The 144,179-nt window shown below is 41.0% G+C and overlaps 6 protein-coding genes, 1 long non-coding RNA gene and 1 gene segment (V, D, J or C); 6 read left to right on the plus strand and 2 right to left on the minus strand.

Annotated features, from left to right (window-relative positions):
- Positions 1-5,205: 5,205 nt before the first annotated feature.
- lamc2 (laminin, gamma 2) lies at positions 5,206-19,300 on the plus strand. Its single transcript, XM_035420764.1, has 22 exons — positions 5,206-5,466; positions 8,178-8,348; positions 9,117-9,237; positions 9,533-9,630; positions 9,814-9,945; positions 10,432-10,621; positions 10,898-11,010; positions 11,277-11,492; positions 11,831-12,007; positions 12,138-12,371; positions 12,627-12,763; positions 12,979-13,135; positions 13,604-13,809; positions 14,108-14,187; positions 15,180-15,317; positions 15,656-15,800; positions 16,033-16,179; positions 16,745-16,859; positions 17,016-17,212; positions 17,471-17,629; positions 18,000-18,099; positions 18,235-19,300. The coding sequence occupies exons 1-22, from the start codon at positions 5,382-5,384 to the stop codon at positions 18,486-18,488; spliced, it is 3,372 nt and encodes a 1,123-aa protein (XP_035276655.1). The 5' UTR covers positions 5,206-5,381; the 3' UTR covers positions 18,489-19,300.
- A 1,996-nt stretch (positions 19,301-21,296) lies between these two features.
- nmnat2 (nicotinamide nucleotide adenylyltransferase 2) lies at positions 21,297-44,955 on the minus strand. The gene is made up of 11 exons (XM_035421155.1): positions 44,728-44,955; positions 30,165-30,253; positions 29,386-29,453; positions 26,408-26,486; positions 25,711-25,840; positions 25,075-25,155; positions 24,239-24,283; positions 23,488-23,564; positions 22,702-22,803; positions 22,059-22,126; positions 21,297-21,651 (listed from the first exon to the last, which is right to left on the minus strand). Exons 1-11 carry the CDS (start codon positions 44,813-44,815, stop codon positions 21,549-21,551), a joined length of 930 nt encoding a protein of 309 aa, XP_035277046.1. The 5' UTR covers positions 44,816-44,955; the 3' UTR covers positions 21,297-21,548.
- Positions 44,956-48,553: 3,598 nt separating this feature from the next.
- smg7 (SMG7 nonsense mediated mRNA decay factor) lies at positions 48,554-76,659 on the plus strand. Of its 9 annotated transcripts, none has more exons than XM_035421928.1 (23): positions 48,554-49,174; positions 54,147-54,178; positions 56,879-56,996; positions 57,313-57,445; positions 58,040-58,211; positions 58,541-58,612; positions 58,792-58,942; positions 59,361-59,496; positions 60,311-60,473; positions 60,883-61,039; positions 61,700-61,770; positions 62,187-62,247; positions 62,395-62,514; positions 64,252-64,654; positions 64,928-65,069; positions 65,616-65,983; positions 66,575-66,946; positions 70,290-70,439; positions 72,885-72,962; positions 73,268-73,421; positions 73,818-73,988; positions 74,176-74,327; positions 74,973-76,659. In XM_035421928.1, exons 1-23 carry the CDS (start codon positions 49,149-49,151, stop codon positions 75,081-75,083), a joined length of 3,513 nt encoding a protein of 1,170 aa, XP_035277819.1. In that variant the 5' UTR covers positions 48,554-49,148; the 3' UTR covers positions 75,084-76,659. The 9 variants fall into 9 exon arrangements, with proteins under 9 accessions (XP_035277819.1, XP_035277820.1, XP_035277821.1 ...); XM_035421929.1 differs by having other exon boundaries at positions 74,179-74,327; XM_035421930.1 differs by having other exon boundaries at positions 66,578-66,946.
- Positions 76,660-78,413: 1,754 nt separating this feature from the next.
- On the plus strand, positions 78,414-81,079 carry tmem69 (transmembrane protein 69). 4 transcript variants are annotated; one of them, XM_035423197.1, is made up of 4 exons: positions 78,414-78,535; positions 78,743-78,795; positions 79,209-80,000; positions 80,263-81,079. In XM_035423197.1, exons 2-3 carry the CDS (start codon positions 78,751-78,753, stop codon positions 79,965-79,967), a joined length of 804 nt encoding a protein of 267 aa, XP_035279088.1. In that variant the 5' UTR covers positions 78,414-78,535; positions 78,743-78,750; the 3' UTR covers positions 79,968-80,000; positions 80,263-81,079. The 4 variants fall into 4 exon arrangements, 3 of the variants coding, with proteins under 3 accessions (XP_035279088.1, XP_035279089.1, XP_035279087.1); XR_004765826.1 differs by having other exon boundaries at positions 78,422-78,795; positions 80,263-80,311; positions 80,610-81,079; XM_035423198.1 differs by having other exon boundaries at positions 78,422-78,535; positions 79,306-80,000.
- On the minus strand, positions 80,591-89,072 carry ipp (intracisternal A particle-promoted polypeptide). 2 transcript variants are annotated; one of them, XM_035423194.1, is made up of 10 exons: positions 88,791-89,072; positions 87,657-88,054; positions 87,344-87,555; positions 86,721-86,940; positions 86,236-86,391; positions 85,158-85,325; positions 84,424-84,561; positions 83,844-83,966; positions 83,280-83,500; positions 80,591-82,310 (listed from the first exon to the last, which is right to left on the minus strand). In XM_035423194.1, exons 2-10 carry the CDS (start codon positions 87,988-87,990, stop codon positions 82,086-82,088), a joined length of 1,797 nt encoding a protein of 598 aa, XP_035279085.1. In that variant the 5' UTR covers positions 87,991-88,054; positions 88,791-89,072; the 3' UTR covers positions 80,591-82,085. The 2 variants fall into 2 exon arrangements, with proteins under 2 accessions (XP_035279085.1, XP_035279086.1); XM_035423195.1 differs by lacking the exon at positions 88,791-89,072 and adding an exon at positions 88,603-88,783.
- A 1,982-nt stretch (positions 89,073-91,054) lies between these two features.
- On the plus strand, positions 91,055-101,472 carry c8b (complement component 8, beta polypeptide). 2 transcript variants are annotated; one of them, XR_004765803.1, is made up of 13 exons: positions 91,055-91,201; positions 92,500-92,623; positions 93,015-93,162; positions 93,517-93,658; positions 94,067-94,199; positions 94,295-94,492; positions 94,901-95,141; positions 96,769-96,897; positions 97,522-97,685; positions 98,087-98,240; positions 98,944-99,012; positions 99,288-100,286; positions 100,489-101,472. XR_004765803.1 is itself a non-coding variant. In XM_035422989.1 (12 exons), the coding sequence occupies exons 1-12, from the start codon at positions 91,116-91,118 to the stop codon at positions 99,440-99,442; spliced, it is 1,743 nt and encodes a 580-aa protein (XP_035278880.1). In that variant the 5' UTR covers positions 91,055-91,115; the 3' UTR covers positions 99,443-101,472. The 2 variants fall into 2 exon arrangements, 1 of the variants encoding a protein (XP_035278880.1); XM_035422989.1 differs by having other exon boundaries at positions 99,288-101,472.
- A 6,199-nt stretch (positions 101,473-107,671) lies between these two features.
- Positions 107,672-110,599, plus strand: LOC118230170. Its single transcript, XR_004765805.1, has 3 exons — positions 107,672-107,771; positions 108,110-109,684; positions 109,888-110,599. It is a non-coding gene; the product is annotated as an uncharacterized LOC118230170 (long non-coding RNA).
- Positions 110,600-132,978: 22,379 nt separating this feature from the next.
- LOC118230168 overlaps positions 132,979-144,179 on the plus strand; it is an 11,645-nt gene continuing 444 nt past the window's right edge. Inside the window, 1 exon segment of the V gene segment in view lies at positions 132,979-133,011. Coding sequence covers positions 133,005-133,011 — 7 coding nt within the window.

Below are 144,179 nucleotides of genomic sequence, written 5' to 3' on the forward strand. Positions count from 1 at the left end.
ATATTCCAGTGTTAAAGGTACTCAACTTCCCAGTATCTGAAGACGTTCTTCTCTAATAATAGACATCATAAATCCAATCAACTGCATTCTTCTGCTCAGTTTAATTCCCCCCCGATGTCAAGGTATGGTGTTTAGTAAGAACTGTGTCTGGTGCTTGTGTTGGTAGTTTATCATGCACAGATAATGTGTAAGCCTCACAGCTGCAGGCTTCCGTAAGCGGAGAGAAGAACCAGCTTGTCACCCTCCTTCTTTTAGCTCGGAGACGAGAGCACAGCTGCTTCAGGCCACCGGGGAAATCCAAACTGCACTCCAGGATCTGGGTTCCCATGCCCTGGGGCGGAAGGGGAGGAATCTGCCAGTTTTTTGGAAGATATGTGTTTGGCAGTGTGTGTGTGTCTGTGTGTGTGCGTGTGTGTGTAAAAGATGGAATGTTGATGGGGCCCTGAAGCAGAGGCAGGGTGAGACCTGCCCAGGGAGGGGCACTTTGGGTGTGCGTGTGTGCGTATGTGTGTATGTACGTGCGTGCGTGTGTTTTGTGTTCCCTGCAGTAACACGCGCCCTCCCCCCTTACCCCGCCCCACCCTACCTCACCCTGCAGTCTCATCACAGTGCGGTGCTCTGGCCTGTTTGCACACGGTGGGCGTGGCTGTGATTGCAGGTTGACTGGGGAAAAAAACCCACAATGATCTCACTGCCCTCTGGCGCTGTCTTTCTCCCCAGCACTGTTACTCATCGCCCAGGGACACGTTCTCTGAATTCAGTCTGGATCGACTGGAACTCACGGAGACACACAGGTATGTGTCTGACCTCCTGGGAGTGGCTTACATCCACACACTAATACAAACCATAAAACTGCCATACCTACCCAAATAAAAAGTGATTAAACCAGATGTGTTGGAAAATGGGAAATTGAAATTCCCTATTGTTCTCATATCTAAGGTTTATTAATTTTTTTAATGGATGTTTGATAAGTCATTAAAAGTCGTTTTTTTTTTGTGTGAAATAATGTTTTTTCAAAATATTTCAAGATACACAAGAACCAATAAAGATTATTCACATTTGTTTGACTAGAATGTTGTTGACATAAAATTTAAAACGTTTGAAAACATTTGAAAAGTATGGGGTTTAAATTGCTGTGATTTTACCTGAGAAGATGGCTTGTAGTATTAATTCAGGATTGAAATAGATTATTAAAGTTTGGGGGTCAAAGTATAATCTATTAGTGAAAAAGTTAGTTCTGAAAAGGAGGCTGAAATTTTCCAGTTTTCTCTGGCCAGGTTAAAGGAAGTGAGTAACGGTGAATAGGGATGAATAGGGAGTGCCCCGCCCAGATGTATACATAGACATTGCCCCTAAGATTTTACTCCCTCAACAGATTTTTTTTTTAAATTGAGCTTGCCCAGCCTATCATTTCAAAATCTGGAAATGAACCACACGAACATGTCCAGTACAACTATGTATCACTGAGTTTGTGAATGATTGTTTGCAACACTGTAAGTGCGTTACATATTTTAATACATCTCAATTTTAGAACTTCCCCTTTTACTCCAAATTGTAATAATGCATCATGTATGCATAATGATATGAAATTAGGAAATAAAGAAATCTGCAACATTCTCATCTGGCCATTGTTGGTCATCAATTCCAGACTGCAACATTGCGACTTTATTCAAACCCTTGGTAAATGAGCAAAGAAAGCTGTGTAAAATAAACAGAACATGCAGCAAGCTATATTTTATATCCTCAAGAATGGATCCATACTTAAAATAGTCATTCCCCATTATAACTGTATTTGCAAATGCAGCTGGTTAGAGAAAAAGATTTTGTTTAGCAAGTTGTTTTTTTTAAAGAAATGATCACACCTCTTTTTTCAGTGTGCTCTTGTTCAGCTTGTTCATACTCATGTGTGCAGATCATTCAGTCTCAGGGCGTGTTCATTACACAGTATATCCCACAGTCTGACTACAGTTTGCGGATACTGTCCTCCACTGGCCTCCATTATAACACTGTTATCATCTGTAGTTCCTCTTTCATTTTTTTGTGGTTTAGGGACGAGTTGTGGCAATGATGAGAGGTGGAGCAGAGGCTTCGGCGGTGTCACCGCAATCACCATGTGTACAATAATTGTTACTAAAGATTGCTAATGCTGAAGAGGTTACAGAATTTCTAATATTAATTGTTTTGAATGAAATTTCCCTTAGAAGTTTGTGCAACAAATTTAATGCTATTCAAGTCACTTCAATATAAGCGTATTGCAGTGGGATGTGGGACTACGAGCTTTATTCATTCACTGTTTATTGTAGCATGTTTTTCAGCGTCCCCTGTACTGGGTAGGCACAATATCCCTGACATGTTCAAACATAATAGAGGTTATTCATTCCCACACATGATGGATGAATCATCTGTGGACTCTTAGCGCACCTAGACAGTGGAAGTTATGCAGACTAATGATTGGAGCTTTAGATATCAGCTCACGCAATCATTGGTGCATTCTCCCCTAGCGTCATCTCTATGATACAGATCACTCTTTTTCCATGAGAGATGTTTTCTTATTTTGAATAATGTTGCTCCTGGAGACACCAGTCAGTAGAAACAATCATGATCAGCTGAAAACCAAAAGGACCAAAAGGACGCTAAAAATTATTTTTCATGAAAGAAAGTCTAGGCTGTGATTATTTAGTCATTTATTCACTATTGGAAGTAGATTTAAAACCAAGACATGCCTTTGCTATAATAAACCTACGCACATACAAGGCCAGAAGCCTGCTCAATGAGTCCTCTACACATGAGGTGTTGAATTTAATTCTGCAGTTTTATATATTATAATAATTTGATGGGAAAAAAGCAAGTTAGATACCTTTTAATGCTATAACACATTAAAGAAATATAGGTACAGTATATGAAAGCTGTGATATTTAAGAATGTAATTGAGCTGATAATTAGAACTATCCTTTGAAATTCTGCACTCTCAGAACTTTAGTAGCAGTCTGTATAGAGATATATTTCTAAGAGACACCTTTAGTTCTCTCTTGACTGGCTACAGAAAGCAAACTGCATTCCTGCCTACCGACCAGTGTCAGGGCAAGTGGACTGTATTACAGTACATTACATTACATTTATTTGGCAGACGCTTTTATCCAAAGCGACGTACAAAAAGTGCATTTCATGGTCATAGACAACTGCTAAACACAGGTTCAGTAAGGTACAATACTTATTTTGTACAGCTATTTCTAGCCAAGAACACAGTTTAGTTCACACAGTGAACACTATTCAGACATAACCTCTGCAAAGCCAACTAGGCAGAAGAATAAGCTGCAGTAAAATTGAATGCCTCTTCAGCAAGTGAATACTGATCAGAGGATATGTAAAAACCATACAGTAGTCATGCCCATCATAAATGTGGGGAATCAAAGATCAGGAGAATCACCTTTAGACATCATTAACCAGGGGAGCAATGCTGCAGTTTTTCAGCATGACTGTTTAAAGAACAGAAACAATGCTGCTCATTAAGAGGTGATTGTGTGTGATCAGCACACTGTGGATGTCGTATGGCTCATTCTGCTAAGACTCTGGGATACAGTTTTTGAACACAGTCAGACCTCACACTGCAATTGAATTCTGTTCATGCCAGTGGTGATTTGTTTTGCTGACAGCTTGCAGGGCAGTATATAACTGTCTAAGGTATCGTTTTTCAAGTGTTCCCGGGGGGAGGGACTGTGTTTGTCTCCGCACAAAAGAAAAACTCCTCTTGTTGATCAGATGTCTGTAGTCTGTCTGCAGTCTGCCAGTGGCAGCTGGGGGTCGAGAGCACTATGATGTGAAGAATGCACAGCTCATCTGATAGACTGCTGGGTGAAAAAAAAGCAACAAATATGTTTTGGAGGGCAGTTCTCCCAGTTAAACAGATATTGACTCATTGTGCACATAAAAAAGTCCCATTTTTGCAATAGAGTAGGAGGATCCCCTTGCAGAGTAAGGCAAAAGCCTGGTCCAACCTGCCACCTAGCCATGCCCAATATAATAGCCAAAATCTCAATCCCTCCCTCTTCATCTCTGATGTGTTGTGAGGGCCAAATGTTCTGACGCCAAATGCCTAGCTGCTGTGCATCACGATACATTATGATCATTATTATTCAAATGTTCTACCCTGCCATTTACCATTTTCTCCACAAATACTCAAATATTGGGGGCGACATAGCTCAGGAGGTAAGACCGATTGTCTGGCAGTCGGAGGGTTGCCGGTTCAAACCTCGCCCTGGGCATGTCGAAGTGTCCTTGAGCAAGACACCTAACCCCTAACTGCTCTGGCGAATGAGAGGCATCAATTGTAAAGCGCTTTGGATAAAAGCGCTATATAAATTCAGTCCATTTCAAATATTGTAAATCAATTGCACTGCTTCATGTTTCAGGTTTCTGATTGTAAAACATGAAAAGATTAATTTTTTAAAAATCTCTTCGCTATTCCCAACCTACACTAATGACGACATACTTTAATATACAGTGCCCTGCAGGAAATATAAGATAGGCAATATTTATATTTTACATAACATTTAGAAAAAATGGTAGCGCGCTGTTTGCTCTCTCAAAGTGAAACAGGACAACGATGCAAGGAGCAGCCTATTCGATGACGTTTCCAAATTGCGCAGTTAAATTAAATATAAAACTGCAATGAAGCAAATGGAAAATAGAAGGGTAAAGCATTTAACTTGTAATGGTTTTTATGTAAACCTCTAATTCTTTGTTAATTATTTAAATGTTTTCCAATGTTTTGGTTTCATGTTTTAAAATGAGCCTTCTATGCATTCTCAACTTTTTTTTCTTTTTAACCATTATTTAATTTTTCACTTTTATTTTTTGGTCAACGAGGTTTATTTATATATTAGGGAACTTCAAAAGGTTCCTAACATCTGCACTTTTTCAATCTAAAGAGCTCCACGCTGATTCGGTAGCATAAGGTAACCATGTTAAAATTCTTGCCCTCCAGGGGCAAATAAAGCGGTTTGCCAATTATGTCCCTCCCCAGCAGTCATTGAGGCAGACTTTTTCTTTTTAATGCGAGGAAGTATTACTTTATTAAGTGATTTCGGCAGACAGCGCTTCCTGAACGCTGGCGGGCAGGGTTCGGCTCTTAATCACACGTGAGTAAATGCGCGATATGAGAAATGCGTCGTGTGTGTGTCAAGTGTTAGTCACGCAGGAGAACATATAAGCAGCAAGGTGTCAAACAGGCGGGGCATCAGGTGAACCCGAAAGCAACCAGGACTATAACTGGACTAAAGAACAGGACCTGAGTTTATTTACTCCAAAGATTGTTTGATATTAACTGCTTCTTTTAAACTGCTGGACGGTTATCATATTTATTATTTCGAAGGCATATTCTCATGAACATGTGGACTCCACGGATATATCTGTGTGGAATTTCTATGTTATGGCTTTTCTCCGTTGAGGCTACATATCGATTTGACGGTGAGTTCCTGGTTTTTAATTCGTGAAATTTAGGCTATTGCGCGTAACATATAAAAAGTATTCACACTCCAGTGTTAATTAAACTCTTAACAGAGTATGAGTCCAGTGGAGACCAAATGTACTCTGTAAGAGTCGATTTGACTCTAAACATTTTACTGTGTAGCACCTGAAGCTAAAACGCAAACTGATTAAAACGATGAAAATAGTAAATAAATTTTTATTTTTGTATTTTTTTTGTTTGTTACTGTAGCCTTCCTGACTGCCTCGTGGGGCACACTCACGGCATGGTACACATGCGGGCACAATGAAATATATTATTTCAACTGCTAATTTGAAGTAATAATGTATCCATTTCATAAACACAAAATTCAACTTCGTCATTTCCATTGTAAAGTAGTTTACTTGTAAAATTGTTTGTTTTTAAGACGTCCTGTACCCTCGTAGCTATTTACGTAGCTACGAAAGACTTAAATATTCTGATACTTGTATGTAGCCAATGTTTGAGGAGTAATTAATACTAATCGTAGGTGGTCAAAGAATGACAGATCCGTACTTGCATCAGCATCCAAGCTTAGTCAGAAGTTGCCAACTTGTACTACCCCTGTTGAATTCATTTTGCTAGCGAGTCGTGTAAATTAAGTACACAAAAAAATAAAACACCTTTATATGCACAGAATAGAATGCGTCCTATTGGATTCTAATTTAGCCTACTTTTTGCTTTAAATATTAACCACGTACTTTGGGTACTATCTGAGGTCAATGGTATCAGTGTTTATTTAGAGGGCGCGGCTTAAAGTCTGGTTAGAACACAGAATAATGGAGATAGGCTATACATCGAGATAAAAACAACACAGGGATATAAAATTTCCCAAACAGTAATTTCTGCCCCGTGGGTAACCAGTGGGTAACCAGTGGAGATGGCACAGTTCTCCTATCAGCATAATGTCTGAATGGCGGACACTTTGTCTGATATTCCGAAGTATGTATGTGTGTGCCAAATCACCGCCAAATCCACAGGCATACCATTACTTCATTGTACTCTCCTGCATTGTATCCAGTCACTGTTGATTGATTCACCTTTTATGGGGTTTTTAGATAAGACGGAAACGCAGAGCAGTGAAATGTGTCTGAAGAAAGCCGTTTGCAGTCTTTGTCTACACATGCCCCACGGGCCTGTTTTGTTCCAAATCAAAACTCTTTCCATTACTCAATTGGATCATCACTTGGCATATTTACACTATGCGTGTTGCAGCTGTTCACTTAAAGAGCCAAGGTGGGGCTCGTTTAAACCAAACTCCATTTCACCTCAAAATCCCTAAGTAGTATTAGCATGCATTTATCATTTTTTATGAAGTATTATATTGTGATTTTAGAGAGTTGCACACATACGCACACACACCGTACTCAAATAGTAAACCGCATCATTGACTGGTGCGAGGACAGATAAAAACAGAAAAGGAGCATTCCATACCCTGATGGAATCCAGTATGTGCGGCAACTTGGTCTGAGTGTACTCTTATACAGTATACTCTTATACTTATATATCAGTTCAGAAGGAGAAAGGTGAATTATGACCAATTGTGACTAACTGCTGCTCTATACTTTTCAGAATTGTTTTGGGAGATAGAGCACTTTGTTAAAAAAAAAAAAAAAAAAAAATACATTATAGAATAAGATGTTCAGTAAAGTTCAACGCCTGTGCAATTCCACAAAACCTACAGTATGAATGTGAAGCAAGAATATGTTATTGATGGGACCTTAAAGTTACAATGCACTGAAATAAAGACCTGTGCATGTTGTGACAGTTGTGAGTGCATGTTTTGTCAGGTGTGCATTGTTATTGGTAGAATCAGAAACCAAATATGTACAAATAGCGGACTTCCTGCAGACTGCAGTAATAGTTACGAGACTCTGACAGTGCTGAGGATCTGAGCATGCCCGAAAATGGACCCGACTGTTTCCAGTGTTGTGTTCAGGGAATGGAACGTGCTCTTACATTATCATGCCCAAAGAGAAATGAATCTTGTGGAAAGTTATAATTGCTCGCTATCACACAACATGAATGGACAATGTTTCAAACAGAGACAGAGATTTTACTAAAAAGAGAAATAAAAGCTGGGTCTTCAGGACCGTGAAAGCTGTTAGTGCAGCCTTAGTCAAAAATCTCTGGGGGACTGACTCCCAAGTTCTTCACAAAAAATCTTCTTCAGACTCAGGGGGCAATAGAGAAGTTTAAATCCTTAAAAGCAGTAGAGGACACTGCCATTGGTGTTTTTTTTCACAAGCCCTTAGCTTGATATCATTTTTAGCCATTTTTGGTATTATTACAGTGACATTTTGGTGTCACTCAGCAGCTTTACAATAAACAAAGCAAAACATATAACATTAGCATTTAATAATGTAATATTAATGCACTCTATGTGTACATGCATGCACGTATATTTTGTTTTGATCCTTGTATTGTAACTGTGAAACACTTTGGAGTAATGTATTGGCTATTTAAATAATAATAATAATAATAATAATAATAATAATAATCCAGGTGAGCAAAGTGAGATTTTTATTATAAACTATTTATTTGCTATTTGTTCACAAACTGCAGTAATCTGCATGTTCATAAACCTGACAGTTGGCCAGGTCGAGTGTACATATTAGGTGACCTTTCCACTGGTCAACCAAGACCTCATGTCTTTATTCGGCTTGTGTTGCAGCGAGCTGTGAGTGCAATGGGAGGTCGCAGTACTGTGCTGTGGACGCACAAGGCTTACACTGTGTGAACTGCCAGGGGAACACAGAGGGGCGACAGTGTGAAAGATGCAAGGAGGGCTTTTACCACCAGAGGGCGGGAGAGAGCTGCCTTCCCTGCAGCTGCAGCCCGGCAGGTGAGTTCAACATGTGGCTCAGTGGGAGCATTCCTGTTCTTTAGCAGTCCTCAGTGTTCAGGACAGCCACAAATGCAGTGGAAACCCAGCTACTCTGTCACTATGCTGCACTTTTAGAAATGCAGTGTATAGAACACTGACATGTGATTGGACAGTGCAGTATGCAGGATTCTGCCAAATGATTATGAGCAGAGAATGTCCCAAGATATTGTCTTTATATTTATTTCCAGGAGCAACAGATTAACACTTGCCATTTTCCTTTATCAATAAAGCAAGGCTATTCATAAAAATTCATATTAGAAATCACTGGTTAGGCTTATTTGATCAATAGAACGGGCACTTTCTGTCAGTGATTACATTTACCCTTGAAACTGGTCTCAAAGCAATAATAACGCTCGATGTTTACATTTCTTTAACCTGCTCATGTCTCACTAGGACAACAGCTGTTCATTTACATCTCTTTTAAATTACTTTCATGGTACTCACCCCTGTTTTTGAGGGAATTACTTTCGACTGATGAAGTGTTGTTAAGATTAAAGGTAATGATCCGACCAGGAAATTGGAGAGCTTTGTGGAAAGGTTTTATAGGTCCTTAGAAAAGAAAATGTGGCCTCTGAGAATCAGTCATAATGCCAACAGCAATACTACAGAGTCCAAAGAAAAGAATAATTCTACAATAATGTTATTGGCCTTTTGTTTTATGTTTTTGGTAACTGAGCCGTGCGCTGTGTTTAAAGTAGCTGACGGCAAGCCTCTCTCTGAGCGCAGGTTCGGTTGGTGACGGCTGTGACAGCCGGGGACGCTGCACGTGTAAAGCAGGCGTCCAGGGGGACAAGTGTGACCGCTGCCCGAGTGGAGCACCCCTCACCGAGGATGGCTGCGCCCAGAGGTGAGAATGACCCCACCACCCACCCCCCCCACTGACCCCACCCACCCCAATTACCCCTCCCCCCCACTGACCCCACCCACCCCAATTACCCCTCCCCCCCACTGACCCCACCCACCCCAATTACCCCTCCCCCCCCACTGACCCCACCCACCCCAATTACCCCTCCCCCCCCACTGACCCCACCCACCCCAATGCCCACTCCTCCTGTGTGCATCTAGCAGAGCTGAATCTCTAGAAATGAGATTGTTTCTGTCTCTAGCTGCTCTGTAGAAATGGAATTGTTTCTCTCACACAGCAATGACCAGACTGAATGCTTTTGCTATGGACACACCACTGATTGCAGCATGGCAAAGGGCTACTCCATCCACAACATCTCCTCCACCTTCAGCAAGGGTAACTAAACTCATCCTCCCCATCCACATCTCTCACACACAATCAGCCCCACACCCCACACCTCACGCACACAGCCTTCCCCGAACTGAACATTACGATGGATGGCATCTGCTGAATGAAGGGTTGTGTGCTCTGATTGGCCCAGGTGTTCGGATCTGTGTTATGACTGGTCGTTTTTTTCAGGGGATGAGGGATGGACAGCTGCAGAAGCCAATGGTGTGATTCCTCCTCACCTTCACTTCCAGTGGTCCCCCTGGCACAGTGACCTCGAGGTCATCTCCAAGGAGGGTGTGCCTGTGTACCTGTTTGCTCCAGGTAAGCCACAAGGTCAAATACTCTCTGCTATAAACTGGAAACAGGTGCTTGACCTATTGTGCTGGTAAAGACCATGACAAGAATCATTGTAAGATTCTAAACCTCAAACACAACCCAGGACCAGCTTAGAAAGCAGGTATGACACCCCGCCAAATTACGCCTTGGCAGGGCGGCATGCCCCATACCTATACAGCACCGAGAGTTTGGTGTACAAAATACAAATGCAATACAAAATAAAAATACTATACGAAATACACATACAATACAAAACTCAAATACAATACCCAATACACATGCAATACAAAATACAAGTATAATACCCAATAGACACAATACCAAATGCACATACAATTGCTAAGGGCACGCATAGCGTGCTGTGAAAATGCACAGAAGGCAGTGTTGGCAGTGACTAGAGCAGATTGGAAGACTGATCCCCCTCGTGTACGGTGTAACCCATCCTCTTTTCTCCCTCTCCCGTCCCCATAGCTGCTTTTTTGGGGAATCAGGTGTTGAGCTACAGGCAAACCCTGTCTTTCTCCTTGCGACTGGACCGGGGCGTGCGCCGACCTTCCACGTCTGACGTGGTGCTGGAGGGGGCGGGGCTGAGGGTCTCCGCTTCCCTGGGCAACCTGCGGACTGTACTTCCTGCTGGCCAGAGTACCACCTATACCTTCAGGTACTGCTACCAAGGCCAATTACACCTTCTGGCAGTGTACCAAACACACCTATACCTTTTGATTCTGTATCAAACTCACCTATACCTTTAGGTATTTTACACTGGAGTTTTTTTTTACACCTCAACACAGGAGTATGCAGTGTTGCACACTTAGTTGAGACCGTCTTGATCTCTGTAGACTAGACAAACAGGATAGAATGATTAATGATATCCCATCTCTCCCTCTCTCTCTCTCTCTCTCTCTCTTTCTCTCTCTCTCTCTCTCTCTCTCTGTAGACTGGATGAACAGGCAGGCTCTAAGTGGCAGCCCCAGCTGAGCAGCCTGCAATTCCAGAAGCTTCTTCAGAACCTCACAGCCATCAAGATCCGTGGCACTTTTGGAGAAAATGGTGAGCTGGGATATTTAAGGGCCTGATTAATTTTCCCTGTGAAATCCAGAGTGGTCTTCTATGGAGTCCTCCACCACTTAGGGTCAGCAATTACTATGTAACTAACTAAATAATTGATTTCTTAGCCAAAAAAAATGTCTGATGTAACGCATTGTTAGGAAGAAAAGGGAAGGATTTCATGCTTAAGGTGACTGGCACACCTATTTCAAATGATTAATTCTTCAGTCACTTTATTGTCCCTCTATCTTAACTCTTGTGTCCATCAGGCCGTGGTTACCTGGACAACGTGCATCTAGTGTCAGCGCGTCTAGGTCCTGGTGCCTCCGCAGGATGGGTAGGGAACTGCACCTGTCCCAAGGGTTACGAGGGACAGTTCTGCGAGCGCTGTGCCATGGGGTACACCAGACAGAGCCCTGCCCATGACTCCTTCAGCTCCTGTCAACCTTGCCTGTGTCCGGGGGGCAGCTGTGACCCCGAAACAGGTGAGCTCGAATTTCACCAGGAAAACCGTGAAGCGTACCCTCACAGCTGTACACAGTCTGGCACATGACATCACAAGCGTATGCATGTGCTCACAGTCTGTCTGACACGTCACCTCACAGTCTGGCACATGATCTCACAGCCTTACACATAACCTCACAGTCTGACACATGACGTCATAGACTTACGCATGATCTCACCGTCCAGCACGTGACCTCACAGACTTGCACATGACCTCACCCCCGTACACGTAGATTCACAGCCCGATACATACTTTCTGCTCCACTGCTGTGCTGTGAAAGACTGTATTTCGAGTGTGTGTGTGTGTGTTGTGTCGCAGGTGACTGTTACTCAGGTGATGAGAATTCTGCGGCCAAGTCCTGCCCCTCTGGATCTTACCCCGACCCTGCACAGCTGCACGTCTGCATTACCTGCCCCTGCCCCCAGGGGGCGAGCTGTTCAGTGACACCAGGGTCGCTGGAGGTCAAATGTGACAGCTGCTTGCCTGGAGTCACAGGTGAGTGTGTGTGAGACCTGCTTGCCATGAGAGTCTGGGCATTTAAGAAGCTGCAATAGAGGATAATAATACTAGATGAAAATAATTGATAACAATCATTGATGAACTTTTACACCCACTTTTCTTACAGGGCCACAGTGCAATATTTGTGAGGATGGTTTCTACGGTGACCCCCAGGGGGAGTATGGGCCACGCCGAGCGTGTCAGCGTTGCAGGTGCGGGGGACCCTTGGACCCTAAGGTTGTCGTCAAGTGTGACCGCGTGACCGGGTTCTGTTCCGGGTGCCTGAACCACAGCACTGGTTTCTTCTGTGAGCGCTGTCAGGAGGGCTTCTACCGTACTGACCCCGCCCACATTTGCAAACGTAAGCTCCACCCCCTACCCCACCCAAAAACAGCTTCCAGCCTACATGCCCCACTCAAACACAGTCTATCTGCCCCACCCTCCACAGCTTATCTTCTCTATCTGCCCCAACCTGCACAAATTGTCCGGTCTGTCTGCCCCACTCTGCACAAATTGCCCAGTCTATGTGCCCCACATGCATTGAATCCTGTAGATGAATGGTGTTCTCACGGCGTAACGTCAGCTAACACTGTCCCCCACTGTTTCCCACTCACAGCGTGCAACTGTAACGCGCAGGGTTCCTTGTTCAAAACGTGCAGCGACAGCGGTCAGTGTACGTGCAAAGAGGGCTCGGAGGGGCTCAGCTGTGACCGCTCTTCCTGTCCGGGCTGCTTTGACCAAGTCAAGACCCAGGTGAGCCATGAAGTTTGCTGTAAAAGAGTGAAACCGCGTACCTGCGTGTGCTTTCAACTGTTTTGCTAATTTGCTAACTGGCTCATACGAACCTTGGGAAAGGCTAGTGTGAGCTGATGCCCAATGCGTGTACAGGTATGTTTATGTGTTGTTGTGTTTTATTGGTGGAGGCTGTGTTTTCTGTGTTCTGACGGAGGCGATGCTGTGTTCTGCAGGTGGAGGCGTACCGGCTCAGGCTGAAGGAGATGGAGGCCTTGTTCGCGGGGATAGAGAGCGGCAAGGTGCCCGTGACTGACTCTAAGGTGGAGAGCACGCTCAAGAACGCCGAGCTGCTGGTGGCTGACCTGCAGAAGAGCGCTGACAAGCTCTCAGGCAAGTGACTGTGCTTTAAAAACATCCAGTTAAAAACAACAGTTCGGTCACTCTTACAGAGCTCAGTCCTATAGATATCAGTCTCCCTTACAGAGCTCACGCATATAGATATAGACCTCAGTCCCTCATTGATATCAGTCACTCTTAAAGACCTCAGTCCTCCATAGATATCAGTCACTCTTCAAGAGTTCAGTGACTCTTATAAAGCTCAGTCGCTCTTTCAATGCTTTTTCAGTCCTGCTTGCTGACTGTTCTGGCTGTTCTCTTTCGTTTTTAACGGTCTTACATCGCCCTCTAGTGACCATGCAACTCTATTTCACTGGGCTTTTGCTCTGACAGTGTGATCTGTAAATGACAGTACTGCACATGCAGCTGCTAGCATAATTAACATCATATGCATCTATTCCACTGTACTGTAATGTGTCCCTTATGTATCTTCTCATTGCTGCTGTGCTGTGTTTTGCTCAGACATGGAGAGTCACCTGAAGGGACTGGTGACGGACATAAGCAAAAGGCTGTCCGATGAAGACAAAAACCTCCGGTCTGTCTCCGACACTGTGGACAGCATCAAAGAGCAGGACCAGAGCTTCCAGAAACAGCTATCCGGCGTCCGGGGCATAATCGCCGACATCCGCGACAAACTAAGCGCCGCCAAGCGGGAACTCAGACTGGTGGTGAGTTTTCACCGCTCTCGTCCCCCTGTGTACACAGTATGAGTCACGGCTGTCTTTTCGCTGGAGATGAGAAGTAGCTCCAGTTAAAACAGCCTGCAGCTGATGCAGAGTTGCTGGTGTGAGTGCAAAGAAAGATGCATTAACTATTATAGCAGTGTTAATGGGTCTCACACCTTAGGTTGTTCCTGTTTATATAAATCCGCAGTCTGTGTATCATTGGAATACGAATAATGATTTGATTCAGAAGTCTTTTTATCGTCATGTGCTAACAGTACCCCTGTAATGGGTCATGTTTTAGGATTTGCCCTTGGGCGATTCGAGCGGGAGCAGCCACGCCCTCTCCGGCCTGGTGGACAAGGCCTTATCGCTGGCCGACACGTGAGTGAAGAGTCTGCCCGTGCACTTTGACGCTTTCTTTCATCAGAGAACGAGAGCATCCCTCTCTGTGCACTTTTCTATCCCTGGAGAAAGAGGGGATGGCACTGCTGTAATCTTCACTGTTTACGGGCGACTGTGGGAAATGGGTAACAGTAAAGGAGCACGGTGGCTGCTGGATAGCTCATTAAATCTTGACGGTCCTGTTGCTGTTGGTGACCTTGTAAGGAGGTGCATGATTGGTCGTTGCACTGCTGTGGGAGGGAGAATAATGGTGACAATGGCTGGAAGTGTGCTCTTCTGATTGCTCAGCTCAGCAGTCAGTCTGCAGCAGGTGATTTGCAGCAGGCAGTCTGCAGGAGGTAACTTGCAGCAGGTAGTCTGCAGGAGGTTTGATTGTGTGTGTGTGTGTGTATTTGTGTGTCTGTGTCTCTGTGTTGGATTAGAGATGGTGAAGAATGATATATTGATGTGTGTGTGTGTGTGTGTGTGTGTTGAATGGACATGAAGATTGATATATTGTTGTGTGTGAACTGGATTGGAGATAGTGAGTGATATAAAGATGTGTGTGTGCTGGATTGGAGATGGAGATTGATTTATAGATGTGTGTGTGTGTGTGTGTGTGTTGGATTGGAGGTGGTCATTGATATATTGATGTGTGTGTGTGTTTAATTGGAGATGGAGATTGATATATTGTTGTGTGTGAACTGGATTGGAGATAGTGAGTGATATAAAGATGTGTGTGTGCTGGATTGGAGATGGAAATTGATTTATAGATGTGTGTGTGTGTGTGTGTGTGTGTGTGTGTGTGTGTGTGTTGGATTGGAGGTGGCCACTGATATATTGATGTGTGTGTGTGCGCTGGATTGGAGGTGGTCACTGATATATTGATGTGTGTGTGTGCGCTGGATTGGAGGTGGTCACTGATATATTGATGTGTGTGTGTGCGTTGGATTGGAGGTGGTCACTGATATATTAATGTGTGTGCATTGCAGGCACCAGGGAGAAGCCAAGAAGGTGGAGGGGGTCGCCAAAACCGCTCTGAGTGAGGCGGAGAAGGCCCTCGCCCTCATGCGCTCCGCCATCTCAGGGGAAAACAAGGTCACCGAGCTCATCAGTGACCTGAAAACCAAGTGAGACCCTCTCCTACCTGGAGATCAAACCATTCCTCACCGTCTGCTGATGTGCCTCTTACACCAACCATCATTTTTATATGAATTTTACACCAGCCATCATTTTTATATGAGTTCAACACCCGCCATCATTATTATCACCTTTTATTACAGTCCACGCTCATTATACATTTTACAGCCTTCCTCACATTCATCTCTGTAATGCTACACAAAATGGTGGCAGTGAGGTCCTGTAAAACCTCCAATTGCTGCCCATCTCACCCAAGCCTGTAACTGCAAAAGAGCCAACATTTTTGGCATGAAACCATTCGTGGGAGTAACCGTGCTGTCCTCGGCAGATTTGACCTGAGTTCCGCGCGGGTGAAGGCCTTGGAGGACCAGGCTAAGCGGGTGAGCTCCTCGGCGACCGAGGAGAGCCGCGTGGCAGCCGACGCCCTGAAGCAGATCGCCTCGCTGGCGAAGAACCTTCCCGACCCTCTCAAGGTAAAGGACAGACCGCAGTGTACTCTGAGCAATTGTAAATATTATATTAAACAGTTCTGTACACTGCGTGTTTGTGTGTGTGTGTGCGCGTGTGCGTGTGCATGTGCGTATGTGTGTGCGTGTGCGTGTGTGTGCATGTGTGTATGTGTGCACGTGTGCATCTGTGTGTGCGTGTACATGTTCGTATGTGTTAGTGAGGTGCATTGAAGTCACAGTGCTGCTGTTCTTACAGGAGATGAACAGCGTGGCTGCAGAGCTGGATGCTCTTAGAAACAGTGCTGAGAAGAACCTGACCGACTTGCTGGAGCTCAAGACAGGCGTTCAGGCAGATCAGTCCCAGGTGGAGGACCTGCTGGCTAAGGGAAAAAAAGCCCAGGAGGTGAGTTCTGCTTTTACATTCTATTGCCTGATCTTACCAGATCCTACCGGTTCTTACCTGCTCCTACTTGATCCTACCTGATTCTGCCTGGTTCTACCTGATTCTACCTGATCCTACCTGATCCTACCTGATTCTACCTGGTTCTACCTGATTCTACCTGCTCCTACCTGCTCCAACCTGCTCCTACCTACTCCTACATGCGCCCACCTACTCCTGCCTGCTCTTACCTGTTCCTACCTGATTTTGCCTGAATCCACTTGACCTGCTCCTAGCATTTCCTGCAAGGCTAAATTGCTCTTCTGACTTTATGCTCAAATCTTCATTATGTACATCATTAATCAGTTGTTTTTTCCTTTACGAAGATATTAGAACATGTATACCTATTTGATTTTAAGTTTCTCAAAGAGTATGAAGAAGAAATGTTCTAAATGTTCTAATACTCTTTGAGAATAAAGAACCTAAAATCAAAGATACAAATGTCCTAATTTAGATCAATGTTTTTGATTAGTCATCACAGGGAGATGGTATAATTAAGTTGAAGTAATGCTAATGACTGTCTCCATAGAAACAAGATCTGCTCCTTGCACGAGTGAACGCTGCTAAGGCCGATGTCGATGAGTCACTGAAGGACATCAACACAAACATGGACGGGCTGGATCAAGTCCTGAACATGCTCAGAGGTACAGGAGCAAAGCCCTGGTTCAGCAGCCACGCCTCTCTGAACGGCGCAGAGTCCGCCACTTCCTGTCGGCGGGCGCGTCTGTGCCCATCGCTGTTTTGTGACCTTGCCACCGCTGTTATCGTTATGCTAACCTGCGCCATTGTGTGATCTGAAGGGTTCGATAAGCAGATCGACGCAAACAAGGCCTTGGCAGATGAGGCCATTGGCAAGCTCCCGGCAATCAATGCCACCATCCAGCAAGCTGTGGGCAAGAACTCTCAGACCCAGGGCATCCTCGACAGCGTGGCTGGAGGCTACAACCAGGCCCTGGAGACCGTCAGCAAGCTGACTGATGCTCTGGAAGGGATGAAGGTGTGCTTATTAACACATGGACCTAGTGACAACATGGATTCAGCCATACAGTATACTAGGGTTTATAGGGTTCATATTCCCGACTGTAACAGTACTGTAGAGATTATATTTCCAGCTGTAACAGTGCTGTAGGGATTATATTCCCAGTTGTAACAGTGTGCTGTAGGGATTATATTCCCGGCTACCAGTGCTGTAGGGATTCCCCATGTGGAGACTGGTGACAGAGTGTTGAATGTGCTTGTGTTTCTGTGTCTGCAGGTGGTGCCCGACACTTTGACAGCGTCCACCGCTTTGCTGAAGGATACCACCACATTCACAGATAACCTGAAGGGTCTGAAGGATCAGGCTTTGGCCACGATGGGGCGGCTGACGGCCGAGAAGGACGATGCTGATCGTCAGAACGAGAAAGCGAAGGAGGTCTGCGTTGTTGCATTATTCCAGTACAGCCACCGAGACAGTAAAACTGTCCCTGAGGCATTACATCATGTGAACACAATCCTTAGGCCTCGTTCACCCACTGAAACACATTATGCTTCAATTAGAATGTCACATTTACCCTGAACTGGAGCAACACAAACAAGCAGTCGTTTGTATTTGTGTATGAAACAGCCAGTGAGACTTATTTCCAAACAGTGGCAGGGGCAGGTGTCTCCAAATTGCTATTTGCATGTTTTGAATATTGGAATCTGTGTTGAAGTACTGTGCTGTACTGAAGAGGATGCAGTGGAACAGCGGTACAGGACTAATGGCCGCTCCTCTAAAATGCTGAATATTCACTGTCTCCCAGGTTTCGGCCGATGCTGCGGATGTGTACCACAATGCCAAGAACACCAAAGACGCCGTGGGGAATACCATGCTAGCCATAAATAACCTCCTGGGCTTGTTTGGTAGGTCTAAACCGACTACTCTAATGTGTCACTGTATAACATGTAGCCTGGCTCTAAACACACTACTCCGGTGTGTCACTGTATAACATGTAGCTGGACTCTAAATGGACTCTTCTTATGCGTCTCTGTGTGCAGGTCAGCCAGGAAGTGTTGATGAGAGCAGGCTGAAGGAGCTGGAGAAATCGATGGCGGATATCCGCAACACAGTCACTAAGCAGCTGAAGCCACAGCTGCAGGAGCTGGGAGAGAAGGAGGCCAGACAGAGGGGGCTGATCTCTCAAATGGACAGCGACATCGACCGCATCCTGGAGGACATCAAGAACCTGGAAGAAATCTACGCCACTATCCCCAACGCCTGCTTCAACCTGCTGCCTGTGGAGAGGCCCTAAGGCCCTGAGGACCGACCCACCCCCAAACTGCTCCATTTACTCTAACATACCCTAATGATGACCACAGACTCATCCCCAGACTACTGTAAGCAGCCTAACCCTAACCACAGACCCATCCCAACCTACCGTACTTCGAGAGACCCTCACCACTCAACCTATCTGCAGATCAGAGTTAGCACACCAAGGGCATGAGTTTTAGCTGTTTCAATTACTCTGAGTTCAGCCATTTTTAATGACAGTCTAGGCCCACATAAATGTCTGTATCCGGCTAACCTCATCTTGCCCTTAAAGCCGACTGTTTACTTGTCAGCAATGTTCTGACGATATTAAATATATATCATATAAACTTCTGTGGCTTTGACAGCACATCTGGGAATTTTACCCAAAGTCCAGTTGTATGCCTTATTTATTTATTGAGCACAGTATTCATGTACAGCAAATTTGTACTTTCAAGATTACACGTTGTGTGACTATCTGCCAAATAAATCTGTGTTTTAGTTGGCTACTGCTTCTACATCCTGTATGAGTTTCAGTTTGTCACTTCCCAAAAATGGCATTATTCACCTGGCTGTAAAAATGTTATTTAGAAAAAAATGTTAGGTTTAGAGAACCCATGCACTGTGTAGAAATGCGACCAAAATGTTTGACATTTCTTTGATATTTCTTTTATTTTGTCTGTGAATATATTTAACCATTAAGAGTGTAAAAAGCATTCTAGCCTATTTATTGTTTTTTTGTACCTGTGTTTTGTTCTGTTTTTTTGCTAATGTGGAGATGCATTTCTTAAATGTATAATAAAATCTGACAATGATCATCTGTATATCAGGTTGACTTCTGTAAGTAGAACCAGGGGGTTTTGGTAGAAATTAGTCCAAGGTACATTTCACACTGTTATCTCTTCTATAATTCTTATATTCCGGTTTTCTAATATACTCAAATATTCAGATTTTTATTCTAAAATGTTGACACACAAAAACCCAAAAGATACTCTCTTCTTGAGTACTCGTATGTTTTGCAATCATCAGTGAAGAAAATGCACAAAATTCACATTTTTAGAACTTTTATTAATCTAAATGTTGTCATCACACTAGAATGGCCTTGTTCAATGGTTACAACTTATAACTGACAAACAAAAACAAAGTATAATTGAACAAAAAGAGTATTTGAAAATATCAGTTCCAAATTGAAAATGGCATATTGGAGTAAAGAAGAAGTAACCAACCCTGTTGCTGGAGATCTACCATCCTTTAGGATTTCACTCTAACCCTAACAAAGTACCCCTCATTTGGCAGATCTTATTGAGCTGCTAATTAGTAGAGTCAAGTGTGCCAAATTAGGGTTGAAATGAAAACCTACAGGATGGCAGGTCTCCAGGAACAGGGTTGGTTACCACTGGAGTAAAGGAACAGTTCAATCCACTGTCTGTGGAAAGTTGGAGGAATTACTGTCAGCAGCTATGTTTCCATTATAGATTAATTTAGAAGACTTTTGAATGTTGCTGTGGCTGTTTTGCACACAGCTAAAAATGATTAGTGTTCCAGGGCAAATTCAAAATTCTAACAGAAACATAGCTCACCTTTGATATTGCAGTGACATTGGTCTGAGTGGTTTGCACTACACTTTGTTTTGATTGTCAGATGGCTGCCTCAGTTATCGTACTATGACACAGTCACACTAATCCGTCAATACACAATCCAGCCTTTAATGAAAATCCCAACGCTCAAAGCAGTTGACATTTTGACTGTTAAATCCTCCTCTCAGATTACTTTTTTTGGCAGTTATTTAACCTCCAAAACAATATGGTGCTTTTCAGACTCAGGTCAGAATTCCTTTGGGGGAAAATGCTTTAATACTAGAGTTCTTAAAGTCTAATCTAATTTAAAACATGTTTCTATTTTCGGAACTCAAACTGTGTGAGTTGAGCTTGCTTCAAAAATGTCATCCTCATTTCCCCAATCATTTCTTAGATTGGAAGCTTCAAAATCTTATGTTTTACAATCCTGGCAAAAGACACAGTCAAGAGACAAAACCGTTCTCATCTGTATACTTGAATCTTATACAAATTTTTCACCTGCCTGAATATCTGAATAGGTAATCTGGCAAAGTCGTCCACTGCTCTAAATGAAAACCCTGTTAAAGATTTTGTAAACATTTCATACAGACTATACCGACTCCTTATAGCCATTACCTGTGTGTAATTTCTGCCACATCCCAGTCTAAACAGCGACCAGTGCGTACGACGGGCATACTGGTAGTGATGGTGAGAAAATGTGTAGACTGCGAAACTCTCGTGTAATTCAGCTATGAGCAGCAGGACTGAGAATTAGATTTCAGCCTAAGGCAATGAGATGGCGGTTAATATCTGTCATATAGCTACTCCGCGCACAAAATGAATATATATGAAATAATAAACGTTATCTATGTGGGAGGGAAGTATTGGCTAGTGGTATCTGGATCCAGAAGCGAGGGGATCGGCTTCAGCACGTTTATTTGATGGCGAACAGGCAGAAGTGTGAGAGCGGTCCTCTCTGCCCAGCTGTTCTACGCTAAACACATTCACTATGAACTATAATCTACATTTACAAGTAAGCAGTCATGCCCAAATCAAAAGGTCAAAGCATGCAGGTGAAGAGAACAGCCAAGGCCGTCGGTGCATCATTCGAGGCATGTCCCTCACGCCCACACCAACCCTCAACACATCCAAATCCACAAACCCCACCCACCCGCCCAACCCTGGCCCCACACCTCGACCCCGCCCCTTGCCCCATCCCTGGGCCCACCCCCCAGCCCAACCCCCCCCAGGCCCGCCCACAGCTCCACCCCCAGGCCCGCCCCCAGCATAGGTAAATGCATGCGGGTGGGCGTGGCGCTCTCTGGCACAGTGCGGTACACCAGCAGGCCCATGAGTCACTATGATACAGTTAGGAGAGACAGAGACACACGGCTCCCGTACATGGAGAAGAAGAAGAGCAGGAATAGGAAGAGTATAAGTTTCACACAGAAAACAAAGAGAGTAAAGAGGGGCGGTGGGAACTCCCACCCCGGCCAGCACTGGATGCTCTATCCAGAGGTGTTGATGTACAGCTGGCTCTGCAGGATGTAGTCAATAACCGGCTGACACAGGTAATCCACCACATGGCCGTCTCCGTGTTGGAGGGCCAGTCTGCAGGACGAAAGGAGAAGCACACATTTATAGGAACATTCCGGATTTTCCTAAGAGACATGAAGTAAGTGCAGCCCACAACATTAAAACATACTGTACTGTACTGGGGGTACTGTACATGGCAGTTTGGTCTACACATATCTTAATTCACTAGAGGAAGATGGAAGGGTCTTGGCACACAGTGCATTTTTATAAAGGGGGTGAGTTGGTAAAAGCAAGCATTTTCTATTATCAGAACATCATCAGCTTGTTTTCTTTGTCAATTTATACAAAACATGGGTCCTAATTTACATAGTAGATAAATCATGTAGCCTTTAACATGTCTTCAGGTACAAGTTTGCTTCAAAAAGCAAACAAGGTGCACCTTGGTATTGGTGCTTGAAGCTGGTTGACATGGTTACACTAACCTGCTCTTGGTAGAACTCACGATGGACATGGGGTGGTTGATGTCATCTTTGACCACAATGATGTTATCCTGAAAAATAAAAAGCTTCCTTCTAAAACACAGCCAGTATATTTTGCTCGTTGATGGCATCTGATCACATGGCACTTGAAAGCACAGCAGATACAGGGGATGGGAAATAACCAGTGAAAACAGACTGAGCATTAAATAAACCTAAAAACTCCTAAATCTAGGCTTCTTATGACACCCGTTTCAGTTGTGTAATAAACACTTTGAGATGTGAACAGTACAGCCCTAAACACACACAGAGTTGTGAACAAAACTGTTTCATGTACACACTGACATGTGAACACCGCTCCTAACATTAGACAGAGCATGTTCAGAGCTGGTTTTATATAGGCGGTGTTGAGAGGATTTAGCAAACAGTTAACAGTCTCATTAGCTGTATCACATTTGCAGTTTTTGGATTATATTTATTTCTTTATTTCTTTTAAAGATTTATTAAGGTTATAGTGTGGGACTTACACTCACGAATATAGTCATTTGTGTACATGTTGCCTTGTATTCATAAATATTGTTAGTCACTAGATTACTTAATTTGATTGTTAATTATATTATTTAGTAAGCCTTTTGATATTTTGATTTACCTTGTACTTGCGGAGCACTGAGGAATGGTTCATTATCCTCTCTGTGTCAGCACCGTCACGAGGTACCACCACAATCCCAAAATCCCCCACGATCACCTCCATCTGAGAAACAACGGGAAAACATTCCATGTAGCGTACTGCTTTAAATATTTCAACAGGACCTTTGGTTACATTGTTTAAAATATATTCTCCATATTTGTAAAAGACCAATCTTGTTTTGTAGGGCTGTCCCATGAAAAAGAAAAAAGAAAAAAAAAATCTTCAAAGTTGTGGGGCTGCACAATAGCACATGTGCCTGTGAAAACACAGCCATCAGCCACTAACTCTTCCCCCTACTGGCTGAGCTAAACAGCCCCTCGGCTGAAAGACTGTCCTACTCTCGCAGTGCGTGCAGGCCGACAGCAGGTGCTCGAGTGACCAGAGGAGGCGCTAGTGAGCGAAAAGGTGGGGGATACACTCCCTCCATCCAGCTGTGGCTAAATATGTTTTGCCCCAGGAACAGCCAGGTTTCTGTCTAAGGACATTTCATTTTCTATCATCTTTACAGACCCCCTGTACAGCAGTTGATCAGTTTTTCACCCAATATTAAAACGATGAGTGAAAAACTGGGGAGGGAGAGTAAAGGACGTGGAGAGTTTGGAGGAGACATAAGGTCTAGCTATGCAATTTGGAGACGAGGTAAAACTATACAGAGATACAGAGAGGGAGAGCGAGAGTTAAAAGCTGAGAGAGAAGAAAAAGATGAGTATCGGGAAAGGGTGGAGAGGAGGAGAGGACGAGACTCACGTCGCTGTTTTTCCAGAGGCCAGGGATGCAGAAAGACTCCAGCAGGTCACTGCCACACAGGAGGAGAATGCGCAGCTCTGCAAAACACACACCAGCAACATGCTATTTCACAGCACAAATCTGCATAACACACACCAGCAACATGCTATTTCACAGCACAAATCTGCATAACACACACCAGCAACATGCTATTTCACAGCACAAATCTGCATAACACACACCAGCAACACACTATTTAACAGCACAAATCTGCATAACACACACCAGCAACATGCTATTTCACAGCACAAATCTGCATAACACACACCAGCAACATGCTATTTAACAGCACAAATCTGCATAACACACACCAGCAACAAGCTATTTCACATCACAAATCTGCATAACACACACCAGCAACATGCTATTTAACAGCACAAATCTGCATAACGCACACCAGCAACATGCTATTTCACAGCACAAATCTGCATAACACACACCAGCAACATGCTATTTTGCTGCGTACCTCTACACAACACACACACTGAGACAATTTTATTGTGAATCTCCACACATCACATAGAACAATACCGTGCAACTCTGCAACACATAGACCACTAACACGCTAAATGTAAAATGCCAGAATCAGTAACCTTTGCTTTGTTCTAACATATAACCTCATATTTTATTCAGCATAAATCTGCTTAAGGCGCTTATACCAGTGATAAAAAATTAAAAAAAAATATCAAGAGAGCAGGTCAGATTAACATACCAATTTCTTCATATCGCATGGCAGTGCCCAGGTTAGCATTCTCATCTGTTCGAGACAAATAAAAGCATAAGCGAAGGAGAGATTTTGAGTTTCAGAATTCTCATTCACACGATGAGCCCAGCTTCCTCACCACCATGTAAAATGTCTGCACAGCTCATTAAGTATTCCACACATGAATAATGTACCACATTACTGCCGTTATCCAATTCTGGTCGGTACCGAGCTCGAGCAGATGCAGATTAACATGAAGATGATGTGCACTGTGCATTAGAGTTACGTATGCTCTCTCGATAGCTGTGTGTGGACAGATTTATATCCCTGAGCCATAATGGGTCTAATTATGGTATAGCCTGTCACCATGGCCTCCAAGACAGCTATTGATGAATTAATGAACATCATAAAATAATCCATCATAAGGCAGCACTATCATAGTCAGGCACAATTTCATAATTTAATACACAATGCATTCGCTTCTTGCATTAGATAAGGGGTCTTCAAATAGGTTAACTAGTTAATATATGACTAGGGGATAAGATCTTGTATATTCTTTTTCCAATGGCTAAGTAAGAATATGTGACCGGAGCTATATATAATGACAATAATGGGCCAATCAGCCCATCTGGTCTGACCATTCCTGCAAGAATGTAAGAATTACACTATATACAGCTGAGTATAGTTTTAATCCCAACTCTTGCCACATTTAATTAGCTGGACAATTAGTCATAAATAATTAAATTACTTTATGTCAAATTAACCTTATACATTTCACGGGGTGGGAAACGGGTCCCCCTATTCGTTCATTTCCAGAATTATTAGTGTCTCTCTCTCTTACTTACCCACAAAGGTGAAGCGCTCGCTGTGGGGACGAACACAGCAGATCTTTCCCAAGCTCTCGCTCATCTTCCCCCAAAGCTTCACTGCAGGACAGGAGAGACATACAGTACAGTATAGCACATACGTGGAAAAAGTCCTAAAAATTGAGTAATAGTCTACAAACAGGAACTTCCAGGTTGTTGATTTGGGCCGTAATTTGAAAAAGAAAGCTTCCCTATACAACCTGCAGTAAGAAATTACCTGTATAAAGCCCACTAAGAACATACGGTCATTACCTGTATATATATTAATAAGCACTCACCCGCATGCCCAGCAGTTTGATTAAATTGAAGGCTTTGTCTGGATAACGGTGCTGTATTTATTTATTTAAATTTGTCATATCCAACAGCTACATCACCATGTTATTAAAACTAACTGAACCAGAACAGCTCACAAAATCATCCACTGAATCCAAAACAAAGTATTATCTCTACCACTGAATCCAGAATAGACCAAGTAATCTGGGAACATCTCGCGTAATCCCATAACGTCTCTACCACTGGGTCCAGAACAGCTCACGGAACATCATAGGGTCACTACCAATAAATCCAGGCCAGTTTGTGTAATCGGCGTGGGAGGCGCTGGGCGCCGTCTCTTGCCTGCAGTGGGCTTGTTGATGTTGTTGTTGTTGGTGTTTTGGTAGATGGGCCGGGTCTGGTTCTGAGGCTGCCCAATCACCGGAGTCGTGGACGGAGAGTTAACGTTGGAGAGAATGCACCCCGTCACCCGCTAGGAAAACAGAAACGCACTCATCACGTTTCAGTCCGGCCAGACACCGAACCATTAAGCTGTAATGAAGCTGTCGCGGCAGACCACCCCGGTAACACAGAGCTGATGGAATATGGCATCTGTCGAACATGGGCATGGCATTGGCCGTATCTAGAGAGCATCTTAAAACAGCCATTTTCTGGCGTACTGAAGTAACGAATGTTGCCTGCAACAGAATTGACTCCCTCAAGGTGCTTCACGTCTCCTGTTTTACCTGCGATTTAGTGTGAGGTATCTTTCAGCCCTTCATTTTCTCTGCATTTCGCAATCCGATTGCTTTTAACCATATGTCCCCCCTGTGGCTTTGCTCCAAATTTGGAATGCTTTGTGGGAGCACTGAGAACTGCATCTGCAGCAGTTTAGCACACCCCTGTCCACCAGCTGAGCTGTGCAGCCACTGCGTGGGAGGGGTGCTGTTGGCGCATGCAGACTCAGCCAGAGGCGAGGAGAGACGAGAGGATCATTTTTCGACCGCAGAGGCATGGGGGTAGCAGGTGGAGGTGTGTTGGCCTGGTAGGGCTCTCTTACTTTCATGAGGTCACGGTGGTGCTCCAGCACGCTGCAGGTGGTCTGCCAGGTGTCCTGATAACACTCCCAGGGGTCCACCCTAAAACAGGGGTATTCATTGCTCTATATTACACAACACACCAGATTACCCTACACTACTCGTTCGATAAGAGGTGATATCTGTTTAGTATTTTTATGCACAAATACAACCTCAATGAACAAATCCCATTCCCAAAAAACCCTCCTCTTTTCCACTCTTCAGTCTGTACCAGTGTAGCATTATGGTTAGGTGACTGGGCTTGTACCTCATAGGTTATGGCTCTGATTCTTAGCTGGCACGCTTCCATTATACCCTTCAGCGAGATACATAACCTGAATTCAGAACAATATCCAGATGTATAAATGGATATTATGTCAAAAGAACATAATAATCTGTGTAAGTCCCAATGGATAAGCATGTCTGCTAAATGCCAAAATGTAACCGAATCTAATGCACCAGAGGGCAATGCAGCTCGCATGACTGGTGCAGGCAGTTTGCAGGTACCCAGTCAGCCAGGGGAATAAACAAGGAGTAGAGTGACATCCTACACAGCTTCAGAACATGCTGGCATGGTGATTTGCTCTTCACCATCTGTATATACTATAATTTAATATGTCCCACAATAAAGAACCTTAATGCAACAGAAGTCCGGTAGAAGACTGTTATCTGCAGTTTGAGCAATTGCCGCTCTAAACGACTGCTGCTCTCAAGTCAAGATTACATGTTCAATCTGTAATTATTCATGAGGATGAGGCATGATAAATATGTAGGTACTGCAGCAATCTGGAAGAGGAAAAATTCAGAACCTTTGACTGTTGAGGAGGTGCATCAGCACTTTGGTTCTCAATACATGAGAAAAAGCATGCTATTTTACCCATTATATACATGAGGTTTGTCCTAAAATGCTGCACAACATCAATCAGGATATGTATTCCTGAGAAAACTTTCATGATGGACACATGCCAACAAATATCCCTTGAACACGAGTACAGACAAGCTTCTCTGGAATTTGATATTCAGCTTGGTTTTATTCAAGACCTTCCCAGATTTGCTGTCTTTGCAGAAACGTCTGATGTTATGAATGTCAGCTATGCGATTTCTATGAGGATTTTAGTTCACCAGAGAGAGGCAGCACTTAAAACACACCCCAGGCATGGTTGGTGCAAAGACAGTTCGTACAATGTTTTCAGTGGAGTGGGAATGAAGTCTAGGGAGTACAAAATACACCAATAATAAATGACAGAGAACAAGGAATTATGGGGAAATGTCACTTCAAATACAGTGGTCTGGCACAGTTAAATGCTAGCTCAGGAATAATACTGTTAGAAGACAAAGTATCCTTGAATGACAGAGGGTATGTACAGGCTATAAAGTAACATCAAATTACAGAGCAGGGGGGTATTAGCGATCAAAAATGAAAAGCCCAGAAAGACAGTGTCTGTATTGACATTTACTGAATCCACCAGGCCACAGGGGGTCTAGTGTGATTTATGAGCTGTCTGAATGCGAACAATGAATGATCAAAAATATTTCTAAGGAAAATGTGGTCAGAGCAAGTGGCTTAGATGAAAACTGACCTTCAGCCATACATAGCCTAATACTACACTGCAGGATTAACTGACACTCAGCAGGCTATAGTCTTCTTCTACACTGCAGAGACTCCAGCATTTCAGAAAATATCAGCGACAGGACGACCCACAAAATCATGAACAAATAAAGTCAAATGAAATAAACGACTTATGAGCATGGAATAAAGTCACCGGAGACCCCCTGTTTCTACATACTGCATGATGTCACTTCCTTTGTGAATTCAAAAGAGCTCTGTGCACTGGGGAATAACGGTTCTTTGTTTCACAACATGATGATGTCACCAACACGAACATTTCAGCTTTACATTTCGTCGAGACTGAGATCAAAAGGTAATTCAGTGGAGGAAACAATGGCTGAATGATTGATCTTGACTGATCTTGTAGGTCTGAATCCATATCTGACATGAACCGCAAACAGTGGTGGTTCTAGAATGCATTGACAGGGTGGTCATTTTGAAATATCATTTGGGCTTCCTTTTCAAATGTAATGAGCACCCATCACGCATACATTCCGATTTCAGTGAGCAGACAGCTGGGTTGTACAAGTTAGGCCATTGGGAACGTAGGTAAACAGATATAATCTGATGGTAACCGAAACAAACAGCATCCCAACTAGCCAGGCCTATAGTTTGCTAAGGCCTACACAACACATCAGACCAAAAAAGAGGCATAGCTTGGAACGGCCACAGCTGACATTGTAGTGGGCTAACAGGCTATGAACAACAGGCAATGGCCAACCCTGCCCACTCTTGTCACCACCCCTGTATGCAAACACAAATTAGCTGGGATAACATACCTGTGGTATTTATCAACACGAAGGAAGTAGACAACATCAAACAAATCACTAATTTTCTGTTTTATTCATTCCTTTTACTCTCACTGAAGCCGAGACCTCAGATAGAGGTGCTCCACCATATGGGAATAGATTATCTATTGTGTACCTTCCTTCCAGTTCCAGACTATAATTGTAAAAATGAGATTACTTATTTCATTATACTACTAAGCAATCAAATGCCTACTGTATGTAGATAGATGTTTTTTTCTTATTGGCCATTGCCCGTATAATGAAACATTTAGATGTAGCGATTAACACTGCTACAGATGTAGCATTTGAATACAGCTTTTCCCAACATGTAATCAGATGACTAACAGCCATTACTGCTCCATTAGCCATTTATATATAGCATCACACTGAACGCTGTGCTCAACGCAATTATTAGAACCTGTAGCCTTATGAACACTTGAAAAGGTAGACAAACCCAAATGCACAGAATGCTCCGGAATGCTCTGGCTACACTGCCAGGTTGTACAGAAAACTGATACACTGGTCAGAGCCAATCAGAGCTCACGCATAAACCTGACACACTCACCTGATCCAATCAGAAGACTGCACTGCAAGTTGACACATTGTGAGACGATGTCTGCTGGGGACCAGACCCTGGAAAAGAAAAGGAGAGATAGAGAGAGGTTTATGTGGTGATGGAGAGAGAGCACTGCCCTGGTCTCTATCTTAGTAACACATTTACAAACTTTTTTGAAATGCTGGACAGACCATCAACAAGGTATTTTTGATAATACATAGTGTAGTCACTCACATTCTCTTGGGCATCTATAACTGCACTACATCATTAAGGGTTACCTATTTTTCACACAATAAATGTTTCTAATCCTGCCACCCTGTTGTGATTTAATATGATTACAAATGTCAACTTTCACGTCAAATTGCACTAAAAAATATCTCTACATCTGAGTTCTTCCTGCACCTCTTTCTGTCCCTCTTTTTATCTTAGCATCTAGCCATGTTTTTCCCAGAAAAGTAAATGCCTTTGAAGTAGAGCTCCGGAGCAACTTCCTGTGACTGCACCTAGATTTCCTCCCCCTATATGAAATATTCATATTTTTTTCTCCTTTGTACTGGGAGAAAAGTGGGGCAAGCTTTGCATGCATTTCAGAAATGGGCCTCAGGAGCATAGCGTAGAATTGGCAACAGTTTACATAACCAGCCCTGCACCAACACAGACACACACAACCAGCTGTGCAGCTCTGACACATTACATACACAGTAAATTGACAATAAATGCATATTAAACAGCTGTTAGGTGAGGTTAGCGTAGCTCAATGGTCAGTGCTGATATCTGTAGTCTCTTACCGGTTTTCCATAGGAGTCATGGACTGGTGAAATAATGCCTCCAATCACAATGAACCGCCCCGTCTTGTGCAGATATTCTCTGGCTTTTTCTGCAAGATCAGAGAGATATGCAGTTACTGCATGTAACATAACATAACATAACATAACATAACATAACATAACATAACATAATGACGAGAACAGGGCAGTCGGCCCAACAATGCTCGCCATTGTTGTCGCCAGGCTAGATAGTATCTAACACCAAGGCCTGGTCTTAAAAATACCCAAAGTTTCTGCCTCTACTACATGATCCTTTTTAACTAACACAGCACATCATGCTTGTGAGTTATACAGTTATCACATGTGAGATAAATAGGCTTTGAATAAATAGGCAACATTCCCAGACATAATGAAATTCCAACAAATACATGTAGCACCCCAAAACAGTTCATTGAGCTACACTGAGAAGACTTCAGGACATAATGGAACAATTATGGATGGCAAGCTCCACACTGCTGCATCATGCTGCTTCTCCAAACTTCTGCATTGTAACTATATCTATTGAGGATTCAGAAGCACTGATATGCCTATTACATTTCTTAAATGATTAACAAGCCTGTTGAATTTCTGCAGCCCATAGAGTCATCTATGGGGAAATGATAGAAAACCAGTAAGGGATGCTATATTTACAATATTAATGTCTAGGAACAAACTGCTTTTTAAATATATGCTTCCCAGAGTCCAATAGAATATAAACGTTAGTTAAATTGCACATTAAAACATCAGTAAACACAAGCCTGATTTAAAATGGGCACAATAATTCAGGCTGTGATTGACATGCGCTTTAATGAGGTAACAGCCTCACGAGAATGCATGTTTTTATGAGTTATGGAAAGGGTGTTTCCAAAGGCTGTTGGCAGCTTTTCACTGCTGCTAATTCCAACACTGAATGGGATTTTGGGAAATTTAAAAACTTTTGATACTGACACAGTAAATGTAGCGTTTAACTGAAGGGTCATTCAAGCATCATATGCGCTGCATTTCCCAAAACCCCTTGCAAATTTGCAACAGAAAATAAAAGATCACAGTATCAATACTATTCACACGTCATGAAGTAGCAGGAGTTCACTGAAAGCATTTAATGTAATTCATGTTTTATTACTTTCTTATTGTAAGGTTTGCAATTTGTTTTTTTGCCAGTATTTTACCCACATTTTTATGGATATTTTATTTTCAAATTCATTCTTACTGTGCCAGCTTTGTCACAGTAGCCACAAACACTGCTCTCACCAAATAGGAAGATGTTACTATTCCTGGAATGTAAACGGCTTTAATAACACATTAAAGCGCAGCTTGGCATTAACTTTACACAAACATGTATCACACACACACAGACACACACACACATTCAAATCAGACACAACATTTCTTTAAGAGAGCTCTGGAGACTTCAAAGGAAATGGATGGGAAGGCCTTTCTATTGTCTATATTAGATGCTACACAGTGACATGCTAGAAATCACACACTGTACACCTTGCACAGATAAGACATGAGAGGAGACCTGTAGTACAAATAATATGGGCATGAAAAAAACACACCTGTAGTTTTGGCTAATCTCTATCCAACTTTTTCAGCACCTTCTTATTTCTACTACTTGATCTCAGTGGCATCACCAGAAATTTCATTTCTCTGCCTGATCTTCATTCCCATTACTCAATTTAATTCAGTTCAATATTGTACTGCCACATCCAGCATGAAGTAGTTAGGAATTCTTTTGAGGCCGCTCATATGCAAAAATACAACAATACAACCTGCCCCCCCCCCCCCCCACCACACAGATTTAAAATGAAAACATGAAATCACTAATAGATAAATACGTCAACATGTAAACTTTGTTTTTGAATTAAACCTTTGACCAATCAACTAAACATAAAGCCCTGCTCCATGTCAGCATGTTATTACTGGTGTTAATGAGATACAGTATCATTAACCTGAATTCAACCTCTAATTGAGTCAATCTCTAGATTTGACTTTATACTAAAAATATAGCCCTGCCACTAATGACCAGCGATTGTTAGAGATTATCACTGTAGTCTTCTTTGATTCTGGCCCAGTAGTACAACTTTCCTGAAGGTGTGCAAACGCAAACCTCCCTTCCTCCACCCATGCTATGTCCAGACAAAAAATTTGATTTTCCTCTCATCTGAAATAGATTTTTTTCCTGCTAATTAATCACTCTCCAGAAATAACTACGTCCATCCATTGTTTAGGAGACTGAAACCTTATCTCTGGGGCCACATTATATCCTTCACGGCAAAGACCATAAAAAAAACCCTCTAGACATCTTTCTGATTACCCTCAATTAATGGCAGACATCAGACATGGTCAGTAATGTGTCTCTGCATAGAGACTTTTACCATCTAAATTTGATACCGTTTCTACAAGAGTAACATCAGACATTCTAAAAAACATTCTATTAAACATGCATGAAGACAGAGGGAAGGCCTGCAGATAACTATCTCCAATTATGGCAGTGTAAGTCCCCTGGCTGTATCATGATCAGCCCAAAGAGCTCTGGCTTCTACACTCAACCCATACAGGCTTCACAATCACATTGATTCCCGAGTTATTTTCGACTCATTAGAACGAATCCTAAGCCCTTCTTGGGAGATATACTGTCCTTGCTCCTGTATTTGTGCTGAGGAAACAGGTGAGTGGGCCGCTTGCTACCTGAGAGACTGATAAGCATATTTGGTGAGTGGGAAAACTGCAGATTCCCTCTCAAATGCTACACACAGCTATTTTCAGTGTCAATACAGATTAGCTTGAGTGACACAATGCCGCAGTGCTCAGTGCGTTCCTGGGTCCCCAGTCATAGTGGTTACCAGCCCATTACCACAGCACTCAGCATGTTCCCATGGTAACCACACCCCAGTCCCAGTTTTGGATACACTAGAGAATTTATCGCTGCAACAGCAACACTGGGACTTTTACAGCAGAAATAATAAAAATGAGATTATGGCCTGAATATTTTTCCGTGCATCAGAATCAATGGCGCTACATAAATCTGGAGATTGTTGAGGCATCAGAGGTCCTGCTTTTTTTCTTTTCCTTTTTTAAAGGATTTGTTTATTGCTAGGAAAAGCACTCAATGCATAAAAGTGAAATCCACTTTCTCCACTTTCAACAATAAAATAAAATTGTTGCAACCAGTATCTGGAGATTAATGTGTCTCTTATTTGCACATTCATATAATAGGGAGGTACTTATTTACACAAAGAAGGACATGTATCATCACAAAAACTGGACAGAAGAACATGCCACTGTGTAGTCTGCCCATCAGAGAGGGCTGAGCAAGAGAAGTGTGGAGAGAGGGGGTGAAGAGAGGGGTGAGCGAGTGTAGGGAGAGGAGTGAGCAGAGAGAGCGGTAGGGGGGGTTGAGAGGAGTACAGGAGAGGGGGATGAGTGGGGAGTGTTGGGAGAGGGGGATGAGAGGGGAGTGTTGGAAGAGGGGATGAGAGGAGCACAGGAGAGGGGGATGAGTGGGGAGTGTTGGAAGAGGGGGATGAGAGGAGTACAGAGAGGGAGCTGAGAGGGGAGTGTTGGAAGAGGGGATGAGAGGAGTGCATGAGAGGGGGATCAGAGGGGACTGCTGGAAGAGGGGGATGAGAGTGGCTGGACATTGAAGATCTCAGAGGAGAGGAAGAAGGGCTGATTCAGCACTCTGTGTCACAGCAGGAGAACAGCCTGCTCTGTTCAGGACAGAGTGTGGCGGAGCCTCCGAAGAACACGTGCTCGAATGTTTATGATGCTCCTGAGTAACATTACTGCGCGCTACTGGCTAATGTAATGTGATACCGCTCAGCTTAAGGGCGTGCTCCCCGGCGCTAAGTTTCAATTGTCGAAAGGTTCCTCACCCTGAGCCCCCAGTAGGCCAGGACCTGGTCATACCCCAGATTGCACAGGCTCACAGAAGCTGCAATGTCACCGTGAGTCAAGCTGAGCACCCACTTGGTGATTCTGGGAAGCCGCAGCGAAGAGTGAAGGTGACACACGCGTGACAGCTACTGCAGGAAACTGTGAGGCGTGCAGTCGGCCATGACACCGATGCGAGTCAGAGTCGCCGTCGAGTTCCTTTGTCCCCCCGGAATCACAATCGCGCCTATCCACCCTGCTAAACACGATCGCTGCTCCGCCTCTTTCCGAATCGTAACCGCTCCTCCGCCCTCCCTCCAAAACTCAGATTTACACCCCCACCTTCAGCTTCAGTGGGACGCTGCCCTGCAATCACAACTCAGCAGGCCTGCTGCAACTGCACCATTGGGACCTGAACTTTCTGTGGGAACACTGTTGAGTATTATGGATTTGGACAACAGAGGTCTAGTCATTCAGAATGTATTTTGTAATACACTTTTCACAATAAAGGCTTTGACAAAGAAGCATTAAAGAGGACTGAGTAAAGGGATGTAGGCTTGCTTCAAGAGAAATCTTTTGTGACCAGGTTCTACTGCAGATGAAACGGGTGAGAACATGCAGCAAACACAGACACAAAATTATAAATCAGCATCAGACAAAATGCCTGCACCAATAAATATATATAAACATAAAAAAATATCGAGACAACATGAAGAGGAACGATAAATGTGTTAATGCAATGTAGAAATGAATGATGATAAGTGATGCAGAAAATCAATATTATTTGAACCACAGCAGACCATTATATAAGGATAGCTAATAATTTGGAAGGACCAACAGAGCAGAGACTGTAGGCTTGATAATGGCTCAAGCCAATGCAATTTAGCTTCCTCATTACAATTTTATTACTTAGCACACTTATACACTTATATCCAAAGTGACTTGGAAAAGTGCATCCACATGGTAAGCAAATACCATAAGAGCTCAAGCTAGGTACAGCTACAATCATATAATATATGATGATATACATCAATATAAATATTATGTGCTGCCATTAATGTATTTGACTCAAGACCAGCAAGATAAAGGGAATGAGGGGTTCGTTTTTATAGCCAGAAACATTGAGTTAAACATAAAAAGTAACGTGTAATTTGAAGAGGTAATGTCAATTTTGAGACATTTGTGGGAAACAGCCAGTGAATCTACCTTCCTGACTGTTTGGAGAAGGTAGTTCAACCATTTGGGGATGAGTACAGAGAAGAGCTAAGCCTTGAGCAGTGGCAGCCAGGAGCTTTAAGGGATGGGATCATGGAATCACCAACTCACAGGAAGATGCTGAATGGAGAGGTCTGTTTGGAGTGCATACTCATGTTCAGCTCTGTATGCCAGTATGAAAGATTCAAATTTAAAGCAGAGGTTTGGATTGTATGAGGAGCTTATGTTTCTGTAGTTTTCGTGTAAGAATAAAGTGCGTTCTGACCTTTTTGTGGTTTAGTTAGTCTGTGTGGCTCAGTGGAAATTGTTTGTAATAGCTTTTTCCTTCTCATTTATACAACTCCCTCAACTCCCTGTTGAGCAGGAAGTGGTCAGAGGTTGAACACAGCAAAAATGAAAATGTATACTGTGCTCATTGTAATTAGATTGCATGTAGATCTGTGCACACTGCTGCGCTCAGTAAGGATCGCTCTGTGATTCTTTATTAAAATCTTTATGTGTTCTCCCAGCATGGGTGACTGACATAAGTGCTGCTGTATTGGCAAGCAAACAGTAGCATCTTGCATAGGTTGAGACTTTTTTCATCAAAACAAATCAAAGCAAACTATTTACATAGTACAATTCACAGATAAGATGTAAGTCAAGGTACTTAACATAAAATCAAAATAAAATGCAAGACATAAAATAAGTATGTATGCGTGTACAACGTATGTTGTCAATAGTACATGTGCTGCAGCATGCTAGCAGACGATTTCTTACACCACCAAAATAAAGCAAAATAAATTGTTCCATTTGGCAGCTGATAAATACATATTTCCGTCCTCCTTTCTAACAACCCTCCACCCTGCAACAAACCTACACTTCCCCACCTGCCATCCAACCTGTAGACATCACTGTTTCTGATGATTTTAGAGAAATTATTTATTTGTAACAGCCCAAAAGAACCAAAAGGGCTACCTGCTGCGCACCCCAGAGCCACTGATGCATTGATGTAAGGGCTGCTGTGTCACTTACACTCAAATAAGCTGCATCAGAGAAAACTGCCAGAAGATAAATAGACCGCCATAAAACAGAACAAAAATGGAACATGTCAAATATGCACATCCATTACAGACTATAGAGAGGAGGTCTACAGAAACACAATGAGGCCGGTAAGTCAGCGAGACGCAATTAGGCTATTCCACGGCAAGGGACCAACTCAATAGGACACATTATCCCCAGTTTGGCACCATTACAATGGTTTCTGTTGTCTGAAAGAGGTGTTTTAAGGTTCTGCGATTCACTCTGAAATCCTTTTTAAATCCCAATCACTGCGCTAAATCCAGAACAAGGCCTACAAAACATCAGAGCGTCTCTGTGATCCAGTGATCAAACCAATTGCAGTAACTAACAGTATCTTACCTGTGCGACCTTTCTCCTACCCGTGCTATGACCATCTTATCTGTCAAATGATCTTACCCATGCAAAAAACCTGTACATGTACAACAATAATCTTACACAGCAAAATGGCCAGTGTTAATTCAACTCTAACAGAGTTTATATGAGTCCATTCTGGGAATAGTGGACTCATAAACTCTTTAAGAGTTGATTTCACACAGAATATTTTACCTTGCACCCAGGCAATCATTGTGTTCCCAATCCAGTTGTCACCGTACCTACGCAATCTGGAGGTGTCACTTGTTCCCTCCCCTATTTGTAAATCACATTGGTGCTTAGGGTGAATAGCGCCATCCATTCTATCTCATTCCGTATGCGAAAATAACAGCCCGCCGTTCTATTTCAACAGTACTTGTCACCACTCGTGAGACCCCACTGCTGAATGAGGGCAGGTCTCTGCAAGTACAACGAGCAACGGCAGCAGGGACATCCCTCAGTGCTTTCTACAATTATGGCCCACGTTCATATCACCTCCCTGAGGTGAATGCAGCACTTAGCCGGGGAAATGACACAGAAAAGTAGATTGTAGATAACACCCCCCCATTTTCTTCTCTGCAATTTGGAATCACCAAAATTTTGAGTCATTACTGTGTCACCCAATCGCACCGGTGCAAGGAGCCCCGCAGCCGAATTACACTCCTGTGATGTGCTCACCCACAACAAGCCGGTGGCTACTTTAAATGCAGCAGCTCACGCTCTGTCCTCGTGGCCTTTACCAAGAAATCCAGTCGCAAGAAAAGTCAATGGAAGCTTGATGAGGACAGAGAGCAGAGAGCTGATAACATAAATCAAGTCTGGAATATATGACTCTTCCAAACCTACATCCCATTGTTCATTTATTGTTTATTGTTAACATAGCTGTCCTTTTACATCTATAGAACTGAGTGGGGATAACATGAATGCAAGAGACCAAAAATCACTCAGTGTGATGCTATTAATACAGGCAGGAATACACTAACTGTGATTAGTGATACAGGCAAGAATATACCAACTGTGTGATTAGTGAAACAGGCAGGAATATAGTAACTGTGATTAGTGATACAGGCAGGAATACACTAACTGTGATTAATGATACAGGCAGGAATACACTAATTGTGTGATTAGTGATACAGGCAGGAATATGCTAACTGTGTGATTAGTGAAACAGGCAGGAATACACTAACTGTGATTAGTGATACAGGCAGGAATACACTAACTGTGTGATTAGTGATACAGGCAGGAATACACAAATTTTGTGACTACTGATACCGGCAGGAATACACTAACATTGTGATTAGTGATACCGGCAGGAATACACTAACTGTGTGATTAGTGATACAGGCAGGAATACACTAACTGTGTGATTAGTGATACAGGCAGGAATACATCATTGGAGTGGGGAGTAGTCACATAGACATGGGAAAACTCTTAATTTGTTTGTTGTGATACAGACAGGAATACAGAAATACACTACCGGCATAAGACGAATGGAGTAAAGGAGGAATAAACTCTGGGCTAACTGTATGTTGATGGCGTCAAAAAGTGATGCTGATAGTTTTATTTATCACAGACATTAGAGGATGACTCCAGGGCGTGTTACTTTGCCATCATTCTCAGTAGACACATACGCAGAGAATGCTAAATTGTAAAAATCCCATCGTGTTTGCCACAAGGAAAAAATTATTTTATTGCATGGCATGAGCCAGCGATGATCCCTCTTCTGTATCTCTGTAGCGTCGCTGTGGTAATTGCTACCCCCAGCAAACTGAGGAGTCCACCTGCTATTTTGACCTGTAGAGCGACCAGTCATCCGTAAGTAGTCCCGCAGGCCCATCATTTTACAGAGACCGCTGGGCAGGCACAGAGCATAGGAATCATCCTTTCACCTCTTTGAGGCGCGTGAAAAGCAGCTTCTTGACATGCTGCAGACAGCCATGGATTCATGGAGTCAGTTTGTTAAACAGATCCCCACACATCCAAGACTTCTGACACATGTTTTGCTTATTAATTTGTTTGTGGCAGTAAATTTCATTACCTTCTAGGTGGGTTTATTTGTATCGTTTAACAAATTTAAGAACATATAATTGTCAAAATGGCTTACTCCAACATAGCATGTTCCAGTACAGTGGAACATGCAGAATTTGTTGTTGTATAATAATCTATGCAAGTGTAATTCGTCTCTGGAATTGTTTCTTTGTATTGGGTCTATGTTGGAGTCTATTTATGGCTTTACTTATCTTTATAGTGCCTATACTATGTCTCTGTGTGTATTACCCAATATACTATCTATGTCAGTGCACTACATCTGGGTTTATTACTCAATACAGCGTCTATGTCAGGGCACTGTGTCTGGGTTTATTACTTAATATAGTGTCTATGCCAGTGTACTTTGTCTTTGGGTTTATAACCCAGGATAGTGTCTGTGTACTATTCCTCTGGGTTTATTGCTTTGTATTGCAATTATGTATAATGCAATATGTCTCTGTGTTTATCTACAGGAAGTTTATATTCACAAATAATTATTAATAAAATAATAAGAGAGGAAATGTGCTTGTTCTGCTTCATGTATGGAAGACCCTTCTATATTGTATTGCAGGAGTTTGTGATAGGTGTCTTCAGTCCAGGGGTGTGGTGCATGTGTGTATGTGTGTGACTTGGGGTGTGTGTGCAGTGTGAGTCAAGCAGCATAATAACTTTGATCCACATCGCAAATCAACCGTATATTTTCCTAGTTCCTGTTACAGTAGAAGAACAAACTAGAAGAAATATGGCTGTTTTGCCAAGGCACATTGTATTCTGTTTGCAAATGCCCAGTTGCATTCAGCTAATGGGTATTACAGCAAAAAATCACAGATAGTAAAATAGTAAATAGTAAAGTGGAATGCAGATGGATAAGTTTGGATTTTTTTGAATGGGGAAATATGTTACTGACTGGGCTATTTAACTTCTTAGCATGCAAGCTAACTGAAAAGGTATATCTGGAATTGTGTCTCAACTCAAATGACCTGCTCTGCCCTTGCTCCCTCCCACTTGCTAAATGTCTACACTCCTGTATTATTAGTATGTGCATCACATCCTCCCAAGTGAAGTTTGCAAGTAAAGTGCATGAGGGTGGAGCCAGAACTGGATTGGGACGCAGCCTAGATAGCTAGCTTACTTCAAAACCTAGCCAGCTAACAAGATGACCAAGCTATCTTACATGTTGGCTTGGTCACTAGTTCATTGATCATGAATATGAATATCATGAACACAACTGCAAAAAAAAGAGATGAAATTATGCAAGGTTTGTCTGAGTGTTTTCATTTGCTGGTACACTATACTAGTTCAATAATATCCTTTGAACAAATTTGTTTGGAAAGACAATTTTTCAAGCTGAGAAAATTTTTTTTCTACCAACTGGAAAAGGTTTTGATGGAGGCCTCTGTTTAGAGGAACAGTTTATTTTCCACCTTGAAATGCCTTCTGCCCTCTCGTGATTTGTTAGTCCAACTGTCAGCTGTTTCCTGGATCAGCAATTTCCTTCACTGAACACTGCCAGGTCTATCCAGCTTCGGGTACATTTCTCCAGCAGGCTGATAGGGATGCACTAGAGGCCTGCAATGGAAGCCTATCCAACACCTGTCTGTCAGGATGCTCCTTTCTAGAACCTAGCCACACAGTATCTACATAACTCCTGTCAGTCAAGAGGGCTCTTCAGAATCGAACCCTTCTGCCAGGTGTGTTTAAGTCTGTAGATGGAGTCCACCCTCCATCTGTGCCTGCAGCAAGAGCAACATCCCCCTTCCTAAACCCCCCATGCTCCTCTAGTCCTTGCTGGATAAGTTTAAGACTTTTGACAAACTTTATAGATTTCTAGATTGTTAAAATGGATGTTGAGGAAGTTATTGATGTATAACTGGTTGTTGTCCATGTATTTACAACATAATGTCATCACGGATAACTATTCGACAGATAGACTGTATAACTGACTGTTTTTATGGAGTGATGAGTACATGATTTTTGACGTTATAATTGAGTTCTGATTAGATTTACTACACTTGAACCGCGTCTTTACAATGTAAGAACCATGCAACAACTGTATGCTGATGGCTTGTTTATTGAAGCACAAGCTGTTTTCCCACTGTGTTAATAATAGTAAATATTACAGGAGATCTATTCCTTTTCATTAAGAGTATGTCCAGAGGAAGAGACCACGCTAATTCCCTGGGCCAGGCACACTTATCCAAAACCATTAAACGGACTCACAGGATCTTAAAAAGAATGTAGCCTCACAGAACTAAAACTGTAAACAGCCTCACAAAACCTAAAACATAAAACCCACTCGAGGAATCTGAACTGGAAAATAGACTCTGAAACTGGATAATTACATCTGTATTTGATTTGCAATTCCTGCTTATTTGTACAGTGGATTCAAGGGGAGGATATAATAATATCACTGCTGAGATAGCTCTCCTTATATCATCATCCCTACATGTGAATATACTATGTAAAAACTGGTGTATGACTCATAAATCCCATCTTTGGTGAGTGAGTTCATCCTCCATGAGGACAAAAAACAAGCTGGTACAAACAGCAACATTAATAACCTGCGTAAACCCAACATTTGCGGAAAGATGGTAAGAACAGGTACGCTAGCATGATGCAAGATAAAATTACTCATTGCTTGGTGCCATGGAAACAATAAGAATTAATGTAGGACTGCTTTTACAGATCATTTTTAGGCTATGCGGTAAGTCACAATGACATTATGTTGCTTTTAGGAATAATGAGTAAATATTGTTACGTTTTTATTTAAGCACTGTCGTGTGCCTTATTGCCATCTACTGTAACACTGGCAGCGCAGTTCTAGTTTCTGTTTTGTTTGTTTCCGCAGTGCCATCTGCCCTGGAGAACGGTGTCTGTTAAATAAATAAATCCATCAGCATGATCTATTTCTGCTATAGAATAAACACAATAGAGGAAACAATGCATGCTTGACAAAAGCTGTAGGCGTTTGTTTAATAATGCAGCTTTGATTATAATGATTAAAGATCTCAATACTAAGTTGCCTGCTTATGTAACAATGCAGTTATATTTATAGATTTATGAGTGAAGTAAGTAACATGAATTTCTGTTGTCCTGGATGACTTCTCGGTCATGACCAAGGTAGTCACCCAGGACAATCAAATGCTAGGTACCTACTTCTTTTAGCAATTCACAGTCACTAAAGATTATCTGCCAGTGAGCTGTCTTTTATAGTAAACATGAACACAGTGAGAGTCTACAACATAACACATAACAGTGCAGAGGGGTGTTGTAAGATTGACAAATGGTTTAAATCTCTCCAGCCAGGCTCTGAAACATTGTGAGCACTGAACGGAAACAAGGATTTAAGATTTTAGCAGACTAATCCACTTACTGACAGTAATGTTACTCAGCTTACAATGTAATTGAAAATATTTCATACTTGCTTCACAAGGATCAGACTATGAGAGGGCCATGTCAAGAACTTGCTCACACAAAATGTCTACAAGCACTAAATCCTGATTTTTGAATGTACACAATCATCCAGGCATTCACACACATCTGCAATTACTCTAACGCACGAAAAATGTCATTCTTCGCATTTTGCAAACAGCAGTTAGTTGTTATTTGATTTAATTAAACAACTGTAATGTGATCAATCTTTATGGTTCACATTGCATTCTGCTGAAATTCACTTAGCTTACTTTGATAAACAAGTCTTACCTTTTATTCTCAACCAAAATTAATTTTGGAGGTAATACATACAAGTATACGTCCCTTCTTTAATTCCAAGATTCTAAGTCATGGACGACATATACTGCAGTTTCATTGACAAACATTCACATTAGCAGTTAACTATAGTTTGGCAGGGTTTAAATGGCCAAAAGGTTTACAAAAAAGTGTGAAATGTGTTATAAAACCATTTAGCTATAAGACAGCACCAAAAACTTTTCATAACTGATAGAGAATAAAGCCATCAAAAATCTAAATACAGGTGATTGTAATTAACCAATTAAAATAATGGCATAACGTAACAAATACGAATAAATATTAATTGCTAATATATAATTCATATTTCAATAGTAATTAATCAATCAATGAATCTGTTATATTAATACTAATTTTCAGATGCTCACTTTGTGTGATCAACATTATTTGTGCGTTGAGTCTGAGGGCCATTTCACATTATAGGGAAGCTCAAACAACTCTCAGTCCCCACTAATAAATCCAGGGCATGTGTAGGCGTTGGGCTTATAGCCAAAGGTTTGGTTACAAGCCCAACCAAAATTTTATTGTGTTTATATCATTCACTAAGATGTTTACCCTCAATTCAGTGATGCATGCATTCAACTGTACAAATACCACTATATATCATGCTCGTATTCATCAACAAAAATAATGTTTAAATACACCACTGTGACTCAATCACATTTTCTATTCCTGAATATTGAGTTTATGGAACATACCGAATTGTCTCATAAAGATTGGATGGGGGTTTTCTGAGCTATTGCAGTTACAGTAAGTCTTGGTAAGTGGATGGAACAACATGTTAACCATGGAAGACAACTAAGTGGTCAATGAGACTGGTAAGTGCTGTGCATTGGGAGAGAAACAGAAATCCAGGAAGAAGAACTTGTGATACTGCACTGCACAAGAAAGGATGTGAGCATCTCTCTCTTTGCCATGAGGTGCAGGTGCCAACACAAGATATAAGATATAACTGATTGAAAGTCCAATAACGCTTTAAAAAAGGTGACCTTCTGTGGCCTAAAATGGATATAATCCCCAAACGTAAAATATTGTTGAAAATGTATTATTTAAATTGAATGGTCTGTCACGACCTTTTCATTGACGTCAATCATTTGCCTTATTTTACGAACAGCGATCAACAATCTCGATTTTATATTTATCTGTTATTTTTCATTAAATATTTATCCTGTCGGAGAGGCCAAATAAAACATTGATTAAATATTAAGTCCGAAGAGCATGGCAAACTTTATTTATGATTTGGTCGTATTTTCAGCTCTTCTTAATAAGAGAAGGAAGATAGAATCTCAACGAAATATTACGTCGTACGTGCATTAGCCTACCCATATTTTCAGTCATAACTATACAATAAGAATTACTTCGCAAACAAACAAACACTCAAATAAATAAATAAATAAATTCTCATCAGTTATCCGAATTAGAGTGTGATATTTGTGCAATTACGTTACGGATGTGTTGTCTACTAGCCTAATTACTAAATACAATTTAGAATGACTAAACTAGAATTAATTTAACTAGAACATTCGGGATAAATGTTTCCGCACATTGGAGGTTGATTGTGGAGTTCGACTCCAAATTCACACCGAGTGACGCAGTACAAGCTGGCACTACATGGCCAAAATGTGTCCAGCCACGGACAGTACCAAAGCATATTGCTCCATTCCGAAAAAATTGCGTAGACCATAGACGCAATCCTGTTCCCCTAGCCTATGTCACATAAACAAGTCGAATACGTGACATACATATAATTATTTACAGCCTGTATTTCGTTATTGGTTAGCAGCCCTAACTAGAACAGTTAAATCAGGCTGCATTAAAGAATAACAACCACAGAAGAAACAAGAAATTGTTAATACAGGCTGCGGTAAACGTAATGGTTGAATAGTTTCATAAGTTCACTTTCATATTGTTACACGCTCAGTAGAAATGTGGAAACGGTCGCTGCTACAAACGAGGAAGAACTCGCATCATTACATTTACCACAGTGAACTGATTTCAACAGAGAGGGTTATCCACCTATAAGCGAAAACGTCGCCCCTTTCAGCACCACAAAATATGGACAGCGATTGCCAAGTCAAGGTCTTACACGAACGACCGAATCAAACCCTTTTAGCTTTCACCATGGCACAGAAATAAAAACACATTTTTGCTAATGATAGCTGCGTTGACCAGATCAAGACAATCTTCTCCTCTCAGCTGCGTGGATTCCAGCCAACATCTGGACAACGAAAAATCTTGGCATGAGGAGGAGGATGGAAAGGCTTACCGAACATATGAATATGTCCCTTGGTGATGGGGTTGAAACTGCCGCATGATAGCAGAATAACGTGCGTTTTAGTAGTCTCAGTCATCATACAGCTGTATTTTTGTTCTTCCTTTCTCCAAGCACTGGTTTATATGCTTTGTTTTGTTCCCTCTACGACCGCAGCGAGAGGCGAGGCTCGCTCTTGCTGCTGCACTCCCGTCTCTCTTCCTAGACGCAGTACGTCACTCTTATTTCCCAGCTTCAATCTTAAAGGTGCAGAGGGACTTCTGCCTACTATGAGACCTCAGTTTTTGTCATACAAAACCTCCTTGTTTTGTTTTCCCAGGCCCCTTCCCCAGATATTTGAAAAGCTATACGTCCAGACAGATGTTAGATGACGCAAATGTTTAATGTTTTGTTATTTCCATTGCCGTTAGATGGAGGATTATATGATTACTCCTGGGCACGTGTCTGTTCGACTGCATGGTTTTACACTAAGCCAAGCAGAGACTACAGGGACACTTGTAGCAGGGGCGGTCGTTTCATTTGAACATTGGGGTGGGGGGGGGGACATGTGTCCCCTGTCCGACCTATAATCCTATGCCCATGACTTGTAGGTCCGATAACTACCGAAATTTTTTGACAACCCAGATGACCAAACGTACATGTGTGTACTTGCGAGTTTGTCCATAAAGAAAGTATGTATGCATTCATCCTATACAGCACTGGATCCCAAACCCCTCCTTGGATGCCCCCAGCCAGATCTAGGTGTTTGACATTTTCCATCTCAAGCATGCCTGATTCAACTAACCAAGGGGTTGATTAGCTGTATCAGGTGTGCTTGAGGTGGAACACATCAAATGCTTGGATCTGCCCGGGAGTTCCGGAGTACAGGTTTGGGAACCACTGCCGTAGAGACTGTGACCGGTCAAAACATGATAAGACCACAATGATTATAAAATGACACTGCTCACTCAGTTTCCAAGGGTAACAAGTAATAATACTTATGAGAATGCAACCCTAGTCTGTTTCATCATGCAAGCCACGAAAGCAATACGTTTCAGGGTCTAGGTGTGATACCTTGGCTACCAAGAGGTTACCACGGTAACCACGAACGGCATTCAGCCTGCATCATCAGCCGTCCTGCAACAATAGCTGAAAACCGCAATCCATCACTATAAAGGAAGAACCCAGACTGATTGATAAATCAGTTTAATAACCTTCATGCGTTTCCATTTTGCCATGTCCCAGGATTATCTCTTCACTCTGGGAATAGCATCCTATTTCTGTGCAGTTTGCCCAGGATCTTCTAGTGTTTAGATTCTCTTTGGAATTTTCTTTCTTTAGAGTACTTTGTGAAACTGCAGTAGTCAAATGATATTACAAATACAATCTGATTCATTCAATGTCCTAGCTGTAAATCTGATCAACACAGCTTAAACTCAAGAGCTAACAGAACTATTAAAAGAAAAATGTTAAATTATTTGTATATAGATTTTATGTTTTTAAATATTTGCCATGCTAGGCTTGCATGAGCTTCAGTGCAGTTAGCTGAAACACTAGATAAGTTCTTGATGTGTGATATAGCAGTTGGTTTTCACTAGACCGTTTTGCCTGATAGTGTGAATTTCCTCCCTCACTAGCTATTTTCATCCTTGACCAAAGTTCTATTATCCTCTGGAAACCCAGTGGGGAAAAAAGGGGCTTTCATCCTTACAGGGGAAAAAAATTAATTAATGGGTCGTAAGAGGATATGTAAGATCATGCTGACCTGTCTCTACAATTGGATTTCTCCTTTCAGTATTTTGTTAAGTTCCTATTTCTCATCTGAAATGAGATTAAACAGATCACAAGTTATATGATTAGAATTACCCATACAGTTGAACTACTGTGTTAATCTTACCAGTACATTGCATACTTGGAAATATAGGCAAATAAATATAATAATCTCCTTGTTTCTATCCCTGTTTCGGTGTGAGAATAAAAAGGACAGACCCAAAACAAAACCAAGTGATGTTGGAGTCAAGGTGGGACAAGCCGCATGGGGAGTAAATCTAAACTCCATCCATTTCCCTGAATAGAATGTAGGTCACACCTGTTGAACTCATAGAGTGGAGAATAGAGCTAGGAAGGCACATGACAGTGAAGCCCTGACCTGTAATATAACAGGACTACCGCCTTCATACTCCCGCCACTGTCTCCAGTTGAAGCATTTTACCTGACACTTTGCACAAAAATAGAATCAAGTGTACGAGAATCTCAGGTGCATATCTCAAAGGCGATGTTTTAGCTTCACCAATGCGTCAGAGAAATCCAATGTGTTACATAATGCCAAAAACTGTGCCTGAGAGAGAAAATACCTGTCTTATATGACATGAACACTGTGCTTGAGAGAAAAGACCCTGTGCAACACAGAAACATGAAACAATTGCCTGAGAGAACAACAACAACAAATAATAACAATACAAAATCACTGACCCTGAGATCAACAAAAGCGTGATGTTATACAACACAGAGAAAAATGCAACCAAAAACAAAACCAAACAAAACAAAACTAAAACTGTGCCTTTCAGGAAAACCCAGTGTTATCCAACAGTGTGAAAAAAAGCTGTGGCTAAGAAAGAAAGCTGTCCTTTTTGCATTGAGTTTTTCATAACTGCAGTGTATATGCTGTTTATACATTGCAGTGCATATGCATCACAATTTACAGCAATTTAAAAGCCTTGCGTATGCAATAATTTAGAAAACTGATTCAGAGAGAAAGATTACAATACATAATTTCAAAGCCGAGTGCATGACTAAATGATTGAAAAACTATATATATAATAAATAAATAAAAAAATAAAAAAACAACTGAAACAGGCAGATTGTCATAGTTCCACTAACTGGCCTGATGATAGAAATAGTGCCCTGAAATGGGGCATGTATAAAAAATGCTGTAATTTCTAAAGGGTGAAACCAAAGTGTACAAAAATAAATAAAAGCTGAGAATGTGTACTTTAATCGCATGTGGACTGTTTGATTACAAATCTAAAATTGTAGAGAAAAAATAAAATGCCTTTGTCCCAAACATTATATGGAGCTGACTATATATAATGTAGAAACCAGTTAGCGTGTGTGTTATGCTCATTAGGTTGCTGCTGTAAGTAAGGTACTAGTTGTTATGATCAACCATGTTAAATAGAATTAACTTTAGCTATTGATGTCCAGTGGCAAAAATGAATACAATGTTCATATAAATGTTCAAGTAGATTCATAGCAGCTAACAGAACAAACCAAGCTATTGTTCGTAGATTCTCTGATATGACTAGGCTTATTGTACCCGTCACTGAATCACACTGGTATATTCTCAGATAACTGAGCAATTCAAGCTAAATTAAATTGGTCTGTAGGGTGAAATTAATTTATTTTTTTATTATTGTCTCCAGTGGGTGTTTGTTATAGGCTACATGTTTCTGACTAAGTTATTCTACAATGTAGCAGATCTAGTTCTAAATCATCTTTAGTTCTTGGTGAAGCCATTTTTTAAAGTTTTATGCCAAAACAATTCCCACTCTTTCTTCCACTCCAACCAGATATTATCTGTGACTGAGCCAATGAAGGGATCTTGTTCAGCAATCTTTAAAGTATGTAAACAATTTCCACATAAAAAAATTGTCAAGTGTCAGTGATTTTGTCTTCAGAAACTGATTTATCTGGTGCGAAGTTTTATTTAGTGTTAATATAGTAACATATTAGCCTCACCTCAAACGTCACCATGCATTGCGCATGGGCAATGTTTTTTTCCTCACACAAGATGGCGCTAATTATATCCATGGTCCAATTTTATCAGTGTCGCTACTCTTCACATGGACCAGTATGATTCACAAAATGGGCGGAGAAGAAATTTGCTGTCAGAGCGGCCATATTCACTCGTACATTTAAAATGGATTTATTTTGAACCAAAATGGCGTTTATTTCCTAAATCAACCGGGGGAGGGGAGAAATAGTAGCAAAAAAGCACCCAAGTGAGCGATCGTGATCCTGTTGTTTTTGACCGGGACCGCGAGGACGAGGGGACTGACTAGTAGTATCGAGTTCGTCCATTACCAGCTACTGTTATTATAGTTCTACGTTTATTTCTTAACCCCGTGGATATTTTGCTAGCTAACTAGTACAAGTCTGCTGGACTGCAAGCTACTGAAGCGTATATTTCATCGTTCTATCGAGTGGTTGTGACTGCAGTGGTGAGCACTGCTAGCTAGCTAGTAACTTAACAGTGACTACCTAGCTAGCTCCAGGCTGCTCAAAGGTTTTGGTTTCCCTCCCTTCTTTGGATCCCGAAGATGGTATGTTTGTCCGCTCGGGCTCCTGTTGGTGACGGAGAGAGGAACAATATGGCGCCGGGAATTGCTCCTGCTTCTGCTGGACCAGTGCTCGTCTAAGATAGGCGATTGAGCAGGATGAACCTCTGCGCCCAATACTTAAGGTAAATGTTTCCAGTGACTGATTTTTCAAACTAACATAGCTTAAATTAGAAATGCATACATACGATATCACACTGGCTTGGTGTAGGCGGTCGATTAATATTTAGCCTATGCAGCTAACGTTAGCCAACGTTACTGTTTTGAGGTCTCGAACGAAGCTGGTCGGAAGCTGTCCAACCTAGCTAGCTAGTAAATGGTGAATGCACCTCGCCAGTTAGATGTACAGTGGTGGTCAGATAACCAATTTATAATGGAGCCCGCAAGCTTACTTAGCCCGTTACATGCGGGCGAACAAGGTGATAACCATAAAGTGAACACTATGGTTAATTTTGCTAGCCTGCTCACTGACAGCGACAACCTTGTTGCTAAGTTATTGGATGTAACGTTGAGCTAACCAATGCGCCCAAGCTAACTAGCTGGTCGGCTAGACTAGCTAATTTCACTCGGATGCATATTTGTGTAGCAAATGTATATCGTTAAAGCTAAGATGTAACGGCATTGCATTAGACAAATAACTACAAGTTAGGCAACCACTTCGTTGAGTAGGTTACGTTTGATTCCTGGCTATCTAACGTTTGCGACTAGCTAACGCATGCTAACTGTGCGTTCAACTGGTGCTAGTTGGCTAGTTTAATGGTACCTAAGATTGGGTAATGATTAGGCAGATGTGCATTTTTAGCTGTCGTACCCTTACGTTCAGATGGGAATGTAAACGATCCAGTCGGAAAACTGACGGGTTCCAAAAAGGCGTCAGCACGCTAGCTACATTTGGTACCTGTGTTATATATTTAGCCGTTAGCAACCTTCAGCTAGCTGGTGATCGTGGAATCTTACGCTGAAATGATTGTAATGTTCGCATGGTGATAGCGAGTGCACATGTTTGAAGTAATTAAACTAGCTATTATTGTTTGTGTTCGCTTGCAGATTCAAATTCAAGATCACCCAGTACATGTAAATACAGCTGAGCTAGCTTGTATAACATAATTTAAGTTATCTGACAGAACCCGCCAGGTGTCCATTACTCTTGTCATCTACATAACCTGAGTCTCTGGTGGCCAGTTGCTTCATCAAAATTGCATACACATGCTAGCTAACGTACCCAACATTCGACTATTTCAGCCGAAAAGAGCACAGCAACTAAGTTGCTAACGACGTACTTTCTAGTTATGTTTGATCTGTGTCAGTTGTGGACGCTTGGAGGTTGTGAAAGAGATTGACTCACGCCCCCGCTCAAAAACTCAGCCAGGTAGCAAGCTGGCTGACTAACGATAGCTAGCTGGTTAGCCAGCTATGAAGTTACTACTACACGATAAACCACAATTCTCGTTGTCACAGGAGTAGCAGAAGTTAATGTTCTATGTAGGTGGGTAGTTAACTAGGCATATGAGACGGCTGGGTAGCCAGCTACCTTACGCCTTGCCAAGTCACACGAAAAGCAAGCTCTGTTTGGTCTTTTGTCCAGAAGTGGATTTTTTCAGGTAGGTCACATTAGCCGTAGCTAGCTAGACAGCTACAATGCAATGGTTTCAATATCAGAACAGCGTTGTTGAATGTATGTCGACCTTAGATATTGGGATTTCACTACACTAACTGTATCTGCTAGCCAGATCTTTGGTAGATCAAAATGTGTAATGTGGACTATCGGCTCGCAAACGTTATAAGACTAGAAAGGAAACGTTAGCTAGCGACAGGAAAATGACTTGGATGTTTTCTCTGTGGCCTAACATGGTTAGCTAGCCAATATCGGTTTCGTTTTGTTGTATATTGTGGCTAGGTTGCTGGGGTGGGAAAATTATATCACTGGAACAACCACCTGAATTACAACAATGCAACACGACGGTAATTCCTGACGGCATTAATAACTGTACGTGAAGAATTTATCACCTTAGGTCTCTTATAGTTCTGTGCTTGTAATAATAAACTGCCGCAGTGGTTGGCTGCTAAATAGTGAGAAAGCTGTGCGGAGAATAAGACTAGCGCTTCCTGTCAAATAGTGCTCTACTTCTTCCATCGGCCTAATTTTAATTCGATGCTATTTTAATTCGATGGTAAAAACCGTAGGTGGAAACTCAAGTGAACACGGAATGAACATCAGATTCCACTGTCATCCAAGTGCTTCCAAAAACACAAATTTGCGCCATTTTAAAATAAAATGTGATTAACGTTAGAGTAGATTGCAGCCCACAGTACTTCTGTTTACACTTGATCTTAGCACGAACCGTTAAGCTACATCCCAATAATAGAAAAAACGACCTCACGACGGCGACTTGAAAGTTCGACATGGTAAAGATGTTCGTTGTGCGAGCTCAAGTGGAGCAGAAGCGCGCTGCTCTGCCTATATTTTCTGTTCCTCTTGGTAACTTAAGCTCCTGTCAGAACATCACACATTTAGTGCAACCATAGCGAACTCACTTCATAATGAAAAGAATCCGTCACTTAAGTTGTAAAGTTATGCATAAAAAGTGCATTATTTGCTGTTTGTCGCCTGTTCTCTGTCAGAACTCATGTCTTTGTACCTTGAATGCTTATGTATGTTGCCATGTCTGAGACAACCTGCATCCTTACAAATAATGTATTAACTTTAAGTTGTACTGTTTGTTTTGCACTGGGTGAAGATTATGATTTTTAATTTAAAATTTTTTTGTTAAGTAAGAACACGTGGCTAATTCTGGCAATCTTTCTTGAGGATCACTCTTTAAGCAAGCTGATATGTTTGACATTTCTTAGTGGCCCTGAGTGTCTTGAATCTAGATAGAAACTGCCTTTCTGCAGGACCCGTTTTACCTAAATTGAGAATATATAAACTTTTATAAAGGGTCCTAAATATATTCTGGGATTGTTGGCAGTACTCTGGCTAGGCAACCTAAAAACATTTGCCATTGTTTCTTGGCCTGTAGCTGCTGAATGTCCAGGGTTGTGATCAGTAACTAGGACTAGAAGTGAGTCTTTGTTAATGTTGAGTACTTTGTTTAATACAGTTTAATGTTGAGGTTTAATAAAGCTAAACAGTGGTTTGCTGAGCAAAGTTGCTGTTATTCACATTTGTATTATGGTTGGCACAGACATCACTAGAGCAGGGTGTTTTATGCGACACAGGCAATGGCCTGATACATTTCACTTTAATGAGTAAGTGAAATTAATAATAATCAAATAGAACGTAAAGACTTGCTTGTTATTGACTGATGTGTTTCAAGTTCTTTCCGCCGGTCAAATTTTGTTGGGCATTTTGTTTTACATATGAAGAGAGAAATTTGTTGATTGACTTGACTTGCAAAAAGCATGGGCATGTTTGTGTGAAAACCTGCAGAAATTGTCCAGGACTGCAAATTGATAGAATTGTCAGTCTTCTCGGAGAGTGGGGTTCTTCAATTGCAATGCCGTACCTGACCTCATTTGCCTGTACTCTTTTCAGTCTGAAATTGACACCAAATCCCAACAGGAAGAATTTTATGTAGTTTCATTGTTTCAGCACAGTTGACAGGAGTTTACCTTGTGTAGATCTTTGTTTTCAATGTTGTGTGAAAATATCATGTGTTATGCTGTCCTTAACTACCCTTTTAGTTGACTTCATTGTAGTGGTCCACTTTTTAAATCATGAAATGGTTCATTGGTCACACAGGATAAGATCTTGTAGTGTTGCCAGGTGCTTATGAGCAGTGATAATTCCTTTTTGGAGTCACAACTGTGTCAATTTCTTGCACCAGGTATTTTCAGTGTCATAATGAAATTCTTGAGCGACATACATTTATTGTGTTGTTATTGTGAGTTGGCATATTATGGCAAAAATGGTTTTTATCAGAACCCAAGTGAATTAGTGTAAAATGCCGATTTTGAAACGTGGAACGCAGCATTCCATGGGCTAGTGTGACCACTGTATTTGTTGGGTATTGTAAGTACTTTGTTCTACCCTTGTAGAATACAAGAGTAAATAGAATAGTATTTTTCTGTTTGACCAATACATGTTTTGCACAGTCAATTTCTCAATGGTGTATATATTTCTATATATTTCTACCCCAGACAGATGTTTTATAATTAATTTAAGTAGGATCATTTTAACTTTATACATCCACTGTTATTTCCAGTAAGTGCAGTAAGCCCAGATTAAGCCCACGGTTTGTATTTAAACTAATGGAAATTGTGTTTTGATAGTTAACCTTCAGCCTTGTGTTGTTTTCTTATTCAACCTGTGAAACCGTTAAACTGCATTTTAAAGCATTACTGAAATAAAATTAATGCAAAAATACTCTATATAGGCCTATCATCTTTATCTCTGTTCCAAACTATATAAACAATATATATTCATTAGTGGTTGTCATTTACCTCTGCTAGATCATATTGAACAATGAAAGTGCCATGCATTTGTGATAAAGATGTGATCTATATAAAAAAAAATCCAATATAATGAAGGCATGGGGAGCATAAATCACATTTATTTGAGAAAATTGAAACGTGGCAAGGTTTTCATGCACTACTATTATTGATTTGTATTGTTTTGAACTGACATTCTCTATTATTTTTCTTTCTTATTTCTTATTATATCTTTATCTTATTACATCGAAAGAAACCTTGTTGGAATGCCTGCATCTGCCATCATGGCCACCAAAGTTTGGTTACTGACATTGGCATATAATTTCCATATTGTTCACACCTTGTGAAGACCAAGGGAGCCAACCTTTCCATAGCATCAACGGCCAATGAAAATGACTTTTCAGCAGTACAACAAGCTTTCTTTTCAGTCATGTTTTCAGTGCTGGGTAGATGCTGTGCACATATCTCTAACAACTGCCTTGGCTGGCATTTCAGACTCTATTGGATGAGCCACCCAGTGGATTTAAAGATCTGTGAACCTGTGTCGTATTTGTGCATCACTGATCGAGTTAAGCATAATGTTCAGGTAGCTGTGTGTGTAGTTTTATGTTGTGTTGCTGTATGCTGGCAGTCAATGGCATGTTTCTTTTCTTTGTATTTAAACAGGCAGGCAGAGGCCCTGAAGGCGGATATGACTGGTAAGTTTCACATCGGTTTTATCATTTACTCTGACGGGTTTTACCGATTTACTTAATGTTGTTCTCACAGCTATGCTTTATATAGTTATTCTTCGTCTCATTTTTAAGTGGTCTGTTACTTGGTGCCTTTTGTGATGTTGTGACAGTTTTGGCTTTTGTAATTAAACATCCATACCAGGGAGGAAGGGTAGACCCGACAACAGGGTGTATAGGAAGCTTGCACTGCAAAATATTTCACCCGGTAATTTACCACAGCCGACAGCTTTCTGAAGTTGATTGATGGACAGGGGAAATAGGAAGAGGCACCGACTAGTAATCACTCAGTTTTAAGAGTTTGCTAAGAGATCAGTGAGTTTTGTGGACATGTCCCACATGAATGGTGTAATAAATTGAATTTGTAGTTTGGTTTTTAGAAATGACTATGTGAAAGAATGCCAACATGTTCCAAAGCTCTTCATAAGCCAGGTTGGTATTTGTAGGGCACGGGTAATTAGCAGTGTATGAGCCAAGTTTTGAGTAGTATACCAGGTGTCTTCAACATGCGCAGTTATTGTCACAGAGATAAATATCCCTCCTGCAATTGGTGTGCTAGCTCTCCTGTATTACTGTGTGACCTGAGGGATGTAAAACAGTCACTGTCTCTTGGGTGAGTGCATCTGTCCAGGTGCTTCATTTTCAGTGTTTCTGCTTGGGTGCAGGCACCACAGTAATGAAACGTACGACCACTGATGGCAAGTCCAAAGGGAGCCAGATACACCATAGCTTGACTTTTGCACATTGTCATGAATTTATAATCTGAAATGTGTGAGGTTAACTGCGCTATAGAACAGGGAGATCTGTCTTCTGTTTGAAACGTTCTTTCTGAAAGAACACACCTAGTGCCAGTTTTGTACTGTACACATTGATGCTATGGCAGTTGTGTTATTGTGACAGTGTTGTTGTGATGGCTGTGTTCCAGTATCAGTGTCATGACCTCTGTGTTCCAGTGACAGCGTTGTTGTGACCACTGTGTTCCAGTGAGTGTTGTTGTGATTTATGTGTTCCAGTGACTGTATTGTTGTGACGGCAGTGTTCCAGTGAGTGTTGTTGTTACTGCTGTGTTCCAGTGACAGTGTTGTTGCGACAGGTGTTCCAGTGATAGTGTTGTTGTGATTTGACAGTGTTATTGTTACTGCTGTGTTCCAGTGGCGGTGTTGTCGCGACTGCTGCGTGGCATACTTACTAACCTTTTCCAGCGAGGCTCACCTATCTCACAGATTTCCTATACACTCGTGCTTTATTGCGATTGCTCACACATCTCTCACATTATAGGCTGCAGGAAAAAGATGGCTTGTTTAATAGTACTGAAACTTCCACCTTCCTCATAACTAACTGCATGTCAGTCAGTGTAAAACCCCCTTTAAATTCCCATTCAGAGAAAAAAAAAAAAAGATAGATTTTGGAAATGCTCTGCCATTATGAGTGAAAGCTGTGTTGACTGGCTAGCGTCCCAGTATTGTAGCAAGTCTTTTGCCCGCTGGGTCAACACTTACCCCCTTCATTGCCCCTAGCTCTCTAGGAAACCATTGCAGATTCAACCCTGCGCGCAAATCTTCAGGCTACTGGCACAACCAATCCTTCGGGGACAAAGGGAGTCTTGAATGAGGAATGTTTGTTAGTGGCCGGCTCATGAATCGAGGAGTAAAATGATGCAATAACATATTCATTGTCACTTTTCCTGAAAACAAGAACGCGTAAAATAATTGTCTGAGTAATTTTAATTCTGTGTGGAGTAGGAGAAATGCTTGAAATGTTTACGTTATTGGGTTAATGCTAGCATGAGAAGTGTTTACATAGCCCTCAGGCTGATTTGATTTTGAATTACTTGCTAATTGTCGATTGTGTTGTTTCTTTTATTTCGATCATTGCACTTCAGAGAAGTTTGCTGTCTGAATTAACAGTTCATTTTCATCACATTTTGTATCATTCAAGCGTAACGCCTTATTTTTAATGCGTTGACTTGATTTACTACTACGTGAATGTAGCCTGTGGTTGGTGACAGTTGTGATGTTTTAACTACTTACAGGTGTTGACTTTTAGCATATTTGCCCTTTAAATGGTATAAAATGCATGAAACAAACAGTTGTGTATATATTCTATGATACTTACTGTGACTGCTGTGTTCCAGCGATGGTTTTACTGTGACTGCTGTGTTCCAATGATGGTTTTACTGTGACTGCTGTTTTTCAGCAATGGTGTTACTGTGACTGCTGTGTTCCCACGATGGTGTTACTGTGACTGCTGTGTTTCGGCAATGGTGTTACTGTGACTGCTGTGCTTCAGTAATGGTGTTACTGTGACTGCTGTGCTTCAGTGATGGTCTTAGTGTGAAAACCATTGACATTGTTCCAACATTCACAATGACATCAGTTGAGTGAATTGATGGTGGAGACAAATAAGTGAAAGTGTAGAAATTTATCAGTATGTGTCACTGTCAGTGTAAATGCAGCGGTGTGAATATAAGTCAGTGTAAATGCAGCAGTGTGAATATAAGTCAGTGTAAATGGAGCAGAGTGAATATAATTCAGTGTGAATATAATTCAGTGTAAATGCAACAGGGTGAATATAATTCAGTGTAAATGCAGCACAGTATAAGTCAGTGTAAATGCAGCAGAGTAAAAAGTCAGTGTAAATGCAGTGCAGTGTTCTTGGTCTGTGCAGATTCAAAGCTGGGTCCGGCAGAGGTGTGGACATCCAGACAGGCCCTGCAGGACCTGTACCAGAAGATGCTGGTGACAGACCTGGAGTACGCCCTGGACAAAAAAGTTGAACAAGACCTGTAAGCTGCTGTAACAGTTCCTCATCCTGTTTTATGGATACGTTTTCTTCCTGTAATCATGTAATACCTTAGTTCTTTGTTTATCTGGTTAACTGGTGAGTGTGTGAACTGAGGACGATCCTGGCTGAGTCTTTAGATGTATTAAAATGCCGCAATGGCATGATGATGGTCTTTTAAAATATAGTCTCATGAATTTCTTGTCCGGTTGTCTGACAGGTCGGTGCCATGAATATGACCCTGTCTTGCCTTGGTGAACTGCTGTTGTAACGCAGCCCACCGTATTTCACTTTTGTCCTGTGTGTTCTTTGTTCTCCAGCTGGAACCACGCTTTTAAGAACCAGATAACCACATTACAGAGTCAGGCCAAGAACAGAGCCAACCCCAACAGGAGCGAGGTGCAGGCCAACCTGTCCCTTTTCCTCGAGGCAGCTAGTGGCTTCTATACGCAGGTGCGTAGCGCCTACACCTGAGTGGGGTTGTATCATTGGATAAATGTATATATTTATGTATAATAGCAGTGTAACAATTAGCATTTAATTTAACAAATTATAATAATTATTTTTTTTTCTGCATATGAAATGCAAAATGCCTTCACCATACACAGGGTGGACAGGTCATAAATCTGCGTAGTAGTCCTCTGGGCTACCAACCAGCCCAATCTGGCAGCACAGCCTGAGTTCCACTAAGTTTTTTTGGCATTTGCCAGGTCACGGGGATTGGCTGAGTTTACCAGTGAAAAGAACACAGCCTCTGCAATGCCATAGAACTTAAATACTACATATTATTTGTTATCTGATCTCATCAGATATTGAGAGAATGCTTTAGGTAAATATACAAAGCATTACATGGGCAGTTTGGTAACCAAGGGTAGAAGATGGTGTGTTCATCTCTGATATAGGTATAGGCAGCAAAGTCTTCTTTGGGGGGGGGGGGGGGGGGGGGGGGGGGGTGAGGTGGTGAGGTGAGGGTGGCATGAGGGTGATATAGTATTCAATTAAGCGCATCTTGCGCTGGGAATATGAACTGTGTTGTTTTCCTCGCAGTTATTGCAGGAGCTGTGCACCGTGTTTAACGTGGACTTGCCCTGCCGGGTGAAATCCTCTCAGCTGGGAATAATCAGCAATAAGCAGAACAGCAGCGGCTCCATAGTGAAGCCACAGCCCAGCTCCTGCTCCTACATCTGCCAGCACTGTCTCGTTCACCTGGGAGACATTGGTGAGTTTCACCTGCTGTACAGTGCTCACAGAATTTAAACCCTACATTACATGCTAAATGAGTCTGCAGTAATCATAGGCCCTGAGATTGTAGCAGCTTTTCAGTGCTCACAACCATCAAATTTAAACAACTTTATATTGCTGAAAGGCTATGGGGTTTAAACAGGTCTATTGTTCATTTTCTTGTGAAGGTTGCAGTTCATCATAGTTGTAACAATAATGGCTTAAACTATCTGAATCAAATGTGTTGAAATGGTTTTGAAATTATAATTCCAGAGTGCTTTTCCGTTGTATTTTTCTTTGTTAACATTTTTTAAAATTTATCCTTAGCACGTTACCGCAACCAAACCAGCCAGGCAGAGTCCTATTACAGACATGCAGCTCAGCTTGTACCATCTAATGGTAAGAGTTAATTTGCAATTTTTTTGAACTGTTTGAAAACCAAACCATTTGTTTGAAAGAAATTCTCAAATAGAAATTTCCAGAAAGTGTGTGCTGTCTTTTGGGTAGAGACGCATATTCCTCACACATCGGTCTCTTGCTGTGATTTGAGAATGTTTTCCCTCTCTCGTTTGGAACAGGTCAACCTTACAATCAGCTAGCGATCTTGGCCTCCTCTAAAGGGGACCACCTCACCACCATATTCTACTACTGCAGGAGCATTGCTGTCAAGTTCCCCTTTCCGGCAGCTTCTACCAACTTGCAGAAAGCGCTCTCGAAAGCTCTAGAGAGGTAAGGCATGGGAGACAGTGATGTTTCAGACCTGCAGGCTACTTTAAAGTCCAATGCATACTTGCCCACAAATCCTTGGTGACTGATGTCATCTTAAGAAGCTCTCAGAGTGTAGTTAATTACTCGGGTGGGTGCAGGGTGGAATAAATATCATGTAGTTGCCTCTGCATGACTTGTGACTGGCATCCCTATTTTACTGGTATTTCCTGCCATTTTTGTGAAGTCAAAACATTGTGCTCTAATCTGTAATGCCATTTAACTCAAAATGGTATTGACCACAGTTGTTTTTCAGAATTTATTCATAAGTGAGTTTCTGTTATTGGATATTGTATGTTGTATACTGTTGTAGCCCATATGAAACGTTGAATCTGTGGCCATGCTGATTGGATCCCTCTCCATGCCGTTTGTGTATTTGTAGCCGTGACGAGGTCAAAACAAAGTGGAGCGTGTCTGATTTCATCAAGGCCTTCATCAAGTTCCATGGCCATGTCTACTTAAGCAAGAGCCTGGAGAAACTCAACAGTCTGAGAGAGAAGCTGGAGGAGCAGTTTCAGGTACTAAACAAGGGACCATTTCAGTTTTATTTAAATCCTTAAAGCCCAATGGCCATGAAATTAGACACTGGCCTCTAACAATAACTTTGTCTGCAATTATTGCTTTTATATGTCAGTTTCAGCTCTATTTAAATATTGAAAGATGAGTCTGTGGTACCAAGATAAGAGCCCCTTTGGTTTTATTTAAGTACTAGAAGAGTAAATTTCAGTGCTAAACAAGGTTTGTTTCCGTTTTGCTTAAATACTGAAAGAGTACTTTCAGGTTCCGAGGACAGCCTCATTGCTGAATAACAGCTTCTCCGGTTGATTGACACTTATGACGTAGCTTTTCGTTGGTGTTCCAGCACAGCTCAGCTGGTGGGCTGCAGAGTGAAGTAAAACTGGCTGGCTGCATACATTCTAGAGGAAGTGTGAATTGGAGGAGATGCACACTCGTGTGCCCTTCCAAACTGGAGGATGCATCAGTGATGAGGCAGTCTGAGAGTGCTCTCAGTTTATATGGCAAATATTCAGTCACCGAAGGGCTCTTATTCCTCAACATAGCAATGTACTAACTGTGTTCATCAAAGGTCCTAGGAACTGTCATGCATTTCAGTTATGCCAGCACATTTGGCACTTGAGAGAAGCAGGATTATTAGTTATTAGTGGTGTATTGGTTTGATTATGTGATAGATTTGGAAGATGTAGGAATGGGGCATTAACCAGTTTCTCTTCTGCATTAGAGAGGTGCAGGAGTGGTGAATTATCTTGTTTCTCTGTCATTGGAGAGATCCAGGAGGTATACATTAACTCGTCTCTTTTTGGCATTTTATAGAAGCTGATTCTTCAGAAGGCATTCAGCTCCCAGCAGCTGGTCCACATCACGGTGATCAACCTGTTTGAGCTGCATCACCTGAGAGACTTCAGCAGTGAGGCGGACGATCAGAGCTTCAGTCCCGAAGAGCAGATGAGCTGGATCCAGCAGCTCGGGCTGTTCAGTACGTATCTCCATCTGCTCCCTTTCTTTTCTCACTCTCCCTCCCTCCCTCTCTCTTGTATCATCCAAAAGAACAATTCCCCCAGTTCCCTCCCTCATATCGTCCACAAAGACCGATTCCCCCCCCACCTCCCTTTCTCATAGCGTTCTCAAAGACCCAATTCCTCCGCCACCCTTTTTCTGATATTGTCCACAAAGGCCAATTTTCCCCTCTTTCGTATTGTCCACAAAGACCAGTTTCTCTGTCAGCTTCCCGTTTAAGTGCACCCTTCCTTTACTTAAAACATTGTGTTTTTTGAAATGTCTTCTCTGTGTTAGTGGAACATTCTTTTCGCACCTTTAGCGAATGTAGGGTGTGGTGCTTCCTGCAGCTGTTGATGTATCACACCTTGCCTTTCCCTCTCTTGCAGTGTCTTTCCTGGGCGTGATGTGCAGCCGGGCATTGCTCAACAGGAACCGGGCAGAGATTTTGGGCGAGTGCCCTTTGCCTGCCATCAAGGTGTCCCTGGAGTGGCTCCGCCTCCGACCAACCGTCTTCCACGAGAGCGCCGTGGACAAGAGACAGTAGTAAGTGTCTAACAGACTGTAGCGTGCGTCTAACCTAGACTGAAGATTGTGTCTGACAGACTGTAGTGTACATCTAACCTTGATTAAGGTATGTGTCTAACAGACTGTAGCGTGCATCTAACCTAGCCTGAAGATTGTGTCTGACAGACTGTAGCGTGCGTGTAACCTAGACTGAAGATTGTGTCTAACAGACTGTGTCTAACAGACTGTAGCCTGCGTGTAACCTAGACTAAGGTATGTGTCTAACAGACTGTAGCGTGCGTCTAACCTAGACTGAAGATTGTGTCTAACAGACTGTGTCTAACAGACTGTAGCGTGCGTCTAACCTAGACTGAAGATTGTGTCTAACAGACTGTGTCTAACAGACTGTAGCGTGCGTCTAACCTAGACTGAAGTACGTGTCTAACAGAGGCTGTCATATGCGTCTAATGAAGAGCATAGTATCATATAGGCTACTTAGGTACTCCCACTGTAGTTCTTTCACTCACAGCTGGATCCCTTGCTTTTTAAATTTGGATATCCCTGATGGGCTGAACTCAGATGATAATGGATATTGTTATGACTCAAGGCAGCAGTTGTGGCTTTCTCCTGATTTGCTTTAACGCTGTACATTCAAATAGCCGTGTTCCTTAGCGCTCTGTTGCTCTTGCGTTCCCTCAGCATTTGGCCCTGGCTGGTCTCCATTCTCAACAGCTTCCAGCCGAGGGAGGAGGACGTGTCCTGCACAGCAGGTAAGGCCGAATGGGGAATCCCCGTTCTTTCCCGTAAGATTTTCCTCACTAACAGCCCCAGTTCCTCTGGCGGAGGTGAAAATGAGCTGTCATCTGTAGGTGCATGATGGGGAGCATCAGACATATTCCTATAGGCTACACCAAACCTCTCACAGCTGCCCGGTGCAGCCTAGTAGCTTCCATGTACTAAAAATGAGCCTTTGCAGAGCAAGGATGGGATGCTTATGTGATTTCTAGCCAATGGTGTTCTCAGAAGGTGTCTGTGCGCTGTGATGTTGGCAGTGATCTTCCTGCGTTAAAGATGCAGTGTCAGTGCGCTGTGATGTTGGCAGTGATCTTCCTGTGCTGAAGCTGAGGTGTTTGTGTGCTGTGGTGTTGCTCATTCTCTGATCTGCTGTGTGCTGCTTCCCTTCCAGTGAATCCCCTCCCGGAGGAGTTTGAGCTCCAGGGCTTTCTGGCTCTGAGACCAGCTCTGCGGTACGTGCCTAAACCCCGCTCAGACCAGTCAACGCTCGCCTCCGGTCAGACGCTAAGGTCACCGCGGTTACCGCGCGCTCTGCTGCTAAGCGACTGCCGCGGTCAGCGTTTCGGTTTTGACCCCCTGCTGTTTGTCGCTCTGCGCAGGACGCTGGACTTTTCCCAAGGCCACCAGGGCATCGCCGTGGATAAGGAGGGGCTCCCGGTGCGAGCTCGTCACCAGAGGCTCATCAGCCTGGGGAAGTGGGTGGCAGATAACCAGCCTGGGTGAGACTCACTAAACCACACGTGTTACATACTGCACTCTCACACACAGACTGCATAATTTTAAGTTCATTCCATACTGCATGCTGTTGTATACTGTGTATATATCATGACGAGAGTGGTGCGATGCATATCACAAGTGCCTTTTAGCTCCTGATCCTTGTATGTCTGTTCTTTTTTTTGTTTTTGTTTTTTTGGTATGTTTTTAATATGAAACTTTTATTTTTCTGCTGCCATCTTGACCAGGACTCCCTGGCAGAAGAGATATTGTATCTCAATGGGACCTTCCCGGTTAAATAAAGGATAATAAATAAATAATAAATAAATGGTTTCAGTGCATGCAATTCGGTGCATTTCACGCTCTATTATTATTGTAAACAATTTCAAAGCGCAAAAATAAGGACACAAAGGACATTTTACTAAAATGCCAATCGACTGAAAAATGAGGTCGCTGTTCCGGTGGTTGAGCCATTAACTGAAGCCTGAAATCTAGAGCACGTTCTAGCTTTGAACAATGGCATGTGTGCTGCAGCTAACGCAGCACAGTGCAGGTGACGTTTTGTTCATTATTATATTATTTGAAGATTTTTGTGCAGAAATGGATGAATATTCAGTCTTTAGAGCATTCCTTTTTTCGATTACGGTGGTTGGAAAATAAGTTGGAGACCTTGTCTTTGTGGTGACACCATGGTGGTGTCGGCCAACTCTCTTAGTCTCTGCTGACTTGATGGCTACAGCCGTGTGCTAGTTTTCTGTATAATCTTAGCTGTTTACATAGCTGACTAGTTAAATAGCAAACTAGCTAGCTATTCATTTATGATCTCATGTTAGCTAGGAGGACATAATTGCCAGAATTGCTTTAAGTTCCACTGACAAACTTGCAGCCTGACATCTTGTCTGTGCAGTAATGGCCCTCTTTGCAGGTTTTTCAGGATGTGGGAATTACTATGACCTTGACCATGACCGTGACCAAATCAAATGTTTGCTAGCATGGTCCACCTTTTCTGGCTGTTTGCCTAAGTGAGCGTATATCAGAAGCCCCAGTGAGTTCAGAGGTCCAGTGAGCTGTGATAAGTACCGTGTGCTTGTTCAGGCGGATCCAGATATTAGAGCTGTGTGCATTGCAGGCCGATCTATTGAAATATATGTGCTGTGTGCCGTTTCAGCCTGATCCCGTGTGATATTAGTGCTGTGTGCCGTTTCAGCCTGATCCAGTGTGATGTTAGGGCTGTGTGTGTTTCAGCCTTATACAGTGAGATATTAGTGCTGTGTGTGTTTCAGCCTTATACAGTGAGATATTAGTGCTGTGTGCATTTCAGGCTGATCCAGTGAGATATTAGTGCTGTGTACATTTCAGGCTGATCCAGTGAGATATTAGTGCTGTGTGCATTTCAGGCTGATCCAGTGAGATATTAGTGCTGTGTGCATTTCAGGCTGATCCAGTGAGATATTAGTGCTGTGTGCATTTCAGGCTGATCCAGTGAGATATTAGTGCTGTGTGTATTTCAGGCTGATCCAGTGAGATATGTTAGTGCTGTGTGCATTTCAGGCTGATCCAGTGAGATATTAGTGCTGTGTGCATTTCAGGTGATCCAGTGAGATATTAGTGCTGTGTGTATTTCAGGCTGATCCAGTGAGATATGTTAGTGCTGTGTGCATTTCAGGCTGATCCAGTGAGATATTAGTGCTGTGTGCATTTCAGGCTGATCCAGTGAGATATTAGTGCTGTGTGCATTTCAGGCTGATCCAGTGCCGTATTGAGGACGGGCTGCTGCTGTTCATAACCGAGATCCCCGAGATGGCAGTGGAGGAGCCCCCAGAGCGGGACGGGCCCGTGCTCCAGGAGTCCTCCAACGGCGAGCAGACGACCCACGAGGGCAGCCCCGGCCTCAAGTCCGTCCTGTCCGCCGGAAAGAACCAGAACAGCGGGCCGGAGAGCGGCGAGCGCCCCGTGGTCACCTTCAAGGAGAACATCAAACCGCGCGAGCCCAGCCGGAACCACCACCCGAAGGAGAGCGGGAAGGAGAGGAGGGACTTCGGCAAGGGCAACGGCGCCCCCGGCAGGAGCGAACAGAAAAAAGACAAGAAGAAGAACGAAGCCAAGAAGAGCTGCCATGAGAAAACCACGGACATCGGCAAACAGGTAACCGACACCAGAAACCTTCATATTCATCCGTGGTGCTGTTGACCTTTTGCTGACATTTGTTATTCAGATATTGTCTGCACTAGATGCAAGTTTCTTCGGGTCAGTTCATATTACCTTACGTCCTTTTGTAAGGTCTGGCACCATAGTGTTCCACAGAGAGTGTTCATTGAGTTCTGTTGTCACTGCCCTAGTGTATGGACCGTCTGTTAAGGGATGTGTACGCAGAGCGTGTTTGTGTCATCTGGTGACGGCTCATGTTTGTATTCAAAGGTGAAGGCGCAGTCTGAAATGAGGAAGACTCCAGTCTCAGAGGCAAGGAAGACTCCGGTCACTCAGACACAGACCACCAGCTCCTCCCAGTTTATCCCGATCCATCACCCTGGAGCCTTCCCTCCCCTGCCCAGCCGGCCCGGTCAGTACAATACAAATTCTGTATTATTCTTCCATTATGATAACTCACGAGTGAATGTGAATGCTACTTGTGTAGGGTTTTTGTCATGGCAATTGTCATACGGTATCTCAATACATGTCTTGAAAATACTGAATACATGTCGTCATGCTGTCGTGACAGCTGCTGAATTGCTTTATAACTGATTTTACTTACTGAAGTATTATGAATGTTTTATACCACAGTCATGAAGGCATTATGAACATAGTGTCACATGTCACCAGTTTTTTCCGCTGACAGCTGCATTCAAATCCTTGTACTGAAATATTGACACTGGATAATCAGATCTGGGATTTTGAACCTTTTTTGATTCAGAGACCCTCACCCCAGCTCAAAGGCATTCATATATTTAGAAATATTTTCCCAAATCTATATACATTACATTATATATCATGTCTGGCAACCCTACTGTACCTTTAAGGACCTCTAGGGATCTGTGGACCCCCTGTTGAACACCAAGTAATTGGGTGAAGGATTGTTATACTGAGTATTGATTGGTTTTTGTTGCAGGGTTCCCGCCCCCGGCGTATGTGATCCCGCCCCCCGTGGCGTTCTCAGTGAGCCCTGGCTTCACCTTCTCGGCGGGTGTGTCTGTCCCCGGACCCTTCCTGCAGACGGCCTCCCACCCCCAGAGCGGTGCCCAGGTGCAGGCTGGGAAACCGTCGCACATTCCCTACAGCCAGCAGCGGCCCTCGGGGCCCGGGGCCCTCAACCAGCAGCAGCAGCCACAGCCACCTCAGCAGGCCACGCAGCCGACTGCGCAGCCATCTGCGCAGCTGCAGATCCAGGCCCTGTCCCAGCAGCAGCAGCAGTCGCCCACCAAGCCTGGGCCAGCTCAGCTGGGCAAGAGTCCACCTCACCACCCAGGCATGCAACAGGCAAGTAACACACATACTGGCCTACCTCACCACCCAGGCATGCAACAGGCAAGTAACACACATACCAGCCCACCTCACCACCCAGGCATGCAACAGGCAAGTAACACACATACCAGCCCACCTCACCACCCAGGCATGCAGCAGGCAAGTAACACACATACCAGCCCACCTCACCACCCAGGCATGCAACAGGCAAGTAATGCACATTCCATGCCTACCTCACCACCCACATAGCACGATCCACGACAGCTTCATCACTGTGTTTATCACTCCCCAACTGAGCTAATTGAGGAATCACCATGGAAACGAATGCAGCATTAGATGACAAACTAAACCTTTTTCCTATGTTAATCTGTGGCCTGTGTAAATCCATGCCCTATGTAAAGCTGTGCCCTGTGTAAATCCATGCCTTATGTAAAGCTGTGCCCTGTGTAAATCCATGCCGTATGTAAATCTGTGGCCTGTGTAAATCCATACCCTGTGTAAATCCATGCCCTATGTAAAGCTGTGGCCTGTGTAAATCCATACCCTATGTAAAGCTGTGGCCTGTGTAAATCCATGCCCTGTGTAACAGTGAGTCCTGTAAAACAGCAGTACATGCAGGTACAGGAGCAGTCTGCGCAGCTGTGGAACCAGCACCAGACTGCGGCCTCCGGTGTGCAGAAGATGTCCATGCAGATGCCGGTCAAGCAGCCCTTCTTCCTGCAGCCCCAGGACCCGCTGAAGCTGTTCGAGCACCCCCTCCCCACCGTGCCCCTGCAGCCCCCGCCCTCCGCCACCATGGACAAGAAGATGAAGTTCCCCGAGGTCAAAGTCCAGGACTTCTACTGGGACCCGCCCTACCGTATGACGGACAGCCGGTCCATGATGAGCCACCAGATGGCCAACGAGAGGCTGGTGAAGCGGCAGGCCGGAGTCTTCTGCCCCGGGCAGGACGGCAGCCAGAGGGGGCCGTCCTACGAGGTCAGCCCCAGTCTCATGTCCCAGGCAGAACACTGACACACACAGCGAGACACATAGCTGATACCAGTCTAGTATTTCAAAGACAGGTTACCCTGCTGTATGATGAACAGAACTATTCTTGGTATAATTGGTAACTATACCTGACAAATTTTGGGATGGCATAAGCAATGTATTTTGTCTAATACTTTGTACTTTCACAAACATCTGATAATTCTACAGCAGTAGTGAGACTGCTTTCTCCCAGAGCTCAGGGTCTTAGTCCTTAGTATTCTGCGGGTGATGTCATGTCTGCCACTTCCTTCTGAATTGCAAATCGGCAGCTGAATGCCACATTATTCTGTGCAGCTAGGGCACCAATCAACTTTGCTGGAACCATAATGGCTGAAAAAGCTATAAAAACTATTTGTTCAGCTGTTGTTTTGAGCTGCTGGCGCTCCTCTGTTGTCTGAAGTTTTAGTGCTGAAGTGTTTTATAGGTTGAGCCTTTCTGACGCTGTCGTTTAGCCTTTGTAATTCTGAGCTGCTCCATCACTGAGCTGCTCTATGCCGTTGTTTTAGTGTTTAGCGGTTGTACCCTCAAGCTCTTCTGATACTGAGCTGCTTTGTCATCCAGAGTGGCTGTTATCAGAGCTGCTGTATTGTGGAGCTCTTTGGTTACCCAGGAAGATTGGTTGCATTGTTTATTTAAGTGAATTATGAATTACAGGCATTTAGCAGACGCTCTTATCCAGAGCGACTTACAGAACTTCTACGTAGCATTTACATTACATCAACTTATAATATTTAGATTCTGTTTAGTATAAGATACTGTAGGTGACACCTGCGTGCAATTGGCTGACATACATTATGGTCAGTTTGCTTGTTTGCTCTTTCCAAAGAAACAAACAAACAAATAAACAGAAAAAAAAGGATGAAAACAGACCTGAGGTAGCCTTTGGGTGACCTTGAGGTAAAATGAGTTGGCAATACTGGGAACGTGGCCTACCTTGTTGCAAGCTTATGGAGACTAGCTAATGAGTTCATACGAGTTAGTTGGACTTTGTGTACACTGAATTTGTTTTGTTAGTACATCATTATTTACTGTACATAATGAATTAGAAGGAAATTAGACGGATCTTACTCATTTAAATTTGGAACCCCCATTCCTAGTATATAGATCAACAGACACCACGTATAAATGCGGTAACTGAAGAAACTGCGTGATTTTAAATAGAAGTGATAGCCTATTTTTCGCGAAATGGCCTGCTTTGTGATGTGACGGCTGTTGAACTGAGAACAAGCTGGGTTTTTCAGCAGAGCTTTCTAAGGAGCTCCTGCCTTCTGCACTGTTGTGTCAAAAGGCCAGCAGCAGCGAACCAGAGGAAGAAAACCTCACGCCTTTAAATGGAATGAACAGAATGGTGTAATTAGTGATTCAGAGCTCCGAGATCAGCGAGGAAAACCTGCTGGTGTGGGGACGGCAGGACAGTTACTGCTCAGGAATCTTGTTCCCCAAGTTCACATAGACGTGTGATACACTCCACTTCAATCTGGAGTTTGACGTGCACTTCCGATGGGAATGCTTTCTCCTGGCCTTTAGTTACAGCTACTACAGCTGTTTTTATGATGTCATATGGCCAGTCAGTCACATCAAGTTTTATGAGGTGTGGGATAGTCCACACCAAAAAAGTGAAAGAAAATCTACTAATTTTGTGTCAAGATTTTTAGTCAAGTCTTATAAAGGGCTTACATACTTATGAGTGGGGATGCCCTGTCTTCACATAGTGAATATAACAAACTAGTGCCAAATGGTACTGATGTCTGGAAGAGTGCTCAAAGTTTTGTCTGATTTTTGTATTAAGCATGTGAGCGCTCTGCTGTAGTGAACTACTTCAGAGGACATTGATTTCTTCAAGACTGAATGCACAATCACCAGTTGTGTTCGGGAAAAAATTTACCTTCAATGCTTATTAGAGGCATTAATATTGATAATACAGCAGAAATGTATGTTCTTGTTTTTTTAATAATCATAAACATGTTTTCTCAGTATCCCCTGGTATAGTAAGTATTCATTTCATTTTAGAAGGTTGCATACTGCAGAAATGTAAGAGCTGCATATAACATGGGAGTCCTTTATGTTTGTCAGGGGTAAGCCCTGCCCGTTGAGTAAGTGAATCATATTGGTGTGGGGTACATTCATGTTCTCACATTTGCAGCCCCGGTTCTTCATAGTGGGTAGCGCATGCAGCTGTGTTTTTTTTCCTACTTGAGAATAATACAGGAACCAGTAAATCCCTTTATCCAGAACATGAAAATATTGTTGGCCTATAGGGTTGGGCCGATGTAAAAATTTTCAAACCGGTTTGATATTAAGCCAAATACTGGACCGGACCGGTAATACCGAATATTACCACTAGGCGTCAGGCCAATTTTGATCCGGGCTGCAAAAATGATCCGGGTGACACAATGACATTCTAAAACAGCTGTTATACCCATTGTGAAGTAGTTAACGTTTTGTTACAGCCTTCGTTGCTATGCCAACTCTGCCAGCCTTGATACATTCTGTTGCCATAAAGATTCTAAAACGACTCAGCAATTTCTCTGGTTTAACAGGTTATTTTCCAGCCTGAAATGCAATCGTATTAGTAAATTGTTACATATGTCATCTAACTTGCAAGTAGTTGGCTATCTCCCTGGATATAAATTAAATGTTTTGAACAGAAAATAATAATAATAAATGCGATTTTATCCACGGAAATGGCTATACAAAAAGGCAAAATAAATGTCGTGGTCTACTGAAATTTGATCTCCTTGTTGCTGCCACTAAATTGTCCGACACTAGTGGCTCCATTTATAAACAAACATAATATTATGTTAATCATGTTGTCATATTGCCTATTACTAATGCAATACAAGTTGGATTTAGCGCCGTCGGCACTGGTTGCTGATGTAGGCTACGTTTTAATTTGCCAGAACGTCTCATAATGACAAATCCCGGTTCAGTCGGTTCGCATGAAATCAAACTGGTTCATGCCCCTACACCGGACCGGACCCGCAAAACCGGAAACCGACCCAACCCTAATGGCCTATCTAAACCACTGCTTTGGAATAATGCAGAAATCAATAAAATGCTACTATATCAAGACCACAAAATGAGAATACTGTAGAAATTGGTAACCCTTGTGTCTAGATCCACCTCTAAGTGCAGAAATTGATAAAGGTTGAGTAGGCGTGCATCAGTTTTAATCGGTCCTAAGACGCCTATCCTTCCGCCTGACCCTCCCTCCTTTACTGGCTGATCTTTCTTTCTTCTCTCCCTTTTCTCCTTTCTGCTTTCTTTTCCCTTTCATCTCTTGTCTCACTAGGACAACAAGAGCTCCCCTCTCCTGCCTCCCGCCTTGTTAAAAAGTCTAGCAGACTTTGAGGAGGAGGAAGAGCTGGCCTTTGCTAAGCCTCATGATTTCTACCAGGCCCTGGCCAGCCCTCTTAGCTCTGCTCCTGGACCAAACATGTTTGTATGTAGTCCTCTGTCTTTACCTTCCTGACCTTCATCACACTCTGCCTCTCGTTCCACGCCCGCCGCGTGTTCTCGCGACCTCACCCCGTGACCGCCGCTTGGACCACGGTCAACTGTGTAAAGACTGTGGTCTCTGAGGAGGGGGGCGGGGTTTGACCCTGTAATCTGTGCTTAGATGCGCCATAAATGGTCACATGCGTTTAATTGGAGTGCTTCAGGCATTTGAATTCTAGCAAATCGCCTCCTAGTGCATCCCATTGGTGTAAAGCAGGCCTGGGCTTGCCCAATCCTATTCCGGGAGGTCTGCCATTCTGTATGTTTTCAGTCCAGCCCTAACAAAGCACACGTCATTCTACAGCTAGGTATTTCTTTGATCTGCTAATTAGGAGAACCAAGCGTGCCGAATTAGGGTTGAAATGAAAACCCAACAGGACGGTAGATCTCCGGGAACATGATTGGGCAGCCCTGGTGTAAAGCTTCAGTGGAGTACACTTGAAATGTCTTGGTAGCCTTGTCATAATCTGAATTGCACAATAAAGTATCCAGAGTGTACTTGCAAAATTTTTGATCTATTATTAGTCTTGCCTATCAAATTTAGTTTTGCTCAAAGCATAGATTTTTACGTGACATCGATCAGTGATTTTGGTGTGTATATGGGGGCGTATCTCAGATTGAATCTTTTACCTGTGTTTTATGCCTAGAATTCTTTTTAAATCGTACCTTTCTGGGAGATGGTTGGAATTCAAATGCCGCCGGGTCACTTTGCTTCCACATCAACCCCAGTAATTACATGGGCACAAACAGACAACCAGTTGATTACTGATGGTCTATGTTCATGCTGTATGGTGTATGCATACAGGAAAGTGGTGTATGCTGGTAAAGGTGTATATGAGAGAGAGTACCAAATCACAATGTGTGCCAATCACTGTATGGTGGCAGATGTGTATGAGAGTGCAGAATGGTGTATGAGAGTGCAGAATGGTGGCATGTGCAAGGTTCTCCCTAAATAATACAACAGTGCTCCCCTCTGTTCTCTTGCTTGCGCCACTGTGTAATGAATTTGGTAGTCCGTGTCGCCTGTACCGCTCTACCTACAGTTAGGCGAGAGACAGTGACGGGTGTCTAATCAGAAGAGTAACTGTCACCGCTTTTTAAGGGGGGGGGGGGGAAGCCCTCCGTTTCCTTTGGTACGGAACTTTAAGTTCGGCACACACAGTTTGGCGAACCAAACAATTACAGTCTTGCTTTAATGCACTTGCAGAACTTTTTTTGCTGGGGAATTTAAATTAAAAACTTCCCTCCGATGATTTGGTGCATATGTGCTTATGCATAATGAACGGAAACCAATTTTATATTTCGTATTTTGTTCTTTTCTGCTGTGCCCAAAATGTACCAAACCGTGAAGTCAAATCCGGTAGGCTACATACCAAACTAAGATTTTTTGTGTACCGTTACATCCCTACTGTTGCGATGGATTGGCGACCTGACTTGGGGATATTTCTGCCTCTCGCCCACTGCATGCTGGGATAGGCTGTAGCCCCCCCCACCCTCCCTGCGACCCTGACTAGGAATAAACAGTTTAAGAAAATGGATGGGTGGATGGGTTCCTACTAGGCATCCATTAAGACCATTCTAGACGTGTCATATTTCATAATATTTCTTCAACTAGTTTTTAAAAGGTTATAAATTGTCATAAACCTCGAAGTGACAAGATTAATCTTTAACTTTTATGAATACATTTATATTTGTCGTCTTTTTTATCATCTGTTATTTAAGATTCCTTTGATCACTAGCTTAAATGTCATGAAGTCTGGTTCTTCATCCTCATTGTCTGAAAGCTTTTTCTGTATGTTTTGTTAATGCCCCAGAATGCGGGAAAATGGAATATAAATGGGGTGGTATGAAAATGGAAAAGCTACACCGGTTCCCCCTCCATAAACACCCCCTCTTGCCCACGGGTCTGCTTTGCAGACAAGAGGCCTGAACAGCACTCTGCTAAAAATAATAATAATAATAATTCTGAGGAGAACCCTGCATGTGTATGTGGGAAAGTACTATATGGTGGTATGTGTATATAGAAAAGCACTGTGTTTTGGCATATGTAAATATATGTTTCCTTATGGGAAGAATTGCATCACTGTGATGCCCACCTATCACTTCCTTTGGCAGTAGTGTAATTCTTCGTTGCTGCTCTTTCTGCTGTGGAACAAGTGAATTCTGTTGTTGACGGCAGCTTTCTCCCAACCTTTTACGTTTTGTATTCGATATCGGGTGTTGCATCTGGATCATATTTGATCAAATTTAAACCCAAAACAAAAACCGGCAGTCGTCCAATTCAGATGTATGGTTTCAGCACTACACAGAGGCATAGCAGCAAATAAGGCAACCACTGATTTATTACCATTATTATTTCTGAATAATAATTGGTCTTTCTCTTCTGTAGTTGCCAAACCAGTCAAGACTGGAAAGAGCCCCTGAGCAGACGTCCTCTCTCCTGCCACTGTCTGGATTTCCCCTTCAGGTTAGCTGGGAAGGTCATATGTCAGTTAGGAAAGGTCATAGGTCACTTGGGAAGGTCATAGATGATGCCGATTGGGAGGTCGCAGGTCAGTAGGAACGGTCACAGTCATGGTGCGCATCACAGTGGAAATGCGTGAAGACCAGTCGTTTGGTTCAGTTGATAGGGTGTCTTTCCTATCCAATAAAAAAGCAGTTTGATCTTGTTCCTGAGCAACTCCTATCTCATTTGTTACAGATAAGCTTTATCACTTGATGTCTTCGTTTGAAGGTCTTTAATGGGATTTTATTTTCTTGTCGTTAAAACAGGAGAACTATCAAAACAACAGCATTTTTAGTGAAGCTTACGGCAAAAATATGACCCCTAACCCCAAGCCTGATGTTCCTCTGGGGCACCAAGAGCCATCCCTCTACTCTCTGTTTGAGGGAACTCCGTGGTCCCCTTCTCTTCCGGCCAGCTCAGGTACCCCTCACCTCTGCACTATCTCAAGTCCAGCTTTCAGCATCACACATTCATCTCTTAAACTTAGCAAAGGAATACAATGGGGGATGAATAGCCACTTGGTTATTGACTGCTGTGTTAATGGCTGCTGTGAATCTTACTGCGGTTTTGTGAGATTTCTTTACTTTGTTTGTTTAACCGTTTACTAGTAACTCCCAAAGTCTAGGAGCAAAGATTATTTGAAATGCCTACCAGCGACATTGTTGTGAATGGAAAACATTCCGACAGGAGCAGCTTAGAGCGACACTGGTCGTATGTAACTTGCCGTAATGGCGGATTGCCGTCGCTAGCGCTAGGAACTCTCTGACGGGCCAGTGGACGCGCCTCGTTTCTGATTTGTGGGTTCTTCTTTGACAGACCACTCCACGCCGGCCAGCCAGTCCCCTCATTCCTCCAACCCCAGCAGCCTGCCCTCGTCTCCGCCCACACACAACCACAGCTCCATCCCCTTCTCCACTTTCGGCCCCATCGGCACCCCTGACAGCCGCGAGCGCCGCATAGCTGACCGCTGGAAAGTGGAGAAGAATGGTAAACTTCCCCCTCTCGCTGCGTTTAACTTAAAACAGGCTGATGGACCTCATTTTCTTTCAGTGTAATGATAACGACAGCTAAACCGTAAGAACGTCAGTTGCGTCCAGTCCTAACTTGATAGCCCCAGCTGTACGCGTGAAGTTCTGTGGATTTGGTGAGTGACAGTTTGGTTGTGTTTTGTCAGCAGCGATGTGTGGGTTTGGGTTGGACTACTTGCCTGCTGCCTCCTCAGCCGCTGAGACGAGCTGGCACCAAGGCAGCAATCCCAGCAACACGTGGGCAGCGCAGGAATCGCCCATGGAGGACTCTTCTACTGTACTCCTGGACAGCCTGAAGGTACTGCCGTAACTCGACATAACACCTGCTCCTCTAACCTCGACTCTTCACCATTAAAACCTCTCCTCTAACCTCAACTCTTCACCATTAAAACATCCTCTAACCTCAACTCCTCACCATTAAAACCTCTCCTCTAACCTCAACTCCTCACCATTAAAACATCCTCTAACCTCAACTCTTCACCATTAAAACCTCTCCTCTAACCTCAACTCCTCACCATTAAAACATCCTCTAACCTCAACTCCTCACCATTAAAACTTCTCCTCTAACCTCAACTCTTCACCATTAAAACATCCTCTAACCTCAACTCCTCACCATTAAAACCTCTCCTCTAACCTCAACTCCTCACCATTAAAACATCCTCTAACCTCAACTCCTCACCATTAAAACATCCTCTAACCTCAACTCCTCACCATTAAAACATCCTCTAACCTCAACTCCTCGCCATTAAAACCTCTCCCTTAACCTTCAATCAGTCAATCAGACTTTATTTGTATAGCACTTTCCATTAACCCTGTCTCCTCACCAGTAAACCACCCGCTCTTCTAACTCTCCCTCTAATTGTAACGCATGTTCCACTCACCCCTCCTCTGTAATTGCTGTGGGGTTGCCGGGGTGACCGTGCGCCTGTGGTTCCCCCTGCAGTCGATCTGGTCGAGCTCCATGATGCAGCCGGGCCCGTCGGCGCTGGAGCAGCTCCTCATGCAGCAGCAGAAGCAGCAGAGGGGCCACGGCCCCATGAACCCGCCGCACTGAGGGCTCCGAGACGCCCGTGGAAACCTACCTGTGAGATCCACCTACTCCGCCCGCGCGCGGGTGCCTGGGGAAAGGCCGAACACCAGGGTGTGGCGCGAGCCCCTCCCCTCTCTGCGCCTCCACGGCGACGAGAGCGCGCTTGCGCACCGCTGCTGTGCACGAAGCGGCCGCCGAGCAGCTTACCCGACTTTTACAGCCTCCACGCTTTGTGACCTCCTCCGGAGGGTGGAGACGCAAACCCCGCCCGCCCCCACACCCACCACCCGACTACCCCCACCAACCACCTCCGCTCACCCTCTCTGTGTGGACACCGTAGCCTCTGCACCGCAGAGCCGTGGGGTTTGGAAGACCGGTCGTGTTGGGGAGCGAGTGGCTGCTCTGGTTAAAGTCATTTTGTCTTTTTTCCCCTCCCCTCAGAGGAAGGCTCGTTTTAGCTGAGTAAGGAAAGGGGCGCGTTAACGACGGCGACGATGACGACGTCACCGCGCTCTGGCGGGATCCTGTCTCTTTTCCGGGATAGGCCGGCGACGTGAACGTGGAGCGAGAGGACGTTGCCGGCGTGACGGCAGGCGTGCGGTTGGGCGTCGTGGAAGCGAAGGCCTTTTGGAGACCGCTTTTTTCGCGAGCGCGGTGAAACGGCGCGTTTTTCCCGCCCGTTGAGGACGGAAACGTTCGACAAGTTCTCTGCAACGTCCGCTTGAGAGAATCAGATGGAGGGGGAGAGGATATAGATTTAGGACTTAGTATCAATAACTGCAGTAGAGATTGCAATTATTAAAATACTGTATTTTGTGATTTGTTCTGTAGCAGTTGTAGCTTTATGAAATCTTGGGTAACTATGTACACTAGTTTACTGCTGAAGGGGGATGTTTATATTGCTGTATCCCCCGTTTTCCCTTCCCCCATTCTTCCTGGCTTTCTTTCAGTACATATTTTACTCTAGCTTACCTGCATAAAGAGTTTATTTTGTTCATGTTCTGCCTTTTAATGGTTTTAAGCAGCTTTAGGTGGCTCTCTGTGCCTGGTCAGTGTTTTTTTTTTTTTTTATTATTATTTTTTTTTTAAAATGATTACTATCATGGTTGGCACTGTCTTTAAATAACATGCAAGCAAACGGGTCCAGCAGAGCTGCTGGTTCAGCACTATGGGGCACAAGCCGAGAGAGAGACTGCTTACAGGAGAAGGCAGAGATCAGGAGAGCACCTCACAGCCACCATACAACTCCACAGTGTCCTTCAGCGATATACTCTAATTCACCATGCTCCCAGCTCTTACTGGCCTGTAAGATAACCGCTGTCTTTATACATGCACTTGCATATACACATGAACTTAAACACACAATACATATGGATGCATATAGACACACAGACGTGTACATATGAATACACACACTGACACACGTGCATACGCACACAGAAATATGAGCACTCACACGGGTTATTTTTTTACAGTTTGGGCAGCAAAGGAGGCCTTTTGAGTACACGGAAAGACTGAATATGACACTTGTATGAGGGAAAGCGTGTTTCTTTTTATTTTCATGTAGAGAATATTTTATTAAAGAACTTTAAGTGACGTGTCTGCTGTGTGATTGTGCATTTCTTGTTGCATTGAAATATGTATTTAAAAATTTGAAAAAAAGGAAAAAATAAGTTGGGCTGGATGCTGGGGCACATGGAACTAAAAGCTTTGGAAACGCTTTAGTTCTTTAAACCTGAAGGTATGTTGTGTGCCTGTTTTGGCTTGTTTTTCTGTTTTATGTCTTTTCAGTGAAAGGGGTTTTGAGATTTAAAGGTTGCATTGTCATGGATTGAGCAGTCAGAGCATAAATTACTGAGGTGAGGTTTATCAGTGCTCATGGGATTATTAATTATACCATTAAGAGCTGACAGGTTAATTTCCTCTGTATTAATACGCAGGATGTACATAAGAACATAAAAGCTAAAACTGAGTGTTCAGATCCTTTGCCAAACCAGCTAGAGTTTGTCAGATTCTCATTTCACTCTCAGTAGAATCCATGAGAAAAGACAAAATTGCTGCTCTCAGCTTGGGGAATCCGGACAGTTATTTGGAGAACTCACACCTCTAACATTCCATAGTCCTGTGCTGCACTGCCCCTAAAGGGAAATGGCAAATTTCGTGGCACTCAGCAAGCCAACCACTAGCCAGAAGTGTGCTAACCATACTAACTGTGTCCCAGCTCCAGTTCAGCTTCACAGAGAGAATCACTTCAGAGCACTGCATGAAAGTATGGTGTTCAAAATGCTTACTTTAATAGGGGGGGGGGGGGGGGGGGGGGGGGGGGGGGGGGGCTGTCCTGGTACTCATGTGAGAGGATGTATATTGGGTCAGGGGGGCATCAACAGAAATTTGTTTGTGTTCAAAGCTTTTGTGTTTTGTCCTTCTGTAGACATTCTTCAGCTATTGCTGGAATCAGCAGCTATGCCTTTAATAAAGTAAACCATGTTCTCCCTAAATGTGCTGTGGTTTGGTTCTTTAATAAAGTAAACCATGTTCTCTCTAATGTTGCTGTGGTTTGAATCTTTATTTGCCTTTCACTTGGCAGTAATATTGCTAGTACTAACCTGCTAGTAACAATACTGCCAGCCAAAGCCAACTCTAAATTGTAGTGGATCAGATTAATATATTGAATAGGTTGCACAAAACATTGGCAATACAGAATACTTCAAGAACTGACAAACGTAGTTTATGATAAATTAAGAAGACAAATTGCCAGCAGCAGAAGATTCACAAAGCACATCTTGGCAGAGAATACCCAACTTCAACCTTTAGTGCAACGGGGAAAAAATCTTTTCTGGAAGCACCACAAAAAAACGTACGTTTCCTAGCCAGTCAAATAAATACATACAAACTGTGTAAAAATGTTTGTGGCACTAAGAAAATCCTGTAACAAAAGGGCCATTCCACCTCAAATCAGAGGATGCTGTTTTTCCGAACCATCCATAGGAATTAACTTGAACAATTGGTTTTAGGTTGGATTCAAAATGGCAGCCATATTTTGGATATCAGTATCTCAGGAAATAATTTATATTACGTTGTTTTGCAGTTAATCTGTGTAAATGTCATTATCCTTATGCAATTCCTTCATAGTGAAAAAATAATTACATTTAATTTCTCAATATAATGCTTGTTCAACTTCATATTGAATAAAATCTAGATTTTTGACACCGATATTCAATATTGACTGATTATTCAACGTAATCCGCAATATCTGTCTTTATTATCCATCATATACTATTTATTTATTCGTGGGAATTATTTCTGATTTTGTTTAGTTCAACTGGAACTACTGTATTCGAATTCCAATGTTCATACGGACATGCTAACGGTTACACAATTGAAACGCTCTAGCGTGTTAGCTAGCAGTAGCTGACCTTCTAGCTAGCTAGTTAGCTAGTTGGATTTATGTGTGAAACCTGATAAACAGTAAACAGGTATTAAAGGTGTAATACTCCTGGTTAGGTTTTCTAATTTGTTTTGTATCGTTTCGTATTACTAATCGTTTGTAGCATGTACCGCGATGTCTCGATAACTTAGTTGGGTGCACTCGACATAACTTAGACTAGCGTAAAGATTCTATTATATAATAGGTAGCTGTCGTTATAAAGCGTTCAATTTGTTCTCTTATTGTTTTGTCTCAGTTCTAATAATGTTCCTGGCTGTAATGAAAAGGCACATCTTAAATACTTGCACGGTAAGCCACTTACCAGCCGTCTTAGGCTTGTACCAGCCCATCTTACACGCGTCTGTTGTACTGTTTGTTGAATTTGTCACATATTTAACACGTGTCAGCCAGATTTGTTATGACATTGTTCGCAGCTTTTACTTTTTTTTTTTTTTTTTTACTTCATTACTACTTCATTGTTACGTAAATTGCATGTAGTGGTATAGAACGAAGAACTCAGGGTTTCGATAGAGTACCCTCTGACCATTTCCGACGGAATGTTTCTATCCTGTAAAGCCATACAAATGTATCAAATATCCCACTATTCTAGAAAAGCCAGGGAAGATGATAAAATATAGCCGTAGTTTTTATTCTTGGAATCTCACCAAAAAGCTATGGAAAATAAAGTGTGATTTGAATGGCAACCCTATCTTGGTTTCTAGGGTCAATCGTGGCAGTCTGTGCAGCAGATGTCCAGAAGGTCGTCCTGCCGTGCCCAGCTGGGTTGCCTGACCAGCGTGAGTAATTCTGTCCCTATAGGCTGCTCCCGGCTGCTCCGCGGGATGCCCAGCAGCTGCTCCTGGCTGCTCAGTGGTAGACCGAGTGCTGACCGTGTGGCGAGACTCCAGCCCCTCCACCTCTCCCCGGCCTCACCCCACCAGCGGCAGCGGCGGCAGGCCGAAGAGCCGCCTCCGCGGGAGCTGGACCTGCTGCGCTACGACATGAGGGACTTGTGGAAGGGGCCCAAGCCTGCGCTGTACCTGGGCTTCTCCGGCCTCCTCCCCTTTGTGGCCCCGCCTCTGGCCATGGCCGTGACCGAGCTGTACTTCCCGGATTTGGCGTATGCCCAGGTGGCTTACGGGGCCTCCATACTGTCCTTCCTGGGCGGGGCGCGCTGGGGGTTTGCGCTCCCTGATGGCAGCCCGGCCAAGCCCGACTGGCTGAACCTGGCCAATAGCGTGGTGCCCTCGTTGATGGCCTGGGTGGCTCTGCTGTTCCGGGACAGCATCACGGAGGCGGCTGTCATGGTGCTGATGGGGCTGGGCGTCTCCCTGCACTACGACCTGGCTCTGCTGCCCACCTACCCCAGCTGGTTCAAAGCCCTACGGGCCATCCTCACGCTTGTGGCCACCTTCTCCTTAGTGTCTACCCTGATTCTGAAGGGGGTCTACCCCGAGAAGAAGCTCAGCTTTGGAGACTGAATGGTCATGCATATGGCAGCAAGAGGCCACAAGGTAAACCAAACTGAGACTTACGATGTTTCTGTCGGTTATAAATGCACTTAATTTGCAAACTTGCGTTAACAAGGTGTCTCGCTTGTGTTGATGCTGTGAATATGACCTCACCTCTGACACCATTGACGCAGTCCATTAATTCAACTGTACAACAAAAAGAATCAGTAAAATAATGCGAAAAAGAAAAACAGAAACTACTACTCCTGTGTCAACATTGATGTTTATTCAATAGTCCTTGTTTTTTTTTTTTTTTTAAACTCAGATACCTGGAAATTTTCTACTCCTGGAATCCCATACTGAATGGAATTTTGGTAGGGCAAGCAATTGTGATAAAACTGCACCAGTCTGCTCCACTGATGCACTTTGAGTTGTGATACCAAATCGTGTTACTTTCATTTTCCTGCCTGCTTATATATTGACTAAGGCGTTCAGTGCTTAGCTAATGTTTTTTCCAACTCGAATAGTCCATGTTGGGCTTGCTCATGACAGTGCAAGCATAGGTTTAATAAGTGCTGCTCACTACAAAAGCTTCACATATGATTTTGAAAATGACCATGAAGGGCCCTTCAGGACCTCTTTTATTCAGGATGTTTTTTTTTTTTTTCACAGACTGCCTCTGCTGTAGCACACTCATTTTGAAGTTGGCACACCTGTACCGGCCAGAGGCACAGACACCCGTACAGACTGCCTCTACTGTAGCACACTTGGCTCTGAGGCCCACACACCTGGACGAGAGACATTATGAAACACAGCTTCACTACTGGAGGCTTAAAAAAGTGCTGGTGACTAGCTTTAGCTGTCCGAGTGGCTAATGTCCGATCTGTGCATTGTACACCTTGGCTCCCTAGCAGCAGGTGTTTCTGATCACTTAAATTCACACATTTACAAGCAAATTAAAAACAGTGAAAGAAAATGTACTCCTTTCCCAACAATCTGTAACAGAGGCATTATCACTTGACGAAACGTAAAGGCTGTGCGTACCAGTAAAGAGGTATTCAGTAAACCCATGAAAAGTCATATGGATTGTCTAGTAAACACATGAAATTCTTGAAATGTGAATTAAAACACAAATGTCACCATCTCTGTAGCTACAGTGATACTTGAAATTGCCACACACTGAAAAATGAAAACGTAGAATTTGCAGCAAAACAGGTTAGCTTTTCACTCACGTAGATAAGCGAGCGTTAATTTACACACACAAAAAAAAAAAAAACATTTTCACAGGAGAAAGAGGGTGGACTCTTGACACAGATGGGTGCTGCAGCTCAGAACACTGCACGCTAGTATTCTGTGTTCAGCTGGTATTAATGAGATTCGACCACAGAATCTGGAAAACTTTTCTCTCTGCCGTCAAGTTTTGGTTTGGGATTCACGCCTGCAAAACCTGAAATGAAAATACCTTTTTAAAATGTCCTTCCTTTAACAATTTATAATAGTATTCCTTATACCTTATAAATCATTACAATTTAATGACCGTTAGAAGTTAACCCACTACCGAGATGGTTATCAACATCCCCACCTCACCCCATATGCTTTGTTTATTAGCATGCTGTGCACTGCGAGAGCATTATATTATGGATGCCTGTTTTTTTTTTTTGATGGCATAAGCTTCCTGCACATAAGTAACAGAATGCACTTAAAAGTTTACTCTTACAAATGTGTAAAAGAAAGACACTATATATATGAAACACAATTATTATCTATGAAAAGAACTCTGAAAAAGACTGCTCTGCTAGCATATTAACTTGTGCTAGATAGAATGGAACAGTGCTGTTTGTTTCCATTATGAAAACACTCCTGATTCTGTCCCATGCAGTCCATGTTACTCCTCAGAAAGAGTATCCAGCACGTTGAGTCTTTGCCTAATGAATTCTCCCACTCTGTCCTATGCCATCCGTGTGCTATGCACCAGAAGGCGCTCACGCTTTAGCAAAGGAGAATGCCGGGAATATCGCCTTGGAAACGGAACTGTTTGGCCATGTCATAATCAGTGAGCCCGGGGGGGGTGATGGGTAGGGGTTTGCGGATGCTGGGGGTGTGGCCATGGACAGGGGGAGGGAGGAATGCCGTTTTTAGTTCCTGTCCTCAGAGCACGGCCACTCCCCCGTCACAGCGGCTGGTGATCATGTTCCCGATCTCCGTCCAGGTGTCCAGGTGTGGGTCGTAGATCTCCACCGAGTCCACCGTCACCGGGGCGGAGAAGTCCCGGCTGGAGGCACGTCCCCCCACCGCGTACAGCAGGCCATTAACGGCAGACACCGACACCCCTGCGCGCGGCACGCTCATCGGGGCCACTTCCACCCACTTCTCCTGTAGAGACAGACATGGTTAGCACCACCCATTTCCCCTGTAAAGAGATACACTGTTAGCACCACCCATTTCCCCTGTAAAGAGATACCCTGCATCACCCATTTTCCCTGAAAGAGATACACTGTTAGCACCACCCATTTCCCCTGTAAAGAGATACACTGTTAGCACCACCCATTTCCCCTGTAAAGAGATACCCTGCATCACCCATTTTCCCTGAAAGAGATACACTGTTAGCACCACCCATTTCCCCTGTAAAGAGATACACTGTTAGCACCATCCATTTCCCCTGTAAAGAGATACCTTGCACCACCCATTTCCTCTGTAAAGAGATACACTGTTAGCACCACCCATTTCCCCTGTAAAGAGATACACTGTTAGCACCACCCATTTCCCCTGTAAAGAGATACACTGTTAGCACCACCCATTTCCCCTGTAAAGAGATACCCTGCATCACCCATTTCCCCTGTAAAGAGATACCCTGCATCACCCATTTTTCCTGTACAGAGATGCACTGCTAGCACCACCCATTTTCCCAGTTGAAAGGCAAGACGATAGCAAGACATGACTACACCACCCACTTCTCTTATAGAGATGGACAGACAGGAAAAAACCCATGGCCAACTCCATCCATTTATCCAGTATAGAGAAAGCAAGACAGACATGGCCTACCCCACTGCTCTGATAGAAAGTGAAACAGAAAGGCTGATGCACTGAGCATCATCGGTGATGTAGATCAGTAGTCCTAGAATAATCATAACTGATTCTGGGAACTACTGAAGGGATATATGGTTATTCAGTCTTCAGAGGCTTTTTATTATTAAAATCTAGGGGCAAAGCTCCCCCTGTGAAACCTTTATTACTTCCTGAAAACAGATTTTAGTCCTGATACCAAAATGTTATTTGTTTGGGATATTAAATACATTTATTTGACGCTTGCGCAATGTTCTTGAGGTGCCTGTAGGACCTCACCTCTTCGGGACAGTACTTCTCCACTGTCTCCAGGGAACCCAAAGCCTCGTTCCAGCCCCCCACCGCGTAGACGCAGTTGTTGAGGCAGGCCACGCCCACGTAGGCCCGGCGCGTTACCATGACGGGCAGGGCACTCCAGCGGCGGGAGATGGGATCGTACACCTCGGCGGAACGCAGCTCAACGCCCTCGTCGCTGATCCCTCCGATCACATAGATAAACCCTGAGACGTACGTGGGCGTTAACTGCAGTATATCAAACTGAGTCACAACGGTTACCTACACCAGTTTGGGCCAACAGGCTTCTCCATGGACACTGCATTGATTTAGACCCTATGAGGGTTCAAGTTTATTGGGAATACTTAAAAATAAAATGAAATAGAGCTATCATGACGGGGAAGGAGTTGTGTGGTGACAGCATGAACAATGTGGAAGACACCACGGCCTATGATGGCATAAAACAATGGCAATCTATAACGGAATACATCTTTATCTTCTATAAACCCAGTTTGCGAGTGTGTGCAGTGTATGTTGTTCAGGTTTTTTAATACGAGTCCATTTGTTTACCCTGTAGCTCACAGCAGCCAAAGTAGTAGCGTGGGACTGCCATGCTTCCGATAATCTCCCATTTATTCTCTGCCGGATCGTACCGTTCCATGGTCTTGCCGATCTCTGACCCAACCCAGCCTCCTGTAAACACGCACACACGCACAGTTACATCTCCCTGTTCTCCAATTCAATCTCCTATAAATACATGCAGTAACATCGTGTGTAGACATGCACAGGGGCAATAAAATTCAGTTTAAAAAATAAATTTAATTTACCATGAGAGCTGACAGACTTTTTTAAACTTTAACACAACAAAAATACAAACCAGGTTTGCTTTTGCTTTCACATGACCACAGTGGACAGACAGCTCAAAAGCCAACTGACCACAGCAGTAACAATAAGTACCAAACTCTGCATGTAGAGTATCAGAGAGAGCACACTGTCCACTGCACACCCCAGTGTGGACAGCATGTCACCTGGTGTGTAGAGGGACAGTGAGAGTGCATTGACCAGTGTGTAGAAGGGTAGCGTTTCCCAGTGTGTTGAGAGGAAAAAAGAGTGTTCCCCAGTGTGTAGTTGGGCAATTGGAGCGCATTACCCAGTGCGTAGAGGGCTCCATGGCAGGGGCAGACACCCACTCCGCAGCGTGGGAAGTTTAGCGAAGCCACGGCTGCCCACTGCTTGGTCACGGGGTCGTAACGCTCAGTGCAATCGAATATCATGGAGTCCTTCTCCCCTGAAAACCAAGGTCACAGTATTACATCAAAGCACACGGTTAGGACAAATAAATGTATGTGCCCGCATCAATGTGCCATTACTTTTTAAGTCACAAAAGAAGTGTATTAATACCAGGGGACCATTTCCGCTGAAGCTCACTACCTCCAGGGGTTATTGTAAGACTGAAAAGCACATTTCCCCAATGAAGTCCATTCAAAACTTTGAGTTTACCCAGGCAAAATTATACTGTTTTGGACAGTATTTAAAAATGTATTTTCAACAAACTAATTACTCTCCAGGGACTCACACAGAAGGCGATTGATTTCTTTCATTCCCATTCATCCCTTCACATATAGGTACCCCGTATGCATGCTCTGGTGCCAAAAGCCCCACAGTCAAACATGGCAGCCTCCATGAACAGGCTACATGCGCCAATGAGCAGCTCCCATAGGAATCCATGGAGCCGGTAAGCGGAAGCTGTCTCCAGTGCTTGTATATCTCAATGAGTAATACCTGATCCCTTCCAAGCACAGAAGCGCATGCCACATGCACAGGAATTCACTCACGTGAACATGCATTCAAACTGTTAGCATATGCTAACACACAGGCACACACCTCCGACTACGTAGATCATCCCCTCTAGCACGGCCACGCCCAGTCCGCTGCGGGCTTGGTGCAGGGAGGAGACGGTGGTCCAGTACTGGCTGAAGGAGTCGAAGCGCTCCACGCAGCTCAGAGCGCGGCTGTCGCTCCAACGCCCCCCCTGCAGCCGGGTGTAGCCCCCTGTTACAGAGACAGAGACCAGTGCAGCTGCTCCCATTGAAACAGACCAATCGCATCTGCTCAACACTGACAAAATGTTGATAGGTTCCAGTTCCTGGTTAGACACTGACATTTGGACCTAGGTAGGTACTCGAGTCAAACTGCTTCAGTAAACCTCCAGCTATTTAAACTGACATATAAAATTTGGGTTAGTAGACTGTCCTCAATAAGTAAATCTGATCATGATAAGATTTGCCAGCTATGAGCAGTGTGATAAATTGATGTGAGGTTTTAGCTTTTGTATATTACATTTTTTATATACTGACAAAGAGGCTTGAAGTCAGTGTTTGATCTTAATGAGACCACTGTATTTCACTGCTGTTTTACTTATGGATATACTATACCACCACTTTATATTCTAGGGTAGTGGGCACTCACTTACATATAATAGCTGTATGCTGCCCTCTTTCGGTTTCTCTTGGCACTGCAATAAAACTACCATGTCTCTTCCTGAGGACACAAAAACGTTTATCCCGGTGGTCTCCAACCCTGGTCCTGGAGAGCTACAGGGTCTGCTGGTTTTCATAGTGACTCTGCACATGAATCAATTAGAGCAGTTGATTACACAGTTAACTCAACTCACCTGGTGTCTTGGGTCTCAACTGGGTGCTGTTTTTAAGGTGAAAACAAAAACCAGCAGACCCTGTAGCTCTCCAGGACCAGGGTTGGAGACCACTGGTCTATCCTTTGACCTTGTATGTCCCGAGTTAGTGCAGAACAGCACTTTTTGGTCATGTACCCTTACACATTACAGCACAGTGTTACTTACACTACAAAGACCTTCTGGAGTGAGTGGGAGTGAATACAGGTTATTTAGATGTAGAGATTTTTGAGTGAGTGATATGTGTGCCAATGAACAAAGCTTACTCACCTATTGCATACAGATATTTCCTTGCCTTTCGTCTAGGCCGGGTCTTTGCTGGCTGCAGCATACTGAAGATCTTGTTCTCTTTTGGGCACTTGCTGACCTCAGTGTACTCCTTCAACAAGGTCTGCAGTGCCACCCGCAGACTAAAATCAGAAATGCCTTGAGAAAAAGAGAACATACAGTACATTTCAAATTGCAGCAACTATACCGACTTCTTAAAATATTCTCACACATTTGATTCTTCTTAGGTCTCATAGTTTAATTAGTCAACTAAAGCTTCTTGAATGAACCTTAATAACTGAAGGAACACAGAAATACATGATTCAATCTCCAAGTTCAGTGCTTGCGGTACCACTGTACAGTGGATGTAATCAGCGTTCTGATGCTGAGTTCTGATTGGAGAGACAGAGTGGTCATTTCTGTTATAATGAGTTTTGATTGGAGATCAAAGTGGTCATGGAGTGGAGTGGGTCTGGCCAGTAGCATACCCTCGATGTACTTAAAGAGGCGCTGTGGAGAGAGCAAGGGGAAGCGCACAGGGTCCAGCACCTCCACCACATATTTCTTCCTCTTGGCCACATCCTGCAGCACCCAGTCCATAGCCGCGGTGAACACCTGGTACTCATCCTCAATCCTCAGCTCCTCACTCCTCAATAGCTTCACCAGCTGGTCCTTTGACAGGCCCATGAACTCTTCCGCCACACACACCTAAGAGAGAGAAAGGGTGAGAGTGAGTAAACATCTAACAAATAAAAAACATCTATAATTTTATTGAGAACATAAAAAAGTAATTAATAGAGCATATTAATATAGTAATTGTATTTAGTAGTTCATTTACTAGTTAATAAATGTTATGTTACTGTCATTTATGCTGTTGTTGTTGCGGCTTGTTTTTTTCATGTTTTTACTCTGGTTGATTTTTGTTACCACTACGCTTTGGCAATATGTACTTTTAAATATGTCATGCCAATAAAGCATTTGAATCTGAGAGAGAGAAATGTAAAATGGTGTAAAATCCATAGACAGTAGTAAAGAAAACCCCAGAGGTAGAGGGTTGACAGTATTTTGTGTGCAAGTATGCCAGTGTGCTGTGAACGCTCAGCATGCTCACCTCCAGGAAGTGGACATAGATGTAGTTCTCAGTGAACTCCAGCATGTCCATGCAGGCGATCTGCTCCAGGAACTGAAAGATACCCACACAGTTTGTTGGGTCCATCTGGGCCTTGAGAAACTCACAGCAGATGGTGACCACCTCGTTCAGCTGTAGCATGTCTGCAGCCACGATCAACTCCTGCACATTTTCAACAGTCACGTCGATCATGCCTGCGGGACAAAGACAGGCATGGTTCTCAGACAGTATCCCAGAGGCCACAGATATATTAGAATATCAGGAGGCACAACCATTACCACTTTAGTCACCTAACCTGTGTAAATAAACTCTAATAGAATCTGAAAGACTTCAGCCTCCACTCCCATGATCTCCACCTCCTCCTTGTTGACCTCGTTCATGCCCCCAGAGAAAAGTGCGGAGAAGTATGGGCTGCTGGCCGCAAGGACCAGCCTGTGTACGCGAAAGACACGGCCCCCGACACGCAGCTGCACGTCGCAGAAATCGGCGCGGAGCCGCATCTTGTTCATCTGCGCCAAAATGAGCCCGGCATAGCGATCAGAAGTGTAGTGCGCCTTCTCCGGAGACAGAGCCGCGGAGGCGGCGTCGCCTGGGGTGGGCGCTGTCTTTGGCTGGCCCACTGATGCCATGGTGGCTCAGTCTGCGTGACAGCGGCCAAGTTCTTATTCCCTCATGGCAGCACACCATCTAACACTGGGACAGAAAGAGCACAATATTTTTTGAACATTCAGTCCTTTAACTTGTAATTAGGAAAACATTTTCCTATGAATTGCATTTTAAGTTATAAACTTAAACTCACATTTTAAACGAATAAACTGCAAACTAAGTCAAAGTTAATCAGGTTGTTTGAAAAATGCTATTCATACCATGTCTTATTACCCAGAGTTGCTAGCGAGATACAGTAGCCTTTATCGGTTTTGGCTACACTGCTAGCTGGACAGAAGTAGGCTATTCAATGCAATAAATTAGCCACACTAGGAAAAATACATAGAACAAAAAGTTGCATTATATGTATATTTCCGATTGACAGTGGGTGAGATTACACAACTAACATCTGTACAAGGGGAAAACATTTTAGCAGCATTTCCTTGCTCTCTCGCAAGCTCATATAGGCGTGTCAACCTTCATTCACTGATGACTTTACAGTAAGCACAGCGAAAAATCGACAATCTAGTATGTGTGGACGCGATAGAAAACACGTCTCTACGAAAGTTAGGCATAAAGATCAGTGTGCGCAGCACCTGTTCTGAATTGATTCCATAGACTGTAGATTCCCCGGAATAATAACTGAAGAGCTCAAAAATAGCTAGCGGATCCATACGTCACCCAGTCTCGAACCTACCGCTTGGGTGCTAACAATTTACTAGCTATCTTCTGCTAGCTAGAGATACTGATCTACCCAAAAGTAGTAGATGCATTATTGAAATACCTTATCTGACAAGCCAGACATCCTTCAGAACTTACAGTATGGCTACATTCAAAAGGACAAAACAAAGGACGCGGTAGTCTTTCCGTTAACTAATTACATGAAAACATGCAGTTCCCACTTTGCTTCAGTCAAAGTGATGCAGCTGGATCAGGAAGAAACTTCCGTATTTCAATCGTTTCCTATCAGCTACCCGCCCTTGAGCGCCAGTAGGGAAAGCTAAAGGATATCAGAGAGCTGGCGTATAGCAACTGGAGCGAAGTACAGGAGAAGGGTCTGGTTGCGGAAGTACAGTAGCCTATCGTTATTTCCTGGTTTTTTCCTCCACCAATCCGGTGGCTTGGCATAGATCCGTTATAACTAAAAGTGATAATTGAAAGTGAGTGGAGGTTTTCAAGAATGCTATGGAATCTGAAGTGAAAATAGTGTAAACTTGTGCACGGACAGTAACGAACGCATAGCCTACTTGGGTGTGATACACACTCATACCACACACACCACAAGCGCACTTACATACATGCAGACCGAAACGTGAAGACACACACACTAAGCCATGCAAACTAATTTGAATTGTCTGTCCAATACATTAGACCGTAGAATAAGGTCTATGCAGACAAAACGGGTCCAAGTAAAAGCATAAGTCAGAGTCAAGCAGGCTTTCCTGGTGTATGCAATTCTAACACACTGATATAATTTAGGTTCATTTGGTAGGGTACTGTGCCGTATTAACATTTTTATTGTAGTTTAACCTACTTCTCTAGTTCACTCTGTTTAAAATATGCAGTGGTCACTTCACTTAATTCACCATCTGATGTCTGTATTGAAAATGGACAAGCAGGTTTCCGTAGACATTGATTGATCTCTTTTTGTGCATTGTGAGAAGTAAATTGACTATTTGTTACAGCAGTGGACTCCTTTGTGCAACAATGACTATAAGTGTTCACAGGGTGGTGCTCTTCTCTCACGTTTCACACCAAAGTTTGTGCCACATCTGGGTGCCTACCACATGGTAGTCTCCTGCAGTGACATGCAGGCACAGTGAGTGAACTACAGCAAACAACCTCCTAAAAATCTCCTCACTTCACTTAAACAGATGCCTCTTCCAAAGCTATTGCTAGAGTGCATATCTTCAGTTTAACAGTGGAATGAACCTTATATGAAACCACAACTCACAAAAAGCCACCTGGCTGTGTGCTTAGTCTCACTTTTTTTTAAAAACAATATAATCAAGCTCCTGGCTGTTATACTGGAAGTTTAAAATATCCCTCAGTGTTATTTGTCATAATCTATTAACCTTTTCTTTTCATAACACACCAGACCTTACTGCATTTTACTGGTGAATGATTGGAAGATTAATTTAACAAAACACTTTTTCAGAATAATTTATATACAGTAAATACCTTCAAATAGAATACAGAACTTATAGTCCCTTCATGTATTAATATTTTAGGCATTGGAATTATGACTGGTCTGGTTAGGTTGGGAGTAGTATCAGCTTTCCATTGAAATTCAATCAAACACTCCAGCGCATTGCAGGAAGAGGTGAATCATTAAATAAAGGTAGGGGGAGTGGTCTGCATTAAATGTGGTTCTTGATCTGTTCATCCACGTGTAGTAAACACCGCCAGATTGTTTCCTTCCCCACCCTTGGGTCCCAAGTATTAGGTGCTCTTTTCCGTTGTTGCTGTTGGAGCTTTGACTTCGACATTATAATTTTACATTAAATTATAATTACATTTGTTTTGAGCAGAAGGTGAAAGTTGAGGTCACCAACATGAGGTAATGTGGTTGTTTCCAGTAAAGGGGCACTATTATGGACCTTAAGGTGATAAATACTCTAAACAAACAGACATTTCCTGGCAGGCTGTGCTGTGTCCATTGATGTGGAAATGATTGCAGTCCCCTGTCTGCAGGTAGTCAATCACAATGAATGATTGAGCAATGGCATGCAAAGCGAAGGACAAACCTCACTTGGTAATTTACTAATAACATAAAACACTTTCTGTGCTGTTCTGGTAGTTTTATCACCAGATATAAAAAATAAAAGAAAATAAAAAACCTTTTTAGGACTGAATTTTGAAGGCAGTCTGTATAAAATATTTGGAAACAGTTTTGATGAGAATTTGTTCCCAGTTATTCCAACATTCTCAGTCTGTCCCTGGAAGTCCACCTTGAAGTAATAATGAGGGTCACATGTCAGAGTCCAGTTAGGGGGGTTCATGACCTGGGAGATGTTGATTTATGCCTATTTGTACACTCAGCATTGAGCAACCTGTTTCATCTGCCTCACAGAGACAAAGTTTATCTTCCCCTGAGCTCAATTTAGCAATGGCAGTCACGTCGTCTTCACACACGCTTTGGAGCAGAGAATGCTCACTTTCATTTCATGCAATACTCTGTTTCTTTCTCTTCATGTAAGTAAACAGCTTTGTTATGATACTTTGTGTGATATACTGTTGAAAAGTCAGCTAATTACAGAAAATGATGTGTTGGCATGGTAAATATACCCTTTGTCATTCTGGTTCAAAGTTCCATAATTTGCAGGACCTTCACTGAAATTGTATACTGTACCTTATTTTGTGACAGTTAAGAAAAACCTGTATTATACATTATGTGACTCAATTCAAGTCTGACAATTCAAATCTGGCAGTGAGCTTTTTTTGTTTTCTGTTATGTTACAGTTTTATTTGATTTCAGTTTTAGATAAATAGAAAATTACTGCAACATATTGATAATGGAAGCTAATTATTTGCAAATGAATCTATTTCCAATGTTTACTATGTAAACAGGTTAAAGTAGATATTTGTAGTCCATGTGGTTTTAAAGCAAGTATACTTCTCTAAAGTATAAAATATGAGTTTACATGAATGCCAACATTTTAAAGTAAGTTTTTTTATTGGCGAGGGCCAAAATTTCACCCCTGAAAATGTCTTAATGTTGAGCTATATCTGTAATGATTCAGCAGGAACCTGGAGGCTCAAGGGAATTAACATGTTCAAGACTTTTTCAGTTTTTACATTTAGTATCCAAGTTTTATTCCAGTTATTTCGCTAACTGGTTTGTAGTCATGTAGACTGAAGTTTACACAGCAGTGAGCAGTGAATGCATTTCATAGTAATGCTATTAGAGAGACCAACAGTGATGAGCTGTGAATGTATTTCATTGTAATGCTATTAGAGAGATCATCAGCAGTAAGCAGTGAATGTATTTAATTGTAATGCTATTAGAGAGACCATCAGCTGCAAGCAGTGAATGTATTTCATTGTAATGCTGTTAGAGAGACCAGCAGCAGTGAGCTGTGATTGGATGTCATGGTAATACAGTTAGAGAGACCAGCAGCGGTCAGCTGTGATTTCATGTCATAGTAATACTGATAGAGGGACCAGCAACAGTAAGCTCTAATTGGATGTCATAGTAATGCTATTAGAGACCAGCAGCGGTGAGCTGTGATTGGATGTCATTGTAATGCTATTAGAGAGACCAGCAGTGGTGAGCTGTGATTGGATTCCATAATAATGCTATTAGAGAGACCAGCGACAGTGAGCTGGGATTGGATGTCATAGTAATACTGTTAGAGAGACCAGCAGCAGTGAGCAGTGATTGGATTTCATAGTAATACTGTTAGAGAGACCAGCAGCAGTGAGCTGTGATTGTTTTTCAGATCACTGAGCTGGAGAGACCAGTAGTAACAAGCTGTGTTTGTGTTTCTCAGTTGTGTTGTCAGAGAGACCAGCAGCAGTGAGCAGCCTTCACTGCAGGCCACTGTGGACCCAGTGGACTGTGTCCTGACAGACTGGTCTCCATGGACACGTTGTGACCCCTGCCAGAAGAAGAGGGTGAGTTTGGTGTCCATTGTCCAGTGGCCATATGGAGTAACTGTGGAGGAACTCACATGCAGAATTCATTCCATGCTTGCTGTACATTATTGCATATTCCAGTGTTCAACAAGTGAAAAATATGTGATTCCTCTTAAACAAATTATTGTTCATTTTGCTATTTGCCAAAATTGGAGTTAGTGAAACTAGCTAATTAATGAGCAATTTCCCCAATTTATTAAAAATCATAAAGCACCAAACCCCCCACCTTTACTAATTGCCTAAATTACTTTCAAATACTCCACTCTTTATCATGTTTTATTACTGAGGCAAAGATCTCATTTGAAGTATCCCGTAATATGCATGTCTTTTTCCATCCCTAACATGAAGCTGTGTCTGTTTCCCTTCCCAGTATCGTTACAAGAAGTTGCAGCAGCCATCTCAGTTTGGTGGTGAGCCGTGTAATGTGCATGGCCGTGATGAGGAGTCCTGTACCCCCTCTGCCAGACTCACCTGCAGAGACGTTCCATCATGCGAGGGCTTTGCCTGTGCCACCACAGGTATTGTGTCTCTGTGTCTCTCCAGGTACTGTGGATTTCACAGGCAATGAGGTCTACACAGGTACTGTGGTTGGTGCTGGGGCAGTGATCACACTGGTTATAGCTATCTTGGTGGTTAACGCTGCATGTGTTCGTAAGATCTGTGCTTGATGGTTAGCACTGCACTTGTTGGTTAGCGCTGTGTTGGTGGTTAGCGCTGCACTTGTTGGTTAGATCTGTGGTTTTTGGTTAGCGCTGTGCTTGCTGGTTAGTGCTGTGGTTGTTGGTTGGCGCTGCACTTGTTGGTTAGCGCTGTGTTGGTGGTTGTTTGGCAGTGTGTTGCTGTACTTAGCGCTGCGATGGTTTCTCTCTCAGGGCGCTGTGTGCCGACTCACTTGCGCTGCAACGGAGATGATGACTGCGGGGACGGTTCTGACGAGAAGAGCTGTAAGAGCACAATCCGAGCTTGCAAAGAGAAGACCGAGGAATTCTGGGGCATTGAGAACCTTGCAAAGGGGTGAGCAGCCAAATGCAATCTTCCTCTTAAGATCACATAAACACAATTGTGCTGTCATGCAGTACACTGATTGCAAAGATGGGGTATTGATGCCATCATATGATATGCCTCTTACAAATACAGTGCTTGTGGTAATGCAGTGACACACAAATTATTGACATGTCATGCAGTGTGGCTATTACAAAAATGATACCACAATAGGGTTGTCATGGAATATGTCTCTAGAAAATAATATGCCATGATAAAGCCAATATGACACTTACAAATGCAGTAACACAGTAGTCATGTAGTACAGGTCCCACAGATATAACACAATGATGTTGCTGTGGGATTACTCCTTTGGTTTGCTTTCTTTCGGCATCGTGTCCACTCACGGTTTCCTGTATGTTTGTTTTTTCTCTTCTTTAGAATCAACATACTGAACAGCAATCTGGAAGGAGTGGTTATTGATAACAGATATTACGCTGGAAGCTGTCTGCCACATTACATCAAAGACATCAGATTCAGAAAACCTTATAATCTGCAGCAATACACGGCTGAGGTAAATAGACTCATGAGAGTTAGGCGTGGTGTTTTCTATCTTGAAGTGTCATATTGAATCTGAGATTCAAATTTCTTTTTTCTTTCCCTCTGTAGACAAAGGGATCCTATGACTTCACACTTGATGAATTTGAGTCCTACTCCAGCTTTGAGAAGCACAGGATGGAGGCACACTTGTCTAAGACTACTGTGTCCATTGGCTTTAAGGTCCCTGGAGCCTTTGAGTTCGGTTTTAATTACAACGACATGAAGTACAAGAAACATGAGCAGAAAATGCGTCGCTTTTCTGGGACGGTGAGTCCCGGGCCACTTGGAATCTGTCAGCGATGCTGTAACTGCAGACTGATTCCAGTTCATCATAACTTTTACACTCAGTGGTCTTACCACCCCAATGCTGTTAATGTGAAGAGATACTCTGTCTTTTTAATGCAGGATTTTAGTCAGTCATTTGCTGCATATGTTTTATTGTCCAGTGAGGATAAGTAGTACACTACAGAAATATGATTTATGCCAGCTTCACATCAGTTGCAAGAATACGCACCACTTGAACCTCCAGTTGGCAGTCCCCAAACTGAATATGACCCATGTCCATTATGTTGTACCATAAAGGTTTCACATGAATGTTGTATGTGATTGTGAATGTCATATGCTACATTATGATTCTTGAACCTTTTAAAATTTTTCAATTTTCCGCACCCCCAGAAACACAGCTTTATTCGGGCGCACTCCAAGCTGGAGGTGGCCCGGTACATGCTCAAGCCGGGGGACCTGATGCTGCACCCAGAGTTCCTTCAGCGCCTCCGAGCCCTGCCCCTGGAGTACAGCTATGGGGAATACAGGCAGATCTACATTGACTACGGGACCCACTATATCACAGAGGCCACGCTTGGGGGGGAGTACGAGTACACCGTCGTGCTGAACAAAGAAAACATGGAGAAGTCAGGTGGTAGAAAAGAATGTTATGGGAGGGGGAGCAGGGTAGAATGATGAGATGCAATCTTTGGAATTTTGGTGAATTATTTGCTATCATTTTGCTTTTGAGGCGTTTAATCGACTTACATGTGCAGTGTGTAGAATTTCGCGGAACGGACATGGCAGAAATGGAATATAATATTCATAAGTATGTTTTAATTAGTGTATAATCCCATGAAAATAAAAATCGTTGTGTTTTCGTTACCTTAGAAAAAGCCCTTTTATATCTACATAGGAGCGGGTCCCCTCCACGGAGGCCGCCATGCTGCATCGCCATGTTTCTGTACAGTAGCCCAGAACGAACAAACGGCTCTAGAGAGGGCGCATTTGTAATGCCTGGGTATCTTCCAAATTAGCTGTGTGTAATACCACACATGTTGTTTACGGCGTTGTCGCCCTTTTTAGTACAGTCTGGCTTGAATGACAATCAGCATAAGCTTTCTAACGATATATAATATGTCTAATTTTGCTTTTGGAATAGTGTTTTATTGGTCAGCGTAATCGAAAGTTTTGTTATCATCGTATGCACGTACGCATGCACTCATTACTGCTGTAGCAGTAAAATACGCTGCAACTAACGAAACGATTTTTCGTAATTTCTTGGAAGATTATTGAGGACTTCTGGGCATAGCTAAGCCATGCTGATAGACCTAGCTGACATTGTTTTCTGGTGTAAGACAGAAGCGGATAGAAATATGTCATTGATTTACTGTCTCTGTCTACATCTATTGAAAACAGATAAGATTTCATTATTGCTATGTAAGTGTTACTGCTGAAAATATTTCGGTTATATACTTTATTTTTTAAATTGGGTGTCTTTAAATAGGTTAGTGGTATTTTATAATGAGGATATTTCACACTGTAATGTAAGCGTTAGTAGTGTTATAGTTTTTGTGACGCATCATGTCTTTCAATGATTTACCATGCAAAGCAACTAACTTTAGCAATAAAACGCTACCACAATGCGGAACAATTAACAGTCATCATCGCTATCTTACTTGTAAGCTATGACCTATAGTTTTACAGACCAAAGAACTAAATACAATTTATAAATCTATCAAGGAAGCTCATCACTTGACACTTGGCTACTCGATGCTTTCTTAGACGATGACATAATTTTTGGAACTTACAGGCCATCGTAGCTTCTCCTGCGTCGTTGGAAAGGGAAGGGTGATGGGAGGTGGGGTATTCAGTTGGTTGCAATCTGCAACCTCACCGCTAGATGCCAATTTAAGTGTGTGGGACCACAGTTGTTATCTTGTATTAGAAATGAGTGTAAAACGTTATTGAAAAAACTTTGAAATTCTCTATTTTCTTTTGTATTTTCTGGCTATTTGTTTTAGTTCTCTCCAATTTGGAATGGCCAATGACAGCCGAAAGCCCATCACATCACGGCAAAATCTTTTGTCAGAAACACTTGCAAAGCAATGAAACCATATCCTGATTTGATGTGCGGCTTACGTTAGCTTTGTAATGTAATGTTGGCTGCGTCCTTCTGTAATGATGTGGGTGATTCTCAAATCTCATGCGTTTCAGTATCGGGATATTTTCCAGTATGCGTTTGTATGAGGATCTCATGCATCGCGTCTGTGTTTTAGGATACAGTCTGTCGGACACCAAGAAGTGCGTTCAGGCCGGTATGAAGGTGGGAATAAACATTCAGGGTGTGTACGTTTCTCTGGGAGCAGAGGGAGGAAGCTGTAAAGGCTTACTCAAGGAGCTGGGAGGTAAGGTTTTATTACTGTGCATTTATGCATTGTGACACGTCGTCTGTATGCATGTACCTTTCTCCCTTTTCTTTTCATTAGCACAATGCTGCTCAGCTCTGACACATTGTTCTATAGGCAGATGCAAAAGATGTAGGGGCCAATGATGATGAGGAACAGGAGCGGTGTAATTATTTAATAAATAGTAGAGCAGCACCTTTTCTATGTATCTAATATAACCTTCATCATAAACGATTGTCTGGAGACTCTAAAAATGGTCAATAAAATTGAAATAATGTAAAAAAAAAAAAAAAAAAAAGGCAGAAAGTGAACTACCCCTTGAAAAACATGCATACTGAATGTTATTAAAGAGGAAAACCAGGGTTCTCAACACTGATCCTGGAGGGCCACATGCTCTGCTGGTTTTTGTTGTTATGCAGCATTTAATGAATCAATTAAAGCAGCTGACTACATAATTACCCCAGCCGGTTTCTTGGGCCTGAACTAGTTACTGCTTTTAATGTGAAAATAAACACCACCCATCTCTGTGGTCTGCCAGTATCAGGCAGACATGGATTAAAGCAGCCATTTTGCCAGGGTCATGGGGGAAGCAATGAAATGATTAAGAGATGGTGCCTGTTGCAGATAGTACTGTGGAAAGGAAGCACGTGGAGGACTTTGTGGCCTTAGTGAAGGGGGGCAGCAGTGAGTCCATCACCCGGCTGGCCTTCAATCAGCTGCCCACCCCCGAGATCATGCAGGAGTGGGGTGATTCCGTCTTTTACAACCCGGACTTCCTCCAAACCAAGGTACCCCTTCTCTCACCCTCATAGAAGCCCACAATCACAGCAAGGCTCACACGCCTATTTGGTGTTGAACAGATTCGCAATCAATCCCATGTCAGTTCTGTTGATTCAGGAAATGGACCGGGATTGAATGGAAACATCCTCATAGAACTTACTGGCCATTTTTCTATTTCATTAACTGACCTCTAGTTAATTTCCCGAATTGGTAGAATTGACCCCTAACCCTGATGCTGAATTAGGGAATGAGTTAAATCCCACACTTGACCTTTCTTGTCAAGCTCTGATCTGGGGTCAGCGCTGCTCTTGTGTGAAGACTGTATGAGTACTGAAATAGTGCAGGAGGACTGATCTGAGATCTGTGTACTTTCATGCTGGCTTGATAAGAGACTGACCTTGGTTTGCAGGTGGAGCCTCTTTATGAGCTGGTGAACCCAAAAGATTTTGTGAGTGCTGGAACATTAAAGAGGAACCTAAAGCTAGCCCTCAGCGAGTACCTGGATGAAGCCAGCCCCTGTCGCTGTGTCTCTTGTCTCAATAATGGAGTGGCCGTCCTCAAAGGTACAACTTATACTACTTCCGGTACACTTGCTCACAGGTACCCCATATACCACAACCAGTTTACCTGTTCAAAAGTACCTATGGTTCCACTGGCACTTTACATGCTAACATTTCATTAGCACGCATCGCCACTCATTTTCTTTAGTTTATTGAATACTTTTGGTGGATGTGTCACAGGTACCCAAATGTCTTCAATTTCCAAGGTATTCTGAATCAGCTAGTATATTGTAATTTCCACCTTGAAAAGTTAATAGGTGCTGCTTGTGATGTCATCGATTGTTACATTGCATTACATCTTTGGTGTAACAGGCAGAACTAATGGCAGCCATTCACACACCTGGTGGCAAATTAATCAACAATGGGTTAAATGCAGGTTTGTGGGAAAGGCTGACAGTTGCTTTTGAAGGGGCAGGATTGAAGCACAGTTAGACAATGCCCTGTTTTCGTGTATTGCATGTGGTTTTTATTTCTGAAATAATTTTAAATCTCGTTGATGTGCAAAGAAATGACTGGCTTTCACACAAATGCTGACACTCTGATGAAAGTATGATCTCTTAATGTTGGGTTGTGACTTGCCTCATTAGTGAGACATCTTAATGTTGGATTTTGATTAGTGTGAGTGATAAGGTGTTAAAAGTTGTGTTTAGATAGCATACTGTCTTATTAAAATGCGCTCTCCTCCTAATCTCCTATTACCTAAAAGGCACAAGATGTGATTGCATATGTCCTGTGGGCTTCAGTGGGAGAGGCTGTGAGGTCACCCGAAGAACTGGTAAGAATGTTTACAAAATCTTGTAATTCTGGCACTCTCAAAGTATTACCTTGGCTGTTGGATCATTTTACCTTGTAGGTATAATGATCAACAAGAAAGGCATTTCCAACACCACACGATTTATCTGTCTTTGTGAACAGTGTTCATTTGCATAAGGCATGTCCCACTAAATTGGGAATTAATAGGTCTGTCATGCATGCTAACGGAAACATAGCTAGTGAATGATTCTGACCTTTGACCCTTCAGGTGTTGATTCTGACCTTTGACCCTTGCAGGTGTTGCAGTCGATGGAGGATGGAGCTGCTGGTCATCCTGGTCAGCTTGCAGTCTTCGCACCAAACACAGAACCCGGCAGTGCACCCACCCCTCCCCACAGAACGGGGGTGCCCCTTGCTCTGGAATAAATTCAGAAACCACAGACTGCATTTAACTCACCATGCACATACAAATACAACAATAAAATGCATCACTGGGAATTGCTGTTTCGATTGGTCCATTTTCTCACTAGAGAAACAGGAACTCACTAGGGAAACAGGAACGTATTATAATGAGTGCTCGCCTTGCTACAGAAACATTAATGCAACATATTTAAAAAGTAATGTGAGTAATGAAAATTCCTTTGATTCTCTGCTATTTAGTTTATATAGTACCCATCAGTTAGTTCAGAGCGCATAGTGGAGTAATTTAACCCAGACATATCCAGGTATATGCCTGTAATTTAAGGTGAGGCAGAGCGGCATTGAGACAGTCTGCTAGTGAGGCAGGCAGGTAGTGAAGTAGAGAGGCAGTGAGGTAAAGAGGCTGACCATGTAGAGGCAGACAGGAAATGAGGCTAACCATACGGAGGGAGACAGGAAGTGATGTAGAGAGGATGACTATACAGAGGCGAACAGGTAGAGAAAGAGTGATGTCGAGCAGTAGAGCCAAAACATTCAGTATTCTAGAGATGGGCTTCTCGGGAGGTGAAATGGGCAAAATTATTCATTTAAAAAAAGAGAAATATTGTTTCTTTTACTCAGCTCCATACAAAATTAATATTGACAGCTAATCTAAGAATGTTTGGGAGTGTATGATGAATATGAGTTTCCACTACCACCAAAGGCTGCAGGTGTGAAACCCCAGGGGGCGGGTAATACAGGAGCTACAAGAACAAAACCTCTTCAGCACTGTGCTGTTATACCTCACTGAGAGAGAGAACACATACAGGGACTTCAAAACACCCAGACAACAAACACAAATGCTTCCAATATTAATGATATTCTTTCATGCTATAGGTAAGAAAATAAGTATATTCTTATTCAGTTCATTGTATTTTTCTTTTCAAATGTCGAAATACCGACTGTGATATCTTGAAAAGTCTGTTACTTGAAAATGACTGTATTTCTGAAGTATATGTAAATACTTTATTATTTGTGTCCAAAAACTAGGCATGTGTCACTCAGAAATGTGTCTACATTTTTGTGTAATATTTTCCAGGTAATATACAAGGTGACTCCGTCCTTCAAAATCACTCAGTATTCTTGACTGAAAATGAGATGGCATCACTGTACTGTCAGTATGACACTACCTCCGGCATTCCTGAATTGTTCTGGTACATCCAGCAAGAGAATAAATCACCAGAGCTCATCCTCAGTAATTATAATACCCGTGGAAATGGTTATAAGGAAGGACTCACAGCAGCTGATGAAAAGTCTAACAAGACCTATAATCTGAAGATCGCTGCAGCTGTGCTGTCTGACTCTGCCACATACTACTGTGCTCTGAGGCCCACATTGTGTGAGTCTGTTTCTCACCTCGTACCAAAACCTCCTTCCTCTGTGTCATACTCCATAGGTTACACTTACCAGGCTTTCAAAATGAGCTGAAATTGATTCACAGACTCAGAATTAATGTATAGAATTTTTCGTTTAAATATTTTTCAGTCTAGTCTAACTTGACTGCAGATAATGAGGAAATCAACTATTGTAAATATGTAAAATAGATCTTTGGCAATTATATAACAGTTTTTACCCTTCCAGTTTATGGAATAGTCGTATTGTTCTAGTCTCCCTTAATGCACAAAGATGTGAATTACACTTAGTTTTCCAGGCTAATGTTGTGTATGAACCTGTCATGGATCTCTATTCACACCAATAAAACATGTCAGAAATGTGAAATAATCAGCTTTCTAAGCGGCTTTTAACCAAAGTAAATGCATCTTCATCTTAATGAAAAGTATAGCGCAGAGAAGGAACTCTATTGACACCTAGTGGTGGTTTGGCAAAGTGCAATAGAGCTATTTCATTTTGGGGCCCAACAGCAAAGATCCTTTGGCAGCCTAGCCGCATTTGCTTGAGTTTAGAATCTAGAGGTATTACAATTGCAGATTTTACTGGACTTATATATGTAACATTGCTGGTAGCGCTAGCATTGTTTCTCCTTGTAAACCATTTGAATAAACATTTCAGATATGCTGAGAAAATAAAAAGCGAGTCTTCATTAAACAAACATGGCTTCTATTATTATATCACACCCTCTTTCTGAAAACAGTTTTCAAATGGAGAACCTCGCTTTATAGATGCCTCAGATAACATTAGCTGTTAACTTAACAAATCATTAACTTAAATAAATAAATAAGTTTTATTGTTGTGGTGAGAAAATGCACTACCCACAAAAACTAGTGTCCCCTGTACAAAAAACCATAATCTATGGCCATCTGGCTATAGAATCATTCATTGTACTTCCTAAGAAGACAATATAAGGTAACAGAGGCAGGCATATGTATTACAGCATATCCAATAAACACAAATGAAGGTGTGAATTTTTCCAATATATAACTTTAATTATGAAAAAGATATTCAGTTTTTAAGCCACCTTTTTATTTCATGTATGTAATGCAGCTCATTGGTTTGACAGGATTATTTTATAAAAAAATATGAAAATAGCTTTTCTCTAAACTATAGAGGATGTGATTCTCAGTTAAGGTTTGTGTCCAGGGGAGGGGCTAAATAGTGAGTGGGGGAGTTTCATGTTAAAACTATGCTGAGGATGTTTGAGTTGAGGATTTGTTCTAACAGCTATCATGATGCTGCACTGCTTATTACTTCTGTTTTCAGCAATGGTGGGTAAGTGACCTATTGACAATTATCTATCTGTGGTACTGTTTTATTCCTGTCTTGTTTTCAGACTTATTTGAGAGCCCTGATTTAAACCTGATTTTTAATATAAAGTTGCGAATCAAATTTTCTTCATGAGGAAGACATAAATAATGATTTGAAAATTTTGTTTTGCCACAAATCACAGCTTGTCTAGTTTGTGTTGGTTTTTGCTGAACTTTGTGAAGAAAAAGGATCATTTGTATTTTTTGTTGAGCCAAAATGATAGAAAACGTTTAGTTGATTTCCATATCTTGTGAAATAGATATTATTGTGTGCTTTTTCTGAATTATGTCAGTTTTGTACAGTCAACAACATAACATGTACATTTATTTGTTCCTTCCACAGATGACAGTTCTCAGGATGAAATAACTGCAGTTAAAGCTAAAGTGCATGTTCTGGAGGGAAACAGTGTTTCACTGTCGTGCACTTATACAGCTGCTGTAGAATCTCTGTACTGGTATCGCCAATACCCCAGATCCAAACCTGAATACCTCGTCTTTGTTGTAAGCTCAGACAGGACAGAGGGACCGTTTACTGCTAAACACGATAGAAATAACAAAACAGTAGTTCTGGCGATCTCCGTCGCTGGAATGACAGACTCTGCACTGTACTACTGTGCTCTGAAGCCCACAGTGACAGGAAACCCATCATCTCTGTGCAAAAACCTCACACTAAATTTCAATGTGGTACAAAGTACTATATTGAACCACTGAACCATTTATTAGGACACATGAAATATAATATCAAACATATTTTCTTCTGCAGGTGACAGTTTTCAGTGCGGAATTACATCAACAACAAATGCAGTGCAAGCTTTGGAGGACAGCAGTGTCACACAGACTCTCAGCCCTTAAAAACATTAATTTCAGTACCTTCTGACCCCGTTTCAACAGACAGAATTCATAAACAATTTCACACGTCCACAAGATAAAGACCCAAAACGAGGGGATTTTGCGTTTTTTTCCTTCTTCTTCTTTTTCCTGCCTGATTACATCATCACAAATGCTCCAGGCCCACAATGAACACGTCTCCCCATTGGACATTTACATACATCTGCCAATAATCACAACGAATACAGACACAAAATGGACATATATGCAAATGCACACGTTTAAAAAAATAAAACTTTGCAGCTATGATGTCTGCTTAGCTAGTAGCTCACTGGGTAGCTAGTTTGCTTTAGGAATGTTTTGGACAACTAACAGACATGGGTTCAATTCCCCCCTTGGAATCAAGCGAGTTTCAAACTCATTACACTGGCTTGCTGGCTAACTAAACATTCAAACTATTTCTTCTGTATCTGTAAAACTGTAAATTTTAAACTCTACAATTTTTTTTTAGTTTAACGTTAGCTACCTTGCTAACGACACAACAGACCGAGTGTACAATGTTAGTACAGACACCTCTGAAATTAAGCATCAAAATTTAATTGTGATTTGGTCCGGTAGGTAACATTCTCTAAAGAATTACTTGAAACAATTTAGGAAACATTGGCTAGCATTGCTTTGGAATACAGCTGGTTCAATTTGTCTGAGGTAAGATAGCCAATATTGTTTCTGCTAACTTAGTGTCATTTTGACATCAATACTTTTAATTTCAGGCCTAGATTTTGCCAGTTTGAATGAATGACTATTTGACAGTGCTTTGTATGTGTGAGTAACTTGGTATTTGTGTACCATGAAAAAGTGTTTAAAATGCTGATCTAAGAATGAGTGTATGACAAATGTAAGCTGCCACTACCACCAGAGGCTGCAGGTGTGAAACCCCAGGGGGCGGGTAATACAGGAGCTACAAGAACAAAACATCTTCAGCACTGTGCTGTTATGCCTCACTGAGAGAGAGGACACATACAGGGACTTCAACACACTCTGACTACAAACACAAATGCTTCCTTTATTCATTATACTCTATCACAGCATAGGTAAGAAAATATGTATATTTTCATTAGTTTACCAGACTTTTTTGATGAAGTTAAAAATGCAAAACTATTTGAAAGCATATATTATTTACTAGTCCTCAATCATTTGTTTATATTGATTTTTTTGTGAAATTGTTTTATATTTCCCACTTGATATTAAAATTTATTGATGAATGGTATCTCTGTTCTTGTGTATTGTTTTCCAGGTGACATACTAGGCGACTCCATCCATCAGAATCACTTAGTACTCCTGATGGAAAATGAGAAAGCATCATTATACTGTCAGTATGAAACTACTGACCCTACTCCTTATCTTTTTTGGTACATGCAGCGAGAGAATAAATCACCAGAGCTCATCCTCAGTAATTATAATACCCATGGAAGTGGTTATAAAGAAGGACTCACAGCAGATCATGAGAAGTCAGACAAGACCTTTAATCTGAAGATAGCTGCAGCTGTGCTGTCTGACTCTGCCACATACTACTGTGCTCTGAGGCCCACATTGTGTGAGTCTGTTTCTCACCTCGTACCAAAACCTCCTTCCTCTGTGTCACACTCTATAAGCTACACTTACCAGGCTTTCAAAATGAGGTGAAATTGATTCACAGACTCAGAATTAATGTATAGAATTCTTCTTCGCTTAAATATTTTTCATTCCAATCTAAATTGACTGCAGATAATGAGGGAATAAACAAAACTCAATGTGTAAAATTGCACTTGTATGGCAGTTCTTACTCTTCCATTTTATAGAATAGTCATATTTTTCTTAACACACAATTTCTCCCTTAACACACAAAGACGAGAATTACGCTTAGTTTTCCAGGTTAATGTTGTGTATGATACAGAGCCTGTCAGGGATCTCTATTCACACCAATAAGTATCTTCATCTTAATGAAAAGTGTAGTGCAGAGAAGGAACTCTATTGACATCTTGTGGCGGTTTGGCAAAGTGCAATAGAGTTATTTCGTTTTGTGGCCTAACAGCAAAGATCCTTTGGCAGCCTAGCCTTATTTGCTTGAGTTTAGAATCTAGAGGTATTGCAATTGCAGATTCTACAGGACTTCTGTATGTAACATTGCTGGTAGTGCTAACTTTGATTCTCCTTGTAAACCATTGAAATAAACAGTTCAGCTATGCTGAGCAAATTAAAAATGAGTCTTCATTAAACAAACACGTCTTCTATCATATCACAGCCTCTTTCTGAAAAAAGATTTCAAATGGAGAACCTCGCTTTATAGATGCCTCAGGTAACATTAAACATTATTGTCCTTTTAAAGTTACCCATAAAGCATTAACTAAAATAAATAATAAACTTCCATTGTTGTTGTTAGAAAATGCACTACTCACAAAAACGATTGCCCCCTGGTCAAAACACACATTATGTGGCCATCTGGCTATAGAATCATTCAGTTTACTTCCAAACAAGGCAATATAAGGGAACAGAGGCAGGCATACGTATTACAGCATATCCAATAAACACAAATCAAGATGTGGGTTTTTCCAATACATAACTTTAATTATGAAAAAGATATTCAGTTTTTAAGCCACCATATTTTTATTTAATGTACGTAATGCAGCTCACTGGTTTCACAGGATTATTTCATCAAACAAATGAAAATGGCTTTTCTCTAAGCTATAGAGGATGTGATTCTCAGTTGTGTTTTGTGTCCAGGGGAGGGACTAAATACGCAGTGAGTGGGGGAGTTTCACGTTAACTATGCAGAGGGAGTCAGTCAGTGGAGGACTTGTTCTTTTCTAGCTGTGCTTAAACTCAGTGTTTATTTCTAACAGCTATCATGATGCTGCACTGTTTATTACTTCTGTTTTCAGCAATGGTGGGTAAGTGACCTATTGGCAATTTTCTTACCTGTGGTGATATTTTTCCCGGTCAGACTTGTTTGAGAGCCTTGATTTAAATCTGATTTTTTAATAGAATGTTGCTAATTTCATTTTGTTTAGCTACAAATCACAGCTTGCCTAGTTAGTGTAGGTTTTTACGATCATTTGTATTTTATCATGAGCCAAAATTATGGAAAACTTTTGGTTGATTTCTGTATCTTGTGAAAATACATATTATTGTGTGCTTTTTCTGAATTATGTCCATTTTGTAAAGTCATCAACATAACACGTACATTTATTTGTTCCTTCCACAGATGACAGTTTTCAGGATGAAATAACACCAACAGCTAAAGAAGTGCATGTTCTGGAGGGAAACAGTGTTTCACTGTCATGCACTTACACAGCTGCTACAAGCACGTTGTTCTGGTATCGCCAATACTCCCGATCCAAACCTGAATTCCTCATCTCTGTTGTGAGCACAGACAAGATAGAAGGACAGTTTACTGCTAAACATTATAAAACGAACAAAACAGTAGTTCTGGAGATCTCCTCTGTTCAAGTGACAGACTATGCTCTGTACTACTGTGCCCTGCAGCCCACAGTGACAGGAAACCCATAAACTCTGTACAAAAACCTGACACAAAATTTCAAAGCTTTACAAAGTACTACATTGAAACATTCTCTCTGGTTCTTTAAAATGAAACATTTTCATCAATAATAATGCATCATATTTCAGAATCAGAATTCATTTAACTGAGTAAATGTATCCCATCTGGTTTCTGTTTCATCTCAGAATTTAGTTTCTGCCATGAACCTGTCATGGATATCTATTCACACCAATAAAACATTATATCGAAATGTAAAATAATCAGCATTCTAAGTGGCTTTTAACCAAAGTAAACATCTTCATCTTAATAAAAAGTGTAGCGCAGAGAAGGAACTCCATTGACATCTTGTGGCGGTTTGGCAAAGTGCAATAGAGCTATTTCGTTTTGGGGCTTAACAGCAAAGATCCTTTGGCAGCCTAGCCGCATTTGCTTGAGTTTAGAATCTAGAGGTATTGCAGTTGCAGATTCTAGAGGACTTCTGTATGTAACATTGCTGGTAGCGCTAGCATTGTTTCTCCTTGTAAACCATTGAAATAAACAGTTCAGGTATGCTGAGCAAATTAAAAACGAGTCTTCATTAAACAAACACGGCTTCTATCATCATATCACAGCCTCTTTCTGAAGAAAAGATTTCAAATGGAGAACCTCGCTTTATAGATGCCTCAGGTAACATTAAACATTATTGTCCTTTTAAAGTTACCCATAAAGCATTAACTAAAATAAATAATAAACTTTCATTGTTGTTGTGAGAAAATGCACTACTCGCAAAAACGAGCGTCCCTTGTACAAAAACACACATTATATGGCCATCTGGCTATAGAATCATTCAGTTTACTTCCAAACAAGGCAATATAAGGGAACAGAGGCAGGCATACGTATTACAGCATATCCAATAAACACAAATCAAGATGTGGATTTTTCCAATACATAATTTTAATTATGAAAAAGATATTCAGTTTTTAAGCCACCATATTTTTATTTAATGTACGTAATACAGCTCACTGGTTTCAAAGGATTATTTTATCAAACAAATGAAAATGGTTTTTTTCTAAACTATAGAGGATGTGATTCTCAATTGCGTTTGGTGTCCAGGGGAGGGACTAAATACGCAGTGAGTGGGAGGATTTTCATGTTAACTATGCAGAGGGATCAGAGTGGAGGATTTGTTCTTTTCTAGCTGTGCTTAAACTCAGTGTTTATTTCTAACAGCTATCATGATGCTGCACTGTTTATTACTTCTGTTTTCAGCAATAGTGGGTAAGTGACCTATTGGCAAGTTTCTTACCTGTGGTGCTGGTTTTTCCAGTCAGACTTGTTGTTTGAGAGCCCTGATTTAAATCTGATTTTTTAATATAATGTTGCGGATTTCATTTTGTTTGGCTACAAATCACAGCTTACCTAGTTAGTGTTGGTTTTTTACTAAACTTTGTGAAGAAAAAGGATCATTTGTATTTTATCATAAGCCAAAACTATAGAAAACTTTTGGTTGATTTCTGTATTTTGTGAAAATACATATTATTGTGTGCTTTTTCTGAAGTATGTCCATTTTGTACAGTCATCAACATAACATGTACATTTATTTGTTCCTTCCACAGATGACAGTTCTCAGGATGAAATAACTGCAGTTAAAGCTAAAGTGCATGTTCTGGAGGGAAACAGTGTTTCACTGTCATGCACTTATACAGCTGCTGTAGAATCTCTGTACTGGTATCGCCAATACCCCAGATCCAAACCTGAATTCCTCGTCTTTGTTGTAAGCTCAGACAGGACAGAGGGACCGTTTACTGCTAAACACGATAGAAATAATAAAACAGTAGTTCTGGCGATCTCCGTCGCTGGAATGACAGACTCTGCACTGTACTACTGTGCCCTGAGGCCCACAGTGACAGGAAACCCATCATCTCTGTGCAAAAACCTCACACGAAATTTCAATGTGGTACAAAGTACTATATTGAACCACTGACCCATTTATTAGGACACATGAAATATAATATCAAACATATTTTCTTCTGCAGGTGACAGTTTTCAGTGCGGAATTACATCAGCAGCAAATGCAGTGCAAGCTTTGGAGGGCAGCAGTGTCACACAGACTCTCAGCCCTTAAAAACATTAATTTCAGTACCTTCTGACCCCGTTTCAACAGACAGAATTCATAAACAATTTCACACGTCCACAAGATAAGACCCAAAATGAGGGGATTTTGCGTTTTTTTCCTTCTTCATCTTTTTCCTGCCTGATTACATCATCACAAATGCTCCAGGCCCACAATGAACACGTCTCCCCATTGGACATTTACATACATCTGCCAATAATCACAACGAATACAGACACAAAATGGACATATATGCAAATGCACACGTTTAAAAAAATAAAACTTTGCAGTTATGATGTCTGCTTAGCTAGTAGCTCACTGGGTAGCTAGTTTGCTTTAGGAATGTTTTGGACAACTAACAGACATGGGTTCAATTCCCTCCTTGGAATCAAGCGAGCTTCAAACTCATTACACTGGCTTGCTGGCTAACTAAACATTCAAACTATTTCTTCTGTATCTGTAAAACTGTAAATTTTAAACTCTACAATTTTTTTTTAGTTTAACGTTAGCTACCTTGCTAATGACACAACAGACCGAGTGTACAATCTTAGTACAGACACCTCTGAAATTAAGCATCAAAAGTTAATTGTGATTTGGTCCGGTAGGTAACATTCTCTAAAGAATTACTTGAAACAATTTAGGAAACATTGGCTAGCATTGCTTTGGAATACAGCTGGTTCAATTTGTCTGAGGTAAGATAGTCAATATTGTTTCTGCTAACTTAGTGTCATTTTGACATCAATACTTTTAATTTCAGGCCTAGCTTTTGCCAGTTTGAATGAATGACTATTTGACAGTGCTTTGTATGTGTGAGTAACTTGGTATTTGTGTACCATGAAAAAGTGTTTATAATGCTGATCTAAGAATGAGTGTATGACAAATGTAAGCTGCCACTACCACCAGAGGCTGCAGGTGTGAAACCCCAGGGGGCGGGTAATACAGGAGCTACAAGAACAAAACCTCTTCAGCACTGTGCTGTTATGCCTCACTGAGAGAGAGGACACATACAGGGACTTCAACACACTCTGACTACAAACACAAATGCTTCCTTTATTCATTATACTCTATCACAGCATAGGTAAGAAAATATGTATATTTTCATTAGTTTACCAGACTTTTTTGATGAAGTTAAACATGCAAAACTATTTGAAAGCATATATTATTTACTAGTCCTCAATCATTTGTTTATATTGATTTTTTTGTGAAATTGTTTTATATTTTCCACTTGATATTAAAATTGATTGATGAATGGTATCTCTGTTCTTGTGTATTGTTTTCCAGGTGACATACTAGGCGACTCCATCCATCAGAATCACTTAGTACTCCTGATGGAAAATGAGAAAGCATCATTATACTGTCAGTATGAAACTACTGACCCTACTCCTTATCTTTTTTGGTACATCCAGCGAGAGAATAAATCACCAGAGCTCATCCTCAGTAATTATAATACCCATGGAAGTGGTTATAAAGAAGGACTCACAGCAGATCATGAGAAGTCAGACAAGACCTTTAATCTGAAGATAGCTGCAGCTGTGCTGTCTGACTCTGCCACATACTACTGTGCTCTGAGGCCCACATTGTGTGAGTCTGTTTCTCACCTCGTACCAAAACCTCCTTCCTCTGTGTCACACTCTATAAGCTACACTTACCAGGCTTTCAAAATGAGCTGAAATTGATTCACAGACTCAGAATTAATGTATAGAATTCTTCTTCGCTTAAATATTTTTCATTCCAATCTAAATTGACTGCAGATAATGAGGGAATAAACAAAACTCAATGTGTAAAATTGCACTTGTATGGCAGTTCTTACTCTTCCATTTTATAGAATAGTCATATTTTTCTTAACACACAATTTCTCCCTTAACACACAAAGACGAGAATTACGCTTAGTTTTCCAGGTTAATGTTGTGTATGATACAGAGCCTGTCAGGGATCTCTATTCACACCAATAAGTATCTTCATCTTAATGAAAAGTGTAGTGCAGAGAAGGAACTCTATTGACATCTAGTGGCGATTTGGCAAAGTGCAATAGAGTTATTTCGTTTTGTGGCCTAACAGCAAAGATCCTCTGGCAGCCTAGCCTTATTTGCTTGAGTTTAGAATCTAGAGGTATTGCAATTGCAGATTCTACAGGACTTCTGTATGTAACATTGCTGTTAGTGCTAGCATTGTTTCTCCTTGTAAACCATTGAAATAAACAGTTCAGGTATGCTGAGCAAATTAAAAATGAGTCTTCATTAAACAAACACGGCTTCTATCATCATATCACAGCCTCTTTCTGAAGAAAAGATTTCAAATGGAGAACCTCGCTTTATAGATGCCTCAGGTAACATTAAACATTATTGTCCTTTTAAAGTTACCCATAAAGCATTAACTAAAATAAATAATAAACTTTCATTGTTGTTGTGAGAAAATGCACTACTCGCAAAAACAAGCGTCCCTTGTACAAAAAAATACATTATATGGCCATCTGGCTATAGAATCATTCAGTTTACTTCCAAACAAGGCAATATAAGGGAATAGAGGCAGGCATACGTATAACAGCATATCCAATAAACACAAATCAAAATGTGGATTTTTCCAATACATAACTTTAATTATGAAAAAGATATTCAGTTTTTAAGCCACCATATTTTTATTTAATGTACGTAATGCAGCTCACTGGTTTCAAAGGATTATTTTATCAAACAAATGAAAATGGCTTTTTTCTAAACTATAGAGGATGTGATTCTCAATTGCGTTTGGTGTCCAGGGGAGGGGCTAAATACGCAGTGAGTGGGAGGATTTTCATGTTAACTATGCAGAGGGAGTCAGAGTGGAGGATTTGTTCTTTTCTAGCTGTGCTAAAACTCAGTGTTTATTTCTAACAGCTATCATGATGCTGCACTGTTTATTACTTCTGTTTTCAGCAATGGTGGGTAAGTGACCTATTGGCAATTTTCTTACCTGTGATGCTGTTTTTTCCAGTCAGACTTGTTGTTTGAGAGCCCTGATTTAAATCTGATTTTTTAATATAATGTTGCGGATTTCATTTTGTTTGGCTACAAATCACAGCTTGCCTAGTTAGTGTTGGTTTTTTACTAAACTTTGTGAAGAAAAAGGATCATTTGTATTTTATCATAAGCCAAAACTATAGAAAACTTTTGGTTGATTTCTGTATCTTGTGAAAATACATATTATTGTGTGCCTTTTCTGAATTATGTCCATTTTGTACAGTCATCAACATAACATGTACATTTATTTGTTCCTTCCACAGATGACAGTTTTCAGGATGAAATAACACCAACAGCTAAAGAAGTGCATGTTCTGGAGGGAAACAGTGTTTCACTGTCATTCACTTACACAGCTGCTGCAAACACTCTGTACTGGTATCGGCAATACCCCAGATCCAAACCTGAATTCCTCATCTTTGTTGTGAACACAGACAGGACAGAGGGATCGTTTACTGCTAAACATGATAAAAATAACAAAACAGTAGTTCTGGCGATCTCCGTTGCTGGAGTGACAGACTCTGCACTGTACTACTGTGCCCTGCAGCCCACAGTGACAGGAAACCCATTTACTCTGTACAAAAACCTTGCACTAAATTTCAAAGCTGTACAATTTACTATATTGAACCATTCTCTCTGGTTCTTTAAAATGAAACATTTTCATCAATAATAATGCATCATATTTCAGCTTCAGAATTAATTTCACTGGGAAAATCAACCCCACCTGGTCTCTGTAACAGAAATATTCAGATGAATGTATTACATTTCAGAATTTAGTTTCTGCCATGAAGAGATCTTGCATCGAGGAGAAGTCCTTCAACCATCTGTGTTGGACTACCTTACCAAATGATGCAGCAGTAATTTATTATAAAATAGATTTTTTCTAACTAGCTGAATTTTAACTTTTCAATATGTGTGTATGGCTAGTGTAAGACCATATGCGTGGCACTATATGAGCTGTTGCTGTCTGTCTGGGAGATGTGGATGTGTCTTTGGCCATGTAAGGACACCAAAGGACTGTGCATTTTGTGATGGCGCTATGTACAGATGAGTGATTATGGAGTCCGTCTACATGAACTTCTATGTATTTACATGACTATCAGTGACCTTAAGACTACAATCTGTAACTTAAGGTCAAACAGTTCTTTTTCATAAATTTATTCACCATAATGCTCAAAATATGTACACAGTGGACAATACAGAACACAGCACTTTTCTACATTGTATAGCAAATAAAACCGCTGTATCACATAGAATGGAAAGACGACTATCTACAAATATGGCACAGAAAGATGTACTCCCAAAACCTTTTCAATTTCCCCCCTAATACACCATTAAAGAAAAGCCCAAGAAGAACAGGACCAGAGCCTGCGGGGACCATGTTACAAATAACATGGTTCAATCGCAAGAGAACAGTAATTACGCAACAAAAATAAACTAAGGATCTCTCAGTGTTGCCTTGTATGTGTGTCACCACACAGATGTGTGCTTTCCCACTGTTCACTTTTACATGGTGTCCTGAGATCTATTAGGTGCCCACCAGCCCATATCAACAATGATACCAACTGGGTGCTCACACAGTTAGCTCAGTGTATTACTGTGTACTGAGGCTCACAGTGATGATGAAGTATTCACCTCCCTTACAAAAACACCGGGAACAATGTGGAATATATTAGAAACTACTGTGTTTTTCTCACCAGTACAGAAAAATGATACATGAAAATATGTGGGAACTACATGTATTTCAATATTTGTACTTACAGTTTCTAATGTATTTATTGCACCTATATTTTCCATCATATATTTTCATACATATCAAATATATTTAAATACTCTAACCTGGCTACCTTTTCATGCTTATCACATGTATTCACATATAATGAATATATATGCTTACATGCAGTGCTATGAAAAAGTATTTGCTCCCTTTCTGATTTCTTCTATTATTGCATTTTTGTCACAATGAATGGTTTCAGATCTTTAGACAAAATTTAGTATTAACCGAATCTACATAAGAAACAGAAAATGCCATAATGTGCTACAAATGCCAAATTCACTGGGTAGAGGCATATACTGTTCTGTGGTAGCACGCTCAGCCCAATGTTGGCAGTAAAATATAACATGTGGCCTGGTATGGTCTGAACAGGAACAGAATGTTGTTAAAATAGAAACTGGTATCAGGCACATATACTTTTTCACAAGTTGCAGGCAGAAAAATAAGTAATATGGGGCTAGTATATTTACATTTGCTAAACAAAATGTATTTAATGAAGTTAGCTGCTGGTTAAATTTAGACAAAATATTAAATATTATTTATTGTTACCGTGTCTTTTAATCATTATTAACCAAAGTGCTGAAGTTAATTCAGTAATTTGTTTTTGTATGCAAGGGGAATTTTTTTGTTACTGATCTTGAGTTTTGTATCTAGAGGTGGAGCTAATTCGTCTGTGAGTGGGGGGCCTTCCTGGTAAAACTGCAGAGGGAGTCAAAGTGGAGGACTCAGTCTGTTCTGCGCTTGCAGTCAGTGTTTCTTTTTTAACAGCTATTATGTTGCTGCACTGTTTATCACTTCTTCTAATAATTGTGGGTAAGTGTCATGCCGCATTTCTTCCTCATCTATGGAACTGGTGTTTCATTTGTCCGAATTAAACTAAAGTCAGAGTTATGTTAAGAAACCAGACAGACTCTCTACAAATATCCAAATGTCCATATGTACTTTTAAGATGGGAGAACATGTATGTGTATTGCTATCATGGTTGGCATTTTCAACCGGGAAGCCATGACTTCCTTCTAAATATAATATTTACCTAAACCAAATCTGTGACTGTGTATGAGGGTATATACTAGTTTTTTTGTTTGTTTGTTTTATTAATCATAAATAATTCCATAATCATCTAGTGTTACCAATAATAAAAAGGAATGCTGTATCAATAAAGATTATATTCTCAGTTTGAATAATTTTCTTGTGAGTAGGTTTCATAAAATATATGTAATTACAACAAATGTTTTCTTCTGCAGGTGACAGTTTGCAGGAGGGAATCACATCAGCAGCTAATGCAGTGCATGCTTTGGAGGGCAGCAGGGTCACACTGTCATGCAACTACACTACTGCTGTCATCGCTGGAGGCAGTCTACACTGGTATCGTCAATACCCAAACTCCAAACCTGAGTTCCTAATCCTCATCCTTGGAAGCAGAGTTAATGAAGAGAAAAACGAGTTTACTGTAAGACACGAAAAACTAAACAACTTTGTGGATCTGGAGATCTCCTCTGCCAAAGTGACAGACTCTGCTCTGTACTACTGTGCCCTGCAGCCCACAGTGACAGGAAACCCATAAACTCTGTACAAAAACCTGGCACTACCTGAACCAAGGGAGTAACACTATCATTAGTATTATTTTGTGACAGCATTATTGTATATTTAAAGATATCTTTCTTTCAGTCACCATATGTTTATTATCATTTGGAAAATTTATTCTAAAATCATCCACACTCTTGTCTCCTGGTACAGTTCCAAGAAAGGTGTACATTAAAGGGAATACTCATTCACACACATATTGTAATATATAATAATAGGTAGGTCTGTTTATTTCATAATATTTTATGTCCTCTTTTGAAATTTTGTTGATGTTTGGAAAATTGAAATGAACACTGGCAAATGTAATGCATTACATGTTGACCTCAAGCTTTATGTGCCTGCATTTGGGACCGTACTGTAAATGACGTTGAATTAGGTTTTTTGTGTGTGCGTGCGTGCATGTGCATGGGCATGTGTATGTGTGTTATTCATGTTTGTGTGTGTGTGTGTGTGTGCGTGTGTGCTTTCCGGGTTGTTGCACACCTGTACTATCTTAGAAGATATTTAGAATTTTATCTTTATTAATTTTTATATTATGCTGTTGTTATATTTCCTCCAAGATATAGATTTCATTGCATTATAGATTGAGACCAGGACTTAGATTTATGAGTAAAAAACATGTTCTTTTCTCAGGAAAATTAGACTGGGAAATAAGCTCATTTTAATTTGGTAGACAAAACCCCAAAAGGATGCAAATTACACATGTATCTGCTACTTCTGAAATGTTATCCCTTTGTAAACTAATTTTGAGGGATTTAGTTTCATAATCTGTGAAACTTCTACAAAAAATGTCAACAGTAATAACTAAGATCTGAAATTAGAATCGTGTTAAGTAAAAATGTTTGGTTTGCTCAAAACTTAATCTTAAGCCTCCCTTTCCTATGCAGGTAGTGCTTTCCTAGCTCTCAACACTGGCTAACTACAGTATGCGGTTTCCAAAATGTGCATTTTGAAAAATGGATCATTCATTAACTAAAGATACATGGGATACAAAAACCAGCTGCAACAGCACAGGGTTTCCTGAAGATGCACTTTGAGCAGAGGAACAATAAACAAACAGGGAAGGGGGGTGAATGGGATGAAGCAGAGAATAAAACTCACTGTATATATTACGTTCATCTCGCTTTCATTGGGACTGTGAGCTGGTAAAATATTGAAGCTAATGGTTTTATGTATTTTTATGTATTTTGTAAATGTACTTTATTCAGATGTGACAGCCTCCCACAGCAGTCTGCTTTGCTTTCGATGCGCCACTTTCATGGTAGTGCACCAGCTGGAGAAACACTTCACTCATCGTCAGTATGCTGCAGTGGATTCAGATGAACAGAAGACGTCACTGTTTTATGGTTTAGTGTTTTCCCTCAATGACTCTGTAATTTCTCATGCCAGTGCACCAAGTGACATAGGAAGTAAAAAAAAACACCATAAGTAAAATGTGAAAACATGCATTCATGTTTTCACAGACTAACCACCACCACGCTGTATATAAAAAAACAAAAAAAAAAAAAAAACCCTTTTTCCTGTCACTTGTTACATGTTGCCCCATCCCTGCACTTCTTGGTAATTTGTATTTGTCCTAATACTGTAGCTTATTCTTCTGCCTAGTTGGCTTTGCAGATGTTAGACCAGAATAGTGTTCATTGTTCTTGGCTAGAAATAGCTGTACAAAATAAGTAATTGTACCTTACTGAACCCGTGTTCAGCAGTTGTCTACGATCATGAAAATGCACTTTTTTGTACGTCGCTTTGGATAAAAGCGTCTGCCAAATGAATGTAATGTAATGTAATGCATTCAAATGACTGGACAGAAGCACATTTTGGCAGCACATTCTGCCCAATGTTGCCAGTAGAATATATCATGACCGAATCGGATCTTAAGAAGGTACAATATGTTATAAAATTTGTTGTAAATTTAGAGCAATTCATTATCTGGCATAGGTAAATATTATGATACAGCTTTTTAACCACAAATGAGTTATAGGCACAAATGAAAGTGATATGGGGCTGCTACATTTTTAAAAGGTTTCAACTGCCTTGCAAAACATATTGAAATGTATTGAACTGAGCTGGTGGCCAGATTTTTCAGAAAGATACTAAAGTATGATATTGTGGTTTCATATTAAAATTATAATTATTTACGTCAATAAATAATGGAATTTTTTTTTTTGTCTAACAGGGGAGGGGCTAAATAGTCAGCGAGTGGGTGGAGTTTCCTGTTAAAACTTTACAGAGAGAGTCAGAGTGGAGGGCTCATTGTGTTCTAGATGTGCTAAAAGTCAGCGTTTCTTTCTAACAGCTATCATGATGCTGCACTGTTTACTTCTGTTATCAACCATGGTGGGTAAGTGGCATCCTGCAATTCTTTCATCTGTTTCAGTCAAGCTGCAATATACTGTAGCTGGGGTGATGGTTATATTAAATAATCGGTGGCCAGACAGAGACACTCCACAAGGTTTGCCATATGTACCATTAAGATTGGAGTATATAAATAACATACAGTAGCAGTGGTGCATGTTGTTACCTTAGATGAAAAGTGTCAACATGGAAACCCTGACTTACTTCTAAATATTATATTACCAATATTTACTAATTCTGGAAAACTAAACATTGACTGTGCAGTCATGTAATGATATCATTGCTTTAGTAAGCATACATATTCACTGAATAATCTGCTCCAGATGAAACAACAATTTTCTTAACTTTTCAATAGGTTACATGAAATATAATATCAAAATTATTTTCTTCTGCAGGTGACAGTTTTCAGTATGGAATCACATCAGCAACTAATGCAGTGCATGCTATGGAAGGCAGCAATGTCACACTGTCATGCAACTACACAGGTGCTAATTCTGGTGACAGTCTTCAATGGTATCGCCAATACTCCAGTTCAAAACCTGAATTCCTCATCCTCATCTACAGCAGTAAAGAGAGAGAAGCGAAAGATGGGTTCACTGTTATAAATGAAAAAGAAAAAAATCTTGTGCATCTAGAGTTCTCCTCTGCTGAAGTGACAGACTCTGCTCTGTACTACTGTGCCCTGAGGCCCACAGTGACAGGAAACCCATCATCTCTGTACAAAAACCTGACAACACAAGAAACATGATGCCAACCAAAGAATATTAAATCAGCCCTTTTCTTTGCATGTGCCATATTACAGTATATAGGCCAGGCCCAATAATAATAATTAAAATAAATAAATAAATAAATAAATAAATAAATAAATAAATAAATAAATATTAACATTAAATATTTAAAGATTAATATATCAGTATCTGTGAAGAACACATGTGATTAAAAAAGAAAATATCTTTGGGATTTCTCTATCTGCATTTAAAGATGTTTCTGTTTATGTTTTAGGTTTATGTTTGAAAATATTATACAAATGTCCTCCATTTTTTTCTATATCTTTGTCTGAAAGATAAAAGGATAATAAAGTGCATTTCATATTTTTCAGAAATGGAATGATTTGTTTCACATTATTTAAATAATATTTTGGTTTTAGATATTGTATTCAGCGTTCATCAACCACACAGAGCACTCAGGTCTGATTTTAATGAGCCGCAATCACTGGATTCACTGCATCTTCTGGAAAAATATTCAATTTGCCATAAGTGTCCTGTAATGTCTCCAGTTTCCCACGAGATGTCGCCATTGCATAGTATTTTCCCTTGAAGTATTCTGGTTTATGTGATGCTACAGAACTAAACTCAAACAACCTACATCATGTATGAAGTATGTATTGCATGCACTGAAGTGGGAGATGTTACAAATAACACAGTATGAAAAGAATCGTAATTAAGAAAACTACCTGTTAATATTAGTGAACTAAGATTATAATAGTGTATGATGAATATGAGCAGTCACAACACCAGAGGCTGCAGGTGTGAAACCCCAGGGGGCGGGTAATACAGGAGCTAAGAGAACAAAACCTCTTCAGCACTTTGCTGTTATACCTCATTGAGAGAGAAAACACATACAGGTACTTCAGCACTCAGGCTAATAGCACAAATGCTTCCCCTATTCTGTGGCTTACTACTTTATACCATAGGTAAGAATTAGAATTTTCTAAAAATTTTTAAAACTGCAAAGTGCATGTTGTTGAGGTCTGCTTAGTCATTGATTTAGTTTTTTATTGAACATTGTGTAACATACAATTTGTGATTCAATAATAAGTAATTCTATAATTTTTCTTGTCCATAAACATGATAAACACTTCCATTCTAATACCATCATTGTCCATGTCATTGTGTAATGTTTTCCAGGTAACACGCAAGGTGATTCCGTCCTTCAAAATCACTCAGTATTTCTGTCAGAAAATGAGAAAGCATCATTATACTGTCAGTATGAAACTGCCAGTACTCCTGTTCTCTTTTGGTACATTCAGCGAGATAATAAATCACCAGAGCTCATCCTCAATAATTATAATACTCGTGGAAATGGTTATAAGGAAGGACTCACAGCAGATCAAGTGCAATCTAACAAGACCTATAATCTGAAGATAGCAGCAGCTGTGCTGTCTGACTCTGCCACATACTACTGTGCTCTGAGGCCCACATTGTGTGAGTCTGTTGCTCACCTCGTACCAAAACCTCCTTCCTCTGTGTCAAGCCTGGATATTGGATATTATATCTGGTCATTTAAAATGATCACTGTGTCCTATGACTGACCACTGGGAATCTTTTGTTGTGGGTGGTTACACTGTAAAATATTGTTCTCCAAACTACTCACAACTGATTACAAGAACACTTTTAAATTTGCTCAACTTCCAAAGTTCAAAGTCTTGTGAATTACAATTTCTAAGCTCCGGTAACAAGCCTTTTGTGTTGGCACAGCAACCATAAATAAGTTTTATTAACTCATATTGTGCTATTCTGCTAACAAAATATTTGTGGTTTTGTGAACAACATTTATTGCTCCATTCAAATACAAAGCCAAAACGACCACGTTCACTAAGAAATTTGCACTGGGTCACCATAAAAAATAAAGACGTTTGTGGGGCAAAAAATAAAAAAAATAAACAAAGCATGGCAAAATACCTTCCTTCCATTCATCCATTTTCTATACCACTTGCTCTTGGGCAGGGTTGTGTGGGGGCTGGAGCCCATCCTCACATGCGCTGGGTGGGCCTGGCAGAATTTCAGCTCAGTACCTTCAGCACCAGAATATTCTTTAAAAGAAACGTTAAGAATACTCAAATTTTCAAGGCAACTTGCTTCACTAAATTTTTTAGTCTTGAGCTTAATTTAGGGCCAGATCTAAGTACATAAAACTCACAGCACAAATTGTGGGCTGACGAGGGTATATTGTGCGTTCACAGTCTGCCTGAAAATAATATCTTATTTAGTAAAGCTACAGCTAATTACGCAATCAGTGAAGGATACTGTCTACTATTCACATTTTGTATGAAGCACAGTGTAAAAGGTGCAGTTCAACAACAACAACAAAAAAACTCCTGTTAAGCACATTGAATACACAGTAAAATATTATTGTGGACTCATATAAACTCTAAATAATTTTAATAATGCTGAAAGACTAATAATAAAAGTACCATTTCAAGAAACCACCTTGCTTTTACCATAATGGATCTGCATGGTTGTTACTGTCCTCCATATCTTTTGGCTGTATTTGCTTCACAAATACAGCCAAAAGATAAATAACAATGTAATGTGCCTAGTTGAGTCTTCCTTCTGTTCTCAAGTAGTACAGTACATCCACCATTCTTGAGAACTGCCAGGTGAAATTGACAATGAATCTGAGGAGGTGGAATCTATGGTACCAGTCTAGGGGTCACCAGAGGGTGTGGAAAGACACCAGGCACACCTTTCAGGTTCCTGCAGTACTTTTACTTTTATTGTTGTAAAGAAATCAGTGACGCTCATTTATTTCCAGTTTTAAGGAGGGGCTAAATACTCAATGAGTGGGTGAGTTTCCTGTTTAAACTATGCAGCGGGAGTCAGTATCATAGGATTTATTCTCTTCTAGCTGTGTTAAAGTCTAGCCGTGTTTTTTTCTGACAGCTATCATGATGTTGCACTGTTTCTTTTTTCTGTTTTCAACAATGATTGGTAAGTGCTACTCTAAATTTATTTCTAATCTACAGTATTATTTCATTGAAGCACCAATAATGCTAAAGTCAATGCTTATGCTACAATGCTATAATGCTTATGTCAATAAATCAGAACAACTTATTTTCATTTAGCAGTTTGATTCTCAGCTGTGTTTTATTCAGTCCAGGGGAGGGGCTAAACAGTCAGCGATTGGGAGAAGGCTATGCAGAGTTCTCAGAATGCAGGACTTATTCTGTTCTAGCTGTGCTTAATGTGAGTGTTTATTTCTAACAGCTGTCATGATGTTGCACTGTTTATTACTTCTGTTTTCAGCAATGGTGGGTAAGTAGCTGATTGCATTTATCTCATTTTTAGTGCTCTTATTTCATTCAGATGTAAGGTATTAACGTTTGAAAGTGCCCATGTTAAAATCTAAAATCCCTTAAATTCCACATATTATTTTGCAGTCATGAAAAATGTATATTTTGTCCCCAGGTGACAGCCTTGGACAGGATACAATTACTTCCACATCTAAAGAAGAGCATGTTTTGGATGGCAGCAGTGTTACTCTGTCATGCAACTACTCATCTGCTGATGTAAACAGTCTACACTGGTATCGCCAGCACCGTGGATCCAAACCTGAATTCCTCATCCTCATCCTCTTCTTTGGAAGTGATGAGAAAAAGACAAACAAGCAGTTCACTGTAAAACGTGATAAAACCAACAGCCGTGTGCATCTGGAGATCTCCTCTGCTGAAGTGACAGACTCTGGTCTGTACTACTGTGCCCTGGAGCCCACAGTGACAGGAAACCCATTTATGCCGTACAAAAACCTGATAGCTACCACCTGAGACAAAATGGCGAAGTTCCATTTCCTGTAAATTGTTATATACTTCCATAAATAATCATATCTCGACTAAACTTAAAAGCTTAATTTTTAACATAAAAAGGGTTAAAAAGAACGCTGGAAAAACAATGCTGGAAAAACACCACTGCACTTGGCCACAGTGTGCTGTAATGTCTCTAGATTCCCACAACATGTCGCCATTTCCCTGCATAGCATTTTCTCTAAAATTATCAGGTTTTTGTGATGCCAAAGAAGTAAACTTATACTACTCAAGCAAAATAAAAAGTATTCAAAAGAGTATAAATATGACTGACAACCTTACACATAATAGAGTAAATGAAACCCTAGTTATGAGAAGACTACCTGCTAATATTGATGCACAAGAAATGCTGCAGGAGTGCATTATGAATATTAGCAGTCACTACCAACAGAGGCTGCAAGTGTGAAACCCCAGGGGGCGGGTAATACAGGAGCTACAAGAACAAAACCTCTTCAGCACTTTGCTGTTATACCTCACTGAGAGAGAAAACACATACAGGTACTTCAGCACTCAGGCTAATAGCACAAATGCTTCCCCTATTCTGTGGCTTACTACTTTATACCATAGGTAAGAATTAGAATTTTCTAAAAAATTTTAAAACTGCAAAGTGCATGTTGTTGAGGTCTGCTTAGTCATTGATTTAGTTGTTTATTGAACATTGTGTAACATACAATTTGTGATTCAATAATAAGTAATTCTATAATTTTTCTTGTCCATAAACATGATAAACACTTCCATTCTAATACCATCATTGTCCATGTCATTGTGTAATGTTTTCCAGGTAACACGCAAGGTGATTCCGTCCTTCAAAATCACTCAGTATTTCTGTCAGAAAATGAGAAAGCATCATTATACTGTCAGTATGAAACTGCCAGTACTCCTGTTCTCTTTTGGTACATTCAGCGAGATAATAAATCACCAGAGCTCATCCTCAATAATTATAATACTCGTGGAAATGGTTATAAGGAAGGACTCACAGCAGATCAAGTGCAATCTAACAAGACCTATAATCTGAAGATAGCAGCAGCTGTGCTGTCTGACTCTGCCACATACTACTGTGCTCTGAGGCCCACATTGTGTGAGTCTGTTTCTCACCTCGTACCTAAACCTCCTTCCTCTGTGTCAAGCCTGGATATTGGATATTATATCTGGTCATTTAAAATGAGCACTGTGTCCTATGACTGACCACTGGGGATCTTTTGTTGTGGGTGGTTACACTGTAAAATATTGTTCTCCAAACTACTCACAACTGATTACAAGAACACTTTTAAATTTGCTCAACTTCCAAGGTTCAAAGTCTTGTGAATTACAATTTCTAAGCTCCGGTAACAAGCCTTTTGTGTTGGCACAGCAACCATAAATAAGTTTTATTAACTCATATTGTGCTATTCTGCTAACAAAATATTTGTGGTTTTGTGAACAACATTTATTGCTCCATTCAAATACAAAGCCAAAACGACCACGTTCACTAAGAAATTTGCACTGGGTCACCATAAAAAATAAAGGCATTTGTGGGGCAAAAAATAAAAAATAAACAAAGCACAGCAAAATACCTTCCTTCCATTCATCCATTTTCTATACCACTTGCTCTTGGGCAGGGTTGTGTGGGGGCTGGAGCCCATCCTCACATGCGCTGGGTGGGCCTGGCAGAATTTCAGCTCAGTACCTTCAGCACCAGAATATTCTTTAAAAGAAAAGTTAAGAATACTCAAATTTTCAAGGCAACTTGCTTCACTAAATTTTTTAGTCTTGAGCTTAATTTAGGGCCAGATCTAAGTACATAAAACTCACAGCACAAATTGTGGGCTGACGAGGGTATATTGTGCGTTCACAGTCTGCCTGAAAATAATATCTTATTTAGTAAAGCTACAGCTAATTACGCAAGGATACTGTCTACTATTCACATTTTGTATGAAGCACAGTGTAAAAGGTGCAGTTCAACAACAACAACAAAAAAACTCCTGTTAAGTACATTGAATACACAGTAAAATATTATTGTGGACTCATATAAACTCTAAATAATTTTAATAATGCTGAAAGACTAATAATAAAAGTACCATTTCAAGAAACCATCTTGCTTTTAGCATAATGGATCTGCAAGGTTGTTACTGTCCTCCATATCTTTTGGCTGTATTTGCTTCACAAATACAGCCAAAAGATATATAACAATGTAATGTGCCTAGTTGAGTCTTCCTTCTGTTCTCAAGTAGTACAGTACATCCACCATTCTTGAGAACTGCCAAGTGAAATTGACAATGAATCTGAGGAGGTGGAATCTATTGCACCAGTCTAGGGGTCACCAGAGGGTGTGGAAAGACACCAGGCACACCTTTCAGGTTCCTGCAGTACCTTTACTTTTATTGTTGTAAAGAAATCAGTGACGCTCATTTATTTCCAGTTTTAAGGAGGGGCTAAGTACTCAATGAGTGGGTGAGTTTCCTGTTTAAACTATGCAGAGGGAGTCAGTATCATAGGATTTATTCTCATCTAGCTGTGTTAAAGTCTAGCCGTGTATCTTTTTAACAGCTATCATGATGTTGCACTGTTTCTTTTTTCTGTTTTCAACAATGGTTGGTAAGTGCTACTCTACATTCATTTCTAATCTACAGTATTATTTCATTGAAGCACCAATAATGCTAAAGTGATTTTACAATAAATATCACTTGTATGGGAGTATGCAAACATAGCATCAGGACATCTTGGTACCTTGGATGAAATGTATTAATTTGGCAATACTGTTCTTTTTTGTTGTCCCAAGTATATATATATATAAATTTTTTTAAGGGTATATAATGAAGTTATTACATGTTTTTAAATCACTAGTAATTCCATAATAATCAAAAATATATGTATGACTTCATGTAAAGCGTGAATAAAATAATTATTTGTTTGAATGACTCACAAGTTTTCTGGATAGGATTCATGAAATCTATGCCATAAAATTGTCTTCTGCAGGTGACAGTTTTCAGAATGAAATTACATCAGCAACTAATGCAGTGCATGCATTGGAAGGCAGCAGTGTTGCGCTGTCATGCAACTACACTACTTCTGCTAGTGGAGGCAGTTTACACTGGTATCGCCAATACTCCAGGTCAAAACCTGAATTCCTCATCCTCATCTACAGAACTAACGAGAGAGAAGATAAAAATGGGTGGATTGTTAATCATGACAAAGCAGGCAACCATGTTGATCTGGAGCTCTCCTCTGTTAAAGTGACAGACTCTGCTCTGTACTACTGTGCCCTGCAGCCCACAGTGACAGGAAACACATTTTCTCTGTACAAAAACCTGACACTACCTGAGATAAGGGAGCAACACAAATAATATTTTGAGACATCATCATTATGTTTAAGGATATCTTTCTTTCAGTCACCATGCAGTATATCATATTTATTTCATTTAGAAAATTAATTGTGACAATGTCGACCACATCTGTGGTTGATGAAAGTTTATGGTCCTACTACATGAAAAAGAACTCTTATTCACACACATATTGTAATATGTACTATAATGAAAACCAGGACAAATAAATTAATATTTCAGGCCCACATTTAAACTTTGCCAGCCATTTGGAAAATTGAATCAAACACTGCCAAATGCAATGCTTGTCTCCCATGTATACTTCAGGCATTATGTGTCTGTATCTGGAGCTGTGAATGACTTTTGTCTGTGCATGCATGTGTGTGTATGTGGATGTATGCAGCGGTTGTTGCAAACCTGTAATATCTAAGGAAAATCACAGGTTCACGAACAATTTGTATATATAGCAAATGGTGTCATTGGGCAATGAGCAATTCCTACATGATACACATTTCTCAACGTTGTAGATTAAAACCAGCACCTATATTTGCAAGACTTCTTAAAATACTTGTTCCTTTCCCAGGAAAATTTTGGACACCAAGAAATAAGTTTTAATTTGATAGGCAACACCTCAAAACTTCAAAAACATAATTCTCTCATTTCTGATATTTTGTCACTTTAACTAAATAAATTTCACTTTTTCACTTTGATTTAATAAAAGTAGACTGTGCAGTCAATGTGTCTTCCTCATTCTAAGTGCTTCCAGTTCTGTGCATTTTGAAAAATGGATCATTCATTAAATAATGAGGTCTCTCTGTTTGAAGCCACCAACACAACAGGCAAGAATCAGCAGGAGGAGCTGCACTCAGTCTCCAGAAGGTACGCTTTGAGCAGAGGGAGAATAAGCAAATGAAGTTCACTGTAATGATATGAAATGATATTCACTGTATCTTCCATTCGCCTAATTTTTATTAGGAAAACAAATTGGTGTAATATTTAAAAATTAAAATGGTTTTCTATTTTATTCAGCTTTTATCAGCCACCTAGAGCTGTCTGGAAGAAAATGTCATATGTCTTTGTATGCTGCAGTGAACTCATTATCCACAAGATGTCACTGTTTTATGGAGTACTCCCCCCAATGACTCTGCTTCTTGTGATTTTAAGGCTTCAAACTCAGTCAATCCAAGCAATACAGAAAATATCATAAATAAAACGGAACAGCCCATAACAAATTGACCAAGCCGAGGCAAATATTTTCGCAGCGTACTCAGTATAAAGCTGCCATTGAAATTTAACATGTGGCCAAGCCTGGTCTTCAGAAGGTACAGAATGTTGTGAGTTGGGAGATATCTGTTATTTGGCACACACATCTATAAATTTACCCACATTTTCTCAACCAGAAATACGTTATATTCATGAATATAAGTGATGTGGGGCTGCTACATTTATGAAGGATTCAACTGCCTTGCAAAAATAGATGTATCTATTGAATTGAGCAGCTGGCCTAATTTTGACAAAATAAGGTAATTCAATATGACATTGCAGTTTTCTATTAAAGTAAAAATGTTGCAGTTAATTCTGAATAGTTTATTTTTTATGTCAATAAATCAGGACAACTTATTTTCATTTAGCAGTCTGATTCTCAGCTGTGTTTTATTCAGTCCAGGGGAGGGGCTAAACAGTCAGCGATTGGGAGAAGGCTATGTAGAGGGTTTAGAGTGCAGAAGTTATTCTGTTCTAGCTGTGCTTAAAGTGAGTGTTTATTTCTAACAGCTGTCATGATGTTGCACTGTTTATTACTTCTGTTTTCAGCAATGGTGGGTAAGTAGCTGATTGCCTTTATCAAATTTTTAGTGCTCTTATTTCATTCAGATGTAAGGTATTAACGTTTGAAAGTGCCCATGTTAAAATCTAAAATCCCTTAAATTCCACATATTATTTTGCAGTCATGAAAAATGTATATTTTGTCCCCAGGTGACAGCCTTGGACAGGATACAATCATTTCCACATCTAAAGAAGCGCATGTTCTGGATGGCAGCAGTGTTACTCTGTCATGCAACTACTCATCTGCTAATGTAAACAGTCTACACTGGTATCGCCAGCACCGTGGATCCAAACCAGAATTCCTCATCCTGATCCTCTTCTTTGGAAGTGAAGAGGAAAAGACAGACAAGCAGTTCACTGTAAAACTTGATAAAGCGAACAGCCGTGTGCATCTGGAGATCTCCTCTGCTGAAGTGGCCGACTCTGCTCTGTACTACTGTGCCCTGCAGCCCACAGTGACAGGAAACCCATTTATGCTGTACAAAAACTGGTAGCTACCACCTGAGACAAAATGGCGAAGTTCCATTTCCTGTAAATTGTTATATACTTCCATAAATAATCATATCTCGACTAAACTTAAAAGATTAATTTTTAACATAAAAAGGGTTAAAAAGAACGCTGGAAAAACAATGCTGGAAAAACACCACTGCACTTGGCCACAGTGTGCTGTAATGTCTCAAGATTCCCACAACATGTCGTCATTTCACTGCATAGCATTTTCTCTACAATTATCAGGTTTTTGTGATGCCAAAGAACTAAAATTAAACTACTCAAGCAAAATAAAAAGTATTCAAAAGAGTATAAATATGACTGACAACCTTAAACATAATAGAGTAAATGAAACCCTAGTTATGAGAAGACTACCTGCTAATATTGATGCACAAGAAATGCTGCAGGAGTGCATTATGAATATTAGCAGTCACTACCAACAGAGGCTGTAGGTGTGAAACCCCAGGGGGTGGGTGATACAGGAGCTACAAGAACAAAACCTCTTCAGCACCGTGCTGTTATACCTCACTGAGAGAGAAAACACATACAGGGACTTCAACACACTCAGATAAGGAACACAAATGCTTCCCTTATTCTGTGGAACTATACTTTGTTCCATAGGTTAAAAAAAATTTGAATTTTGGAAAATTTTGTTTTAATGATCAACTATCGAAAAAGAGAAAACATTTAAAGACCACTGAAAAGCAACCCTTAATCTATTTAGGTCTGGTTATTTTCTTTAAGGTGAAAAATATTAATTAGAACATTTTAAACCATCATTTTATAAGCGATTATTTTGTAACAAATTTCAACACAATTTAGCAAATAAGGCTGTTTGGCGGTCCAGTGCTTTGGTCAATTAGTGCACGTTCACAGGTTTGAAACCCACTGACTGGTTTAATAGAATTTAATATTTTTTTCAAGTATATCTTAATATATTACATATAATTAAAATAATATATTTTGAATGATCCAGTCAAAATCACCTTTTTCACATGTGGTGCCTCCCCGTAAAATAAAAGAAAATAGCCCTTCTGTAAACCATAGAGGGTGTTTTGTGTTCAGAGGAGGGGCCAAATACTTAGTGAGAGGGGGAGCTTCCTGTTAAAACAATGCAGAGGGAGTCAGAGAGGAGGACTTGCTGTTCTGTGCTTAAAGTCAGCGTTTCTTTCTAACAACTGGCATGATGTTGCACTGTTTATTACTTCTGTTTTCAGCAATGGTAGGTAAGTGACCACTTTTCTCATCTGTGGTGCTGTTTTTTCCAGTCAGAATTATTATTTGAAAGCCCTGATTTAAGCCTGATATACTGTTTTTTTATTATTTTTTATTTTTTATTTATTTAAAGAATTGAGTAAAATATATTGTTCTTTTCTGTTCTCATGAAGTAGACATAAACAATGAAAAGGATGTTTTGTGAATGAACAAAATTTTCATTGTTTGTGTTTTATTTTTGTCATTGTTTATCGCCTAGTGAGTTTTGGTTATTGCTGAACATTGTGAAAAAAAATCTTAATAATGAATTAAAATTGAGCAAGTGTTGTGGCTTGATAATCCCGTATACATACAAATGATTATGTGCTGTCTCTGAATGATGCCCATTTTGTATGGTTACAAACATAACATATTAGTATACATTTTTCTTCTTCTACAGGTGACAGTTTTCAGGATGAAATAGCACCAGAAGCTAAAGAAGTGCATGTTTTGGAGGGAAACAATGTCAAACTCTCATGCACTTACAGAGCTGCTGCAGACTATCTGTACTGGTATCGCCAATTCCCCAGATCCAAGCCTGAATTCCTCATCCTGGTCCTGGCAACTGTCAGTAAAAAAGAGAAAAAAGGACAGTTTACTGTTACAAATGATAAAGACAGCAAACATGTACATCTGGAGATCTCCTCTGCTGAAGTGACAGACTCTGCCCTGTACTACTGTGCCCTGAGGCCCACAGTGACAGGAAACCCATAAACTCTGTACAAAAACCTGATACTACTTAAGTACTCTTTTCAGACATCATCATTGTATGTTTAAGAATATCTTTCTTTCAGTCACCATTTCTGAGAAAAGGTTGTATTGTACGCCCATTTCACTTTTATTGAGTTGGTAATACTGAAAGGTTGAAGGTTGTGTATATTGAAAAATTTCAATGGTTTCATATTTTATTCAGTTTCTATCAGCCACCCACAGAATTCTGATTTGCTTTGTAATTACTACTTTCATTGGAACTTACCTGCTGTAATAATCCTTCACTTATCCCCACAAGTATCCTGCAGTGGATCCAGTCATCCACAAGATGCCACTATTTCATGGTGCCTCAAGCTCAGGCAAGCAAAGATTCTTTGGAATCAAAATACGATGAGTTACAGAATGGTAATAGATTTCATTAACGAAATATTTGAAATCAAAATATATGAAAGCTACTGTATTTATGCATAAATTTGTAAAAAAATGATTGCTGTACAATGTAAAGCTGAGCATCTCATCCAAATTTGGAATGTCCAGCTAATTTACAAGCACAGTCACGTTCATGCATGATCACCTCTGCCGATTTGTGAAAGTGTAGACATCCGCAGTTCCCCTCCAAAACACATGGTGATGCCAGCCTGCTTCACTTCACACCGCAGTCCACAGTCAAGCTCACATAGAGTTGAGTCAAAGCAAAGCATCTCATTTATCGCTTTGGGATGTAGCCATGGTCACCCGATCGATCAACGAGTCTTGTGGAGGCTGCTTTCATTTCTGCCTACAATGAAATAAATCAATCAATCAAATTTTATTTGTATAGCGTATTTTACAGCAGTTGTCAGAATACGCTTTACAGACAACGCTGGCCTAAATCCCCACAGGAGCCAGCCTAAGGCAACAGTGGCAAGGGAAAGCTCATTGTGGCAGATGGGAAGAAACCTCGGAAGGAACCAGGCTAAAAGGGGAAACCCATCTTCCTCTGGTCAGCTCAGGGTGCCTACTGGTGACCAACAAGTCAGTCAGTTTTACAGAGTTTATGATGTGTCTCAGATGATGGGTGGGGCCAGGTGGCGATGGTGGGGAGCAGCAGGTGGCGACAGATGTGGGCAGGGTGGAGGCAATGACGGAAGAGGGGCTGGACCACAGTGGTGGGGGAGGCCAGACGATGTGCCTGGGGTCACAGGCCACTTGCTGCCATCAGTGAAAGAGATGACATTAGCTCTCCTGCAGTTCTGTGTGGCCATGGGGTAATTTTTTGTACGAGTGAATTTACATTAACCGTTATTTGTTGTAGCTTGACTTAAAACTGTCAGTTCCAAGATGGGGAAAAAAAATAATGGAAAACAATAATCATATATCAATATCTGTGAAGAGCACATGTGGTTGAACATCAGACGATATCTTATGCACTTCTACTATCTTGGTTTATATTATATATTATAAAATATTATATGAATGTCTTCCCTTTCTCTATATCTTTGATTGAAAGATAACAGTAGAAGCAAAATAATTATAAGTAAAATGATTTGTTTCACATTACTAAAGTATTATTTTGGTATTGCATATTTCATAAAGATTTAATCAGCCACGATGTTAAAATACACCTTTAGTGTCAGGTATATGTAATTAAGGAATATAAATGATATTTCTTAACTATATGTATGCTTCATTTTTGAATATTTTGTTTAATATTGCAAAGCTAATAGCCCGTTGACCTACATTAGAATGGATAATTCATCCACTGTGTGAATAAAAATGCCGTGATGAGCTTCATAATCTGAAAGCCAATTATAGTCGTGCCAATGCTGACTGTGGCCTGCAGTCTCACAGGGTAATACAGCATCACCCTGGGAGGGGCCTTTTAAATTCCTCATCAGGTCACTCTTGCCCCTCCCACACATCCTCACAGAAAGCATATATTTTTCTACAGGTTCTCTCTCCCCAAAGTACCTGAATGTTCATTTCACAACAAGATGCTTCTTTTTGCCGGGCTGGTGTTAACTGTTGCCTTCTGTAAGTTATCTTTAGTGAGCGCATCAGAAGACATTGGCTTGGTGCAGTAAATGATCTTTCTTGTGATTACTTAAGTGTAATTTTTATTTCTCTGTGTGTTACTTTTAGGCATTTCCTCTGGAGAAGTCAAGTTACAAACCACAGCAGAAGAAGGACAGGTCTCCATGGAATGTACATTCAGCACAAGCAGCTCGAGCTTGAACACATTCTACTGGTACCGTCAGTACCCTGGGTCAGCCCTTCAGTATATACTGTACAGGGGGGACTACACTGGCACATCAGACTTTGCCAAAGAACGATTTGATGCAACTGCTGACACATCCAGCGGCAAAACCATTTTGACAATTAAAAAATTAATTCCAGAAGACACTGCATTTTATTACTGTGCACTGCGGCACACAGTGATATATTAATGGCAACTCTCATACAAAAACCTGCTAGGATTCCACAGCTTTGAAGTTGTTTTTAATCAGAACCAACAAGATGTTGAAGCCTCAACAGGAAATGTGTCTCAAAGTGTTATCTACATATTTGGTCCCAGTCCAATGCACCTGTAAACTGTTTGGACTGAATGTAATACATATTGTGGTGCAAAAATAACGATGATAAAATTAATTTTTCTTCTCTGGGGTATAATTTCTGGTGCATTTATTTGCCACAGAGACTGAAATTGATCCAACCCTAGACAATAACTGTCAAGATGTGGTAATACTATGAAATAAATTGTATTCCATCAAGTCACCAAAGAGGTGACTGAATGCTACATTCTACATGTAAGTGTAATTACTTGGGACACTATAGCAGTAAATCTTCAGTGGAACAATGACATACACATCGGTATTGAACAATTTAGCAGGATGAGGCCCCTTTGTGGCTCCTTATGTGATGAGCTCAAAGCTCATTTTCTATCAGTAAGCTGATGAAAGCAGGGTAGTGGGGTGTGTGTAAGGTCTGATACATTAAGTTAACTTTTCCATTTTCCAGGTGGGTGTAAGTTCTATAACATAAAATGAACCTGTACCTACACTGGTTATTAAATGGTTCATATGTTTTTGGTGAATAGGATTGCACGAAGAAAGATGGGAGGAATTGCTGCTTGCAGAAGACCAGTTTGGTCAAAGTACTTTACTGAAAATTGGCATAAGTACAACTGCATACAGCAGTTGTTATTTCTTCACTGTCTGTCTGTACAAAATGTTTTTTTCATACATACCACTGTATACTAACCAGACAGCATACTTATTGTGTTCTATAAGTGACCATTTCCAATCAGATAATGAACTTGATTTCAGGTAATAGATCTGTTTGTGCTGTATCTGATCTCTTTACCAGAAAATGATCTTTCTTTTAAAACTGCAGAGGAGAAGCTACTGTAAGTAGTGATCAGTGAGTGGGAGGAGTTTCCTGTTAAAACTGTAGAGGGAGTCAGAGTGGCAGACCTATTCTGTTCTAGTTGTGCCTAAAGTCAGTGTTTCTTTCTAACAGCTATCATGGTACTGTACTGTTTATTTCTTCTATTTTCAACAATGGTGGGTAAGTAGTTGATTACCTCTCATTTCTGGTGCTCTTATTTCATTGAAATGTAAAGTTTTAAGGACTGAAAATTAAAACAAATCATGAAGTCCCCAAAATAAAACTAAACATGAAAGTTGTATTGTATCATGAACCTAAATTACTATGACTGACAGCTGGCTCCTTGAATTCAACATATTTTTTTAAAGTCAAGAAAAACATGATTTTGTCTTCAGGGGACAGCCTTGGACAGGATGCAATTACTTCCACTTCTGAAGAAGAGCATGTTTTGGTTGGCAGTGGAGTTACTCTGTCATGCAACTATTCAGCTGATAGAGTAACCAGTCTACATTGGTATCGCCAGCACCCTGGATCCAAACCAGAATTCCTCATCCTCGTCTATGCTGAGCCAAAGACAGACAAGCGATTCACTGCTGAACATGATAAAATGAACAAGCGTGTGCACCTGGAGATCTCCTCTGCTGAAGTGGCAGACTCTGCTCTGTATTACTGTGCCCTGGAGCCCACAGTGACAGGAAACCCATAAACTCTGTACAAAAACTTCACAACACAAGAAATATTATGGCAACCAAAGAATATTAAATCAACCCTCTTCTTTGCATGTGCCATATTACAGTGTATAGGCCAGGCTCAATAATAATAATAATAATAATAATAATAATAATAACCATCATCATCGTCATCATCATCATAATCCTCTTAATAATATGCTGTAATTAAAAGTAAATGCTGCCTTTAAGCATCTCTAGAAATCCATCGAGGAATTGCCTCAAAAATCAGATCTGGGTGAATTATCTTCACTTGTGGAATTTTGGCACCGTCTGGAGTAAAACACATGAAAGTCTTCCATATTTCTTAGAGGCGCTGCTACAGTAGTTTTTGCAAATAATGACCTAGGAAGCCACAGGTAACCTGTCCCCATAAATGTGAGGTGATTCAACAGCTATCCTGCGGTTCTTTGTGGCTCAAGGACGGGTAAAATAGTTACTGGGTTGTTATTTAATTGGAAGAGTCACTGTTTCACCTTGTATGGCAGATGAAATTCTTTTTCCTCTGTACTTATTTATATGCTTCCATAAATAATCACAAATTATTTCATACACCAAAAAATGAAATGTTATTATTTGACATAAAAAATTACATTAAAAAAACATTAAAATCCAAAAATAAATTCATTACTAAAAAATAAATTACTTAATGGGAAAACAAGGGCAAAAAACCATATGAGCCGACATTGGCCTCCTTGGTTGCTATAACTTTCTGCACGCTCCTGCCTGTAAAGATGCCTGTCAGCAGTAGAGGCTGGGTACTGCACCTGGGACGTTAGGACCCAATGTGGAACTGAACATGTCCAATTAACTATTGCAACTGCAGCTTCGTTCATGCGCAAACTGGACAGCCGATTCGAGAGAGTAGGCATCTGTGGTTCTCCTCTAAAACATGTGCTGTCATCAGCCTGTTTCTTTTCACCCAGCAACCCAGAAATAAGTTTGTATAGAGTTGAGTTGGAGGAAGACATCTCATATGCTGCCAAGGTTACCTGATCAACTAGTGGGGGTCACTACAGGGCCCCTAACTGGCTGAACTCCCCCATACCCTGGACAACAGAATCGGAAATTGTTCATCACCCTGTAGAGGCTGCTTTCATTTCTGCCGACAATGTGGCTGGGGTCACAGTCCACTTCCTGCCATCAGTGAAAGAGATGACATTAGCTCTCCTGTAGTTCTGTGTGGCCCATGGGGTAATTTGTTGAATTTAAATTTTACTTAAAATTTTATTTGCAGTAACTGGAGTCATAACTGTCAGTTCCAATATGGGAGGAAAATTTGGGGAAAAATATCAGTATCTGTGAAGAACACATGGTAAAAAAAAGAAGATATCGTTGGGGTTTCTTTGTCTGCATTTAAAAATGCTTGGTTTATGTTTGGAAATATTATACAAATGTCCTCCCTTTTTTCTCTATCTTTGACTGAAAGATAAAAGCATAAGATGCATATGAAGTGCATTTCATTTTTTTCAGAAATTGAATAATTTGTTTCACATTATTTAAATAATATTTTGGTTTTAGATATTGCATTCAGCTTTCATCAACCACACAGAGTACTCAGGTCTGATATTCATGAGCCACAATCACTGGAATGCATCTTCTGGAAAAACACTCAATTTGCCCTAAGTGTCCTGTAATGTCTCCAGTTTCCCACAAGATGTCACTGTAGCATAGTATTTTCCCTTAAAGTATTCTGGTTTATGTGATGCTGCAGAACTAAACTCAAACAACCTACGTTACGTATGAAGTATATATTGCATGTATTGAAGTGGGAGATATTACAAATAATACAGTATGACAAGAATGATCATAATTAAATGCTACATTGGAGAAAATTAATAATAATATAATATATTATAATAGTGTATAATAGTGTATGATGAATATAAACAGTCACTAACACCAGAGGCTGCAGGTGTGAAACCCCAGGGGGCGGGTAATACAAGAGCTACAAGAACAAAACCTCTTCAGCACTGTCCTGCTATACCTCACTGAGAGAGAAAACACATACAGGGACTTCAGCACTCAGGCTAATAGCACAAATGCTTCCCCTATTCTGTGGCTTACTATTTTATACCATAGGTAAGAGAATGAGAATTTGAAGCACATATTTAAGTATTTATTTACATATTTAGATGGTTTAAATGACCATTTAACAGCAAAGTGCATGTTGTTGAGGTCTGCTTAGTCGCTGTTTTAGTTTTTTATTTAATATTGTGTAACATATAATTTGTGATTCAATAATAAGTAATTCTATAAATGTTCTTGTTCATAAACACTTCAGTTCTAATACCATCATTGTCCATGTTATTGTGTAATGTTTTCCAGGTAAAACGCAAGGTGATTCCGTCCTTCAATATCCCTCAGTATTTCTGACAGAAAATGAGAAATCATCATTATACTGTCAGTATGAAACTACTGGCACTACTCCTTATCTTTTTTGGTACATCCAGCGAGAGAATAAATCACCAGAGCTCATCCTTGGCAATTATAATGTCCGTGGAAATGGTTATAAAGAAGGACTCGCAGCAGATAATGAGAAGTCAAACAAGACCTATAATCTGACGATAGCTGCAGCTGTGCTGTCTGACTCTGCCACATACTACTGTGCTCTGAGGCCCACATTGTGTGAGTCTGTTTCTCACCTCATACCAAAATCTCCTTCCTCTGTGTCATGCCTGGATATTGCTCTGATATCTGCTCATTCAAAAAGAACATTGCAGATGTACTGTGTTACATACCAGCTTCTTTTCAATTTTTTAAAATTTGCACCTACTGCTCTTTGAGTTTGCTCTTAGTTTGTTTGTTGCAAACAATCTGTAATATCTTGGGAGAGTCAATTATTGAAGTACTGAGAAACTAATCTGGTTGTCTACTAACATGTTGTCTTTTTTCCTTGTTCCTTACAACTACATGCACCAAATTCACTTCACCCAAAAATTTCAATGTTCTTTTTTAAGTTAAAAGTTTGCAGAGGGAGTCAGAATAGAGGACTTACTCTGTTCTTACAGACAGTGTTTCTTTTTAAAAGCTATCATAATGTTACAATGTTTTCAATGTCTTCTGTTGTCAACCAAGCTATTTAAAATTCTATGATCAGAATAAGAAAAAAGCAGTAAAACATCGAGAGCTACCTCTTATTCCTGAATCTTTCCAATTTCTTATGTCATAACTGGAGATTACATTTGGATAGTAAAACCTTTGTTCCTTTCCATTTCATATATGAGAAGTGAGCAGTAAATTAGATTGGTCTAAAATGAGCTGGAAAATAAAATGGGCATTAACATTAAATAAAAGTTTAGCTCAAGCAAAGCACATGTTACAGCCCCTATCACAAGCTTAGTTTACAAAAGACATGCTCAGTTATTTAACTTTCTTTATTTGCGTCCAAAACAGCTACTGCATGCTGCATGCTGCAACTTGTTATTTATGCATGACATACTAATATGTATTTATTCAAAGCAAGACATTAGTTAAATTCTCAGTACTTATATTTTTGTAAAGAAATCAGTTAAGCTCATTTATTTCCAATTTTAAGGAGGAGCTAAATACTCAATGGGTGGGTGAGTTTCCTGTTTAAACTATGCAGAGGGAGGGAGTCAGTGTCATAGGATTTATTCTGTTCTAGCTGTGTTAAAGTCTAACTGTGTTTCTTTCTAACAGCTATCATGATGTTGCACTGTTTATTTCTTCTGTTTTCAACAATGGTTGGTAAGTGCCACTCCACATTTATTCTTTAATCTACAGTATTATTTCACTGAAGCACCAATAATGATAAAGTGATTTTTTAGATTTTTAACTGTTTTCCAAACCAAGAGTCCATAAAGGTATGATAAATACCACTTGTATGGTAGTATGCAAACATAGCATCAGTACATCTTGGTACCTTGGCTGAATTTTATTAATTTGGCAATGCTGTCCTCCTTTGTAATACCATGCATATCTATATTTCTTTTGTAAATACATTTACAGTTTGTTTACGGGATATAATGAAGTTATAGCAGGTTTTTAAATCACAAATAATTCCAGAATAATCTAAAACATGACACATATATGTATGACTATGTAAAGCTGCATGAATAAAATAATTATTTGTTTGAAAAATGAGCTTTTTGGATAGGATTTTTGAAATCTATTCCACAAAATTGTCTTCTGCAGGTGACAGTTTTCAGGATGGAATTACATCAGTAGCGAATGCAGTGCATGCTTTGGAGGGCAGCAGTGTTGCGCTGTCATGCAACTACACTGCTTCTCTTACTGGAGGCAGTTTACACTGGTATCGCCAATACCCCGGCTCAAAACCTGAATTCCTCATCCTCATCATCAGAACTGAAGAGAGAGAAGAGAAAGATGGGAGGATTGTGAATCATGACAAAGCAGGCAACCATGTTGATCTGGAGCTCTCCTCTGTTAAAGTGACAGACTCTGCTCTGTACTACTGTGCCCTGCAGCCCACAGTAACAGGAAACCCATCATCTCTGTACAAAAACCTGTCAATGCCTGATACAAGGGAGCAACACAAGTACTATTTTGAAACATCATCACATTGTATGCTTAAGGTTATCTTTCTTTCAGTCACCATGCAGTATATCATATTTATTTCATTTTGAAAATTAATTTTGACAATGTTCACCACTTCTGAGGTTAACAAAGTTTTTGGTCCTGCTTCATGAAAAAGAACTCTCATTCACACACATACTGTAATATGCACTGCAATGAAAATCAGGACAATTAAATTCATATTTTAGGCCCACATTTAAATTTTGCCAGCCATTTGGAAATTGAAGTAAACACTGCCAAATTTAATGCTTGTCTTACATGTATACTTCAGGCATTATGTGTCTGTATCTGGTACATCGGGAAATAAGTTCATTTTAATTTGATAGGCAAAACCTCAAAACTTCAAAAACATAATTCTCTCATTTCTTATATTTTGTCACTTCGACTAAATAAATTTCACTTTTTCACTTTGATTTAATAAAAGTAGACTGTGCAGTCAGTGTGTCTTCCTCATTCTAAGTGCTTTCAATACTGTGCATTTTGAAAACTGGATCATTCATTAAATAAAGAGGTCTCTCTGTTTGAAGCCACCAACACGACAGGCAAGAATCAGCAGGAGGAGCTGCACTCAGTCTCCAGAAGGTGCGCTTTGAGCAGTGGGAGAATAAGCAAATGAGGAATGAGATGATGCAGAGAATGATATTCACTGTATCTTCCATTTGCCTGATTTTTATTGGGACAACAAATTGGTGTAATATTGAAAAATTAAAATGGTTTTCTATTTTTTTTTTGTTGCCATTTTCCCCATTTTCTCCCCAATTTAGTCGTTATACCAATTCCCCGTGTGGACCAGCGACTGTCCTTGTCAATGCGCTGTCCTCTGTCGGTCTGGGGAGGGTGTAAGCTGCCACATGCCTCCTCCGATACATGTGGAGTCGCCAACTGCTTCTTTTGACCTGACAGCGAGGAGTTTCACTGGGAGAGCGTAACTCGCGCAGAGGTTCACACTATCTCCCCCCGGATCCCCTCGCCTCTGGACAGGCACCCCAACCAACCAGTAGGAGTCGCTAATGCAGCAAACAGGACTCATACCCTCACCGGCTTCCCACCCGTGAACACCAGTTGTGTTCATAGGAACGTCTGACCAAGCAGGAAGTACCGCTGCCGGGGATTGAATCTGGGTCTCAGCGGTGGTAGGCCAGTGATTATACCTCTACACTACCCAGACTGCCCAAAATGGTTTTCTATTTTAATTCAGCTTTCATCAGCCACCTACAGCTCTCTGGAAAAATGTCACGTCCTTGTATACTGCAGTGAACTCAGTTATCCACAAAATTTCACTGTTTTCCAGTACTGTCTTCCCCAATTCAAGGCACCAAACTCAGGCAATCCAAGCAATACAGAAAATATCATGAATGAAATGGAACAGCCAATAATAAATTGACTAAGCCGAGGCAAATATTTTCACAGCACACTCAGTATAAAGTTGCCATTGAAATTTAACATGTGGCCAAGTCGGGTTTTCAGAAGGTACAGAGTGTTGTGAGTTGGAGATAGCTGTTATTCGTCACACACATCTACAAATTTACCCACCTTTTCTCAACCAGAAATAAGTTATATTCATAAATATAAGTGATATGGGGCTACTACATTTTTCAAGGATTCAACTGGCTTGCAAAAATAGATGTATCTATTGAATTGAGAAGCTGGCCAAATTTTGGTAAGGTACTTAAATATGAAATTTTAGTTTTCTATTAAAGTAAAAATATTGCAGTTAATTCAGAGTATTTTATTTTTTATGTCAATAAACCAGGACAACTTATTTTCATTTAGCAGTCTGTTTTTCAGCTGTGTTTTTTCTGTCCAGGGGAGGGGCTAAACAGTCAGCGATTGGGAGAAGGCTATGCAGAGGTTTCAGAGAGGAGGACTTATTCTGTTCTAGCTGTGCTTAAAGTGAGTGTTTATTTCTAACAGCTGTCATGATGTTGCACTGTTTATTACTTCTGTTTTCAGCAATGGTGGGTAAGTAGCTGATTGCATTTATCTCATTTTTAGTACTCTTATTTCATTCAGATGTAAGATATTAAGGTTTGAAAGTGCCCATGTTAAAACTAAAATCCCTTAAATTCCACATATTATTTTGAAGTCATGAAAAATGTATTTATTGTCCCCAGGTGACAGCCTTGGACAGGATACAATCATTTCCACATCTAAAGAAGAGCATGTTTTGGCTGGCAGCAGTGTTACTCTGTCATGCAACTACTCAGCTGTTAATGCAAACAATCTACAATGGTATCGCCAGTACCCTGGATCCAAACCAGAATTTCTCATCCTGATCCTCTTCTTTGGAAGTGAAGACAAAAAGACAAACAAGCAGTTCACTGTAAAACATGATAAAAAGAACAGCCGTGTGCATCTGGAGATCTCCTCTGCTGAAGTGGCAGACTCTGCTCTGTACTACTGTGCCCTGGAGCCCACAGTGACAGGAAACCCTTAAACTCTGTACAAAAACCTGATACTGATGCACTTGTTGTACGTCGCTCTGGATAAGAGCGTCTGCTAAATGCCTGTAATGTAATGTAATGCAATGATACTACTTAAGTAGTCTTTTCAGACATCATCATTGTATGTTTAAGTATATCTTCCTTTCAGTCACCATTTCTGAAAAAAGGTTGTATTGTATGCCCATTTCACTTTTATTGAGTAGGTAATATTGAAAGGTTGAATGTTGTAATATTTTAAAATTGCAAAGGTTTCATATTCTATTCACCTTTTATCAGCCACCCACAGCATTCTGATCTGCTTTGTATCCGCCACTGTCATTGGAACTTACCTGCTGGAAAAATACTTCACTTATCCCCACAAGTATCCTGCAGTGGATCCAGTCATCCACAAGATGCCACTATTTCATGGTGCCTCAAGTTCAGGCAAGCAAACATTCATTAGAATCTAAATACGATGAGTTACAGAATGGTAATAGATTTTATTTACCGAATATTTTAAATTAAAATAAATTAAAGCTACTATATTTATGCGTACATTTGTAAAAAAAAAAGAAAAAAAAGAAATTGCCGTACAACATAAAGCTGAGCATCACACCCAAATTTGGAATGTCCAGTTAGCTAATTTACAAACGCAGCCACGTTCATGCATGATCTCCACTGCCGATTCGGGAAAGTGTAGACACCCGCAGTTTCCCTCCGAAACACATGGTGACGCCAGCCTGCTTCTCTTCACACCACAGTCCACAGTCAAGCTCACCGACAGTATAGCTGAGTCAGAGCAAGACATCTCATATATGGCTTTGGCACGCAGCCATGGTTACCTGATCTACCGACGGGTGTCACTAAACTACCCCAAACCACATGAACCCTCCCATTGCCTGGAAGAGTCTCATCTTGTGGAGGCTGCTTTTATTTCTGCCAACAATGTGGCTTCCTGCCATCAGTGAACGAGATAGCATTAGCTCTCCTGCAGTTCTGTGTGGCCCATGGGCTAATTTGTCGGACAAGTGAATCTACTTTAACTGTTATTAGCTGTAGCTGAGTTAGAATAATGACAAAGAATAATGGAAAACAATGTTCATATATTAGTATCTGTGAAGAGCATGTGTAATTGAACATCAGAAGATACTTGGGGATTTCTGCTATCTGCATTTTTAGATATTTGCTTCATGTTATATATTATAAAATATTATACACATGTCTTCCCTTTCTCTATATCTTTGATTGAAAGATAACAAGAGAAGCAAATTAATTATAAATAAAATGATTTGTTTCACATTGCTAAAATATTATTTTGGTATTGCATATTTCATGAAGTTTTCATCAGCCACCATGGTAAGAGTAAAATACACCTTTAGGGTCAGGTATATGTAATTAAGGAATATAAATATTTCATAACAATATGTATGCTGCTTTTTTGAATATTTTGTTTAATATTGCAAAGCTAATAGCCCATTAGGCTACATTAGAATGAATATTTAACCCACTGTTGTGTGAATAAAAATGCAGTTCAATGAGATTGCCTGTGGTCAAACCTGCTTGATCAGTTGATTGATAAGCCAATAGAATAATTTTTAGCCAAAGGCACATCACTAATTTAAAACAGACCATCTAGCTCAAGCATTAGCTTTTGGGGCCATGATGAGCTTCATAATCTGAAAGCCAATTACAGTTGTGCCAATGCTGACTGTGGCCTGCAGCCTCACAGGATAATACAGCATCACCCAGGGAGGGGCCTTTTATATTCTCATCAGGTCACTGTTGCTCCTCCCACACATCCTCACAGAAAACATTAACTTTTGCCCAAGTTCTCTCTCCACAAAGAACCTGAATGTTCACCTCACAAGATGCAACTTTTTTCTGGGCTGGTGATAACTGTTGCCTTCTGTAAGTTATCTTTAGTGAGCGCATCAGAAGACATTGGCTTGGTGCAGTAAATTATCTTTCTTGTGATTACTTAAGTGTTATTTTTTATTTCTGTTTATTACTTTTAGGCATTTCCTCTGGAGAAGTCAAGTTACAAACCATGGCAGAAGAAGAACAAGTCTCCATGGAATGTACCTTCAGCACAAGCAGCTTGAGCTCAAACACATTCTACTGGTACCGTCAGTACCCTGGGTCAGCCCTTCAGTATATTCTGCACAGGGGGGACTGGACTGGTACATCAGAGTTTGCCAAAGAACGATTTGATGCAACTGCTGACCAATCCAGTGGCAAAACAGTTTTGACAATTTCAAAATTAATTCCAGAAGACACTGCATTTTATTATTGTGCACTGCTGCAACACACAGTGATATATTAATGGCAACTCTCATACAAAAACCTGCTAGGATTCCATAACTTTGAAGTTGTTTTTAATCAAAACCAACAAGATGTTGAAGCCTCAACAGGAAATGAGTCTCAAAGTGTTATCTACATATTTGGTCCCAGGGCAATACACCTGTTATTTGTTTCTACTGAATGTAATACATTTTGTAGCGCAAAAATAATGATGATATGATTCTTTTTTTTTTCTCCAGGGTATAATATCTGGTGCATTTATTTGCCACAAAGACTGGCAGTGATCCAACCCTTGACAATAACTGTCAAGATGTGGTAACACTATGAAATAAATTGTGTTCCTTCAAGTCACCAAAGAGGTGACTGAATGCTACATTCTACACGTAAGTGTAATTACTTGGGACATTATAGCAGTAAATCTTCAGTGGAACAATGACATACACATCGGTATTGAACAATTTAGCAGAATGAGGCCCCTTTGTGGCTCCTTATGTGAAGAGCTCAAAGCTCATTTTCTATCAGTAAGCTGATGAAAGTAGGGTAGTGGGGTGTGTGTAAGGTCTGATACATTAAGTTAACTTTTCTATTTTCTAAGTGGGTGTAAGTTCTATAACATAAAATGAACCTGTACCTACACGGGGTTATTAAATGGTTCATATGTTTTTGGTTAACAGGATTGTATGAAGAAAGATGGGATGAATTGCTGCTTGCAGAAGACCAGTTTGGTCAAAGTACTTAATAAATATTGCCATAAGTGCAACTGAATATAGCTGTTGTTGTTTCTTCACTGTCTGTCTGTACAAAATGCTTTTTTCATACATACCACTGTATAATACCCAGACAGCATATTTATTTTGTTCTATAAGTGAACTATTTCCAATCAAATAATGAACTTGATTTAAGGCAATAGATCAGTTTGTGCTGTATCTGATCTCTTTACCACAAAATGGTTTTACTTCTTAAACTGTAGAAGAAAGAAGAGGAGGAGCTACTGTAAGTAGTGAGTGGGAGGAGTTTCCTGTTAAAACTGTAGAGGGAGTCAGAGTGGCGGCCTTGTTATGTAGTAGTTGTGCTTAAAGTCAGTGTTTCTTTCTATCAGCTATCATGGTACCCTACTGTTTATTTATTCTATTTTCAACAATGGTGGGTAAGTAGTAGCTGATTACATTTCTCTCATTTCTGGTGTTCTTATTTTATTCAGATGTAATGTTTTAAGGACTGAAAATTAAAACAAAACATGAAGTCCCCAAAATAAAACTAAACACGAAAGTTTTATTGTGTCATGAAAATAAATTACTACGACTGACAGCTGGCTCCTTGAATTCAACATTTTTTT

The sequence above is a fragment of the Anguilla anguilla genome, chromosome 6 (assembly GCF_013347855.1).
Source record: "Anguilla anguilla isolate fAngAng1 chromosome 6, fAngAng1.pri, whole genome shotgun sequence".
NCBI lineage: Eukaryota > Metazoa > Chordata > Actinopteri > Anguilliformes > Anguillidae > Anguilla > Anguilla anguilla.

Excerpts from the sequence above, each read along its gene's own strand:
- smg7 (XM_035421925.1), top strand. The coding sequence starts at position 50,556 with ATGAGACGGCTGGGTAGCCAGCTACCTTACGCCTTGCCAAGTCACACG. Across the intron at positions 57,446-58,039 it reads CTAGTGGCTTCTATACGCAG|TTATTGCAGGAGCTGTGCAC; the intron begins GTGCGTAGCGCC and ends TTTTCCTCGCAG. Across the intron at positions 61,771-62,186 it reads GGACGTGTCCTGCACAGCAG|TGAATCCCCTCCCGGAGGAG; the intron begins GTAAGGCCGAAT and ends CTTCCCTTCCAG.
- tmem69 (XM_035423197.1), top strand. The coding sequence starts at position 78,751 with ATGTTCCTGGCTGTAATGAAAAGGCACATCTTAAATACTTGCACG. Across the intron at positions 78,796-79,208 it reads ACATCTTAAATACTTGCACG|GGTCAATCGTGGCAGTCTGT; the intron begins GTAAGCCACTTA and ends CTTGGTTTCTAG.
- nmnat2 (XM_035421155.1), bottom strand. The coding sequence starts at position 44,815 with ATGATGACTGAGACTACTAAAACGCACGTTATTCTGCTATCATGCGGC. Across the intron at positions 25,156-25,710 it reads CATCAACAAGCCCACTGCAG|TGAAGCTTTGGGGGAAGATG; the intron begins GCAAGAGACGGC and ends CCTGTCCTGCAG. Across the intron at positions 21,652-22,058 it reads GTGAGTTCTACCAAGAGCAG|ACTGGCCCTCCAACACGGAG; the intron begins GTTAGTGTAACC and ends TTCGTCCTGCAG.
- lamc2 (XM_035420764.1), top strand. The coding sequence starts at position 5,382 with ATGAACATGTGGACTCCACGGATATATCTGTGTGGAATTTCTATGTTA. Across the intron at positions 12,008-12,137 it reads CTGCTTGCCTGGAGTCACAG|GGCCACAGTGCAATATTTGT; the intron begins GTGAGTGTGTGT and ends CTTTTCTTACAG. Across the intron at positions 13,136-13,603 it reads GAGCGCTGACAAGCTCTCAG|ACATGGAGAGTCACCTGAAG; the intron begins GCAAGTGACTGT and ends TGTTTTGCTCAG.
- c8b (XM_035422989.1), top strand. The coding sequence starts at position 91,116 with ATGGCAGTCACGTCGTCTTCACACACGCTTTGGAGCAGAGAATGCTCA. Across the intron at positions 92,624-93,014 it reads ACCCCTGCCAGAAGAAGAGG|TATCGTTACAAGAAGTTGCA; the intron begins GTGAGTTTGGTG and ends TTCCCTTCCCAG. Across the intron at positions 99,013-99,287 it reads TGAGGTCACCCGAAGAACTG|GTGTTGCAGTCGATGGAGGA; the intron begins GTAAGAATGTTT and ends TGACCCTTGCAG.
- ipp (XM_035423194.1), bottom strand. The coding sequence starts at position 87,990 with ATGGCATCAGTGGGCCAGCCAAAGACAGCGCCCACCCCAGGCGACGCC. Across the intron at positions 84,562-85,157 it reads GATGATCTACGTAGTCGGAG|GGGAGAAGGACTCCATGATA; the intron begins GTGTGTGCCTGT and ends CTTGGTTTTCAG. Across the intron at positions 83,967-84,423 it reads TGGAGCCCTCTACGCACTGG|GAGGCTGGGTTGGGTCAGAG; the intron begins GTAATGCGCTCC and ends GCGTGTTTACAG.